Raw genomic sequence first — 144,179 nt, forward strand, 5'->3', positions numbered from 1 at the left:
TTAATTTCTAATTATTTTTGGTTGGAGGCAAAATATAGAAATGTATTTAGAGAAAGAGTTTTAAATAAGTTGGTGGTCCAGCACCTAAAAACAGGTGGACTCCCTTTCCTTTGGATCTTAATTGGACCCATGCTCAGCTGCTTGTGGTCACTAAAAAAAGAGATATTAATAAACACTTTGTACAGATGAAAAAGAATGGGCATTGGTTAAATTTGTTGCACATAAGTGGAATTTAATAATTAAATAAGTTTTTGGAATATTGTAAAAAAAAAAAAAAATTTGTTATTTATTTATTAAAAGGATCGCTCTCTACAATAGAAAAACAAGTGAAAACATATTTTCCTTATTTTCAGATTTGAACCTATTTCATAGGCAAATATGATATTATGCAAAATATTACAAATGTTAGCCAACATGTTTTTGTCATTTATTTATGTTTTTAACTATTTCGCCAACAAAAAAACGTTATCAAACATGTCCTAAACGAAAAATGCTGTCCATTTCTCTTCCACATCGTTACTCTTTTAAAAGCGGGCTTTTCAACAATGACTCAAATTAAATAAAATTTTGATTTACTGATATTCTTACACTATAAAATTAAATAAAAAAATTATGAATTATAACAATATTTATTATGAAGATAAAAGGATATATATATATATATATATATATATATATATAAAACAAATTTATTAGTATGAGCTTACTGGAAAGGATGGGCCTAGCTTCAAGTCCAATAGTTCCGACAATAATTGGTAATTTGGTGATTACTAATCCACTAGACAGGATGGGCTGACCCAAGCGTATTGAATACAAATTGTCAATATGCGGAGTGATTCTTCTGGATCGAGGGTAGGCCCATTGGGCTTATAATATACTTCAGTTAGTCCTGCACTCGAAATTTGCTGTTTATCACTTATACATTTCCAAATAAACCATTGTGCGTGTGTTGCAGTGTTGGTATACTTTCTTCTCCTTTACATTAAAATAAAACAATATTAAGTTTATTATTTCTTCTATTTTCTGTCTTTTGTTTTCTTTTAACAAAAAATAAAATAAGTAATAATAATAATTTTTTTCCCCTTCTATTTCCAATTTTTTTTCCCATTTTCCTACTAAATAAAAGTTCTATATTATTTTTCCCTCCTCTGAAGAGTGAAACTTTAATCTCTAATAATACAAGGCCAATGTGCCTTTCTTTATATAAACCACAAACACAGTAAAAACGAAAATTGAAAACATTTTTTTTTCTCAAATTTGAACATATTTTTGAAACAGATATGATAACCAACATGTTTTTATCATTTATTTATGTTTTTAACTAAGTCACATAAAACAAAAGCATGTGCGGAACGTGAGAGCATGAAAACATATATATATATATATATACATATTTTTCAAATTTGAACATATATTTTAATCAGATATCATATTATGTTAACCTATATATTTTTATCATTTATTTATATTTTTAACTAAGTCACATAAAACGGGAGCGTGTGCAAAATATGAGAATAGGAGTACATTCGTAGTGTGAGAAAAACATCTATTAAAATTTTTTTTATGTAACTTAGAATTCTAACAGTTACCAAATATGCCCCAAACGGAAAATATTATCCATTTCTCTTTTAAAATTGAGTTATGGAACAGTGGTGATTTTAGTCGCCAAATAATTGTATAATTATTCTAATAATAATAATAATAATAAATAAATAAACAAACCCATGACCTATGAAGCACGGACACTCCTCCCAGAGGTCCCGTATCAATGTCGGACACTTTTCGGACACCGACACCCGTGTTCGAGGCTTGGACACGTGTCCGACACTTCTGTGAAGTGTCCAAATATTATTTTTTATTGGACACGTGTGTCCGAGCTCGGACACGCGATCCGACACTTCTGTGAGACAAAATTTATTTTCTCTCATTCCTCTCTCAGTCTCTTATCTTCTTCAATTATCTCTCTACATGAACAAGATATATATATATATATATATATATAAGTTACATGAATAAGATTTTGTGAAAGACTGAAAGTATATATGTTTATTCATATACATATTTAGTTCATTATAACTATGTCTCTTCTGCACATCTTCGTTTGGAATTTGGATCAACTTTATTTTTCATTTATTTTCTGTTTTGTCTTGTTTATATTTTTCTTATAATAGAAATGAAATTATTGAAATTGATTCTGTTCTTTGTTGTTATTTTATTTATCTGTACAAGATTCTATTAATTATATTTTGAATATATAATTATATATATATATATATATAATTTTATAGGCGTATTCCCGCCGTGTCTGTGTCCTATTTTTTTGATGAAATTTATCGTGTCATCGTATCCGTATCGTGTTGTCATACCCGTATTTTATATTCGTGTCCGTGCTTCGTAGCCCATGACTGAGCATTTAAATTTTAAATTTATTTTTATTTTTACCGGATGAACACACAATTCAAAAAGTCAAAAAGTCACCAAAAGATTCAAACCAGAAATTGCATATGCAATTGTCTGACAATTCTTCACCCACCAAGCCAAAGTCAATACCTTACTGTTCCTTCACAGTCAATCTGAACCATATCTGTCATATACACACAATCTGACTTCATACATCTTCGAATTTACAATCCCTAAACCCTAACAAAGCAAGCCAAACCAAACCAATCTAACCATTCTATTCAACAACAATCTCATGAATTGTTTCAGACAATACAGCTTTCTTCTACTAACATTCATTGCATTTCTCTGTGTTGTCTTTGTTTCGATCGCCGAAGACGATGTGAAGTGCTTGCAAGGTGTGAAGAGCTCGCTCACTGACCCTCAAGGTAAGCTCGCCTCATGGACTTTCTCCAACACTTCAATCGCCTCTCTCTGCCATTTGGCCCATTACGTCGGAGTATCATGTTGGAACGATTTTGAAAACCGTCTCTTCGGCCTCGAGCTTCGTGATATGAAGCTCGCCGGCGAAATTCCGGAGTCTCTACACTACTGTCATACCTTGCAAACTCTCGATCTCTCCGGTAACGATCTCACCGGTTCAATTCCTGCACAAATCTGTTCTTGGTTGCCTTATTTAGTAACCCTAGATTTGTCTAATAATCATTTTACTGGTTCAATTCCGGTTGATCTTGTTAATTGTTCGTTTTTGAATAATCTTATATTGTCAAACAATAAACTATCTGGTACTATACCTTACCAATTATCGAATTTGGGCCGACTTAAGAAGTTTTCTGTGGCAAACAATGATCTTTCCGGCACAATTCCAATGAATTTTGATGATTTTGATTCGGCGGATTTTGCTGGGAATAATGGACTTTGTGGGAGGCCGCTTGGTAAGTGTGGTGGCTTGAGCAATAAGAAACTTGCAATTATAATTGCAGCAGGTGTTGTTGGTGCCGCGATGTGGATGTTGTTTGGGTTTGGGCTGTGGCGGTGGTACTTTAAGAAGTTGGATCGGAGGAGCAAGAGTGGTTACTGGATTGAAAGAGGGGATGAAGATAGTTGGATTGAGAAATTGAGGGCGCACAGAATTGTTCAGGTTTCGTTGTTCCAGAAACCACTTGTGAAGCTTAAGCTGGCAGATTTAATGGCTGGCACGAAAAATTTCAGTGCAAAAAATTTTATAGGTTCGACTAGGACGGGGACTACTTATAAGGCTGTTCTTAAAGATGGGTCTGAGCTGGCAATCAAGCGGCTTAATGCTTGCAAATTAAGTGAAAAGCAGTTTAGGTCAGAGATGGATAGATTAGGACAGCTTAGGCACCCGAATTTGGCTCCGGTTTTGGGGTTCTGCATGGTGGAAGAGGAAAAGTTGTTGGTTTACAAGCACATGTCAAATGGAACTTTGTATTCAGTATTGAATGGGAATGAGATTGTATTGGATTGGGCAGATAGATTTAGGATTGGTTTAGGTGCTGCCAGAGGGCTTGCTTGGCTTCACCATGGCTGTCAACCTCCAATCTTGCACCAGTATATTAGCTCTAGTGTGATTCTCCTCGATGAGGACTTTGATGCGAGGATAATGGATTTTGGCCTAGCAAGGCTTAGGACTTCTTCCGACTCAAATGGGAGTAGTTTTGTCAATGGGGATTTTGGTGAATATGGTTATGTAGCTCCAGAGTATTCAAGCACGGCGGTTGCTTCATTAAAAGGGGATGTTTATGGTTTCGGTGTAGTGCTTCTGGAGTTGGCAACGGGTCAGAAACCTCACAAAGTTGGCGATACCGAGGAAGGGTTTTATGGCAATTTGGTGGACTGGGTAAATCAGCTCTCAAGTTCTGGTCAAATTAAGTATGTCATTGATAAAGATCTCTGTGGAAGGGGTCATGATGAAGAAATTGTGCAGTTCCTGAGAATTGCATGTAATTGTGTAGTTTCTCGACCCAATGACAGATGGCCTATGTACCAGGTTTATGAATCATTACAGAGCATGGCTGAGGAACAAGGTTTCTCAGAACAATATGACGAATTTCCACTATTTTTTGGCAGGGAAGACGCTGATAGTCCGGTTCATTTTTAGAGCAAAAAGATGGGAGAATGTTTCGGCATCTCATTGTATGTTCTCTGATGCTCTAAATGTAAATGCCATATTATTCATTTTAGCTAGCTTTTCCTGATACATTACCATATGATTGGATGTAGCTGTATGATGCAATGAGCTTCTTAAACTGTAGCCACCTGTTTATAGAAAATCTGTGTTTGCCTTCTGTTGAAGGAAAAGCATCTCTGAGATCTTCTTGTTTGTAAAATACTTCCCTGTATGTAGGTGAAAATACATTGAAGATGATAGAAAGAACTTTGAATATCATTGTAATATAGAATTGGAAAAATCACTTAGCTGATTTGGTTTTGTGAAATTTTTGCCTTGGGTTAATAGAGGAATCTCTCCTTAATACTCAATTAGATATCATATGCTACACTTAGCCGAGAGTGTATTTTCTATCTTTATTGTATATCATTTCTTTCTTTTTTCTATTTGTTTTTTGGTAATAAAATTTCCACTAGTAGTACTTGTAATTGCGGCATAATTTTACTTAGTTCCTTGACTTTTTTGGTTTGAATGATTGATGGATAGTAGTTGTTTCATTTCAGGAACGTAATTCCTATGTTTTTGCTGCATAAGCATGTCATAGCATCATGCCACTTTAAAGAAGGCTGGTTTATGTTCAACTCAATAAGATAAATTAGGACAATTTTAAGCCTAATTTGATACGCGATTCCAACCATTTCTTTTTTTGGTATGACATTTAAAGTGAGAGCAACCATTTCCTTGTAATGAAAATTCATTATGAGGAATGAAAATCCATTCTACATCTAAACCGATGGAATGAAAATTCATTTCAAGGAATGAAATCCTTGGCCACCACTACCACCTTCCACCATTACCGCCGCCGCCTCCACCGCCACCACCACCACCACTTCCACCACCACCACTTAGAATAGTGATTATCATTTCGTTCATCCATCATTTCATATATGCAACCAAACAATAAAATGAGATTGACCATATCATTCCCATTCCATTTCACTTCCGAGTACCAACTAACTTAGTTCTCAATGGAATGTTAACAATTAGGTATGGTACTGCATGCTTGTAAAGGATATTTAGTAAGTCTTATTTTTCTAAATAACAATCAGACCTGTCAAATTATTGGAGGAGCCAATGGTCAAAAGATTCAATTACATTCAACAAATACATGTATTCAACAATCATATATATATATATATATATATATTGGTATTTGACAAAGCCCACATCCTAAGTCAAGCATCAATACACACAAAAAAATCATGTGAAGACTTGGGCCAAAGAGAGAGGAGAACCTTGGAACTAAGAATAAATGCTCTCATGATTTGTTTAAGAGTTCCATTTAGTCATCTTCTTTTAACTGTGATTGTATTCTCCTGCATTGTTTCCATTGCCATTGGTGAGGATGAGTTGAAATGCTTGCAAGGTGTGAAGAACTCACTCAGTGATCCTCAAGGTAAACTCCGCTCATGGTCTTTCACCAACACCTCGGCCGGCTCTCTCTGCAGTTACACCGGTGTATCATGTTGGAATGAGAACCGTTTGATTAGTCTCGAGCTTCGCGACATGAAGCTCGCCGGCGACATTCCAGAGGCTCTGCAATACTGTCATAATTTGCAATCTCTGGATCTCTCAGGTAACCAACTCACTAGTTCTATCCCTGCACATATCTGTACTTGGTGGCCTTATCTAGTAACTATTGATTTGTCTGATAACCAACTCACTGGTTCGATTTCGGCTGATCTTGTTAATTGTTCATATTTGAACAATCTTATTTTGTCAAACAACAAATTATCTGGTACTATACCTTATCAATTTTCTGGAATGCAACGATTTAAAGAAGTTTACCGCATGATACCGTCATTCCTTTATTCTTTTAATTCAACGAATTTTGTTGGGAATGATGGACTTTGTGGCTGGCCGCTTGGGATTTGTGGTGGTGGTGGTTTTAGCAAAAAAGATCTTGCAAGTATAATCGCTGCCGGTGTTTCTGGTGTAGTGGCGTCCATGTTGTTAGTGTGGTTTTGTTGTTTAAGAAAACTCTCTTGTAACAATTTTCATTTGTTAACTGTTTGTGTTTTGAGTTGTTGTTTATACACAATTGTGCTCTGATTTACTGCAAAATAGAACGTGTTTGGTGATTCAAAAGTTTGTTTGTTTGATTGTTTTATTGAAATTGTTTTTTCACAGTTTCAAGTCCAAATATTTTAATTTGAACTAGGATTGGGGAATGCTCATAAGACTAGGGAAGCTTAGGTATCCAAATATTGTCTCCCTTTTTGGGGACCCGGGGTTGTGTATGGTATGTTTTAATCTTTTCTTCACTGTTAAAAGAAGGGACAATTACGTTTGCCTCCCTTGTTGATTGTCTAAATAATAGAAACATCCTCTATGGATTCAAATATAACATTCACTTCCCTTATTAATGTAAAATATATGTTCGTTTATAAACAAGAGTTTTACCATTAATTTTGTGACAGGAGAGGTAGACCGACACTGTAGCATTATTTTGGACCGCAACATGTTTGTTAAATAGTGATTTGTTTTATACTTTACCCAAATGTGCGTCTTGAATAGTTGCTCAAACTTGAAACACCAAATCAAATGTGATTTTTTAAACTCTAAAATGATTTTTTAAACCAGCCATTATATTTTTCAAATCAAATATGTTTTCATATTTTTACTTCATTATGTTATATTATTCATTTAGCTAGCTTTTCTGATACTAAGGGTGCACACGGTCCGGTTTGGACCGGATTGGGAACATTTTGGGACCAAATCATATATAACGGTTCCACTATTTTTGAAATTAGACTGAACCATAATATCCATGGAATCAAACCAAACTGTTAAAAATCGGTTTGATTCGGTTCGATTTGTCGGTTCTAGTTGAATTCTTTTTTATTTTATTTTAATTTAGAGGGGCAAAGTTAAAAAAAAAAAAAAAAAAAAGAAAAAGAAAAAACCTAACATGCCCTTATGTGTTAGCGAATTAGGTGATATGTAGAAGTGAAATAATGTTTGTTGTGTTTGTTTAAAACCGTTGATCCGTATGCTGTGGTTCGGATGCAAGGTCATGAAGTGTGCTATCTATTGTATGCTGTAATTCTCCTTGAAAATGAAGGCTTTTAGCTATTACCTTCTCTACACTATATGTCCGTGATAGCTTTTTATTGGATGGACCTGTATCAAGTTATTACAAGTAGATAGTCAGAAATGTTCTAAGTTGGAACAAAAGTCCAGTTACAATTCTCGAATGATGGGTTGTGCAACCAGCCCAGATTGTTAAAATCAGGCCATCCTCATTATTGTTGGGCCTTTGTTGACCCAGCCTCTGAGAGCCCAAAGTTGACCGACAGTCTAAAATTAACCTGGATTCAGTAAAACTTCACTGTGGGCTTTGCCCTGTCATGACCCATGAGTCACTTTCACCCAGTTTTGAGCCCAAGCCCAGAGGATAGGACCAGCTTACCAGGCTGGGAGGCTGATACGTTACCATATGATTCGATGTAGCTGTATGATTCAATGAGCGTTTTCTGTTTTTTTTCTTTTCTTTTGGTAATAAAGTTTTCATTCATAGTACTTTTAATTGCAGCATAATTTTACTTACTAGTCTAAATAACAATTAGACCTGTCAAATTATTAGAGCCAATGGTCAAAATATCCAATTAGATTCAACAAAGATATATATATATATATATATAGGTATTGACAAAGTCCACTTCCTAAGTCAAGCGTCAACTACACTCTAAAACAATCATATGAAGACTTGGGCCAAAGAGAGGGAGTACCTTGGAACAAAGAATAAACGATCTCATGGTTTGTTTGAGAGTTCCGTTTACTTCTTTATTTACTGTGATTTTATTCCCGTTCATTGTTTCCATTGCCACTGGTGAGGATGACTTGAAGTGCTTGCAAGGTGTGAACAACTCGCTCGGCGATCCTCTAGGTAAGCTCAGCTCTTGGACTTTCACCAACACCTTGGTTGGCGTGCTCTGTAATTACACTGGTAAGATATGGTATTGTCCAGAATATAACAAATGTTAACCAACATGTTTTTGTCATTTATTTATGTTTTCAACTGATTCGACAACAAAAACCATTATCAAACATGCCCCAAACAAGAAATATTGTCCATCTATCTTCACATTGTTACTCTTCTAAAATTGGATTTTTCAACAAAAAGTCAAATAGTTCTTTAGAACAAGAAATTCATTATTTGCAACCCTTAACTATACATCCACTCAAATAGGTACATGTAGCGTGTCACCGACTATACTGATATTCTCACACTATAAAATTAAATAAAATTTTAGCGAATATATAACATATTTATTATGAATATTAAAAATATATGTATTATAGAAAACAAATTTATTAGTATGAACATGTCCTGGATCAAGGCTAGGCCCAATGGGCTTGAAATATTCCACACTTTGCCAGTATTTTTCTGATGAGTTGAAATGCGAAAAAAAAAAACCACAGTAAAACTCGATTTTAAAGTAGTCATGGAACACTAGTGATTGAAGTGGCAAAATAATTGTATAATTATTCTACTAATAATAATAAATAAATAAATAAACCCATGACCCCATGGGCATTTAAAATTAAAATTTATTTTTATTTTTACGCGGATGAGCACACAATTAAAAAGTCAAAAAGTCACCAAATTCAAACCAGAAATTGCATATGCAATTGTCCGGCAATTTCTTCACGACCAAGCCAAAGTCAATCCCTTACTATTCCTTCACAGTCAATCAGAACCATATCTTGCATAGATTCCCAATATGACTTCATACATCTTGAATTTACAAACGCTAAACCCTAACAAAACAAACCAATCTCACCATTCTATTCAACAACAGTCTCATGAATTGTTTCAGATTATTCAGCTTTCTTCTATTAACAATCATTGCATTTCTCTGTGTTGTCTTTGTTTCGATCGCCGACGACGATGTGAAGTGCTTGCAAGGTGTGAAGAGCTCGCTCACTGACCCTCAAGGTAAGCTCGATTATTGGACTTTCTCCAACAATTCAGTCGCCTTTCTCTGCAAATACGTCGGCGTTGCATGCTGGAACGATCGCGAAAACCGTCTCTTCGGCCTAGAGCTTCGCGATATGAACCTCGGCGGCGAAATTCCGGAGTCTCTGCACTACTGTCATAGCTTGCAAGTTCTCGATCTCTCCAGTAACGATCTCACCGGTTCAATTCCTGCACAAATCTGTACTTGGTTGCCTTATTTAGTAACCCTAGATTTGTCTAATAATAATCTTACTGGTTCAATTCCGGTTGATCTTGGTAATTGTTCGTATATGAATAATCTTATATTGTCAAACAATAAGCTCTCTGGTACTATACCTTATCAATTATCGAGTTTGGGTCGACTTAAGAAGTTTTCTGTGGCAAAAAATGATCTCTCCGGCACAATTCCAATGAATTTTGATGATTTTGATTCGGCGGATTTTGCTGGGAATAATGGACTTTGTGGGAGGCCGCTTGGGGGTTGTGGTGCTGGTTTGAGCAATAAGAATCTTGCAATTATAATTGCAGCAGGTGGTGTTGGTGCCGCGGTGTGGATGTTTTTAGGGTTTGGGTTGTGGCGGTGGTACTTTAAGAAGTTGGATTGGAGAAGCAAGAGTGGTTACTGGATTGATGATATGGATTGGAGGAGCAATAGTGATTACGGGATTGAAAGCGATGATGATGATTGGATTCAGAAATTGAGGGCGCACAAGCTTGTTCAGGTTTCGTTGTTCCAGAAACCGCTTGTGAAGCTTAAGCTGGGGCATTTAATGGCTGCCACCAACAATTTCAGTGCAAAATATTTTATAGGTTCCACTAAGACGGGGACTACTTATAAGGCTGTTCTTAAAGATGGGTCTGAGCTTGCAATCAAGCGGCTTAATGCTTGCAAATTAAGTGAAAAGAAATTTAGGTCAGAGATGAATAGATTAGGGCAGCTTAGGCACCCGAATTTGGCTCCGGTTTTGGGGTTCTGCGTGGTGGAAGAGGAAAAGTTGTTGGTTTACAAGCACATGTCAAATGGAACTTTGTATTCAGTATTGAATGGGAATGAGATTGTATTGGATTGGGCAGATAGATTTAGGATTGGTTTAGGTGCTGCCAGAGGGCTTGCTTGGCTTCACCATGGCTGTCAACCTCCAATCTTGCACCAGTATATTAGCTCTAGTGTGATTCTCCTCGATGAGGACTTTGATGCGAGGATAGTCGATTTTGGGCTAGCGAGGCTTAGGTCTTCTTCTGATTCAAATGGGAGTAGCTTTGTCAATGGGGATTTCGGTGAATATGGTTATGTAGCTCCAGAGTATTCAAGCACGGGGGTTGCTTCATTAAAAGGGGATGTTTATGGTTTCGGTGTAGTGCTTTTGGAGTTGGCAACGGGTCAGAAACCTCACAAAGTTTGCGATACCAAGGAAGAGTTTTATGGCAATTTGGTGGACTGGGTAAATCAGCTCTCAAGTTCTGGTCAAATTAAGGATGTCATTGATAAAGATCTCTGTGGAAGGGGTCATGATGAAGAAATTGTGCGGTTCCTGAGAATTGCATGTAATTGTGTAGTTTCTCGACCTAAGGAGAGATGGCCTATGTACCAGGTTTATGAATCATTACAGAGCATGGCTGAGGAACAAGGTTTCTCAGAACAATATGATGAATTTCCACTATTTTTTGGCCGGGAAGACGCTGATAATCCGGTTCATCTTTAGAAGAAAAAGATGGGAGAAGCACGACAAAGTAGTTCCACACCTTGTCGTGTGAAAATTTCGGCGTCTCATTGTACGTTCTCTGATGCTCTAAATGTAAATGTCATATTATTCATTTTAGCTAGCTTTTCCTGATACATTACCATATGATTGGATGTAGCTATATGATACAATGAGCTGCTTAAACTGTAGCCACCCATTTATAGAAAATCTGTGTTTGCCTTCTGTTGAAGGAAAAGCATCTCTGAGCTCTTTGTTGTTTGTAACAAACTTCCCTGCATGTAGGTGAAAATACATAGAAGATGATAGACGGAACTTTGTAATATTGTAATATAGAATTGGAAAAATCAGTTATCTGATTTGGTTTAGTGAAATCTTTGCCATGGGTTAATAGATGAATCTTTCCTTGCTACTCAATTACATATCATGTGCTACAATTAGCAGGTAGTGTTTTTTCTATCTTTATTGCATATCCTTTTTTCTGGTTTTTTTTCTTTTGGTAATAATATTGGAGCCAATGGTCGAAATATCCAATTAGATTCAATGGTCAAAATATCCAGTTAGATTCAACAAAGATATATATATATATATATATATATATATATATATATATATATATATAGAGAGAGAGAGAGAGAGAGAGAGAGAGAGAGAGAGAGAGAGAGAGAGAGGTATTGACAAAGTCCACTTACTAAGTCAAGCGTCAATTACACTCTAAAAAAATCATATGAAGACTTGGGCCAAAGAGAGGAGTACCTTGGAACTAAGAATAAACGATCTAATGGTTTGTTTCAGAGTTCCATTTACTTCTTTATTAACTGTGATTGTATTCTCGTTCACTGTTTCCATTGCCACTGGTGACGATGACTTGAAGTGCTTGCAAGGTGTGAAGAAGTCGCCCAGAGATCCTCTAGGTAAGCTCAGCTCATGGACTTTCACGAACACCTCGGCTGGCGCGCTCTGCAATTACACTGGTGTATCATGTTGGAATGATCGTGATAACCGTTTGTTTGGTCTTGAGATTCGTGACATGAAGCTGGTCGGCGACATCCCAGAGCCTCTGCATTTCTGTCATAGCTTGCAATCTCTTGATCTATCAGGTAACCAACTCACTGGTTCTATCCCTGCACAAATCTGTACTTGGTGTCCTTTTCTCGTAACCCTTAATTTGTCTGATAACCAACTCACTGGTCCGATTTCGGCTGAGCTTGCTAATTGTTCGTATTTGAACACTTTAATTTTGTCAGACAATAAATTATCTGGTACCATTCCTACCCAATTTTCTAGTTTGCTACGGCTTAAGAAGTTTTCTGTTGCAAATAATGATCTGTCGGGCACAATTCCGTCGTTTTTTTGGTAGTTATAATTCGACAGATTTTGTTGGGAATAATGGACTTCGCGGCCGGCCGCTTGAGAAAGATGGTGGTTTAAAGAGGAAAGATGTTGCAATTATAATTGCTGCGGGTGTTTCGGGTGCAGTGGCGTCCATGTTGTTGTCCATGTTGTTAGTGTGGTTCTGTTGTTTCACAAAACGCTCTAAAGGTTAAGATGTAACAATTTTCTGCTATGGTGGATCATTTAGGGTCCATTCCGCAAGTGCTTGTGTTTGCATTTTAGATTTCATAAGAAGTAATGTTTTTGTTTGGCTCTGTTTATTCCCAAATAAAAATGTCTCAAAACTTCTTGGGTAATGTTTCAAAAAATATAAAATATAAAAAGTTTGGATGGTCTTAAAAAAAAACATTGTAGTATATACGCTATATTGACTTCTTTTTAAAATAAGCACTTTACATTTGTTCAGCTACATTAGTGAAAACATCATGTATTTATTTATTTTAGATTCGGGCTTTTTTTGAAGATGTGCAAAAACATAACAAATGTTGCTAAACACCATTTTGCCATTTGTTTCTTTTCTTTTTTATTATTATTTTTAATGAATTGAGCAACAAAAACATGAAACAAAAATGGTTGTTAAAGAGGACTTTAGTAAATAAGATAAATAATAATATAATTAGATAAGTCATTTTGCTGATTGTTTTTCACAGTTTCATGTGAAAGTATTGTAATTTTCATATTTGAACATTTTTTCGACAGAACAAATGTTACCAAGCATGTCTGTCATTTGTTTATGTTTTTAATTGATTTGGCAACAAAAACCATTTTCAAACGTATACATCATCCTAGAGGCTGGAATCAAAGTCATCAGCCCATGAGAATCACATTAGGGGTTATGTTCTTGGTGCAAGAACTTGGGTTGGTTGCCAAGAGAGCCCATTAAAAAATATAATTTGTTTTCACTCAATGTAAAGAAAATCTTTTAAAAGAAGTCAAGATATATGGATACAATTTTTTTTTTTTTTTAACGACATGATTCTGTTTTGAAATAAATTAGAGCACAACAAAAATATTACTTTTACTTCGTATGAAATAAAAAATGCAAAACACAAGCAAACACTTACGCAATGAACCTGAGCCTGTTCACGTTTTCACTTTTTTATTTTTACTTTTTCCAAAAATAAAATCATAATTATCACATCTTAATATTTAGAGCGTTTTATGAAACAATAAAATCACACTAACAACATGGACGCCACCGCACCAGAAACACCGGCTGCAATTATAATTCTCATATCTTTCCTGCTAAAACCACCGCCACATTTCCCAAGCGGCCAGCCGCAAAGCCCATTATTCCCAACAAAATCGGTGGAATTAATAGAATCAAAGGACGATGGAACCGTGCCAGACAGATCATTATTTGCAACAGCAAACTTCTTAAGTCGTTGCATTGCAGAAAATTGATAAGGTATATTACCAGATAATTTGTTGTCTGACAAAATAAGATTGTTCATATACGAACAATTAACAAGATCAGCCGAAATCGGACCAGTGAGTTGGTTATCAGACAAATCAATGGTTACGAGATAAGGACACCAACTACAGATTTGTGCAGGGATAGAACCAGTGAGTTGGTTACCAGCAAGATCCACAGATTGCAAACTATGACAGAATTGCAGAGCCTCTGGAATGTGGCCGACGAGCTTCATGTCGCGAAACTCAAGACCAGACAGACGGTTCTCACGATCATTCCAACATGATACACCAGTGTAATTGCAGAGCGCGCCAGCCGAGGTGTTGGTGAAAGTCCATGAGCTGAGCTTACCTAGAGGATCGCTGAGCGAGTTCTTCATACTCGCAAGCACTTCAAGTCATCCTCACCAGTGGTAATGGAAACAATGAATGAGAATACAATCACAGCTAATAGAAGATAACTAAACGGAGCTCTATAATAAATCATGAGAGTGTTTATTCTTAGTTCCAAGGTACTCCACTCTCCTTCGCCCAAATCTTCACATGAATTTTTAGAGTGTATATTGACACTTGATTCCGGATGTGGACACTGTCAATAATACCAAAATATACATCTTTGTTGAGTTTTCAGTACTGTCTGTGAAACGATGTTATCCTTAACATTCCATTCGTACTGTTTGTGCAACTAAGTCGTCCTCAACATTCCTCTTATCTTTAGGGTTACTACATGAAAAATAAACGTGTTTGTTGAGTCTAATTGGATCTTTTGACCATTGGCTCAGTGTCACAAACTTTGTGAGGTTTCTGACCTGTTGCCAACTTCAAAAGCACTCCACCGAAACCATAAACATCCCGTTTTAATGAAGCAACCACCGTGCTTGAATACTCCAGAGCCACATAACCGAAATCACCAAAATCATCTTTGACAAAACTACTCCCATTCGACTCGGAAGAAATCATAAGCCTCACTAGTCCAAAATCTATTATCCTCCCATCAAAGTCCTCATCAAGGAGAATCACACTAGAGCTAATATTCTGGTGCAAGATTGGAGGTTGGCAGCCATGGTGAAGCCAAGCAAGCCCTCTCGCAGCACCTAAAGCAATCCTAAATCTATCTGCCCAATCCAATACAATCTCATTCCCATACAATAATGAGTACAAAGTTCCATTTGACATCTGCTTGTAAACCAAGAACTTCTCCTCTTCCACCACACACAACCCCAAAGCCGGAGCCAAATTGGGGTGCCTAATGTCACAGCTTAGAGTTTCAACACCACTCTAACTACTCCTGAGTGGCACCAAGACGTTGTTTCTATTCACACAAGTACTTGGTCAGCCTAACTCATGTGCCCAACTTAGCCAACGCACTCCTCTTGTGCACTTACTAGTGTTGTAGTGGCCATCACCCTCTCCTCACTTGGCTTTTACACTCACACACACTAATGCACTTCAGTTGGCAATGAAATAACACTTTTATTACTTTAAAAAATGTATTGTATAAGGCTAGCTATCAAACTCTCTACAAGGCTCTCAAGACTCACTCTATGACTTGATGGATACAAAATGAAATCCTACTCCTATATATATAGCCATCCCTGTCCCTAATGGACGGCTAAGATGCATTCTAATTGACGGTGGAGATTAATTCTTTAAAATCTTCTCCCACCTTCTTTACACTTCCATACATATCTTCAAGTATTTATAACATTTTAGAACTCTCCATACTACTCCACACAACTCTGGAGAACTCTAGAACCTTCCACACACTTCTACAATATTCTACACATATCTAGAATCTTCCACACAACTCCAAACTATTCTAGAAGACTCTAGAAACTCTACTCGCCATGCAACGTCCAACTCAACGCTTGCGTGGCGTAACCTCCACAGGCGGGGCATGACACTAAGCTGCCCTAACCTATTCATCTCTGACCTAAATTGCTTTTCATTTAATTTGCAAGCATTAAGCCGCTTGATTGCAAGCTCAGACCCATCAGAAAGAACAGCTTTATAAGTAATCCCAGTCCTAGTCGAACCTACAAAACTTTTTGCTCTGAAATTGTTGGTGGAAGCCATTAAATCCGCCAGCTTAAGTTTCACAAGTGGTTCCTGGAACAACGAAACCTGAACAAGCTTGTCCGCCCTCAATTTCTCAATCCAAGTATCATCATCCCCTCTTTCAATCCCGTAGTAACCACTTTTGCTCCTCCAATTCAACTTCTTAAAAATTCAACACGTATGAATTCAGATTGTGCGTGTATGAATGAAATGGCTTGGATTGACTGTGAAGGAAACTTTTTATTCTTGGCATGGTTGTGAATGTTGACGATGCTTTTTTTTTTTTTTTTGAATTATATGTGTGTGGAAAATGATCACTTGCTAACCTGTAAATAAGAAATTCATTCATATTTTAGTGTGTTTGATATGATTGTTACAGAGTGTAAAATATATTGTATTGAATCACTTACAATGAATGAACAAGAGATATACATAGGCAAAACCTAATGGGTTAGGTGAAGTTGGGCAAGGTGTGAACACAAGCTTGGTGTACTTTTTATTTTTCAACATATAGTATATTTTTTTATTTTTTACTTTTATTTTTTTTTACATTCAACAATCACGCTTGTATGAATTTTCAAACTTGGGGGTGTGCAACGAGATTATTACCGTATATAAAGATTGGGTTCTGTCTCTCGTGCAACGATAAAAGGCCTCTCAATTTGAATGTCGATGAGCTTTAGACCAAGTCTTCGATTCTTGAAACAATCAAAAACCAAAAAGAAGCAAAGAAAGAGAGAGTGAGAAAAAAGAAGCAGCAATGGACAGAGACTTTGCTTCACTTTGGAAATATCATCATAAACACCAAGTATAATGTGTGTGTTTTTTAATAACTGATTAATATAAAATATTCAGCGAACGATTACGCGAATCCTCTTGAGTAACGATTTCTCGTTATTTTGTGCTGTTAGTGAATTTCGCTTCTATAATGATAAAATTTTGTTAGTATGAAAATATAATACTTGTTGACTCAACCAACTGAATCACCCAAATAATATGAGTTCAAATTCTTGATCTAATAACATGAAATTGTCACAGTACTATTGAATCACAAATAAAGGAAAAAACATTTTTGGAAAAGAGAGAAGCTTTAATTGATAAGTGGAATAGCTTTATACAAGGAACACAAGATAAAGGTATTGTATTGCTTCAGAAAACCAAAAGCAATTGTCCATTAGGTTTATCTTCCATGTCTCCAGAAGATGTCTGGAGACTAACACATTTCTTGGATTGTGCAACAACTTTTATCATTGTATCTACCTCTTCTCTTCTTCCTTTTCCATGCAAACTAAAATCCCATTCCATGAATCTCTGTCTCTCTTGATATCCAATAGCACGGGACCACATCCAACGGCACACCACACACACATGCGCGATGTGTATGTGTGATGAGCCGTCTGATGTGATACATCCATGTTGTACTGTAGAGCATCCGGACTCATAGAAAAGAAACTTCTGAGCATACACAAATTCTTTAACATGAAGTCACCAATCACACACTGCCAATACTCAAACTCAGTAACAAGGAGGCGCAATAACAACTTGGTTGAAAAATAAAATAAAAAAGAGAGGGAGAGAGAAGCACAATAGGAACTTAATTAGTAACTTGGCTATATCAATTACAAGAGTAAATAACTTGGCTATATTGATTCTTTTCTCTGCTAAACACATGACAACAAATCCCAAAGTGAAGAAGCATGGTTCACTGCAACAAGTGCAAGAAAACATGACCTACAAGCTTAAACATTTTTTTCTCCTTCGCCATGCAAATGCCTTCCACTTAAGCTCGACCAGGTGGTAGTTTAAATTTACCTGCTTTCCTGAAGAAAATATTACAAGATAACCATAAGAGCATGAATATTCACACACACACACACAGATAACTATATAATATTAAAACAAAATTTGGTTTTGTGTGAAGCAGTTTAACATAGGTTATAAAAATTGGCAAAAAAGTTTATGACTCTCAAGTGGACATCAAAAACATATCTGAATCAAAATTTGGTAGGTGTAATGTGCATATTCTTAACAATAAATAGATTATGGCCATGATAAAGAAATTCGAATAGAGAATTAAGAAGAGAATTTAAAAAAAATGAGCATCGTGTTCATCATTATCATTTTTGTCTTAATCTCATATGAATAGAGTTGGCCACGTAAAAAGGCTAGCCCATGAGGCTCCCCGTTTATACATATTACGTTTGTGTGTATGTGTATGTGTGCATGTAGAGGAACTGGATGTGTGTACCTGTTATGAATCGGATCAGCTCCATTAGGTACTCTCCTTTTGCTTACATAATTCAGATCCAAATCCCAGTGAACATCATGTCTCTCTGTTCCAATCAAATTCAAGAATCTAGAATTCGCTGACGACGAAATCATTACAGTAATGGTTGTGGCTTCGTAGTTGGTTTCAATACCAATTAATAAAAACAAGATAAACCCCATGAACAGAACAACTCCTAACAAAGCCCTCAAAACCCTACCCCTGCCACCCATATTAAATTCTCTCCCCTTTTCTTCTAAATATCCTCCCCAACACATAATAACTGCCCTTTCTGAGATAGAAATGAAAATGAGGTTGAAACAATCATGATGTGTGTGTGTGTGTGTGTGTGTGAGAGAGAGAGAGAGAGAGAGAGCAGGGTTAGGCAAATATTGTAGTTTTCAACTTGGCGGGTAAGGACTGATTCGTTTTCTTTATAGATCGAGCGAAGACTGGAAGTATTTCTTTTTGCATTTATATATATAGAGAGAGAGAGAGAGAGAGAGAGTGAGAGTCAGATCAGTATTTTGCAAAAAAGAAAAAAAAGTAATTGGTACCAGTGTTGCTTTAAAATGATTGGGTCCACAGAAAAAATTCTTCCTTCGCTTTGGTTTGCATCTTCATGTAGACCAAAGGGGACCTCACTATCTCCTAGTCCTTGGGTACACTAAGTTTAAAAAAAGACATATATATATATATATATATATATATATATAGGGTCTTGTCCTCCATTTGAGAAAATATAAAAATGTGTTCTGTGGAGCTCATATTGGGGATTTGGATGGGAAACAATATTCATACACAAAATTAAATGGCATCTTTGTCTCAGTGAGATGTCTCAAGTCTAAACTGAATTATTTCATTAGATGTACTTCTAAATTTTGGACTGTATGTTGCAGAAAATGAAATATTTTTGGTTAATTAGATCTCTCTCTCTCACACACACACAAACACAGAGACAGAGGACAACGTGGAGGTCCACTTGAGCAATTTCCTAAAAGGTAAAATGGACATGCAACTTTGAGTTTTTTATAATTGCTCTATCTTATTGTACATTTTGTAAATTTCACATACAATATTCCATAAAAAAAACAATTAAAGAAAGGAAGTGTGAGCTCCTATAGTAGAGAATGCCGTCCCAATATAAAGGTGCATTATAGATTAGGGGGTAGGAGTTGGGATCCCCTGCAGGTTGGACAGATCTCAACACTTGCACATGCGAGCGTTTACACGTGTGTGTGATCAATAGGGATCCATTCGACGTGGAGCCGCAGAGGATTCCAACTCGATAGGGCATATGTAGGTGCCTATATGTGTTTGAGTTGAGATCATGATGTGGAAGATCCCAACTCGGTATTTAATATCCATCTCTTTATTAAGGGAAAATAATAAAAGGAGGTAGACATATGAGATTCGAATGCATCCTGACCTTACCTTTAACCTAAATTTGATTCCAACTCATCATATCCAACAATGGCCTTCACGCTTTCTGGTTAAGCTCATTCTATATGCTACTTCTTCCGGGAAAAAGGAGGGAGAGAGTGGAAAAAAGGAAGGGGAGAGATGCTTCCTCCTTTTAAACTCAAAGTATCAACAGGAATGGTCCACCAATCCTCTGTTCAAAAAAAAAAAATTCTCCTCCTTTTATGAACTCTAGCTACCTCTGTACATGGGACCTTCAAATTGAACTTAATATCTGTTAAAGTTGTGAGCAAGACATGTTAGCTGGATATATATATATAGTCTTCTGAATGCCCCAGTATTGATTCTCTATAAGAGAAACCAACAGAATTGTAGGTGCAAAAAACATAGGCTTTTGTGTAGGGCGGGAGATTCTCAAAATTTTGAGAGATTAAATTGCGAGCCCTTTAGACATATGCTTTCGTAGCAATAATTTGTTTTTATATGAATGTGAAATTTTCATTAAAATTAGACGATAAACAAATAAAATATAATAAGTTTGAAAACACACAAAGCAAAGTAGGTCTTCGTGATTTATAAAAGAGTACAATCCAATTCACATTAAAAAATTTAAAAATATTCAAAATAACTTAGTCACAAAAATCAAAATTCAACTTCATATCAAAGTAAATGTAACCCTCTTACATTTTGAGATGCAAAATTATAAATAAAGTATTCCAATCGCTATCATAATTTTGTTATTTGAACTGAGCTGAGTTAAAATTTTGACAGTTGATTGCATCTATGAATTAAAAATTTAGTTGTTTGAATTGGGCTTAATTATCATGCATGCACGTGAGCCCAAAACTAATATAATAATAAAATATAAAAAAAATCCTTTTTTCTTTTGAAAGAATGGAATAGAAACAAATTATTTTTCCATACAAATTATTATATTACATATATAAATTGATATTATAAGTATATGTTTATTGTCATAATTTTTTTTTTTTTTTTTTGAAAGTTACTTATTACCATAAATTTACATGATATATGATTGTGTATTGTATTTTAATTAGGGCGAATTGCAAAAAATTCCCCTCGACTATCACTCACTTACAAAAAACACCCCTTATGAATATTTTTAGAAAGAAACTCCCCTCAACTTTACTGAAGGGAGTATTTTAACTTAACACCGTGTAATAATTTTTTGAGATAATTTTTTGAACCAAATTACCCCTCAACATTTTGGATTGAATCATTGTTCAGTACTTCATTAAAACCGGTGAATACCAAATTCAGTCAAACCCAAATTTTTAGACGATTTTCATCAACCCAATTTCCTCTCAACCAATAGCCTAAATGAGCTACCATTAAATACATTCAAAGGAAACCCAATTGGAAACATAACAAAAGCTAAACCATCACCATTTTTTGGCGAAATCAAAAACGAGAAATAACTCGAAAAAAAACACCATTCTCTTTGGTTCCTTCCGCCAACTTGATGGGTTTCTTGTAAATGAGTTGCCCAGCACTTGAACTCGACGACCCAGTGAGTTGTACGGACGAACAACCATTATCGATCTTAGCATCACCATATAGAGTGTGTTGGGACTTAAAGCTCGAATCTTTTATCGAAATTCTTGAAAGAAAATGACAAATTTGGGTATACAGATAGGGTTTTAAAGTAGAGAAAGAGTAAAGAAAGGGCTGTGAAGTACCTGGAAGGGGAAAAAGCCACCATAGTCGATCTGGGTTTGAGCTGAGATTCTGGGACTGTGCTTTGTGTATTGTTACTTTCTCTCTCTAGGGTTTGTTGGATGAACCCAATTACTCCACTTGGGTATTTGTGTTTTATATTTCTAGGGTTTGAGAACAGAACCAATGAAGTGAAATGGGTGGTGGTCAGTCAGCTTGGAGGTTGTGAAAATTAAATACCTTTTACTCTCTTCTGCAACACATAAATTCACTTTCTCTGAATATTTGTTGACGGGACCGGAGCAGCGAGGTGCCATGTCGATGGGACCGGGTTTGGAAGATTGAACAATGTGCAAAAGTTGTGTTGTCAACTTGTTGACATCAAAGACGAACTCGGTCAGCTTCTATGCGAAGCCCTTGATGGCAATCTGAATACATGTTTCTTCATTTGTATGTTACAATAGTTTAAAAATGAAGAATCACAAAATTTTAGTATTATTTGGGTAGATGAAAATAGTCAGAAAATTTGGGTTTGACCGAATTTGGCGTTCCACTGAATTTGGTGTTCACAGAATTTAATGGAGGACTGAACAATGATCCAATCTACAATGTTGAGGGGTGTTGCTCAAGTATAGACTCTAGAGGGGGGGTGAATAGAGTCTTTGGCAAACAATGACCAATTTTCGGATTTGTAAATTTTACTAAACCCTTCTAACAATTATGTTATAAAGAAGATATAAATATAAGCAATTAATAGCATAAATATAAAGGAGATAAGGGAAGAGAGATTGCAAACATTCACACGGCGATTTTAGCGAGGTTCGGAAACTCCTACTTCTCGGCTCAAGACCCCTCTTGAGACTTCCCAATCCACTAGTGCACCTCCTTACTGGTGAAGAGCAAATCTTTACATGAAGCAACTCCTTACTTTACTTTGCTAAAAGACAACCTCTCTTAGTCTTCCTTTAGGTCACACCAACCCTTACAAATTGAAGCTAGCTTGCTTCTTCTTCCTTGGGCCACACCAGCCCTTACAAATTGAAGATCAGATTTGTTGCATACAAATATATCTCTCAAAGATTGATATGCAAATATTAGCTCACAACTTTCAGTTCACTCTAGAGTATATATATAAATAAATTGAAGCTCAATACTCTATGAATGATATGGGATGAGAGAGTATAATATGAATACAAGAACAAAAACTCTTTGGATGCTATATGATATTTTTCTATGGTAGCAACACTTAATCCCGAAGTCCCCATCTCTATTTATAGAGTTTTGATGAGTTAATTCAAAAATATAGCTGTTGTGCACAGGGTTCAAGGCAAAATAGCCATTCAAGTTTGAATCTACGCAAGTTCGATCGACCGAAATAGAACACCTATGTGTTTCGGTCGTCCGAAATGGTTCAAGATTGGCTTTCATCTTTGTTTCGGTAGACCAAAGAAAACTTTCACAAGTTTCGGTCGATCGAAAGTCCTTCTTCCTTTGTTTTAAAGCATTCTGTGAGAATCGGTCGTCCGATTCATTTGGCTCCTTAGTTTCGGTCATCTGAAACTCTTAGAGCAACATTTCATTTCCTTGGTTCAGTAGACCGAACTCAGTTGGTCTTATATTTCGGTAGACCAAAATAGAACTGATGCTTCAGAAATTGCTCTAAGTTAACAGATGAAACAGTCTATGCACAGAGTACCTTATTTTCATTGAAAACATTTAAGGAAATGTCTTTACTTTAATTTATATGTCCATTTACTTTAAGTTTACAATGTAAATAAGGAAGTACCCCCCACTTGGATTCAATAAAAAATACTAGAAAATTGAAATCTAACTAAATCAAAATGTAGAAATTCAGTTTTAGTACAAATTTGGATTTCCAACAGTTTTGGTAAAAATGAATCTGTATGTAGACCAATGTAGACTTGGTCAAAAATTCTAATAAAATCAGTTTAGGCTAGTTTAAGTATAAAGAGTTATTACCGGAAAAAATTATTTTGAAATAATCATTATTTCAAAAATTCATTTTTCATACTTAGCCAAAAACACAGTTTTTTATGACGCGCATTCTGGGGTCCTAATGTCCGTTACCAACTCATGGTAATGAAGGCTTCGCATGCCTTAATTATTGACCAATATGAATTATATGATTGATGTGCATGGTCTTAGTATTTCTAGCACAAATGATGAGTTCTTTCAAAGCTTATGCAAGCTTGAACTAACTCACTCTTTAGCAATGACTTCATGTGTAATCGTATATGAATGAAGTGCATAGTCTATTGCTAATGGATATAGGAGCATATGAATGATGATATGATGTGCATGGTCCTATAGAGATGAGTTTCAAATGGATTCATAAATACTGTGACATTGAATCCTAAACACTCACCATCCTATCTACCCATTTTTTTTCACGCTTTGTCCATGATCGTGTAGGCTTTTAGGTAAACTTGTTTTATTCCTTTCTTTGAGTTGCTTTCTTGCTCATTGTAGTCCAAGCTACCTTTGGATGGACTTTGCATTTGGTTCCTTGCAACTTCATGTTCCTTTTGTCTCATTTGTTTTCCATAGATGTGACCTTGAGTAATGGAATATATAGAATGATCTTTCATGCTTCATTGAGGTCATCCTTTGAATGTGAATAATCTATAACACTCAATGTAAACATTAATCCTTAAACACCATTAATAGTTTGTTATCATCAAAACCTATAGATTGTCCTTGAATGGAGTCCTTAAGGTCAACAAGGGGTAATTTGGTCCAAAAAATTATCTTAAAAAATTATTACACGATGTTAAGTTAAAATACCCCTTTCAGTATAATTAAGGGGGATTTCTTGCTAAAAATATTCATAAAGAAAGTTTTTTGCAAGTGAGTAATAATCGAGGAGAATTTTTTTAAATTCACCTTTTTAAATATGGATATCATAGCTTGAAATGAAATGAATGTCTTTTAATTAATTAAAAGGTTATTTATATTCAATTACGGGAAGAAGTGATATTTGAGATATATACTACTATATTAAATTATGGTACTAAATTTGAGACTTTTCGAAATTGAAAGCCCGAGACGACCGCCTTGGTCTTTACCCAATGGCCGACCTGCTTTTATGCTTCATCCTCACTACACCTTGTCATTGAAATATCCTTACCCAATAAAAATTTAACAAATCAGTTTGTGAATCCGGTTTAGAGCAAATTTTTTAAGTAGTGGGACCAACTTCTTTTATCAATGACATGGCATGCATCTTCTTGGTATAAACACCAAACTTCATTGAGGTTTTAAAAAGCTATCCAACTTTTATGTCATTAATTTTTTAATAATAATACCCCCAGTCCCAGTGTCTCATATTTAAAAAAATCTCAAATTTTTTTAAATTCACCTTTTTAATTATGGATATCATAGCTTGAAATGAAATGACTGTCTTTTAATTAATTAAAAGGTTATTTATATTCAATTAGGGGAAGAAGTGATATTTGAGATATATACTACTATATTAAATTATGGTACTAAATTTGAGACCTTTCGAAATTGAAAGCCCGAGACGATCGCCCTGGTCTTTACCCAATGGCCGACCTGCTTTTATGCTTCATCCTCACTACACCTTGTCATTGAAATATCCTTACCCAATAAAAATTTAACAAATCAGTTTGTGAATCCGGTTTAGAGCAAATTTTTTAAGTAGTGGGACCAACTTCTTTTATCAATGACATGGCATGCATCTTCTTGGTATAAACACCAAACTTCATTGAGGTTTTAAAAAGCTATCCAACTTTTATGTCATTAATTTTTTAATAATAATACCCCCAGTCCCAGTGTCTCATATTAAAAATTTATTTCGAAAATTGTGAATTTCCCCCCTCTAATAAAAATTTCTGAAATTTTGACTGTTTTATATTCTCCAATATTTAACTCAACAAATACTCTGATCAAATCAAACTCTATTTCCCAAAAAAAATCAGAAAGGTTACTCCTATTATTATTATTATTTTGATAATTACTATTCCAACCTTTATGAGTCCAATAAAAATTTACAAACTAATCACAGAGGAAAAAAGATGGAGCCAAGTGGGCCAGATTTCCCGCTCTAGGTCTGAGACAGACTTCGAAGAGGCCCATTTTCTGAGGAGATGGGCTGGCTTACTATTTAAGGATGTACGGAGCCCAAACCACTTTGAAATTGGGATGGGCCCTTAAAATATGATTGACGTGTCTACCCAGACGTAAAAAATCAAATATTGATTAGGAAACAAAGACGTGAACATTCGTGCAATAGGTAGCAGTCACACGTGCACTTCACGAAAAATATGTCCACTGGTAATTTTCTAAACGCGTAACATGACGCTCTCTCGTACTGACTCAAAACCTCGTGATGACAACAACTCCACGCATTACGCACACGGTTTTTTTAACCACAAAGTCCTATTACTTTATCCACGCGCCTTCACCACGTTAGCAAACACCTGTGCCCTAATTGTGTGGGCCATTCCAATGTTGTAAATTAATGTAGTAGTACTACTTTTCACCCTTTCAAATAAGAAGCATTTTCAGTGCTCTTGTACCTACCAAGTGTACTTCTGCCGTAGGGACGCCGGGTATGGACCGGAAAATAGTCTTTATTTTTATTCCCCGTTTAACATACTTATTTTTATTTAAAATTATTTATTAAACGAGGCGGAACAAGAATGGGATAAGACGAGACCGGAAGGAATTTTATAGGTTATTTTTGTAAGTGTTTGTTTTTATTTCCGTAACTATTTTTAATTTTATTTAAAATTATTTATTAAACATGACGGGACGAAGATGGGGTGAGTCAAGGGTTGGAATGAATTTTATAGAATACTTTCATAATTGTTATTACGAATCTAACGAGAGTAAATAATAAAAAAAATCAAGTATTATAATAATACTTTTGTTTAATGCAAATAAAAATAAAAATTCAACCTCTTAATTGAAACTTAAGACTTAAAAATATAAAAATAATACATAAAAATTCACAAATAAAAATAATACGAAAAAATATTTAGTGATTGAAATATAATAGCTTAGGGTTTAATTAATATATATCTAATATTATTGTATATAAAATAAAGTATAGGAATAATATTATAATTTATTATTATAAACGGATAGGTGACCTTTCCCCTTTCTCGCCCATAACCATGTGCATTTTCAATCCTAACTCTCATCTTCAACCTAAAACCATTTAACTACCTCCACAATCGTCCTAAACCAGGGTTGGGGGTACCCGATTAGACAGAATAATTTGTCATACTTCTCACTAATAAAAACTCCTCATTTCTCTTAATTACTCACTATAAACCCCAATTATAAACCCCAATAATAGCAAGTCTTTTTCCTATTTATTTAAGAGTCGGTTATATGTATCCTATACTTTCAATCTACCTATGAGTAAATTATATATAAAAATATATATACCTTCTTTAAATTCGGAGATGCTGAAATAGGATAATGTGAGTTAGGGACTTTACTACACCCTACATCATGGTGATATTTTGATGGATTAAAATTCTCTCTTATAAAACAATGTTCTATCCTATCCGGTACCTTACACAAATATCTTGATGGACGGACAATGTTTCACGAGTAGGATTTTGATCCCATCTTGTAGTATTCCTTCCATTCGGATCACCATAAAGTCTAAACTATATGCTATCAAACAATACACCTATTGACCCAATTTTGCATTATTGGTACCACTTTTTTCAAACAGTAACACACTTTTGCAGCTTTGGAGCGTGAAGAAGCGCGTGGAATAACCATGACATTGCCCCAGTCTCATTAATAAGGCCACCTGGCTATCAATTAACAACAGTAATGTGGGCCCTTCGAGGAAAGATGCCGTACGCTAACTACTGCTGCTATGAGTCAGTGGCGATTTTATTGACCATAACTTTTCTATACACGATACCCCTCCTCTCTCTAATATAATCTCTCTCGCTATATTTTACCCTAAAACAAAAACTTCTATATATTTTTTTATATAATTACATCTGTATAAATCTCTCTCCTACCAATTGTATCTGTTTATATATATTTTGTAAGGGGAAGTGAACCACTGAAGATGGAGAACTGAGACTCGCTTCTATTTCTAAGAGTGAGACTTGATTTGGGTGAAATTTTATTCTGATCTGAAATCATCCAGTTTTAGAGAGAGAAAGTTTTAGAGGGAGAGAGAGAGAGAGAGAAAGAGAAACAATGGGAGTATCTGGGTCGAAACCCAAATACTTTCCGGGAGGTCGATCGTGCTTTAGAAAGAAGCACCATCGCAAGCAAAGAAAAGTGATCAAAACCCAATCTTTATCTCGTAAGCTCAACAAGGTCGATTCATCAGCTCAAATCGATCCTTCTTTTTCCAATCCCACTTTTCAAGGTTCCGATCTCTTACCCTTTTCGTTTCTTTGCTTAATTTTTGGTTTCTGAGTCTATTTTTTGATTTTTTTTAGCGTTTAGTTTACGACATTTTACTTAAAACTTCATTAATTAGGACTGATTAATGAAGGTATATTATTATTATTATTTTTTGGGTTGTATTTTTAGATCAACAAATAATTTATTAAGGCTGTATACTCAACTTAATTCAAACCAATGAATTTTTTTTTTTTTTTTTTTTTTTTGAGGATCCTTAGATTAAACAAAATTAATGATAATGTATAGTTTCGACAAAAGATTTAGGCTGAGTCTCAGCTGTCAAGCTACCTAACGCAATTATTCCCTTTTTTCGAGTTTGGCACCGACAGTATGAATGTAGATGGCAAGTTAGTCTTATTTCATAAATAATGGTATGTGACTTCAAGCTTGTAAAAAAAATGATTTTTCTAGTTAACTATGTGCTTGTGACAATGATCTTTTACTTTGACTGTTTGAATTTTATGTTTCTATGTTGAATTTTTGGTTTCTGAGATTTTATGTATGTTTTTGCGTTAGGAGAATTTAGAGTTTTGCTTTTAGTTTACTCCATTTTACTTAATACTTGATTAATTAGGAGTGATTAAAGAAGGTATCACATTACATTTTGTTTTGGGTATATATTTTTGGATTGACAAGTAATTGATTAATTCAAATCAGTAAAGTATTTTCTTAACTATTTGGGGTCGGCTATTTAGATTAATAAAATTAATGATGATATAATCTTGACAAAAGATGTAGTCTGAGTTGCAACTGTCAAGCTACCTAACGCAATCAATTATCCCCTTTTTCTTGTTTGGTAGCGAAGGTGTGGAAGTAGATTGGTTATGTGGGAAGTTAGTCTGATTTCATAAATAATGGAATGTGACTTCACGCTTGTAAAAAAATGATTTTCTTTTGATTCTTCTTGTTACTTCAAGCTTGGAAAAAAATTGGTTTTTCTTTTGATTCTTCTAGTTAACTATCTTGAAGTTTGGTGGCAAGGTAACTATATCTTTGTGACAGTGGTCTCTGATTTTCACTGTTTGGATTTTTTATTTTTATGTTGAACTGATTTTTTTTACTAAATTTGATTTCATGAACAGTTGGCTCAGATTCATGGTTTGATACTACGACTGTAATTGACTCTGACGGTGATGATGATTTTTACAGCATTCAAGATGGTATGTGGCTTTGACTGTGAGCAACTGATTAAAGATTATGCTTTAATTTAATTTTGTGAGGTAGTTGAGTTATGGGAGTTGCTGATTGTATCATAAATGATATTTGTGTATGCAGATGTTGTATCTCAAAATGGCTTGGAAATCCGGCCAAAACATGCTGATGCTGATCAAATAAAATTAGATGACTCGCAGAGTGAGATGAAAACCCCTGTTTTCTTGGATGAAATTTCCACTCGTTCTATGGATGAAAGTTCTGGAGGGGGCGAGACGGTTGGAATGCATAATCGTGGACTTCTTTCAAATGCCTGTTTACCTTGTCTGGCTTCTACTGATCCCTCAGATGAGAAGAGAAAATCGTTTAGCAATAGCTCTACAAGTTTTAAAAAAAAGGCATCCTTGAAACTCTCATTCAAATGGAGGGAAGGACAAGTTAATTCTTTTACAAGTATGCACCATTGTCTCTTTCTTTATGTAGATTCATTAGAATTTCTCTTGGTTGCTGGGTTCTCTCCTGTTTTCCGACTTTACAAGAAGTGAACATGAGTCCTTACTAATATCCGCACTCAACATTCTTAATATTGGGATATTGTTATTAATTCTTAACATTTTATCTGCAACTAATTGTTGAACTATAAGATCTACTGAACGTAGTTCAGATGCATAAAACCATTTCAGTATAAATATATGATTGTTGCTCCTATACCAAGAAAGGCCACTAGTTGCTTAGGTCATCCTTGGTATGAATTTTTTATGTCCATGCTATTGTAATGCTGCTATAGGTTGTTCTTCAAATCTCTTCTTAAATAGTTCCTATTTACATGAATTCCATATCAAACAAGTTTGGAATTCAAATGATCGTTATACAATATCAGATGCTCAACAGTTGCTGGTTTTTTAATGATTACGTAAACTAACTGTAATGTAATTCATGAAGTTTAAACTTAGGTCTAAGGGCTTGCATATCATTTTTCCGGTACAATGTTATATTAACTCCTATATTGTCCAGAAAACAAGTCATTATTCCATGATTATAAGATTTGCAGCAAATGTGCGCGAGATACAAAGTCGCATATCTTGCAAGATGATGATACCTGTCATAATGCAATTTCCCTCTTTATTTTGCTATTTGTAGTTTGTAAACTATTTGCAACAGAACGAACAGCTTATATATGCATTTGCTTTCTTTCTCAGAGTCACCAAAGGAACTTCTGCAAAGACCAATAGCAGGTTCCCAAGTTCCATTTTGTCCAATGGGGAAGAAAATGTCTGATTGTTGGTCACCACTTGAGCCAAATACTTTCAAAGTCCGGGGACCAAACTATCTTAGGTAGGAGCCAAGTTCAGTTTTTTTTTTTTTTTGCCCTCTTTCCTTTGATACCATGCAAATATTTGGTAGACGATTTCACTATTTTCTCTTCTTTGGCTGGAAACTCAATTTATTTATTTATTTATTTATTTTTTCTTTATTTCTACCTACCTGAATTGGATGTTGCATCTGCTCTTATTTGTTTGACAGGGATAAAAAGAAAGAATTTGCTCCAAACTACACTGCATTTTCTCCTTTTGGTGTTGATGTATTCTTATCTCCACGGAAAATTGATCATATTGCTCGTTTTGTGGAACTTCCTGCTGTTAATTCATCTGGAGAAGTCCCTCAAATTCTTGTTGTAAATCTCCAGGTATATACATTCCATTGTCGCTGTAATTTAGTCCTTAAATTTATTTCATGTTATTTTGGTCGAATTTTTTATATAAACAATTTGTGTTGCTTGGCGTTTATTAAACTATTTGTCCAAGGTGCATCATATAGATATTTATATCACTATATATTCTCAAGTTTTGGGGCCCAACAAAGTCTCTAAAATTATCTTACGCTCCAACAACCGTTGGTCAATTAAGAAAGGGAAAGCATTCCTTCAATGTTAAATTGACAAGTTGAAGTTATGAAGTTGCTTTAAGATAATTTACTTGGAAATAGGATATTTTTTTGGAAACTCCTTCAATAATGACATGCCCCCTTTTGTCTTCTTTTTCTCAGATACCGCTGTATCCTGCTACAATATTTCAAAATGAATATGATGGAGATGGAATGAGTTTCGTGTTGTACTTCAATCTGTCTGAGAGCTATTCAAAAGAAATTCCAACTCATCTTCAAGAAAGCATCAGAGTAAGATACTTGTATAACTTTCTGCTTCTAATCTTTGCATTTTGTTCCAAGAGGCGAGTTTTAAAATAATGGAAATATATTTTAGAAGTAATATTTTTTAATTTGGGGAGTGGTTTTTTTTTTTTTTTTTTGGGAAGTTAATGGACGCATCTATATGATGTGTATTTACTGTTACACTCCATTCTAACTAGTTTGAGTTCATGCTTCTTCTTGGACAGAAATTAATTGATGATGAAGTAGAGAGGGTTAGAGGTTTTCCAGTAGATACAATTGCACCCTTCAGGGAAAGATTGAAGATCTTGGGCCGATTGACAAATATCGAGGATCTTCATTTGAGTTCAACTGAGAGAAAGCTCATCAATGCTTATAATGAAAAGCCTGTTCTCTCACGTCCTCAACATGAATTTTACTTGGTAAGCTTTCCTTAAAAATTTCAAATTTCTTTAACATGGTTGGATTTTATTCTTTTCTAATATTTCCATTTCACTGGTTCGAATATTTAGTAGATTAATTTTTTATAGTTATTGTCTTTCCATACATGAAGCCCACATAACTTTTTTGTACTTTTTCCTAAATAGAAATAAGATTTGCCACTGCGCAGGTTACGAAAAGTGACCGTCCACATTGAGGGTAATACTAGGGAAAGAGGAAGACCAAAGTAAATATGGGTAGAGTTAGTAAAGAAATAATAGTATGTGGATTAACTGGGGCTATGGCCTTAAATGGAGCGGAATAGAAACATAGGATTCATGTAGCCGACCCTAAGTAACTGGGAAAAAACAGATTTGCCACCTTAGGGAACGATGGGGTTGTGGATGTTGGCTAATGCCTCCTGTAATTTCAAGAAGCAACTTTTTTTATTGAACTTTTCTATTTGCTAATATAGAATGATGTGGTAATTCCATCAGACTGAAATATTTACTGAAAATATTCATTATATTCTCAATAATATATCCACTGTGAAATTTTTTACAGGGAGAGAACTACTTTGAGATTGATTTGGATATGCACAGATTCAGTTACATCTCTAGGAGAGGATTCGAAGCAATTCGAGATAGGTTGAAGCACTGTATCTTGGATTTCGGCCTGACAATTCAGGTAACCATCTTTAAAATGAAAAGTTCCTCTTTTATTTTAAAATCTACTATTAGGCATACACCTGACATGACCTTTTAAATTTATATCAGGGAAACAAGGCAGAAGACTTGCCAGAGCATGTGCTATGTTGTTTACAGTTGAAGGAAATCGACTTTAATAACTACAGGCAACTCGGTTTTTAAGTTCATCGTGAATGGGATCGGCCACAATCTTGGATTTTAAGTTAGGAACCTCAACCAGAATGTCCTAAAATACATTGAAGGTACTTGGCAATTGAGAACTGATAAAGAGCCATGTTACTTTCTATTGTTAGCCTTCATTTCTTCTTTTTGTAGTTTTATTTAATATCTTCATGAGTGTACAGTCCTGACCTACAATAAACTTCAATGAAATAATGAGATTATTCTTTGATTAATTCTTTCTTTTTAACTTGCAATGATGGTTGTGGTATTATTTATAGTTTCCAACTTTCCATTGTATGTACAATTTACAGTGATTGAAATTTATGTGAGTGAGAGACTAGGTTATCACATGTAACGACGTCATTACGACTTCATCCATCGCTCACACAAAATATAAAAAAAGTGGATTGTGTCCGACTTTCAGGCTATTTATCATTTGAAAATGAATGGTTGCAGAAAATAAAAAGGCAGGTCATTTAATTCTTAAAAATGGGGCAGTGAGATATATATTGCTTTTAAAGAACCGAAAAAGAAGATGAACAAATGTTTATGTAGGTAAACTGGGCCCTGATCACACCCTCTAGCTTATTGTCACTTATTGTCACGGGCTTAAAGTTTCAGCCCCACTTTAGCTGCTCCTGTGCGACATCAAGACGTTGCTTCCACTCTCGCAAGTACTTGGTCAGCCTACACACCTTAGCCAACACACTCCCCTCGTGCGCTTACTAGTGTTGTAATTGCCCTCACCATCTTCTCACTTGGCTTGCACACTCACACACACTAAGACACTTAAATTGGCAAGGAAAGAACACTTCTATTACTTCAAAAAATGCTTTGTACAAGACTAGCACTGAAGCTCTCTACAAGGCTCTCAAGACTCACTCTAGGACTTGTTGACAACAAAATGAAGTCATACTCCTATTTATAGGCATCCCCATCCCTAAGTATCTAATCGATTCTCTAGAATCTTTTCCCACCTTCTTCACACTTCCATACTTATCCACAAGTCTCTACAATATTCTAGAACTCTCTATATTACTCCACACAATTCTGGAGAACTCTAGAATATATTACACATATCTCAAATCTTCCACACAACTCTAGACAACTCCGGAAGGACTCTAGAAACTCCACTCGCCATACAGCGTCCTCCTCAACGTCTGCGTATCACCTGCGTGGCACAGCCTCCATAGGCGGGGCGTGACATTATGCTCTCAAGGCATGTCCATATTCTTCTCCATCTCCAATATTTTTTATATTTTTTATCATATGCCATTTCGCCTACTGTATTAAATGTTTATAAATAATTTTTAATGCCATTTTGCCTATTGTATTAAATGTTTATAAATCATTTTTAATAATTTCATCACATATTATTTTCATCGTACTCTATTGATTGGGGGTGTGTCTACGTCTCTGTCTCCAATGCAAGTGTCCAAACCTGTCTACTTTCTTTAGTTTTACAGTTCTCACATTGAAATTGAGAAAGCAACAACGATTTATTGAGTAGCAAAATATCATAATCCACTGGCAACCCAATCACTTTAATTTATCAGCTTGACAAATGATTTATTAGTAGCCCATGACATGATTCATTTGAGAATAAGCAATGCTTCAAGACATGACAGCCAAACTGTGCAAAAAAAATTAGTAAACTACAAAAGTTGAATTTGGATGACTGCCTCAAACTCCAGATACAACATAAACTCTACTTTCCATTTTCTCATTTTTTGGTTCAATTATAGGACATTTGCATGTCATTATATACAAATATAGAGGACAACTTTTCACCTCAGGAAACAATATGAACATGCAAATGCCGGGAAAAAAAACCGATTACTTTGATGAGCACACCTTGCAGCTCTTCCTACAAAATCCAGCAGCATCTTCAGTGCCTACCATATAGATAGGATTCCCTTCACACTCACCAGCAGCAGCCCACTGAGGGCAGTTCACATTCCGATCGACGCAGTCACCGTTTTCCGGATTCTCCTCTTTTTCCTCAAATGACCTCACATGAATCCACTTGGTTGCAGACCACTTCTCCCCCTCAATGACGGGGCAGCTCCCGTGCAAGCTCAATGGGTCGGGGGTTGCATTAGTATGAAGACTAAAGAACAGCAAAGCATCGCCCTCATTGGGTTTCACTGCAATTACAAAATTACACATTGGATGAAATATGCAGTGAATTCTGACCTGCATATTGCTTGGATTATACTACAACAAAACCAATCACTTTGCTGCCATTTCCGACATTTTTCCTGATTTGCCCCACTCCATTTACTATCATAAATGACAAAAGGGACATTTCACACCAATCACTCTACGCTTGTTATATGCCATTATTCTAGTGACAATAATGGTGAGCAACAAAGATGACAGCTAATATGCATTATATAAGCACACGAAATAATTTCCAAAAAGGGTCAACAAAAGTGATCTTTTGATTCATCTAGAACCTATTCCCATGCCACCAACTTTTATGATTTTTTTAGAGAAATGCAGCAATGATCAAAATTCCGTTGTAAAGGAGAATTACAATAATTTTAAACCGTTAACATATCATGTATCTTCTTCATATTGCTAAGTCATTCTCTAGTTGAAAGCATAATCAACATAAATCACTAGAAAAAAGACACGAACCCTCCACACTTTTATCGTGTCTTTTAGTTTTTGTTTACTATAATCCCACTCCTAACACCTTTTAATGATTCAACACTTTAGAGAAGCTACCGAAAAAGTTCTAGCAATCCTTCACATAATTAATATTCCAGATAATCAATTAATAAATAAAAACAATTATACCTGCATAGCCCATTTTAGCACAATCAGACCAGTTGTCATCCTTTGGTTGAGACTCTTTCGCCTGCTAATAACGAAAATTACGTAATTAGGTCCTAGGGAGAAGTAAAACCCATGGTAGAACCATTGCATAACAAAATTATCATATACCTCTGAATCGGGAAACACTGTTTCTCCACCCCTTTTAACATCAGACAAATACATAAGTACGGTGGCAATCCTGTGACCACCCAGTTCTAGATTGACCTTGTCATGAAAATAATCAAAATGTGGCTCGTACTTTTGACCAAGCTCATACCGCAGTACCTGCATGGCCTCCCCGTTTTCTGCTTACAACATCAGATTAAGGTAATGAATGGAAAATATTTTTGTGCCCACTGATATATCAAACCAAGAATCAGCACACCAATTTACCTACGGGAAGGAAAGTCCAAGCAGCAATCCTGGCCTCAATGCCAGCAACTATATCATCCTTCAAAGATGAAACAAAGGACATCAAGCAAGTTGTCAAATTTAGATAATTTATAGCTCAGTTATAAACGAAAGTTCTCAAAATTGTTTCAAAACGAAGGTGATCCTTTTGAAATGAAAATGTCACTACATGCAATAAAAGAGCTACAGATTGGTTATGTTTCAATTAATTGCCCTTTTGGAAAGGTAAAGAGAAATAAGAAACCAATCAAAAATAATTTATATTATTTTCATACCAGAACATAAAACAAACTAATTAAAACAATGAATCCTTATATAAAGATCTATCAATGGGGCTATGTTCCAATTAGTATTTTGCACAATTACCGCTTCGAAATGAAATTACATCCTAATTTTTCAAGAAACAATGGAACATTTCATTTGGCCAATTTCTCATTACATTCTTTTTTTGAGAAAGATTGGAACATTTCATTTAGCTAAATTCTCCATTCATTGACTTTGAATCTGCATTTAGAATCTACACAATTCTATGCACTACAATTAGAAAGATTCAATTGCAAATATGTAACAATCGGCATAACCGATAATTTCATATATTACCCTTACGAGACTACTACATTATGATAAAGGTTGTGCAATCAAAATTTAAAAAATCCTGATTTGATTATAATAACATCCTCCTAAATCAATAATAATTCAAGATAGATAGGAAGTTTCATTAACCTGAGCCTTGCTGAGAAACATGCCCGTGCTTGTCCGAACCTCACTCATTACGCTCTTGCCTGATTCATTGTCAGCCACCATTGACAGCTCTAGCTTATCCTTGGCCTATTCATTCAAATTCAATCAAGCCAAAAGAACAGAAACATTATAGCGACAAGAAATCAGCTACAGTGGTCTAATGACCTTCTGTTTGGCAGATGAGAAAACAGAAAGGAAATGGGATACAATCTTGAGGTTCACAATTTTATGACACTTGGTACAGCTAGTTGTACTGTTGTTACTTAGCACAATTAAATAGAATCATTTGCTTTCTCGGGTTCAGAATTTCAGATAATGCAAAAAACTAACATCAAATCATTAGTTTATTATCTTTCCCTACATTTTCTCGGCAACCAAACAAGCTCTGTTAAATCCATAAAGAGGAATTTCCCCCCAAAAAAAAAAAATTCTAACCACATTAATGAGATGATCACACTCCTCAACAACAGTTGTCTAATGACCTGTTTGGCGGCTGAGAAAACAGAGAAAAGGAAACCCAAAACAATCTTGAGGTTCACAATTTTATGATACTTAGTGCGTTGTACTGTTATAGCCACAATTAAATAAGAATCATTTGCTTTCTCTGGTTCAGATAATGCAAAAATAACTAATACCAAAATCATTACTTTATTCTCTTTCCCTACATTTTCTCAGCAAGCAAACAGAGCATTGCTCTATTAAATCCATAAATAGGAATTTAAAAAAAAAAAAAAAAAAAAAAATACTAACCAGATTAATGAGATGATCACACTCCTCATGTGTTAAAAATCCTCTATAGATGAAAGCCCTGTATAATTTCAAACACAACAAAACAAAATACGATCAACATTAAAAAAAAAAAATCCAACAAAGATTACAGAATATTCCAGTGTATATGTGCTGTTTGTGTAAGTCTAGAGAGAGAAGAAGAAGAAGTCTAGAGAGAGAATAGGACCTGGGATGCCAAGATATCTGGGTGACCCGAGTAGGATCAAACGGGGCAGACGAAGCACCAGTAGTCAATCTAAGCACCGAACTTTGCCTGAGAAAAAAACAACAAAACCAACAATGATTTGTGTTCTTAAATGGGTATTTTATAAAATTTCATAGAGAGAGAAAGAGATACGTTTCAGTAGCAGAATGAGAGAAATTTGGGAACAAGGAGAGGAAACAGAGAGAAAGTGGGAGAAAAACTCTGCAATCCATGAGGAAAAAAAAAAATGGTGGGTTTTTCAGCAAATTGAGGATTTTGCCGAGTATGATGGTGCAACAAAAAGGTTGGATTTTATTTGTTTGTTTGGCGAGCGAGAAAATTCAAAGCAAATGGCGTGGTCTTTTGGATTCTTCTTTGGGTCTTCTCTTCAACTTTCTTCATTTTCTCATTCAAAGCTTTTATTTTTGCTCATTAAAGGGGCGCCCACTGTAATTTGGTTTGTAGTTGGCATCTTCAGATGTCAAACTTTACTTTCTGAGAGATCACACGTTTGCCAAATGTCAAGGCCATTGGTTTTGTGGAAAACGACTCAGTTGAGTCAAGTCGGTGCAGTTTTTTTAATTTTAATTTTTATAATATTATTATAAGAGTTTTTAAACTAGTGTGTGAATGTGGTTTATGAACAATTAAACTTAATTTTCAATGACAAAAAACTATTAAATTGAATTACCATGGAATTTCCAATTTTTCCTTTTTGTATATAACACTTAACTCTTTTCACAAAATAAATAATGTATTTATATGATATGTTACATAAAGAATTGATTTTGACAATATGTTTAAAATGAAATTCCGTTTGACAGTATCGAATCTAATTTTGAAATCACATAAAAAAAAATCACATAAAATTTAATTTAAAATTAAAATGGTTACTTATATATATATATATATATATCTGGAAAGCAATGGCAATAGGCAGGTGACTCTTATTTAGTGTTGATTTTTAAGAGGATAAGGATGTAATTAATAAGAGAGATAACGAATTACACTTGAAATGGAACAACCATGCATGTTCGTTCAATTAATATGATACAAAGAATAAATAAGCAACATTTGTAGTAAAGTTTGAACTTTGTAAGAAATAATAAATAACTTACCAAACTGGTATGGAATTAATAAAGGCAATCCTCGATTCAAATTAACTTTTTAATTAAAAAACCATATTAAATGTGCAAAAGGAAACAAATAATAATAATAAGAGATAAACATTATGCTATTTAAATTGTAAATGAGGTAATTCAGGTTCAAAGAATGAGAATGATTAGTGTTTTTCCCTGTTAATCTTTTACCTAATTGCCTTTTCTTCACAGAGGATTTGTGTTTAATAGAAATATGTTAGTTATTGATTTTTTCTTTTATTTCAAAATTCTTAAAATTTGATTTTAAAGATCTAAACAAACAAACTAGACCTTTTATTTATTTATTTTGCATATATACACACACTAAAAAAAAAAAAAAAAGAAAGAAAGAAAAGAAAGAGGAACATTGTGATTTCTTTTTGTCCTTAGCGTTGGAACGAAACTTCACTATTCACAAAATATTTTAATAATATACAAAATAAAATATTATTTACCAAAAATGCTTCTATAAGACCCACAACAAAAATACAGTAACAAAAAGGCCAGCCAAACAGTCCCTTATTTTGTGTCGTTATTTATTTTGTTTCTGATTTTGGAGAGATCTTAAAATGGGAGTGGGACGTTGATAGATGAAGTGAGGCCCACCACTTCTATTTATCTCGTGATCCAAATTTGATGTACAATATTTTGGGCCCTTCGAACACGTTATGAATATTTTGGGCTGTGAGTCTCTATAAGTACGCTATAAAATAAGGCCTAGTTTAGGTTGGGTCCCACCCAAGCCTTCTGGACAGTAGATGTCCAGTCTGTTCAGGTGGTGGTGTTGTGTTGTCCTAAACTCACAGTTCCTCCTTCACCCAAATCTCATCTTCACATAAAGTTGAAACGTTTCATTTTCCAAAAAAACAATGATTCTATTGGTTATTTGGATATTTTAAAAATGGTCCACAGTGCTGAGTTTTTTTTTTTTTCGTTTTTCTTTTTGCAAAGTGCTGAGAAAATTCCAAAAAAGAAAGGCCTGCTTGGATTGTATTTTTAAAAACAGTTCTTGAAACAATTTTCACGTATAAAATACTTTCTATACTATGTATAAGACTTAGAAGAGTTTATAATTCACATAAGAAAAATAAAGAGAGGGCATCTAGAATTATCTAGACAAATTAATTTAATTCAAACCCCATTACAATTATTGGTAAGAATGTCAAGGAAAAAAAAAAATGCTACAATTATTTATGCCAAGAATATTAAAAAAAGGCAACTGTACTTGTTCGGCTCGCGAAAAAGCACTGGATCCGCTTTTCGGAATATGTGGAATGTGGATAGGATAGAATAGTGTGGGTGTGCGGGCGTGCCAGGAATTGCAGTAGTTCCAAAGTAGAAATCTGAACAGTAATCCAGTTGAAAATTTGTAAGGATCAGACGATTGTACGAAAGTTTGGAATGACCACATTCGAATGGTCTTTTTTGGCTTTGAACAAGGACTTTAAACTATTCTATAGCTAATGGAAAAGAAGACGATATTGAAGGTGCAAGGCTGAAAATTGAAGTGCAGGACTGGAAATTTAGAGACGTGGAAATGCAATGCTCAGCTAGAAGAAACGGAAAGAGTGCTAGATTTAACTCAAGCGTTATGAGAATTCATCGCATGGAATGAATGTTATATAAGATGGCAAAGTGCTGGACTCAACTTAAAATGATGTGTACTAGCAAAGTGCTAGGTTTAGACATAGTGCAAACTCATTGTTGAAATGAGATATACATGAAAACAAAGATGCTTGTGTTAATATGTTGATAAAGCAAGGCTTTGAGTAGAATTGAATAGGATTTGCAAACTAGCCTTACGTGCTCTATTTATAGAACACTTATATGTATGCAACCATTCGGCATGGCACATATCCACATGGCTTGGCTTGAAGCTGCCAAGTGCCCCATGCTCTCGGCAATTCCTTTTATTTCTACCATCATCTTCTTCTTCCTTTCTCTTATCGATTTATTTTGATGCTTAACTTGAACCATGTCTTTTTAGTCTTCCATGAACTTGTATCGTTGGTAGTTTTAAAGTGAATTTTCCATTTGTCTCTTTATCAGTTAACAGGTGTCCCACGTCTTCATGTTCTTCTTCTTTCGCCATAGATTTCTTTCTTTTTCAGATACGATTTTATTAGCCCTGTTAACCACATTCTTCGACAACTACTTTAGTTAGTGGTAGTAGTTGCATGAGGTACCACCACTTACAACTGATCTATTTGAACCCAGTATCCCACGATCCTTGTAATCTTTTCTTTCCTTGATTTTCATAACCTCATTTTGTTGGACTTTCCAATTTAATCTTGGCTTTCATGGCATCGTGGCCCCAGGACTTTAGTAATTTTCCCATCGTGGGGTTGCATCTGACACAATATATATATAAATATATTTGTATCCATAAATTACCCACGTTCCTTCTCTTTTCTGTAACCACGTTCCCTTGATTTCCGACAACTTCCCTTTTTCCAGCTTTCCTTATGAGTTTGGAGTTCATGGCGCCATGGACACCCTAATTTCATTGGTTTCTTCATCGTTGATATAATCTGGCGCATATATATATATATAAACAAACTAGCCTCCACGTCTTGCTTAATTTTAGCAACCGAATTTGACTTAGCTTGGACAATTTACCAAAGTCTCCTAAAAAGAATGAGAGAATCCAGTCCCCACGTCTGGTTTAGTCAACTTCTGACTTGGTAATTAAATGAAAAATATCCATTTAATTGGTATCCTCTAAAAATAGGATTTGTCATGAATCTTCAATATAATAAACTCTTAAAAGAATTGATCTACCATAGCAAGTTCAGTAGAACTCGTCATGTGTTAAGAAACCATTGGTTGGATGGCCTTGAATTGAATATTTATATGAGGTTGAATTCATGGTAGTGACTCTATGCCACCTTTCTACCCTTTTAGGACATTGTATTTAAAGTTGGTAAGTCCTAACATGACTCACCACTTTCTTTTAATTAACAATTCCACGTGGTGGAATTTATCTTGATCAATCATTCTTTGCTTCTAATGAAAGGAAATTCTATCAGAGTTGCGATCCGGCGTGACAAGTTCCATTGGAACTCGCCACGTACCTCTTCTCTTTTGGTAGATCATATCAATAATTTCATGTTACACCTTCCTCTTTTTGATAATTAGAATACTAATCCAATGTGGCAAGCTTGTTAAAACTCACCACTTGTCGTCTTTTCATTGGGCAAAAAATAATGGAGTAAACAGTACTCAATGGTAGCATCGATCTGATTTTTAGTTTTATTTTCATTTTTCAAATCAAATATTTTTTATCTTAAATAATTTTAAGGAGCAGAAAAACATGTACTTCAATGGATTCCATAAAAAATGATGCTAAAGGTTTAGAAATGAAAATAGAAAAATCGACAAACCAAACAATTTGCCCAAAACCAAAAACAACCAAATACTCATACCCGTCAATCTTAACTACCAGTTCATCAATTTAATGCCTTCGATGCTTTTAGGATTTTAAACATTTCTTGTGCAAGGCTTGTTAACCAAATTAGAAATTTTAAGAAAATTCCTAGATTTCAATCTGGTGTCAACTAGATTAACCATGGGGAGATGAAAAGATTTGATCCAATTGCGTACCTCCCTCGTAAAAGCAAAATAAATAAATTGGGGGTTTGAAAGAAAACCCAAATCAGCCCATTAAATCCACTTTTCCACAACCAAATCTAGTCAACGAAAGCAAATCAATCAAGCCTCAACCCAAATAAGAAGTATTAGACAAATAAATCCACTCCCAAATCCAACCAACCAACCAAATCCACCATAAATTTCACAAATCGAATCCATCCAACCAAGAAAACCCACATAATGTTAGAGAGAGATCGATGGATTACTTGAAAGAGTGTCTTTAAACCAATCGATCATGAGCCTTTTTTCGGTCGATCGCTAGCCCAACACCAGTGAGAAATCCAGAGAAGATGAGATCTAATCGACAAAGAAATCTGGAGAGAAAGCTGAGTTATGTTTTGTTAGAAAGAGTGTGAGGAATGACCGGGAGAAGCTTCTTGATGAGGTTGGATTACTTCGATGATCCAAATAGAGAGCACTTCTGCGCATAGAAAAAGAAGATAAAGAAGGAGAAGTGTACGACTTAGATGGAAAAATCAATAAGGTTAGGACGATGTTTTAAACGATGCCCCTCAACGTGATTTTTTTAAGTATGAGTTGTTCTCCGTGATTCCTAAAAAGTGAGAATCGCAACTCAAGAATTGTGAGAACACATTTTTATTGTTCTCTAAAATTTGTAACTATCAGTTTTTAGTTTTGGCCAGTTTCTCAATTGTAATACAGTTTTCTGTTTTTTGTCAACAGAAAACTGTTTTCTTAGATCCAACCTAAGCAGGGCCAAAATCTCTTACTCGGCTGTTCCATTAACATTGGATTGAGACAGTAAAAATTAGTATTATGTTCTAAAATAGATATTCATCTTGAATATTATGATTCAAATTTGTTATTTATGAGTCATAGTTTTCAAGATAAATATTTATTTTGAGAATGGTTAAAATTGTACATTGTTCAGCACATTTAAAAGTGTTTCTTCCTTTGTTTTATATTTCCATGCAATTTTAACACATAAAATAAATGTGTTGAATACCTGTTGGCCTAGTTAGTGAAGCGTTTAATTGGTGTTCCTTCCTCCTTTTTTGCCTGGATAAAGAAAAAAAAAATCATATTACTTCACATTTACTTTGATTGGGATTGGATTTAGGATATAAGATGTAACGAGTGGGCGCTTATATATTTACTTAAAATTTTAAATTATTGGATAGTGCTGCATATTCATTCATTTATACCCAAAGACTTTACCAGATGCTGTTACAGAAGACATCCTCGTCTTCCTTCGTTTTATAACTGTGGGTCCAATACTTCATATCTCCATGCAAAAAGTGTGTTTCGAGTATTATTTGACTGTGCCAATCCTCAAACATTAATATCCATTGAAATGAATATTACACCACTAATGTTTCGTATCGGGCCTTGGCCAAACTTGTTCTCACTAACTGGGCTCTATCACTTTCATATCCTTATTTTCTGGTGACCGGCCCAATACTTACATGTTAATATTGGCCCAATGTATTGCCTACCTACTAATATACCTATATTGGCCCATTATTGTAATTTCCTACAAATTTCAATTAATACAACTTTGTTTGATCTTCCGGAGAAAAAAGAAAAAGAAAAAAGGATCACTCAGTAAATCTTTGCGGTGATATAAAATGTTTTTGAATATGAACCAAAATCTTTTTAGATTTTATTTATTTGTTTATTTTTTAAAATTTCTCTCGGTGATTTTGTACTTGTGCAATGGTGAATATTTCTTGATCGAACTCCATGACAATCGAATTTACCCACTAGTTACAATTGAGAAACTGGCCAAAATTTAGTAGTATCATCGTATGTAACTTGGATACATTTATAAGAGCTGTAATCTACTTTATGCAAATACTATATCATGGGCTAAGGCCACATATCTTTACATAACTATATGTATATATAGAAGCGAAACAGTGCATAATCGAAGAGAAAGCTGAAACAAAAGGCCGGTCACAATATTTAGCCAATACCAATTCTTGCCTGTTTGTCAGATTTTATTTGTACTTCAATCCTTTGAACAAGGTTCGATATTTGGTACAGCAAACAAAAAGTCTAGCAACCCATGACTTTGTTGGCTTCAAGTCTAGGCTTTTCCTCCACCAGACGCGAAAAGCAGACCTTGGTCACTGACATGGACGGAACCTTGCTCCGAGGAAGAAGCTCCTTTCCTTACTTTGCACTTGTTGCTTTCGAGGTTGGTGGTGTTCTAAGGCTTCTCTTCTTGCTCTTGGCCTCTCCACTAGCTGGACTTCTCTACTACTTCATTTTGGAGTCTGCAGGGATTCGAGTTCTCATCTTTGCAACGTTTGCCGGCATGAAGGTGGCAGATATCGAGTCAGTGGCGCGTGCAGTGCCGCCTAAGTTCTACTCCAGTGACTTGCATCCCGAGGCGTGGCGTGTGTTCTCTTCGTGTGGGAGGAGGTGTGTGCTCACCGCGAATCCGAGGGTTATGGCGGAGGCATTCTTGAAGGACTATTTAGGTGCAGACATGGTTTTAGGTACTGAGATTGGTGTGTATAAAGGTAGCGCTACTGGTCTGGTGTGCGCTCCTGGAATAGTTGTTGGGAAGAACAAGGCTATGGCTCTCAATAAGGCTTTTAGTGATACATGTATGCCAGAGATTGGACTTGGTGATAGGAAAACTGATGCCCCCTTCATGAAACTATGCAAGGTTTGTTACAAAAAAAACACTTTTCAAAACTGTTTTTATATAACCATAGATAGTATTTGGAAATGAGTTTTTGAAAACATCAATCAAATTAGGGTATGTGTGGTTTAGTTGTGTAAGAACTAAGAAAAATCTCAAAATTGTATAAAAGCCCTATACAAAATTGTCAATCCAATAAGGATCTGTTTGAATTGATTCATTTCTCTAGAACTAAAAATTATATAAAAACTTATTTAGTTGATAATTTTTGAAAATTATTTTCTTGTTTCAAAGAATTGTTTCAAGACTCTCCATCTGCGATCAGTTACTGGTCTTGCTGAGGATATAGTTCCTGCTTTGTTCTCGGATTTCAAGTTTCTTGAATGCTTGAAGCTTGAGAAATGCATTGGGTTGCGATGTCTAGAGATAAACGCGGGTGGTTCTCTCAAAAGCTTGACAGTGGTGGACTGTCCTGACTTGGCTGAGATTACTCTTTCTGCTTCTAATCTCAAATCCTTCTCGTATCAAGGAGTTCTTCCTCGGATTCAGCTGAAGAATGGCGTGAACCTTGTTGATGTCATGCTCGATATGAGAGCCGTTATAGGCCACAATGAGTTCGATTGTGAGGAGCTTTTATCATTACTAGCAGCTTTAAAGGATGTTCAGATTCTCACTCTCAGTGGTTGGCTTCTTGAGGTATTATTTTCTTTTCTTCGCTTCTTGAGAACTAAACCAGTATCCAAATTTCTTGATTTTTTTTTTTTGTCTTTTCTTCGCTTCGACCTGATAAGACAATTCTTTGAAACAAGAAAATAATTTTCAAAAATTATCAACTAAATAAGTTTTTATATAATTTTTAGTTCTAGAGAAATGAATCAATTCAAACAGATCCTTATTGGATTGACAATTTTGTATAGGGCTTTTATACAATTTTGAGATTTTTAGTTCTTAGTTCTTACACAACTAAACCACACATACCCTAATTTGATTGATGTTTTCAAAAACTCATTTCCAAATACTATCTATGGTTATATAAAAACAGTTTTGAAAAGTGTTTTTTGTAACAAACCTTGCATAGTTTCATGAAGGGGGCATCAGTTTTCCTATCACCAAGTCCAATCTCTGGCATACATGTATCACTAAAAGCCTTATTGAGAGCCATAGCCTTGTTCTTCCCAACAACTATTCCAGGAGCGCACACCAGACCAGTAGCTCTACCTTTATACACACCAATCTCAGTACCTAAAACCATGTCTGCACCTAAATAGTCCTTCAAGAATGCCTCCACCATAACCCTCGGATTCGCGATGAGCACACAACTCCTCCCACACGACGAGAACACGCACCACGCCTCGGGATGCAAGTCACTGGAGTAGAACTTAGGCAGCACAGCACGCGCCACTGACTCGATATCTGCCACCTTCATGCCGGCAAACGTTGCAAAGATGAGAACTCGAATCCCTGCAGACTCCGAAATGAAGTAGTAGAGAAGTCCAGCTAGTGGAGAGGCCAAGAGCAAGAAGAGAAGCCTTAGAACACCACCAACCTCGAAAGCAACAAGTGCAAAGTAATGAAAGGAGCTTCTTCCTCGGAGCAAGGTTCCGTCCATGTCAGTGACCAAGGTCTGCTTTTCGCGTCTGGTGGAGGAACATTGATTCATTGTTGGGAAATTATAGAGAGAATGTTCATGAAAATCTTTGTCTAGCAGAATGTTGTTGGTTTTGACATCACGATGTATAATATCTGATGCATGGAGGTAAGCCAGCGCTTCTGCTGTCTCTACGGCAATCCTCAACCGAACAGGCCAGGAAAGCAAACTGGAATTTGATTGTTTTCCATGAAGATGATCAGCCACTGTTCCATTAGATATATATTCATAAACAATGAGGAGTTCTTGGCTTCGTTTCGACGTGCATCCATGCAGCTTCACGAGATTGTGGTGCCTTAAAACAAGTCAGGATCTCAACTTCATTCATAAACTGCTCCACACACTTCAAATTGTTCTCGAATATGTGCTTCACTGCAACTTCACGGCCATCATGGAGCTTGCCTGATTTCAGAGTTCATACAAACAGTTCAGAAAAGAGACAATTATCAAATGCCTAGTTACATAGCAAACTAACAAAGATATACAAAGGTTTATCATCGTACCATAGTAAACAGTGCCGAAGCCACCTTCTCCAAGTTCTCTTGAGTGGTCAAAATTGTCTGTAGCTTCTTCGGGTTCAGCAAAGCTGAAGACATGAGCTCCAAAGTAGGTGCTCCCCTTTTCAAGGTCAGACGACTTCAAGGACAGGGAGGGATAAGATGGAATGCTTTGAGAAAAATTGGTTGAAGGAACAGTAGTAGGGGCTTTGCTTGAAGAAGGAATCAAAGAGTCTTTGCTTTTAGTTTGGTCAGATTGGGCAGCTAGTCTTCTTTTCTTTCGTTATCTCCAAGAGAAGATACACCATCCTACGCCAATACCAAAAATGGCAGCACCTGCTAGGGCAAAACCCGAAAGTGAAAGAAAAGAGTAAAATTCTTCTTTTCTGAGACACTAACAATGTTGGAAATAGAAACTGTTTCTAACAGAATGACAAAATACCTATTGTACATTGGCACATTTGTCGAAGTACCAGAACCCCCTGCAAGAACCATGTGATGCAGAAACTTTAGTTGAAACATTTATGACTGAATCAAAATATAGAACAGGGTGATACACAGGTAAATGACATTCTGCTTATCACAATATGTGGGACACCGTTTCATATTGCATTGCCCAAATTGGTTCATATTCAACAACTCCACATTTTGTCATCTATTAGTCAGTGTCCAAACTGCCTGTCACTAAAAGGGGAGTAAGTGACAATATCTCAAAAGCAATTGGAGAAGAAAACTTTAACCTAAATTACTAGTTGTAGAATAACAACTTAAGATTGCTTCTTAATCTAATTAGGTATGCCGGAGAGGTCATTATTGAACTTATTGTATGACTATTGCAGTTAACTCCAACAAGGTAAAGGAGTAACCATGGTAAGTTCAAAGTTGTTTCATATCGCCAAAATGAGATATAAAAAAAATGTAAAAATTTTGTCATTTAACAATAGATTCCTGTCTTCCTTTACAATCATCACCATTGTTCATTGTTGTGCACAATGTTTGATTATTACCCCATCTTGGAGCTGAAGGCAAAATGAAGCTGGTGATGTCTTCCCAAGATGGAAAGAGAGTACTTTATGAGATCAAGAAAACAAAGAGAAGAGCGATGGACCATAAAACCAGATTAGAACTGATATACACTGTAAGCAAATTGGGGACCACCCATCTCATACAGACACGGAAAATTAATCGCTAGAAATTCATTGACCAAAACCCGTAACAACCCATCTCATACACACAAGAAAAAGAAATCACTAGAACTTCATTGACCAAAACCCCTCTTTTTCATTTTAATTTTGTTTACATCTTTTTCTTATTTTATTTACTACATATACCAGATGAAATGCTTTGGAATCAAACAGTATAATGACTACCAAGGACCAGTGGGAAGACAGGATGTCACATTTAACTAGCAGTTAGTCATGGGGTAAAACTCCTTTTAAAGTCCTATGCTCCACAGAGAGGATCAACAACAGAAGAAATTGACAAGGATTAGGAAATAACTAGGATTTCATGCTTCTATACTGAGTACAGTCAAGACTGAAAGAAAGAACAATCATTCAGCAAGCCCTCTGGCCTCCCAAAAAAAAGGTGCTTGATACATCAAATAATTATAAAATCAGAAGTTTCAACATGTGCTCTAATTGCTATACAATGAAGCCAACATTGATGAAGGTAGTTAGGTACAATCAAAGTCTTGTACCACATCTACAACTCCCTTAATCCCATTTTCGTTCTCCCTTTTGGGATTCTAGTAACTTCTTAAGAGGACATACTGACATGCATTTACTAATGCATTGTCCATTTTGAAATTCCAAAACTAACCGTTATAGTTTAAAATTTCATACTATCATCAATTCAATAAATCTTTCAAAACTTGAAATTTTTTTGGAAAATATGCAAACTTTTTTTTTTGACTTTTCAAACATGAATTTTGGGATGGTTAAAAATGAAAAAACAAAAAAAAAAAACAAGTATTTCGCGATGGGGGCTGGATAAGTTCTGTCCTAGTTGCATTGTAAAACACCATACAACATGAAGATAGATCTATGTAAGGAACAAACACAATAAATTAATAAGAACCTCTTTGTCCAATAAATTGAAAATGAAAAAACAGAATAGTAGTATCCTATTGTTCAATAATATGCTCTCTAAGTGCATAACCCTAGCCAATTCCGATTTTGGGTGGAACAGATCCACTAATTCTTTGATTCCAGTTGGTAACACGGATCTTGAACTAAGATATAGGCCCTAGAAGCTACAAAAGGGTATCCTAAGCATTTGCAATAACTGGGTTCATTGAGATTCCTGATATAGTAGATGCTATCAAACATACAATCATACACAATTCGATGATGGAATTGCTTGATCGATCTTAAAGAAGATCTTGTATAATTTTGCACGTGAGCCCAGTCATTAACAACTTGATTGTTTTTTTCTACTCTAATGACAATGAATCATCACAAAAGCCTAACTAAGAACTATATATATTTGCAGTTTCGCCAAAGGAAGAAAAAAAAAAAAAAAGTTGAAGTACCTGTTGCAGGACTTGGTACGGAACAAACTCTATCGCCGCCGCAAATACAAACAGGTTCGCCCAAATTCGAACTAAATCCACATTGCCCACCAAACCCAATACATTCCAAACACTGTTTATCATAGGGATCGTTATAATTGACATTAAAACCCTCCATCAAAGCCTCCCCAAGTGTCGTCCGGTTGCCGGCGAGCCTCTTGCTGGCGTCTCCGACCACCGGAACCGTGACACTAACATTGCACGCAAAAAATTTCAGTACGGGATCATTCGGAACCGGTCCATTCAAGTAAAACGCATCACTACCATTGACACCACTCACATTGCAGCTAAAAAGATTGAGAGGCCTAACGATCAGAATCGAAGAACAGCCGTAGATCAAAGTGAGATCCACATTCCCCGCAGTCGTATCGAAAACCGAAGAATTGAGAGTGGAATTGATGAATTTCTGGGGACAAAGTGTTGTTCCATAGATCCGACCTGGCTAGGGTTAGGGCTTTCTCACTCTGGTTGATTTGGAGAACACGATAGGTCACCGAATTGGTGGTGAACTCGGTGGTACTGTCGCGGCAGCTGAGGTGGAAATCCGGTGGCCCACAGTGGACCTGGCGGTCGCCGCCGGTGAAGGGGTAGGTGATGTTTTGGAGGGAACCGCAAGTGAAGGTGTTGGTGCAATTTGGGTAAGTGACATCGTCGGCGGCGGAGGAGGTGGTGAGGTGGGCGGAGAAGAGGAGGGGGACGGCGGTGACAAATGAAGTGGAGAGAGAGAGTGTTGAGGAGAGAGTAGTGGACGGTGGAGAGTCATGGAGAGGTGGATTATTTACTACCAAATGAAGTGGTTGGTATTCTAAAAGTTGAATACTAATAATTTGGAGGGTGGCTTTAGTGACATATGCCATTTTAAACATATTTTAACTTTTATACAATTGTTTGAATTTTCTAGGAAAAAAAATGTTAGTAATTATCTTTCAACGAAATCAATAGATAAATCATGTTCTGAATTAGAAATTAAGAATTTTTAGTCGAAAACGTTGTCGTCTTGATGAGTGAGTCATTTGCACAAACCCACACTTTTTGAATTTTGTTTGCACGAATTTGAAGTTAAAATAACAAATTCATATGATTTCAAAGAAAACCTATTTTCATGCCTATAGCTATATACAATGCATAAAAAAATTATTTTACATTGAAAAAATAATAATATGTACTATGATTAAAAAAAACAATATGTATATAGATGAGCTATCATTTCAAATATTATAATTTGGAGCTGCCATTCTTGACATCTTATTTGGAACTCAAAAGTTGGACACATTCAATTTTTTGTTCCTTTGACTCATTTAAAATGCTATTTAGACATGGCATATAATTTTTGTTCTCTTTCTCTCTCTGCTAAATCAACAGTTGAGAACTTGAGATAGTTTATGGTATGATTATAAAAAGTACGTAATACATATGGTACATAGCTCCTAGGTTAGCTGTCATTAGAAATAATACTATAATTTGGAGCTGTTTTTTTGACACCATTACTAGAATCTCAAAAGTTTGACACTTTCTATGTGCCCAAAGTTTTTTCTCTAATTATTAGATAATTGCTTATGTATAATACTATGAGGATGATGATGATTATTATTCTTCTTCTTCTTATTTATTTATTTATATCATATTGGAGAAAACCTTGAAATCTTCTTTATAAAAACTACAAAAATAAAAATTTAAAAACCTAAATAAATTTAGGACTTATGTTTATTAACTAAATGTCACCCTATCTCCTAAAATTAATTGGTGTTAGAAAGGGTTTCAATCTTGTACTTAAACCTTATGTTTGTGACGGTCAACTACGTTAGCCGCATAACTTATTAAGAGTAAACCTTGACTGCATTGCCAATACTATTATGAACTTATGCAATATAATTTTATAACTAGTTTAAACCATGGTTCGTCGTATTGATCGATACACGATCGTTTTTCAAGGGTCTCATATCGGCTGATTCGGTCAATTTACACTGATTTTGCATTAGAGATGGTTTGACCGTTTACAATGGATATTCAATCTCTACGAGGAGCAGGTATTTGGTGCACTCAGTGTACTGTATATCGGACACATCGTATATATTTTCTTTCACGAGCTTATAATGATGGGAGTGCATTCTCGAGACACATCCGAATCAACCTCGTGCTTAGTTTTCCATACATATTTTAAGGTGGCTTAAAATTTTTGGTATTTTTTCTTTATGGCATTGAGTTTTTATTTTTATTTTTTATTAAGTTAGATACGTGTACACATCCATGATGATACTTTGAAGGAAGAGAAATACCAGTATGGATTGATCATGATAATTCTCATAAGTTATTAATCGGAAAAAATTACTAAAATCTCCTAAACCCTAATTAGTTGAATCCTGAATGAGTTAGCCAACTAATTTAAAGAGTTCCAAGACATTTAAAATGTAAAGTAAACGCTAGTTGTGATATCACTTTATTAATAAATCACATAGTTATTTTATTTTATTTTATTTTTTTTTGGGTTTAATAAAATAACATACTTTACTATGTAGCATTAACTATAATTATTAAATAAATATCAAATGCATAAACAGAACCCCAAACGTTCAAAAACAGAGCCAGCTGTAAGATCCAGAATTTAATTAATTGAAAATAAATAAAAAAAGATGGTGAGATGTCATGTATCCAGCAACCTTTGAAGGGGCTGTTGGGCATTGACTAAAGAAATATACCAGATAATTTTTTCAGTAATTGCAAAACAGGACGGCATGTAATTGGTATTAGATTAGTGGATACTCTAAGAATTTCGACAGAATTGCACTTCGAGTTTGTGTTTAATAGAAATATGTTTAGTTATTGGTTTTTTCTTTTATTTCAAAATCCTTAAAATTTGATTTTAAAGATCTAAACAAACCACCTTTTATTTATTTATTTTGCCACACACACTTAAAAAAAGAAAAGAAAAAAAAAAGGAACATTGTGGTTTATTTTTGTCCTTAGAGCTGGAACGAAACTTTTTGCATCTTTATTTTAATTCGAAATAAAAACAATATTTTTGTTGTAAAATGTTTTAAATAATAGTAACCAAGTTGTAAGATTTTTAAAATATGAAAATAGTTTAGTTTGAAAAAATAATGACTAGTTTAAAAAGGTTATTTAAAAAATTTTAATTTTATTTATTTTAAATATAGTCAAAAGTGTGAAAGCACGTAAAAATGCTAGATGATTTGACTTTGAATCACTATTTACAAAGTATTTTAGTAATATACACAATAAAACATTATTTACCAAAAATGCTTCTATGATAAGTTAATAAATGCTACTTTAAAAAGGTTATTTAAAAAATTTTAATTTTTTTTATTTTAAATATAGTCAAAAGTGTGAAAACACGTAAAAATGCTAGATGATTTGACTTTGAATCACTATTTACAAAGTATTTTAGTAATATACACAATAAAACATTATTTACCAAAAATGCTTCTATGATAAGTTAATAACTGACCCACAACAAAAATACATAAACAAAAAGCCAACCAAACAGTCCCTTCTTTTGTATCCTTATTTATTTTGTTTCTGATTTTGGAGAGATCTTAAAATGGGAGTGGATTGCGTACCGGGATGGGGACGTTGATAGATGAAGTGAGGCCCCACCTCTTCTATATGTCTCGTGATCCAGTAAGATCCAAAATTTATGTACAAAATTTTGGGTCCTTCGAACATGTTATGAATATTTGGGCTGTGAGTCTCTATAAGTACGCTATAAAATAAGGCCTAGTTTAGGTTGGGTCCCGCCCAAGCCTTCTGGACAGTAGATTTCCGGTCTGTTCAGGTGATGGTGTTGTGTTGTCCTAAACTCAGAGGTCCATTCAAAATGTTAAAAACACGGGCCGAATGAACAAGGCTTATTTATAGCCTTACAATAGTATAAATAAGCCTCAACAAAAAGTGTGTTTCCATGCAAAAAATGTGTGTCTAGTATAATTTGACTGGGCCAATCCTCAACATCCATTGAAATGAAAATTACACCATTAAAGTTGCCTATCGGGCCTTGGCCAAACTTGTTCTCACTAACTGGGCTCAATCATTTCTATCTTCTTATTTTCTGGTTACCGGCCTAATTCTTACATGGTAATATTGGCCCAATGTATTTCCTTCCTACTAATAAACCTATATTGGCCCATTATTGTAATTACATACAAATTTCAATTAATACAACTTTGTTTGATCTTCCAGAGAAAAAAGAAGAAAAAAGGATCACTTGGTAAATGTTTGCAGAGATATAAATTGTTTTTGAATATGAACCAAATATTTTTTTAGAATAATGAGGCTATTATTTATTTTTAATAAAAAAAAATTCTCTCTGTGATTTTGTACTAGTGCAATGGTGAATATTTCTTGATCGAACTCCTTATTTTTGTCACCTTTACACTAATAGGCACGCATGACAATCGAATTTACCCACTAATTACAATTGATAAACTGGCCAAAATTTAGTAGTATCATTGTATGTAACTTCGATACATTTATTAAAGCTGTAATCTACATTTTTGCAAAATATTATATCATGGTCTCCACATATCTTCACATAACTATATATATAGAAGCGAAACAGTGCATAATCTAAGAGAAAGCTGAAACAAAAGGTCACAATATTTAGCCAATACCAATTCTTGCCGGTCTGATTGAGTCAGAGTCTATTTGTACTTTAATCCTTTGAACAGGGTTCTTTGATCTGGTACAACGAACAAAAAGTCTAGCAGCCCATGACTTTGTTGGCTTCAAGTCTAGGCTTTTCCGTCACTGTACCATCATTTCCGGCCAATGCCCGGTACTTATCCTTCCTAGTGAAGCCGGTGCACTCGTAGGACAATGTCGCGGCGATCATCCTCTGTATGTAATTTGCAACATCATGGCTTGATTTTCCTCCACTACATGTCAACTCGTTTGGCAATTTATTCAAGAATGTGACTTCATATGCAGGACTAGGGTTCATGAAGAAGTAAAATGGATCCATCCCTTTCCATCCCCTAGCTGTTGTCCCATGAAACATGCTCATCTTATTGATCATAGCCACTGGCACTAGTTGATCAGTTAGCTCGGCAAACAAGGCCGAAAATCGAAGCAAAAATGGTTCTCTGCATGTTGTCCCTTCAGGGCATATGACTAGGTCGCCTTCTTCTAAGAGCTTCTTGATCATGTTTGCGTCCCTGATGCGGTCGCGACTGAGCCGCACTGTTTTGATTGGTGATATGATCTCTGAGAGTCTTGAAAGGGAGTATGTGACGGCGGGGATTGGCCGGCCAAGGGCGGTGGAGAGGAAGATGGGGTCGAGGAGGGTCCGGTGAGAGCAAACGAATAGGTTTCCGGTTTGGCCGGTGGATTTCTTTGCCGGGGGAGGTGGGGTGCCTTTGATGGTGACTCGGACTCCGAGTGCCAAGAAGGCGTAGTAGACGAGTGGCATTGGGAGGAGTGCACCGGCGGCTATGCGCAGGCAGGCTAAGAGGAAGCCTACTGGGATCCAGAGGATGGTGAGAAGGGCCATGAGAGGACTTGGTTTCGCCACAAGCCGGCCGTCATGGAAGACTATGGGCTTTGGCAACCTGTCTTGGCTCACTGTCTCCACTTCTGGCTTGGCTGGAACCATGTAACCCTCCTGTGTCACAAAACATTGAATCTCGTTTAGAATATCAATTGTCAAGGCTATATATATATATATACATATATACATATATATATTATGGTTCGTAATCGCGGTATCGGTTACAGTAACGAGGGCGGTGTAATGGATTCGGGCGAACATTGAAGTAAATAGGTCGAATCGACGGATTCATAAGAGTGTTTAACGGTATCGATCACTTGAAAAAGGATTACAAACCGAGACGAATCATAATATATATATACTTGCAAGAAACTCACATATTTGAACTCATACCACTAAGCTATAACTTTGGTTAACTATGAATGCTTGAATGCTCATCTTTTTGGTAAGGAAAATGATTTTGAAAGTGAATAGGCTAGCGTTATAGTCGGACTAAAGTGAAAAGTCTAACATTATAATCTGATCACACCAAACCATTTCAGATGCATTACAGTGGCCCTTGATGGTATTAGATAATTCGGTCAAGGAATTGGGCATACCTATTTGGTTAGAATAGTATTGCCCTCCTGTTAATAATTTCGATTATTAAATAGTAAAATTCATAATAAAGCCCGCTTGGTTAGGTTTTTTAAAAATGATTATCAAAATCTCAGAAATCATAAATATATTTTTAGATAACAAGACAATTCTTTGAAACAAGAAAATAATTTTAAAAAATTATCAACTAAACAAGTTTTTATATAATTTTTAGTTCTAGAGAAATGAATCAATTCAAACACATCCTTATTGGATTGACAATTTTGTATAGGGTTTTTATACAATTTGAGATTTTTAGTTCTTAGTTCTTACACAACTAAACCACATATACCCTAATTTGATTGATGTTTTCAAAATTCATTTCCAAATACTATCTATGGTTATATAAAAACAGTTTTGAAAAGTGTTTTTGGTTACAAACCTTGCATAGTTTCATGAAGGGGGCATCAGTTTTCCTATCACCAAGTCCAATCTCTGGCATACATGCATCACTAAAAGCCTTATTGAGAGCCTGAGCCTTGTTCTTCCCAACAACTATTCCAGGAGCGCACACCAGACCAGTAGCTCTACCTTTATACACCCCAATCTCAGTACCTAAAACCATGTCTGCACCTAAATAGTCCTTCAAGAACGCCTCCACCATAACCCTCGGATTCGCGGTGAGCACACACCTCCTCCCACACGACGAGAACACGCGCCACGCCTCGGGATGCAAGTCACTGGAGTAGAACTTAGGCAGCACAGCACGCGCCACTGACTCGATATCTGCCACCGTCATGCCGGCAAACGTTGCAAAGATGAGAACTCGAATCCCTGCAGACTCCGAAATGAAGTAGTAGAGAAGTCCAGCTAGTGGAGAGGCCAAGAGCAAGAAGAGAAGCCTTAACACACCACCAACTTCGAAAGCAACAAGTGCAAAGTAAGGAAATGAGCTTCTTCCTCGGAGCAAGGTTCCGTCCATGTCAGTGACCACGGTCTGCTTTTCGCGTCCGGTGGAGGAACATTGATCGATTGTTGGGAAATTATAGAGAGAATGTTCATGAGGTTTGGCCATTGCTATAGAGAGAAATGGTTATAGGGAGAGGGTCGTAGTGTTAATTAACACTAATGGTTATAATTTAATTGGAAATTGTTGTAAGGTTGTTTCTTATATATATATAGAAATAGGTCATTGTTAATGTGAAAATGGGGACAAATGTTTTGGTTTAGTTTATGATATCAAGGGATGCGCCGAGATTTCCAAAATTGTGGTGGGGAATATCTTCCTTTGGAATCACCGAGGAGGTTAGTGTGTTGTTTTATTTCATGAGCTCAAATAATTAAAGCTTAAACAAGCATGTTAATTATAATCTCTTGCAGTGACGGATCAGAGAATTTTATGAGGGGGTAATTTTTAATAACAATAATGTATGGTAAACTATTATTAGAAATTGAGTGGGGCATATTTAAAATTTTCACCAAAAAATGCAGATATTTTTAAGATTTTCACAAAATCTATAAGTAATTTTAGAAAAAAAAAAAATTCAGTAGGGGCAGCCCCTTCATGGCTGAATCCATGTCTGATCTCTTACATTACATTTGATAGATTTAAAAGTGTTTGAAAAATGATTGAGAGTCGGATAGTCTGGATTAGTTCATCCAAATTATTAATATAAGTGAGAATAATATCATCTTACGCGTAATTCACATAAATGCAGTCATAGACGTCTGACCTTCACTAAAAACTATTGCACCATTTGGGATTTGATTAATGGACTATATAGTTTCTTTAGCAATTAAGTACTCCATTACTGATTACATGTATATAGACAGGGAGGTGATAAATGCACTACTTTTGCATAAATGCACTCCAATTTTAACGCATAATGATATTATTGATCACGAGTCAAATTATAAGAATCAAGTATAAAGAGCATTCATATCATTTAATTCAAGAGCATTATTGGTCTTTGCCCAACATACTCCATTACTTATGATCCATTAGGCTAGTTATTTTTTCTTAAAAATGAAAAAAAGAAAAGAAAAAGAATATTAAAATTACTTGAGGTCTAAGAATGGGATTGTGGGATTCACAGCCCGTTGTGAGAATGCGAACAGTCTGATTGAAGATGTCTATAATCTCTATCTTTATTTTCCTTACCCTAATTTTGTCTAAACCTTATTTTGGAGTTATTTGATTCAACTTGAGAATCACATGCACAGTCTGATTGTCTAATGTGGTAGGAGACATATTTTTGCAATATATGAATACAAAATGAAATGTACTTTGTGTAACTCGCCGAAGTAGAACTTTTTTCCCAACTTTATTTGAACAATGCTCAATCATGCCCCATTTATTTTTTCATACTTTTGCAATCTCTCTTTCCTTTGATAGGGGAGATTGATAGTTACTAGTGTTGATAAATCCAATGGAAGAATGATGGAACAGGTACACACGGCGCCAAAAACAAGTGAAGGAACACACTAATAGAAATTAATTTGGAAGGGTCCTATTTTGGGCGATATATACAATGATATGCCTAGGAATCAGATTCTTTTAATGATCCAAATAAACCCTTCCAAGACAATGGTTTATAAAGTTTGCGTGTTAGCCACTTGAACGAGTTTTACATCGATTGATGAAGAAGGAAATTTAAAATTTATATAAGATAAGGATCACTTAATCCAACCCAATAACTGATATCAGAATTATGTCGACTTTTGATATTCAAGCGGTGTATGGTACTCAAAGCTTCTTCTGAATGAGTTTCACATCGATTGGTGAAGAAGACGACTACTTCACCTAATGAGTTAGATCAACTTATATAGACTCTAGATCTCTTAACTGATCGACTTTCGATGACTATAGGGCAGAGTTACAAGAACTTTAAACCATGTGTTATGACAAACGCAACGAACCCTAGTTGAATTAAGAATCATGACAGAAAAGTAAACACGCCACACAAAAAACACAAAATTTATACGTGGTTCGGTAACAGTCTAAGTCCACGATTGGGATTCGACGGAAGTTTTTTCTATGTGTAAAATCAGATATTATAAGTTTTCAGCCTCTCACTCTATTTCTATACGAATTTCAGAGTCTCTCTCTTCCTCCACTCCAAACTCTAAGCACCCTTATATATCGGGTTACAAGAGAATAATTAGGATCCACAACCCATGAGCAAAAAACGAATCAAAATTTTTCCAACGTAACCGGATACCAAATTCAGACCACAATATCACACCACGTATGAAATTCCAAGATTCTTCTGAGTTGTGATTGTTCCTAAGATGAGTTTCAATCATTTTATAATTGGGTAATTACTTATGAATGTTACAAATCAACAACCAACGCAATAAGCATGCAATTTACATGGCTTCTCATGAAACAATACCATTTCTTAAAGTGACTGCCAATTCTGAATTAATAGTTATATATATAATTTCTTCAAGTAAATACCTAACTATATAGACATTCAATTGTGATGAGTTTCAAGCACATCAGCTACAGATGAGCAATAATTATCAGTGGTCTAATATTTGATCAAATCATGCACACACACAGTTATACAATTGGCTTTTTATTGGTGAAATTCCTCATGTAAAGCAATTAAACATCATGTTATGCTAACAACAGTCAAATTTCACAAGTGCCCACCTAACATAATATATTGGTTTTCTTTCAAGAGTGGACAATGATAATTAGGAAGCCCCAAAGACTGCCAATCTCACAACTTGAAGTACAATCAAAGAAGATGACCATATTTTCTACCATAAATACATTTTCTTGACCTACCTTACACCAAATTGCAACAAGAGAATGAAGTTACCTAGGCCATATACTGTCTTTTCTCTCTTCCTTATATGGCATTTTACATCATCCGGTAACTCTTTAAACCTGGTCTTCATTCTCTCTTTTTTAACTCATGCAACTTCATGAATACGAGTCCATTTCGTTTTGGATAATGAATCTTAGATTTAATAATCTGATTAAAGAATCTAGCCGAGAGTTTCTTAATTATTCACTAGATGCGTTGAATAAGGTCAAAACTTTGATCTTATTTAAGAAACTCTCAGTTAGACTCCTCGGTTAAACTATTAGGTCAATACAACATTGTCTGATGATACAAATTTTATCATCACATGTCCATTTACTATGATTTTAGTCTGATTGAAATTGCTCTGTTGGTAATGCAGTACTAGCACAAGCATGCACATTTTATGTGAGCAACAAATGCCCCTTTCCAATATGGCCTGCAACTGCCCCGTGCAAAGGCCATCCTGTGATTGCCAATGGCGGCTTCTACCTTCCCTGCAGCCAAATCCGAAAAATCCAAGTTCCAGCCGACTGGAATGGTAGGATTTGGGCTAGAACAGGCTGCAACTTCGCGTCGAATTGGAAGCCGGCCTGTGAAACAGGCGATTGTAATGGAAAACTCGAGTGTAATGGCACCATAGGCCTCCCTCCAGCCACACTAGTGCAAATCTCACTGCAGCCAGACAAGAGCAAGCCGAATTGCTACGACGTAAGCTTGGTTGATGGCTACAATCTGCCTGTTTCCGTCTCGACAAAGCCTGTGGCATCAAAATGTCACATTGGAGGGTGTACTAAGGACTTGAAGAGCATGTGCCCACAAGAGCTTCAGGTCTTGAATGACAAAGGGGACGTCGTGGCGTGCAAAAGCGCTTGCTTGGCTTTCAATCTCGACACATTCTGCTGCAGGAATGAATATGGGAGTCCAGACAAGTGCAAGCCGAGCATCTACTCGAAGTTGTTCAAGAATGCTTGTCCCTCTTATTATAGTTATGCCTTCGACACACCACCACCATTGGTGAACTGTGCATCAGATGAATATGTGATCACTTTCTGTCCCTCAAAATGGGGCAATACTGCATATACATCTATATAGAGTTGAAGCAAAATGATAATCATCATGCCTCTCCTCTGGTTATCTATTTTGGGCATCAATGAGAATTATGTACCATCTTTTCCTCAATAATAAAATCATATGGTTCTTGAAATTGATTCTTTCAAAGCTTGCCGCTTTATATATATATATATATATACTATACTATACTTCGGTTAGGTTAATGAGAATTCAAATCTACTGAGTCACTCATGTTATAATCTTGTACATGGTGCGCAACTTGCATTAATACTTTCATATAGTCTAAATTTTTTTTTTTTTTTTTTTAAATTACTAATGCTTAACTTTCAATTTGTCATTGAACATCAAATGAAATGTGAATAGCCTGTACTCCGCTCTATCAAACTGAGTAAGAGCATAGTGTGAGGTTAACAATATTACATTAATACCAAGTATCCAGCTTATTTTCCATGTTGTAACATCTGAATAATTATTCTGAGAATCAGAGTTGTGCTTGCATCCAAAATAAGACAGCAATTACAAAAGTGGTATTGGATTTTATAACTAGCATCATCTAAAGCAGGCTGCAGTGGATCATCAATTGGGTTAGTAGGCTACTTAACTGTCTGGTTGACCCAAAATGTTGGGTCTTTCTATTTTTCAGGCCCAAATAATTGTTGGGTCTGAGCTCAAGATATGTGATCAGTGGATCATCAATTGGGTTAGTAGGCTACTTAACTTTCTGGTTGCCCCAAGTAGAGTTGGGTCTGAGCTTATGATATGTGGACCATGTGGTTAGGTAGTAGTAAGTGTAAGATCACGCATCTAAGACCAAAACGAATGTTCCTTGGTACTACAACAATTAAAGATGTTGAAAAATCAATCCTGGTTGGCGGAACATATATACACACTCGCGTAAAAAAAAAAAAAAAAAAAAAAAAAAAAAAAAAATGTTTCTCCAAATTACGTAATACAACTCTTTTAAAAATATAATAAAAACTCTTTATAAAAACAAATAATAAAAACTCTTTAAAAAATAAATACATAAATATGTAATAGAGTTTTATAAGAACTCTCTTCTAAAAATCCTTTTTTTAAATAAATATGTAAATATGGTGATAGAGTTTTATAGAAACTGAAATAAATAAAAATTCTTTTAAAAAATTAAGTATGTAAATATGTGATAGAGTTTTATAGAAACTTTCTTCTAAAAACTCTTTTTTAAAAAAACAAAAAATAAAAATTTGATAAAAATTTAAAATTATATAGAAACTCTTTGTATTTTAATAATAGTATAGATATAAATATATTTTGGGTGTGGACACTTTTGTCTTTTCTTGTGTATCTTAATTTGATTGGGAATTGGAAAGCTGAAATCGACTTCAAGGAGAAAGTAGATTTTTTTATTTTATTTATTTTATTATTTTATTATGTTGAGACCTCTCATCCGTCACTAAATACGTGTAATTTTTTCATTTTATGAATATCAGATAATATTAAAAAAAATGCATAAATTATTTTTAAAAATTTAAATTATGATCTTCAAAATGTGAGACGAGTGTTTTTATTATTAAGTTGTTCCTTTGAAGTCAAGTAAAGTAAACATATTTGCTAAAACAAGAATTGATAATATTTTATTTTTGGAGTAGGTATTCTCATAGGTGGTCCTGTGATTTCGTTCATATTTTATTTACCATTGCAACTTTTTTTTTTAATTAAATTCATTTATTTCTTTAATATTGTTATATAGGATACTTAATATATATACCGAGAAATATATATACTAATAAAATAAGAGTATTAAGTAATATCTTCGACATGCACATATTAGAATAACAATATTTTACTTCTTGTTGCCATTACAGGCCATTGCTGTTTACTGGTCAAATAGAACTGATCCAAATTGTTGTCATAGGTTCAGTTTAGACAGTTAAATCAATTCGATTCAATTCTAATATATATATATATATATATATATATATATATATATATATATATTGTTTTAAAAAAAATTGTTCTGGTTTGCATTTATCGTATAAATCGAATCAAACCAAGTCATGTATACCATTACAAACAATATCTAATATTTCGAGGTACTGATGATGTATCTTGCTGCATTTTGTGAGAATAGTAAAAGCTCAGTTTCATACATTCTCATATTCCGATGACACACTTTACAGCATGGGGAGAAAAAAGTTACAAATGCAGAATTTCTTTAATTTTTTTGATATATTTTTGCACAAATAGATTGACGATAATTGCTATAAAGAATCACACACAAATGAGGTAGGAATTTATGGTTAGTGTTCATGAGTCATTTAAAAAAAAAGTAATTAAATATTAAATTCCTTTGGACGAGAGCTAGTGTAATTTTAAGAATGAATGTTTGCACTGTTACAAATTTATATGTAGTTGGAAAAAAAAAAAAAATCATGCATGCGCAAAACGTCTTTCTTTTTCTCCGTGAGAAAAGAAGGCAGAATAGATAATACCGTTTATCTCAGAGAGTTTTAAGCTGTTAGGTGAAGTTAATATCTAATCCATATATACTCATGTCATTTTTTATTCGGATTCGATGTGGGACAGGGCCTTCTTGTAATATTCTCTTCTAACCGAACTCACAATGCCCTCGTTGCAGTCGGCCACCTTGCCTACCCAAAGTGACTCACCTAAAAATCTCTGAACCGAATACTTAGCGTGACATCAGATCAAAAACTGAACCCACAACTATAATATTGAATTTTTGTGATATATGTTGTTCAGTTTCGTAAAGGGCAAATGATGGGGGAATGTCTGATCTCAGTTTTTTTTTTTGCACATGTCAGATCTCAATTGCACATGTCAGGTTTTAGGAATGCTCTTGGACAAGACAACATTGGTTTAGATTATTGGGAAAACTACTATACCATGTGTGACAAGTATGGTACAAGTATACTGGGCTTGTCAAATGGGGCCTTTGAACAGGGTGACCCAGTCAAAAGCCCAAATTCAGCCTATCTTCATCCTGGATTCCTTAGATCAATTATTTGTGTGCCTCTGTTTTTATACCATGCATTTGGCACAAATCAAAAACCTCTTGGACTTGACCCATTTAGGTGAAGCCAACTTGGACAGTCATCTATCTGAGCCTACACGGCAAGCCATTCACTTACCTTCTCGACTTTTTAGGCCAATATTTAACGCGTCTAACAAATTTATTTATTTATTTATAATTTATTTTTATTTTTTTTCTGGGAAGAAAAAAGCGTCTAACGTATGCTTGGCAAGACAAATTAAATGTATGGGACCTGTTTTATGTAAGGTCTTGACCCTAGAAGTGAACACAACTTGGTCAATGCCTAATGTGGTCCAAACTTAATCACAGGGCCTCAGGTTGGGACATGAAAGTATATAAGAGTACCCAAAGTGCTCGTATTTGTTCGAGGGACTCTCGACCATGAGTGAGCTGGATAACTCAGTTAGTAGAGACGTTTTCTTGAGTTGTATGAGAGTGGGAGTTCAGGTTCGACTCATCTCATCCTCCCTCCCCTTCCTTGTCAAGGTAAAAAAAAAAAAGAAAAAAAAAAGGCAATCATTTACATGATATGTGACAAGGATAAAAATAATAGGCAGTTTGAATGTGAATAATGAACAATTCAAATGAGAAATGAGATAAGGGTAAGGATAAATCCCCAAAATCTCTAAATCATAAAAAATCTCTCTAACGGTTACCATATGTAACGATAGTTACCATCTCCTATAAGAAGGTAAATAATCGACTTGAAAGGTATGAGATAATTGATATATGAAATCTTGCTATTATTTTAGAGCTCCGTTAACTAACTTAAACGTCGGAGAGCTCTTGGCAAATACCACACCGGTGTTGTCGTCGGAGAGCTCTTGGCAAATACCACACCGGTGTTGTCGAGGTTCATGACTTCTCTTTACAGGAAACGATGTCATTCTGGATCGTGCAGAATTTCACTTCGACAATATGCATATGTGTACTTGTTTATAAGTTTTTGGATGTCAAATTTAATAGTTCATGGCCTAATGAAATTACAATTGCATTGAATATCAAATCTCACTGTCAACTGTTTGAGCTCGAACTTGAGCCGAGTCCAACGTGGGCACAAACATGGAGTAACTAATGTCCAACTGTTTGAGCCGAGTCCAACTTGGGCACAAACATGGAGTAACAGGAGGTTGAGTAGACGTGGGTGTGCATTTTAATGGACGAGGAGATGGAGTTTGGAGACTAATGACCATCCAATGAATTGATATAGAATAAAAATCTACGTCAATTCATTCGTCAACTTAAAAGACTCCATGGGTGTAAAGACAACGAACCCATTGTTACGTTTCCACATTGAAGACTAATGACCATCCTTTGTGTGGTGAACCACACATGATTGTGATAGTTCATATATGTGAATTTTCTACACGAGGATGATTATAGTCGTCCCATGTAATATATATAACATCATGTGGTACATCGGCAGATGATTGTGATCGCCAACATACGTGAATTCTCTACACGCGTGAATGATTATAGTCGTCCGATAGAGTACCGGATATTGGCATTGAAAGTTGAAACCAAGCCCATGAAAGCATTCCCACTGCACCACACAATTTTCTCAAAGGTATGGTTCCCATCCATTTCCTTTGCAGAAAAAATTAGCTTGCGAGTTGTACAACATTAGAATTAATGCCACTGGAAACTCGGTAGAAACAGAGTCCACATTTGGATGACAACACTTTTGGAGCTGATAGGCAGTGTGTGCGCGCGAATTTACTAACTAGGATGGCCTACGCTATCATGGTTAGCAAGAAAAAGAACAAAAACAAACAACACTTAACCTTTAAAAAAAAAAAACGAACAAAAATATCATTCCTTTAATTTTCTTCTCTATATAAGTAGCATTACTCTGCAACACAATTCCACACCAAAACACACCCAACAAATTAGTTGTTCAGGTTTGTGAAAGAAGAGAGAAATGATGATGAATGGAGAGATGTGGACTCAACTAGGGTCCATGGTAGCTGGGGTAATGTTCATTTGGGCTATGTTTCAGCAATACGTCCCACGTGAATTCCGATCCTATTTCCAAAAATACACCCAAAAACTGGTCACTTTTTTGTACCCTTATATCCAAATCACTTTCCATGAGTATTCCGGTGATGGCTTTCGGCGTAGCAAAGTCTACACTTCCATTCAAACTTATCTAAGCGCAACTTCCTCTTCTGGTGCCAAAAGACTCAAAGCAGATGTCATGAAAGATAGTGAATCTCTAGTTCTCAGTATGGATGACAATGAAGAAGTCACTGATGAATTCAAAGGCATCAAACTCTGGTGGAGATCGAACAAAATCAGGCCATCAACACAATCAATCTCCTTTTATCCTCGCGAGGATGAAAAGAGGTATTACAAGCTCACCTTCCACAAGAGGTATCGCGATACCATCACCGACACTTACTTGACTCATGTCATGGCTAAGGGGAAGGCAATTGCAGTGCAGAAGCGACAACGCAAGCTCTACACCAACAACAAGAGTGAGAGGTGGGGTGGATACAACAGGACTACGTGGACTCATGTCCATTTCGAGCACCCTGCAACATTTGACACACTAGCACTTGAGCCCAACAAGAAGAAACAGATCATGAATGATCTCATTACATTTACTAAGGCAAAAGACTACTACAAGAAAATTGGGAAGGCATGGAAAAGAGGGTATCTTTTGTATGGTCCTCCTGGAACAGGTAAATCGACTATGATTGCAGCCATGGCTAACCTTTTGGAGTATGATATTTACGATCTTGAGTTGACCTCGGTGAAGGACAACACGGAGCTGAGAAAGCTATTGATCAATACAACGGGGAAGTCAATCATAGTGATTGAGGACATTGATTGTTCACTTGATCTTACCGGCCAAAGGAAGAAGAAGGAGAAAGAGGATGACGAGGACAAAGAAAAAGATCCAATAAAGGAAAAGGCGAAAGGTGTTGAAGATGAGAAGCAGAAGGATAGCAAAGTAACTTTGTCTGGGCTATTGAATTTCATTGATGGGCTTTGGTCAGCTTGTGGTGGTGAGAGAATCATTGTATTTACTACTAATTTCGTCGAAAAACTTGATCCCGCTCTCATTAGGAGAGGACGCGTGGACATGCACATTGAATTGTCCTATTGTTGCTTTGAAGCATTCAAACTGCTTGCAAAGAACTACTTGGATCTCGAATCACACCATTTGTTTGCAACTATTGGAAATTTGTTGGAGGAGAACAATATTACTCCGGCTGACATTGCTGAGAATTTGATGCCCAAGTCTTCTGAGGATGATGCTGAAACTTGCCTGAAGAATTTGATTGAGGCTTTGGAGAAGGCGAAGGAGGAAGCAAGGTTGAAAGCTGAGGAAGAAGAGAGACTAAAGGATGAGAAGGAACAGAAAGAGAAAGAAGAGAAAGAGAAAGAGAAAGAGTCTACTGAAGAAGTGAAAGAGAAGAAAGCTTCAGTTGAAGAAGTGAAAGAAAATGGGGTGAAGACTACTTGAGCCAATTTGGATTAGGAATTATTGATTTCAGTGAGGATTGAACAACTTGATTATTGGGACCCCATTGATGTTAATTAGTCTATGTTATGTTGTTAATGTCTAAATTGTCCTGGTAATTATGTTTTATGGCTTTAGGGTAATTATGTTATGTTGTTAATGTCTAAATTGTCCTGGTAATAAGAACTCTAGTGTGACGACGATTAAGAAAGAGAGCTTGAGCTTGACAACTTGGATAGGTCGTTGTATTCAATTCTCAAATGACGAAATGTGTGATCCTATTATATTTTACCTTATGTCGCAAAAATCAATAACAGCTTGTTGGAGTGATTAAGAATGTTTCCAAAGACGATATCTATAAAATGTTTGTGCGACTCTAACGGGTAGTGTCCAACAAAGACTGCGCGTTAGTAATAAATAAGATAAACTCTCTCTGCTCTTAAAGTCTCTATCAAATTGATGTCATATCAATCGGTTTTTGTTATTTCTGTCTCACATGTTTGTTCTTCAGGGGCCCTAATGCGTACTATGGTGTATTGTGAAATGTACGTATGAAATGGTGAAGGATCGAAGGATCATGGCTAGGAATCAATGCGACTTTCTTATTAATTTCACAATCACTCAAAATTACGTTTTGCTAGCTTTTGACTGCTCAAAAGCAAGTATATTTTGCTGCTTGCACCTAATCAGATAGCCAAGAAAACAACTGAATCATCAAAGTAGAGAATTAAGCCGAAATTAAGGACTTTGATGTCAAGTTCTTAACACTATGTTTATATCTTTATTGGCAATTATGTATATTCAATAATCTACTCTTGATAGGAAACTAATGACTCGTAGAAGATCACCTAACCTGTGTAAACCCTGCTCTGATATGCCGGAACCACACGACCATCTTTTCTTCCAGTATTCCTTCGTTCGTCTCATTTGGTCATTTATTCAAACACGTTGTGGGTTCTATATATTGCCTTCATCATGGTCTGAAATGGCATCGATTCATTGGTGTGCCAAATCAACCGATCACAGATTCTGTCATCAGACCGCCTCCGAGACCTCTGGACTGAACTTGGTGCAGCCTCCGAGAACTCCGGGCCGAATATGGTGCCAGGAACTTCCCTGTTCGTCTTTTGTGGCATCTGCCGAATGTCCCTGAATTGTACAATTTTGTTGCTGACTGAAGTTCGTGAATTTGAAGGGTCATGTTGTTATCTCTCTCTCTCTCTCTATCAAATTGAGTAAGAGAATAGTGTGAGGTGAACAATATTACATTAACACCAAGCATCCAGCTTATTTTAAATTTTGTGCCATCTAAATAATTATACTGGAGATCAGAGTTGTGCTTGCATCCAAAATAAGACAGCACTTACAAAAGTGGTATTGGATTTTATAAGCATTGGATCATCAATTGGGTTAGTAGGCTACTTAACTGTCTGGTTGACCCACAATGTTGGGCCTCTCTACTTTTCAGGCCCAGATAATAGTTGGGTCTGAACTGAAGATGTGTGATCAGTGGACCATCAATTGGTTTGTTAGGCTACTTAAAATTGGGTGTCTTAGTTGGGCCTTTCTAGTTTCAGGCCTTTCTAGTACGCATCTAAGACCAACAAAAGTTCCTTGGTACCACCAACTATTAAACATGTTGAAAAATCAATCATGGTTGGCGGAACTTACACATAAAAGAATCTTCTCTATAAGTCACACAATCACACAATTTTTTTTAACAGGTGTCGCTCTCACGTTCTGAGCACATTCTGACTCAAATTTTCACTATTTATGACTTAATTATGCCACTCTCACGCTCATGCTCCCGCTCTCAAATTCGCTCTCACTCTTGCTCTCACTTTATGTAACTTAGTCTTTTCCTTTTGATATCGGTCTTGAAGAAAAAAAAAAAAAAAATCCTCCAAATTACATAATACAACTCTTTTAAAAATATAATAAAAACTCTTTATAAAAACAAATAATAAAAACTTCTTTACAATGTATTTTAATTATTTACTCTTTTTGTTTTCTCCCAATAAATAACTTCAAATTACATGAGGCAACTCTTTTATAAAAATAATAATAAATTTTTATTTAAAAAAAGTAAAAATCTAAATAAAAAAATTCATTTTAAAGAATAAATATGTAAATATGTAATAGACTTTTATAAGAACTCTCTTCTAAAAATTCTTTTTAAAAAAATAAATATGTAAATATGGTGAGAGTTTTATAGAAGCTCATAGAAATAAAAATTATTTTTAAAAAATACATATGTAAATATGGTAATAGAGTTTTATAGAAACTCATAGCAGTACTAGACTCCAACTTCTTAAAAGGAGGTCAAAAATTTGAATCTCAGTAGAGACATGCGTGTGTGAATAACTAAGAAATTTTTTTTTTATATAAAAACTCTTTTTAAAAATAAATAAATATATGATAGAAATTTAAAATTTAAAATTAAATAAAATCTCTTTGTATTTTAATAATAATATAGATATAAATATATTTTGGATCGATAATGGTGATAGCCACCCTTTTAGAACACTCCATAATTTACTGAACCGATACAATTCCCTACTTCACATTCATGGGCAATTAATGATGAAGTCATGACCCCAAGCTGAACATAATAATGCAACTTGTGTTCTCTAACCATAATAGCATCTGGCATTGGTTTGAGTTGTCAATGTCAGCTTAAGCTATTGTAAAATATTGAGATAAGCATGAGCTTAATCTGAACCCAACTCAACCATGTTCTCTAACCTTAGAGTTAGGCTCAGCTATGGTGAGAGTTTTGGGCCCCCAATGTGATACCCCCTGATTTCGGAACACGGGTTGATCAAGTCCGCGCACAAAATCAAGGGATATCAAAACAATTTAAGTATTTAACAAGCACAGAATACAAAGATGAATAATAAAGAATAAATAAACCGCTGAAGAAAACTAATAAATAAATATTACTTAATGATTCTCCAACAATTACAATTCGGAAATCCCATAACTCAAGGACCCCTTAAAACATTATCCAATAATCCAATACTATTTAAAAGTACACAAGATGAATAGACGAATGACAGTCTCCCAGCTGCGGATCCTCAACCTCGAGACTGGAACCTCTAATAACCTGAAAAATAAATCGTGGGTTAAACCCTACGAGCAAGTTCACTCCACCAGGCCTCTGAAAACCAATAAGCAGATCATCTCTGATCAAAACCAAACCTAATAAAGTTTTAACTTTAATAAAGCACGATATACATGTCTATATATAATTATATATACTATACTAATCACATCCATTAATAGGTTTATTAAATTTCCATACCTATTAAATAATTATTAAAATAATATTCATACCTAGACCAATCTACCATTTCATTTTATAAAAACTCCTTTGACCTTAATCCCATCCTAGTCAGTTGTCTAATCATTTAAACAACAAATTATAATAAAAGAAATACTCTATTTAATCCCAACCCGATAATGATTTTAATTGTTTAAATCACATATCCAAAATCCAAGTTTTGACAAATCATCCACGTCTTCCCCAATATTATTTTATTAATGTAAAATAATACACTAACCAGTAAGTACTAAACTATTCTCATTTAAGAATATCTAACCCTAATCCAATCCATACATACAACAACCATAGATGATATTTTAATCATCTAACACATAACAACGTAATTATGCTTTGGCAAATCAACCATGCCTCCATAAGTATATTTATTTATACATTGGCAATTCAACCATGCCTCCGTGTATGTATATTTATACATTGGCAATTCAACCATGCCTCCACAGGTATATTTATTCATATATTTAATTAGCAATTCATCCATGCTTTCCATATATGTATTCTATTCATACAAATATTTAGGTAATATATTTAATCATTTGACAATTCATCCATGCCCACACTTTAACCATGAATTAACTTTAAAATTAACAATACGCTAAATCATACATAGCCATCACATGCATATTATACGCATATCATTAATTTAACAACCAGCCTATTAAGATATGCCAAATAAGAATGATAATATTAATCATCTTAAATGATTTATATATATATATACCTACACATATGTTATTTAATGTATATATGTGTTTAACACCTTCTTTAATAATCCTTGATTATTTAAAATCAATATACATACATACATACATATATATATATATATTCATCCTTCCATACAACTCATAGACAAATTATATATACCCATATATAAATAATTATATATATATATATATATATATACACTTCCTTCCATAACAAATTATTAATTTATTATATTTACACAAATTAGTACAACTAAATATGTCAGAAATAGTTTCCTTTAAATACTCCATACCGGTTTAAATAGTTTTCCGACACCGTCTCACTAAAACGTAAATATCTCTTATTAGGATAAGAATCTGATAATGAAATTGGTACCATTGGAAAGAGGACGAAAAATCCTTGAATTTGAGCTCAAGAATGACCCAGTTTCGATTTAAAATGACTAAGTTATGACCGTTTTAATTTCTAGTGTCGAATTAGGCCAACATAGTTTCCCACGCGCGCCCACGTGCTTACTATGCACTTGCACGCGCTGGATTCAAGCCTCCTTGTGTGCTGGTATTGGCTAAGCTCTTTCAGCTACCGTGAGCTCACCACACTGAATCCATCACTTCCTTTATGCCGCATCCAATGGTCACAAATGAGTGCGCAAATGAACACGCTCACACTAGATTATTTTCTATTAACTATAATAGATCTAAGGTCCAGATCAGCGAGTGCACCATCTTCTCATGGTCTGCAATACACCAAATATCCCATAGTTGACCAGACCACTTCTATGGTCCAGATACACATGCGCACCAAAGTTTTATGCGCCGCGATGCACCATATCAATTCACATAAGTTTAATTAATCTAATGGCCCTAATTGGCGTATACACCCTATTATCCTACACCGCGCCGCACTGGATCAATTCTTTATTGTGCCGCCGCTCCACATGCGCCAGTTACCTAGTATATATATATATATATATATATATATATATATATATATATAATTATTTTCCTAACAAATAATAGGAAAATAAATCCTAATAAATTCCTAAAAATATCAGAAAAATTCTAGAAAATTACAGAACAATTCTAGAAAATAAAGAAACCATAATTAACTCTCTTGGGTCACAAATCCACCTATAGATTGATTTTAAAATATACATAACACCTATATATATCAATTAAAATCCAATAATCTAAAAATCAAATATAATAGTTTATATTTTTTAATTATTCCGATCTAACCATAATTTTTAAACAAATAAATTTAATTAAAGCCTTGATACTCAAGGTGAAATCCTTATGAGTTCTAAGAGGAAAGTTAGAGAAAACTCGCCTGAAGGTTTCGAAACGAAACCGACGCTTTAAGCTTTAATTATCTCTTCCAATTTCGACGTCCTCCTTTTCAGATTCGACCTCCTCCTTGTCAGCCCTTCTTCTTCCTCTCTCTCTGTCTGTTTTATTTTTCTAACGTGTAAAACCTTTAACCCTAAAGCCTTATGTGTATTTTTATACACCTTAAATTCCAAATCCTATTCCAACTAGTATTATGAATTAAAATAATAATCTTTAAATAATTTATATCTATAAACATATATATATATATATATATAAATATATATTCCTTCCATAATTAACTCATTAGTTAATTAAATCATATATACTTATAAATATCAATAAATATATATCTATATATATATCTTTCCATAACAATTATTAATGAATTATATTTATATATAATTATATATATATATAAATATAATTGATACAAAAGTGATCATTTAAATAATTAAATAACCACGGACCTTCATTAATTAACCCAATAAGGTTTCATACAAGCCCAAGACCACATCTTTTGGTCCAACTTTCCTTAAGCCCAATCCAATTAATTTAAATAAATAAGATAATTAATTAAATACAGAAATTAAAATAACTAATTACATGAAGCACATAAACAAACAAGAATTTACAACTAAGTCATATAATACCAATAAAATCAACACACCAATAATTCAATCAATAATCAACCACACAAACAATCAATCATCATACATAATCATGAAATATAACTTAATTAAAATAAGATAATTAATCTAGCACTCAATAAAATAAAATAAATCATTGAAAAATAAAATAAAATAATTAATCCTAATTAATAAATCTTTTAAAATTATCGGGGTATTACACCCAACAACAATATAAAAGTTTAATTCCTAACTAATGGAAATTAATAAATATTATTTTCATGAGAATGAGACCCACCGTCCAAGGACCGGTTCAAGCCTTAGGCGACTTAAGCAATCGCCTAAGGCCCTAACCAATAAAAAAGTCCCAAAATTTTCTTATATTAAGTTATACTATAATTATTTTCTAATATTGTTATATTCCAATAAATATAAAATTTTTATATTAGACCTCAAAAATTTATATCCTAAATATATATATATATATATATATTTTTTTTTTTTCTTTCCACTCGCGTCGATTTTATATTAGGCTTCAAATATTGATATCCTGAAATAATTTCTTTTTTCTCTTTTCTCTCTCTCCTTGTTCATTCCAATTTTATATTATGCCTAAAATATTTATATCCTAAAATAAATTTTTATTTTTCTCTCTTTTCTCTCTCCTTCCTCTTTCGTTGAACTCCCATTGATACAAAAATTTAATATTAACCCTCAAAAATTTACATCCTTATATGACTTTTTTTTCCCTTTCTTTTTCTACTCTCATTCACGTTTTACAATGTTTTACAATAAATCCTAACTAATATAAAAATTTAATATTAGGTCCAAAAATTTTATGAGTAAATATTTTTTTCCCTTCTTTCTTTCACTCTTGTTCACGTTTTTTACGCCAGCATTAAGAAAATTTTTACGTAAATTATACCAACATTAAAATATTAAATATCTATTAAGGTTGATGTTGTCCTTTTCACTTTTGTCTTTTTTTGTGATGTGTATTGTTGTTGTCAAAATTCAATGCTGATCACGTACCCAATTTCTTTAGGAACTAGAGTCAAGGCGAAAATAGATTTTTTTTTTAAATTTTTTTTAATGCTCAGGCATGTCCTTAAATACGATCCATCACCGATTACATATAATTTTTTTCATTTTATGTATACCGAATAAATACTATAAAAAAAAAAAAAAAAAAAAAAAAAAAAATTCCTATGGATTATTTTAAAAAATTCAAATTATTGATCGAACTCCAAAATATGAGAGACGAGCGTTCTATTAAGTTCTTCCTTTGAAGTAAACTCTAAGTAAACGGTACTCGCAAAAACAAGAGTTGATAATAGATGGTCACTGTGATTTCGTTGGCAACGGGACGACATGAGTACGTAGCAATAGTCAAGGTCAAAATTAATCCACCCGCCAATTAATTCCTCCAGGTTAATGCTGCCACATCTATTTTGTGGAGGAGAAAAATCTGAAGTTAACTAAGATCGGCATTGAACCAAGCCCATGAAAGCATTCCCACTGCACCACAGACTTTTCTCAGAGGCATGGTTCCCATCCATTTCCTTCACAGAAAAAATTAGCATGTGCTTCAACTTAATGCAACTGGAAACGCGGTAGAAATTGAGTCCACGTTTGCCGATAGCAACACTTTTGGAACTGATAGGGCAAGAGCACTACGGTTTACGCGTGTACGATGACATAACACAATCTAGGTTAGCAAGAAAAACAAGCTCATTCCTTTAATTTTCTTGTCTATATAAGTGGCTTTACTCTGCAACACAATTCTACACCAAAACACACCCAACAAATCAGTAGTTGAGCTTTGTGAAAGACGAGAGAAATGATGATGAATGGAGAGATGTGGACTCAACTAGGGTCCATGGTAGCTGGGGCAATGTTCATTTGGGCTATGTTTCCCCAATACGTCCCCCATGAATTCCGATCCTATTTCCAAAACTACACCCAAAAACTGGTCACTTTTGTGTACCCTTATATCCATATCACTTTCCATGAGTATTCCGGTGATGGCTTTCAGCGTAGCAAAGTCTACACTTCCATTCAAACCTATCTAAGCGCAAATTCCTCTTCTAGCGCCAAAAGACTCAAAGCAGATGCCATGAAAGATAGTGAATCTCTAGTTCTCAGTATGGATGACAATGAAGAGGTCACTGATGAATTCAAAGGCATCAAACTCTGGTGGAGATCGAACAAAATCAGCCCATTAACACAACCAATCTCCTTTTATCCTCGCGAGGATGAAAAGAGGTATTACAAGCTCACCTTCCACAAGAGGTATCGCGAAATCATCACTGACACTTACTTGAGTCATGTTTTGGCTAAGGGGAAGGCTATTGCAGTGGAGAAGCGACAACGCAAGCTCTACACCAACAACAAGACTGAGAGTTGGGTCGGGTACAGGAGGACTATGTGGACTCATGTCAATTTCGAGCACCCTGCAACGTTTGACACACTAGCACTCGAGCCCAACAAGAAGAAACAAATCATGAATGATCTCATTACATTTACCAAGGCCAAAGACTACTACAAGAAAATTGGGAAGGCATGGAAAAGAGGGTATCTTTTGTATGGTCCTCCCGGGACAGGTAAATCGACTATGATTGCAGCCATGTGTCACGCCCCGCCTATGGAGGTTGTGCCACGCAGGCGACACGCAGACGCTGAGGAGGACGCTGCATGGCAACTGCATGGCAAGTGGAGTTTCTAGAGTCTTCCGGAGTAGTCTAGAGTTGTGTGGAAGATTCTAGATATGTGTAGAAATATGTAGAAGTGTGTGGAAGGTTCTAGAGTTCTTCAGAGTTGTGTGGAGTAGTATGGAGAGTTCTAGAATGTTGTAGATATTTATGAATAAGTATGGAAGTGTGAAGAAGGTGGGAGAAGATTCTAGAGAATCGATCTCCACCATCGGTTAAAATGTATCCTAGCCGTCCATTGGGGATGGGGATGCCTATAAATAGAGGTAGGACTTTAATTTGTGGACAACAAGTCCTAGAGTGAGTCTTGAGAGCCTTGTAGAGAGCTTGAGTGCTAGCCTTGTACAAAGCATTCTTTGAAGTAATAGAAGTGTTCTTTCCTTGCCAACTTAAGTGCCTTAGTGTGTGTGAGTGTGCAAGCCAGGTGAGGAGAGGGCGAGGGCAACTACAACACTAGTAAGCGCACGAGGGGAGTGTGTTGGCTAAGGTGTGCACGGGAGTTAGGCTGACCAAGTACTTGCGAGAGTGAAAGCAACGTCTTGGTGCCGCACGGGAGCAGCTAGAGTGGTACTGAAACTCTAAGCCCGTGACAGTTGGTATCAGAGCAGGTTCGTCAAGGGAGCTTTGTTGGAGTAGACATGGCTAGCGGAGGAGACCACCAAGTCCACATCTTAGAGCAGAGCTTGGAGGAGAAGCTTGCCACACATTTGGTCTACACGGAGACCAAGTTTAATAGGCTCGAGAGAAGGATGGCGGAGCTCTACGAGCTGATTGATGGCATCGCCAACAAGGCGCAAGAGAAAGAAAGGGACTTGCATGATTTGGTAGACGACTTGCGCGTGGAGATTGCCGAGTGCAAGAAGGAGTTCTCCCAGGCGCGCGAGGTCGTGGTGAAGCCAAGGAAGAAGAAGGCGCCGGAGCCCAAGGAGTACGATGGGGCAAGGAATGCGCGCCAGATTGACAACTTCTTTTGGCACATGGAGCGGTACTTCGAGTGCATGGAGATCGAGGATGATGAGGAGAAGGTGCAGACAGGCACTATGTACCTCACAGACACCGCCGCTCTATGGTGGAGGCAGCGCTTCACTGGTAGAGGCGCAAGAGCAGTTGACACATGGGAGGAGTTCAAGAGGCAGCTCAAGAGGCAGTTCTACCCTGAGTGCGTTGAGGACCTGGCCATGATCAACCTAAGGCGCTTGAAGCAGAAGGGCAGCATAAGGGAGTATGTGAAGGAGTACTCCAATTTGATGCTGGAGATCCCAGAGATGCCGGAGCGGCAACGTGTGTGCTTGTTCATTGATTGGCTGCAGTCTTGGGTGGCCACGGAGCTAAGGAGGAGGGAGCCTAGAGACTTGGCATCCGCAATGGCTATAGCGGAGCGCCTCGAAGACTTTAGGCGCGATGACAAGAGGGCCACGTCTCCCAAGAGGGACCACGGCAAAGGTGGGGAAGACCGGCGCTTCAAGAAACGGGGCTCGCCCAAGTCTAGCGATGATGAGCACAGCGATGAGGAGAGACGCCCACGCCATGATAAAGGTAAGGACCATGGAGAGAGGTCTAAGGCTAGTGGCAAAGGGGAGCGCCGCGATAAGGGCAAGTGGGAGCCGAAGTGCTACTTGTGCGAAGGGCCGCACATATTGCGACACTGCCCCAACAAGAAGACCATGAGCGCACTTGTGAAGGATAAGGGCAAGGGCAGGGTGGACGATGCGGGCAGCGATGAAGATAGGTGCATGGGGGCTATGCAGATGCTGAGTAGCATGGCGCATGACACCAAGAAGAAGGGCAAGGCAAAGAAGGTAGCTGGGGTGCGCTACGTGGATGCGCAGGTTGGTGGCAAAGCCGTGCAAGCGTTGGTAGACACGGGTGCTACACACAACTTCATTACCCCGGAGGAGGCGCAACGACTTGGCTTGGAGATGCGCAAGACGGAGGGCTGGATCAAGGCCGTCAACTCCGAGGAGGCACGCGTGAGTAGAGTGTGCAAGGAGGTGGAACTATGCATGCAAGGATGGAAGGGCAAGGCTGACTTCCAAGTTGCGGAGATGGACGACCACGACATGGTGCTGGGGCTGCAGTTCATGGACAGGAACAACGCCGCGCCACTACCATGCCTTGGTGCGTTGATGATACTTGGAGGCGAGGAAGGTAAGGCCGCATGCATGGTGCCGCTCGTGGGCAGGAAGGAGAGTCCAGAGGTGGCAGTCAACACGATGGAGCTCGTGAGGACTTCACATCTCCCGAAGGGCGCTCGTACGTTTGGGCCAAGGACATATGCGCAAGTGCTGATGACCTGCGAGAGGCTGGGTCAGCTGAAGAAACCGTGACGAGGGCGTCACGGAAATGGGTGGAGGAGAATGTCACGCCCCGCCTATGGAGGTTGTGCCACGCAGGCGACACGCAGACGCTGAGGAGGACGCTGCATGGCAACTGCATGGCAAGTGGAGTTTCTAGAGTCTTCCGGAGTAGTCTAGAGTTGTGTGGAAGATTCTAGATATGTGTAGAAATATGTAGAAGTGTGTGGAAGGTTCTAGAGTTCTTCAGAGTTGTGTGGAGTAGTATGGAGAGTTCTAGAATGTTGTAGATATTTATGAATAAGTATGGAAGTGTGAAGAAGGTGGGAGAAGATTCTAGAGAATCGATCTCCACCATCGGTTAAAATGTATCCTAGCCGTCCATTGGGGATGGGGATGCCTATAAATAGAGGTAGGACTTTAATTTGTGGACAACAAGTCCTAGAGTGAGTCTTGAGAGCCTTGTAGAGAGCTTGTGTAATACCCCGTAATTTTAAAGAATGTATTTAAATTAATTTTGTGTTAGGTTAATTAATTTTATTTATTTGTGCATACTACATTATTATATTATGTTCATTTAATTGTGCATGTAAAGTGATTGTGTATGTTAAAATAGTAAATTTATTCATTTAATTATGCATGTATTATTAATAATAATTTTATTTGTTGGTTATGCTTATATTAATCATTATTAGTTAATTAAAGTATTATATTTGTGTTATATAGTATTATGATGATATAATGTATTATTTTGTAATAATAATAATTATATTAGTTTAATAATAATAATAATAATAATAATATAATAATAATAATAATTATTATAAAAGTTTATTAATAATAATATTAGTAATAATAATAATAATATTTATAATAATAATAATAGTATTAAACCAAAGTCATGATGAAATTAGAGATTAGGATAGGATTGCATCAATGGTTATGGTTGGAATTAAAGCCATATAGGTAGGAATATGAGAAATGGGTGAGAAGTTATTATAAATTAGATATTTGTAATATTTATATTATATATTTTGTGTATAAATTAACTAGCTTGCCTTAGAAAAAAATAAAGGGAGTTAGAAGCAAAGTATAAATTCTAGAGAGCTATTTTATAAGAGTGAAAGGAAAAGAGAAAGAGAAAGAAGCTTGGACCGGTGTAGGCAATTTTACCCGACTACGCGCAGACCGGCGGATTTATTTTAAATCCAAAAAGGCAAGTTATTATCTACTTTTCCCCTTTGAATTAATAAATTAATTGTTTAGCCTATTTTTATGCATAGAGCCAAGGTTAGGAGGTTAATAAATTATTAATTTTATTTTATTAAATTAATGGAATTTTAATTATATAGGATGGTATATATTTATTTAATGTCCTATGAAATTAATAATGGCTAAAAATAATTAAATAAGACTTTAGGGATTTTTCTAGAATTTTCTAGATTTTTCCGGGCATTTTCTGCAATTTCCGGCGACCTTCCGGCGAGTTTTCCGGTCGCCGGCAGTGGGGGAGACGACCGGAGTGATCCGGTGCAACGCGGCGCACCATAGGAGGGTGTACGCGCGCATCCTGGCCATTAGTGGAGTCTGATTGATCCGGTGCATCGCGGTCCATGATACCGCGGTACACCCGGATCTGTGGGCGTTGGATGGAGGGAAGATAGGGTGAGATGATCCGGTGTGACGCGAGTACGGAATCCGGATGCAGCCAACCAACCAGGAAGTGACACGTCAGCAAGGCACCCTTAGTGCGCGCGTGGCAGCGCGTGCGCGCGCGTGGGAGCGCGTGGCTGATGCCAGACGCGCGTGGAGGCGCGTGGGAGAGTGGGGAAGGTTGGGCTGCGCGTGGGGAGGCTCTGGGAGGCGCGTGAGGGCGCGTGTGGGGTCCCTACAGCTGCTGGAAATTACCAGAATACCCCTAGGGCCTGTTTTGTAAATTCCAGAACCTTAAACTTGGATTTTTAGGTACTGTGTTGGTAATTACGGGTTTAACGGGCCACGAAATTATTATTTTAATACCCGTTACTTATTCTTATGGCCGATTAATCTTTTCTAAGCATTTATTGGCTCGTTCACAGTACAGATACTAATGTGATTTATTTAACGACATTGTTAAATATAAATAGTGTTATTATCGTATTTAATGGTATCAAACATTACTGTTAAATGAAATAAGGCCATGGTTTTAGTCAGATAAATTATCCATGATATCTTATAGGATGTTTATACTGTTAATTGATATATAAACCATGATTATTATGCTGTGTGCATTTCAGGGAATAAATGGACTGTTTATTATGTCGCATTTATATTATATGGATGTGTTGCCATATAGAACCATGTGAGCTGACTAATAAGTTTAGACTCATTTATACCTTATGCATTCGTTGCGATAGACAGATGTGTGGCTGTCGGGGTATGTGGTTTAATATTATTGGCATGTGTTGCCTAAATGACATACTCGGTATATTTATTAATATTGTTGGCATGTGTTGCCTAATTTATATGCTCAGTATATTCATCAGTACTTTGCGAGGTGTTATCACTGTGTAGTTCGTTATAGTCTGTGTTGTCAGTACCGTGCACCATGTATAATAGCTGATTTCCCGGGTAGGGAAAGGCGACACTTAACCACCTAGTGTGAGTCTAAGTGATCACCGTCTATTCTGGTTGAGGTCATGTTATACATCGGATAGTTCCCGTAGGATGTATACAGATATAGTACTCATCCGATTCATAATGATTAATTTATTTGATTCTCTGATTTGGGTCATAGTAGAGAGGACTTGCTCGTGGGGTTGACCCACCATTGTTGTTATTTCAGGATACGGTCAGTATCCGTTTCAAGGCTGAGGTTAGCAGTGTGGGACCATCATCCGAACTCATCTACTCCTACGATCCAGTGCAGGGTAGAAGTTTTATGTAGTATTTCAGTTTCAGTTTTTATTTACTTTTGACGTTGAACTCTCAGGGTTATATTTAAGGATCCCTGACGTAGAATTTCCAAGTTGTAATGAAGTACTGTATTAAATAAAGGATGGATGGATGTTGTATTATTTAGTGTTCCTTTCCGGTCTAAATTCTTTTATTATCATCATTTTGTATTCCATGCTTGTATATTGCCAATTGTTTTTGATATCCCTCGTTTTTCGTGTATAAGCCTGATCAACTTATGCGTGGAAAATGTGGGGGTGTTACAGTTGGTATCAGAGCATTCCAGGTTCGAGTGTCTTAGGGATCTGTGATTACTATACTTCCGCGTTGTGTATTCTGATAATTAGAGCCTAAGTATTAGGGTTCTTTGTATTCTTTTAGTCGGTCCATTATAATGTACTGACGTTAGATTTTTCTGAATTTAAAAGAAGGATGTCTCGGCGTGGGACAAGGAATGCGAACCGTCATCGCAGTATTTCCCCAACTCAAAATGAGAATCAGGAATTTTCTCCTCAAGTTGCTGATATCATTGCACGAGCTGTAGCAGCAGGAGTAGCATCTGCTCTACGAAACCAGCAACCTCCTCCGATAGTACCTGTTCCTGAACCAGTGGCACAGCCAATGTCATGGGACAAAGTTCGTCACTCGTTCATCCGGGGAAATCCACCGACATTTGCGGGGTCCACAGATGTCCTGTTAGCATATCAGTGGAAACAGGAGAGCGAGCGTCATCTTCGGATGGTAATCTGTACCGAAGTGCAGAAACAGATGCTGGCTACGTTTATGCTGATAGGCAATGCATTGCAGTGGTGGGAGTCTATTACTACTGTCGATGAGAGGACCAGATTGACGTATGCTGAATTTCAGACTCGCTTTGACGACAAGTATTTTCCTATGTCAGTAAGATCAGCGATGAAGACCGAATTTCTGGATCTGCAACAGGAAGAGATGACTGTGGCTGAGTATGAACAGAAGTTCATAAATTTGTCATTATTTGCACCAGAGGAGGTCAATACGGAAGAAAAGAAGAGAGACCGCTTTGTGAAGGGGTTAATATGGCCGATTAAAGTGGTGATCTTAGGTAGTCCGGCATATACTACTTATATCCAGGTGGTTAATGCCGCCTTACAGCACTGCCAGATGAGGAGTGATTACCGGAAGTCCAAGGGAGATAAGCGGACTAACCGAGACTACCAGACAGTGGAGAAAGGAAGCAGCAGTGGTGCCAAGTCCAATGATCGGGGCAGATTTCAAGGACATCCACCTTGGAAGAAAAACAAAGGAAACCTAGATGTGCAGAGGGATGGAGTCCCTAATCAGGGTAGACAAGGTGGGATACCTCAGACCGGACAGGAACAGTGGTCGGGAAGTCAACAGAGGAGGCAGGCAGGTCCTTTTACGGGACGTTGTTATCACTGTAGAGAGATTGGGCATCCGGCCAAGATGTGTCCCAAAGCTAAGCAGGGACAGTATGGGCAGCCGAGACCTAATCAGCCATTACCTCTACCGGCCCCACCGATGCCACGTGGGCAAGTTCAGAATTTTCCGGCACTTCCAGCACCACCATTTCCTCCGGGACAACCTCCACAGCAGTTGCATAATGGCAGAGTTTATAACTTCATGTCACATAATGCGCAGGCTCCTCAGGCTATTGAGGGTATGTTTTCTATACATGGTAGAACTGCTCGTATACTGTTTGACACTGGTGCATCACATTCTTTTGTGTCTAGATCTTTTGTTATCTTATCTGGTATGACGACTCAGTTATGTGACCAACCTCTTAATATTTATACACCATTGGGAGTTGGCGCAATTTTACGAGAGTATAGCGGTGATATCCTTATAGATATGGGCCGACTTCGATTTCTTGCAAATTTGTTAGTGTTAGATATGCATTCGTATGATGTTATACTTGGGATGGACTGGTTATCTCAGTACCATGCTCAGGTTAACTGTTACGAAAAGTCTATTGGATTTTCTATACCAGGACAGGAGATGTATCTTCTTGTTGTACCACAACCTGATAGAGGGCCTAGCACTTATTTATTCGTTCTTGAGGAGGACTCACAGGAAGCGACTGCGGTATCTCTTGACAGCATCCCGGTAGTACAGGAATTCCAGGATGTATTCCAGGAAATTCCAGGCTTGCCACCGAGTCGAGAGATAGATTTCGTTATTGATTTAGCTCCAGGCACTACGCCTATTGCTAAGGCGCCGTACCGAATGGCACCAGTGGAGATGCGAGAGTTGAAAGATCAAATTCAACAGTTGCTCAGCCAGGGATTTATTCGCAGGAGTACTTCACCATGGGGAGCACCAGTACTGTTTGTAAAGAAGAAGGATGGATCTCTTCGTCTTTGTATTGATTACAGAGAACTGAACAAGGTCACTATTCGCAACAAGTACCCGTTGCCCAGAATTGATGACCTGTTTGATCAGTTGAAGGGAGCTACTTACTTCTCAAAGATCGATTTGAGGTCTGGTTATCATCAGCTACGAGTCAGAGAACAAGATGTTCCAAAGACAGCATTTCTCACGAGGTACGGATCTTATGAGTTTCGTGTTATGCCTTTCGGTTTAACGAACGCTCCAGCTGTCTTTATGGACTTGATGAATAGAGTATTCAGAGAATACTTAGATCAGTTTGTCATTGTTTTCATTGATGATATTCTGGTTTACTCCAAGTCGGAGAAGGACCATGCCAGACATTTACGCACAGTATTGCAGACACTTCGAGAACATCAGTTGTTTGCGAAGTTTGAGAAGTGTGAATTTTGGCAGAAAGAGGTCAAATTTCTGGGACATGTAGTGTCAGAAGAAGGGTTAGCAGTAGATCCAGCCAAGGTTGCGGCCGTTATGGAGTGGGGACAGCCTACCTCACCGACAGAGATTCGCAGTTTTCTGGGATTAGCGGGGTATTATCGCCGGTTCATCCAGGGATTTTCCAAAATTGCGGGTCCACTTACTCATCTGACTAAGAAGAATGTACCATTTGTATGGGATGATTCTTGTCAGACTGCTTTTGCTGAATTGAAGAGCAAGTTAACTTCTGCACCTGTCTTAGCCACACCTCAGAGTGGAATTGAGTATTTAGTATTTACCGACGCTTCTCTGAAGGGTTTGGGTTATGTGTTGATGCAAGAAGAGCGACCAGTTTCTTATGGGTCTAGGAAGCTTAAGCCTCATGAGCTTAATTACCCGACTCACGATCTAGAACTCGCAGCAGTGGTTTTTGCCTTGCGTATTTGGAGACATTATCTTTTGGGGGAGACTTTTCGATTGTTTAGCGATCATAAGAGTCTACAGTATTTATTCACACAGAGGGAACTGAATATGAGACAGCGCAGATGGTTGGAGTTCGTGAAAGACTATCATTTCTCTATTCAGTATCATCCAGGGAAGGCGAATGTTGTAGCAGACGCACTCAGCCGCCGACCCTATGTCAGCCTTTCAGCTTTGTTTACAACAGAGTGGGATGCTTTGAAGACTGTTGATGAGTTAGCAGACGCTTTTATGGCATGTGTGGTAGTAACTCCTTCTATCATTCATCAGGTCATTCAAGCGCAACTCTCAGATCAACAGTGTATTGATCGGGTTTCGGAGTTAGCCTCCGGAGATGTTCCTTTTTATTCTATAGGGACTGATGGAGGATTGAGGTACAAGGGACGTTTAATTGTGCCTTCAGCTGATAATTTGAGAAATGTTGTGATGAGAGAGACACACACTTCTCAGTTCTCTGTACATCCAGGGGGAGACAAGATGTATCAGGACATGAAACGCCAGTTTTGGTGGGCTGGCATGAAAAGAGATATAGCTATCTTTGTCTCTAAATGTAGCACCTGTCAGATGATTAAGATTGATCATCAGAGACCGCCAGGATCGTTACAGCCACTTCCCATACCAGAGTGGAAATGGGAAAGTATTTCTATGGACTTTATAGAGGGATTACCTACTTCACAGCATAATCACAACTCTATTTGGGTCATTGTTGATAGATTGACCAAGTCCGCTCACTTTCTGCCTGTTCATTCAAACTTTACGTCAGAACAGTATGCTAAGCTGTATATTGCAGAAATGGTGAAACTTCATGGTGTACCATTGTCCATCGTATCAGATAGAGATCCGAAGTTTGTATCAGGATTTTGGAGGAGCTTTCAGCAGGCTTTGGGTACAGAACTATATCTTAGCACTGCTTATCATCCTCAAACAGATGGACAGACTGAGCGAGTTAATCAGATTTTAGAAGACATGTTGCGGGCATGTGTTCTTGATTTTAAGGGCAATTGGGAGGAATATTTGCCACTTTCAGAGTTTGCTTATAACAATAGTTATCAGAAAACTATTGGTATGGCACCATTTGAGGCTTTGTACGGCAGACCGTGTAGGTCTCCTGTCTGTTGGCTTGGAGTTGGTGAGAACAGCTTTTTGGGTCCTGAATTTATTAAGGACACGTCAGAAAAGATCGTTATTATTAGGGATCGGATGCTTACAGCTCAAAGCAGACAGAAAAGTTATGCTGACCGTCGAACTCGTGCTTTGGAGTTTAAGGTTGGTGATCAGGTTTTGCTTAAGGTTTCTCCTATGAAGGGAGTAATGCGGTTTGGGTCAAAGGGTAAGTTATCGCCTCGTTTTGTGGGTCCTTTTATGATTACTGATCGGATTGGGGCAGTAGCTTATCGTCTGGCTCTACCAGATAATCTTCATAGGGTACATAATGTTTTTCATGTATCTATGCTGCGAAAATTTCTACGGGATGAAGATCGATACCAACACATTGATGTGGGTGAGATTGAGTTGCAACCCGATGCAACCTATTTGGAACAACCTTACTGTATTCTCGATCGTAGGAATCAGATACTGCGCACGAAGACTATTCCATTAGTACGTGTACAGTGGAGTCATCATAATGCTACAGAGTCTACTTGGGAACGGGAAGATATTATCCGTGCCAAGTATCCAGGACTTTTTAATACAGGTATGTAGTGAATTTCGGGGACGAAATTCCTTTATTAGGGGGGGAGAATGTAATACCCCGTAATTTTAAAGAATGTATTTAAATTAATTTTGTGTTAGGTTAATTAATTTTATTTATTTGTGCATACTACATTATTATATTATGTTCATTTAATTGTGCATGTAAAGTGATTGTGTATGTTAAAATAGTAAATTTATTCATTTAATTATGCATGTATTATTAATAATAATTTTATTTGTTGGTTATGCTTATATTAATCATTATTAGTTAATTAAAGTATTATATTTGTGTTATATAGTATTATGATGATATAATGTATTATTTTGTAATAATAATAATTATATTAGTTTAATAATAATAATAATAATAATAATATAATAATAATAATAATTATTATAAAAGTTTATTAATAATAATATTAGTAATAATAATAATAATATTTATAATAATAATAATAGTATTAAACCAAAGTCATGATGAAATTAGAGATTAGGATAGGATTGCATCAATGGTTATGGTTGGAATTAAAGCCATATAGGTAGGAATATGAGAAATGGGTGAGAAGTTATTATAAATTAGATATTTGTAATATTTATATTATATATTTTGTGTATAAATTAACTAGCTTGCCTTAGAAAAAAATAAAGGGAGTTAGAAGCAAAGTATAAATTCTAGAGAGCTATTTTATAAGAGTGAAAGGAAAAGAGAAAGAGAAAGAAGCTTGGACCGGTGTAGGCAATTTTACCCGACTACGCGCAGACCGGCGGATTTATTTTAAATCCAAAAAGGCAAGTTATTATCTACTTTTCCCCTTTGAATTAATAAATTAATTGTTTAGCCTATTTTTATGCATAGAGCCAAGGTTAGGAGGTTAATAAATTATTAATTTTATTTTATTAAATTAATGGAATTTTAATTATATAGGATGGTATATATTTATTTAATGTCCTATGAAATTAATAATGGCTAAAAATAATTAAATAAGACTTTAGGGATTTTTCTAGAATTTTCTAGATTTTTCCGGGCATTTTCTGCAATTTCCGGCGACCTTCCGGCGAGTTTTCCGGTCGCCGGCAGTGGGGGAGACGACCGGAGTGATCCGGTGCAACGCGGCGCACCATAGGAGGGTGTACGCGCGCATCCTGGCCATTAGTGGAGTCTGATTGATCCGGTGCATCGCGGTCCATGATACCGCGGTACACCCGGATCTGTGGGCGTTGGATGGAGGGAAGATAGGGTGAGATGATCCGGTGTGACGCGAGTACGGAATCCGGATGCAGCCAACCAACCAGGAAGTGACACGTCAGCAAGGCACCCTTAGTGCGCGCGTGGCAGCGCGTGCGCGCGCGTGGGAGCGCGTGGCTGATGCCAGACGCGCGTGGAGGCGCGTGGGAGAGTGGGGAAGGTTGGGCTGCGCGTGGGGAGGCTCTGGGAGGCGCGTGAGGGCGCGTGTGGGGTCCCTACAGCTGCTGGAAATTACCAGAATACCCCTAGGGCCTGTTTTGTAAATTCCAGAACCTTAAACTTGGATTTTTAGGTACTGTGTTGGTAATTACGGGTTTAACGGGCCACGAAATTATTATTTTAATACCCGTTACTTATTCTTATGGCCGATTAATCTTTTCTAAGCATTTATTGGCTCGTTCACAGTACAGATACTAATGTGATTTATTTAACGACATTGTTAAATATAAATAGTGTTATTATCGTATTTAATGGTATCAAACATTACTGTTAAATGAAATAAGGCCATGGTTTTAGTCAGATAAATTATCCATGATATCTTATAGGATGTTTATACTGTTAATTGATATATAAACCATGATTATTATGCTGTGTGCATTTCAGGGAATAAATGGACTGTTTATTATGTCGCATTTATATTATATGGATGTGTTGCCATATAGAACCATGTGAGCTGACTAATAAGTTTAGACTCATTTATACCTTATGCATTCGTTGCGATAGACAGATGTGTGGCTGTCGGGGTATGTGGTTTAATATTATTGGCATGTGTTGCCTAAATGACATACTCGGTATATTTATTAATATTGTTGGCATGTGTTGCCTAATTTATATGCTCAGTATATTCATCAGTACTTTGCGAGGTGTTATCACTGTGTAGTTCGTTATAGTCTGTGTTGTCAGTACCGTGCACCATGTATAATAGCTGATTTCCCGGGTAGGGAAAGGCGACACTTAACCACCTAGTGTGAGTCTAAGTGATCACCGTCTATTCTGGTTGAGGTCATGTTATACATCGGATAGTTCCCGTAGGATGTATACAGATATAGTACTCATCCGATTCATAATGATTAATTTATTTGATTCTCTGATTTGGGTCATAGTAGAGAGGACTTGCTCGTGGGGTTGACCCACCATTGTTGTTATTTCAGGATACGGTCAGTATCCGTTTCAAGGCTGAGGTTAGCAGTGTGGGACCATCATCCGAACTCATCTACTCCTACGATCCAGTGCAGGGTAGAAGTTTTATGTAGTATTTCAGTTTCAGTTTTTATTTACTTTTGACGTTGAACTCTCAGGGTTATATTTAAGGATCCCTGACGTAGAATTTCCAAGTTGTAATGAAGTACTGTATTAAATAAAGGATGGATGGATGTTGTATTATTTAGTGTTCCTTTCCGGTCTAAATTCTTTTATTATCATCATTTTGTATTCCATGCTTGTATATTGCCAATTGTTTTTGATATCCCTCGTTTTTCGTGTATAAGCCTGATCAACTTATGCGTGGAAAATGTGGGGGTGTTACAGCTTGAGTGCTAGCCTTGTACAAAGCATTCTTTGAAGTAATAGAAGTGTTCTTTCCTTGCCAACTTAAGTGCCTTAGTGTGTGTGAGTGTGCAAGCCAGGTGAGGAGAGGGCGAGGGCAACTACAACACTAGTAAGCGCACGAGGGGAGTGTGTTGGCTAAGGTGTGCACGGGAGTTAGGCTGACCAAGTACTTGCGAGAGTGAAAGCAACGTCTTGGTGCCGCACGGGAGCAGCTAGAGTGGTACTGAAACTCTAAGCCCGTGACACATGGCTAACCTTTTGGAGTATGATATTTACGATCTTGAGTTGACCTCGGTGAAGGACAACACGGAGCTGAGAAAGCTACTGATCGATACAACGGGGAAGTCAATCATAGTGATTGAGGACATTGATTGTTCACTTGATCTAACCGGCCAGAGGAAGAAGAAGAAGGAGAAAGAGGATGATGAGGACAAAGAAAAAGATCCAATTAAGGAAAAGGCGAAAGGTGTTGAAGATGAGAAGCTGAAGGATAGTAAAGTGACTTTGTCTGGGCTATTGAATTTCATTGATGGGCTTTGGTCAGCTTGTGGTAGTGAGAGAATCATTGTGTTTACTACTAATTTCATCGAAAAACTTGATCCTGCTCTCATTAGGAGAGGACGCATGGACAAGCACATTGAATTGTCCTATTGTTGCTTTGAAGCATTCAAACTGCTTGCAAAGAACTACTTGGATCTCGAATCACACCATTTGTTTGCAACTATTGGAAATTTGTTGGAGGAGACCAATATTACTCCGGCTGACGTTGCTGAGAATTTGATGCCCAAGTCTTCTGAGGATGATGCTGAAACTTGCCTGAAGAATTTGATTGAGGCTTTGGAGAAGGCAAAGGAGGAAGCAAGGTTGAAAGCTGAGGAAGAAGAGAGACTAAAGGTTGAGAAGGAACAGAAAGAGAGAGAAGAGAAAGAGAAAGAGTCTACTGAAGAAGTGAAAGAGAAGAAAGCTTCAGTCCAAGAAGTGAAAGAAAATGAGGTGATGACTACTTGAGCCAATTTGGATTAGGAATTATAGATTTCAGTGACGATTGAACAACAACTTGATTATTGGGATCCCATTGATTTTAATTAGTCTATGTTATGTTGTTAATGTCTAAATTGTAGTGGTAATTATGTTTTATGGCTTCAGGGTTTTATTTTATCTTTTTAATAAGAACTCTTGTGTGATGATTAAGAAAGAAAGCTTGAGCTTGACTACCTTGGATTTGTCCTTGTATTCAATTCTAAAATGAGGAAATGTTTGATCCTTGTATATTTTAGCTTATGTCGCAAAATTTAATAACAGCTTGTTGGAGTGATTAAGAATGTTTCCAAAGACAATATCTATAAAATGTTTGTGCAACTCTTAACGGGTAGTGTCCAACAAAGACTACGCCTATAAGATAAACTCTCTCCGCTCTTAAAGTCTTTGTCAAATTTATTGTCATATCAATAGGTTTTTTGTTATTTCTGTCTCATATGTTTGTCCTTCAGAGGCCCTAATGCGTACTATGGTGTACTGTACCATTAACTACCAATGTTAAATGCACTTGTGAAATGGTGAAGGATCAGCCATGGCTATGAATCAATGTCACTTTCTTATTAATTTCAGAATCACACAAAATTAAGTTTTGCTAGCATTTGATTGTTCAAAAGCAAGTTTATTTAGCTGCTTGCACCTAATCAGATAGCCCCAAGAAAACAAGTGAGTCATCAAAGTAGAGAATTAAGCCGAAATTAAGGACTTTGATGTCAAGTTCTTAACACTATGTTTATATCTTTATAGGCAATTATGTATATTCAATTATCCACTCTTGATAGGAAACCAATGAACTCATAGAAGATCACCTAACCTGTGTTAACCCTGCTCTGATATGCCGGAACCACACGACCATCTTTTCTTCCAGTACTCCTTCGTTCGTCTCGTTTGGTCATTTATTCAAACACATTGTGGATTCTATATATTGCCCTCATCATGGTCTGAAATGGCATCGATTCATTTGTGTGCCAAATCAACCAATCACAGATTCTGTCATCAGACCGCCTCTGAGACCTCTCTGGACTGAACTTGGTGCAGCCTCCGAGACCTCCGGGCCGAACATGGTGCCAGGAACTTCCCTGTTCGTCTTTTGTGGCATCTGCTGAATGTCCCTGAATTGTACAGTTTTGTTACTGACTATAGTTCATGTAATTGAAGTCACCTTATAGGTTTCTTGCTTGGGTTGGGCTGAACATTGGGTCATGTTGTTATCTATATATATATATATATATATATCTCGTAGAAGTATCACACGGGTGGATATATAAGAATCCAAATCTACCAAATCACTCATGTTATGATCTTTCACATTTTAGGTCTTTCCGTTCGTCATCTGACTTATGTTCTTCACATAGCATTCAGACTCAATGACTATGAAATTAAGTTCAATACTTCCACATATTATGAATATGTAGGAGACATTTTTATTTTTCCTCCGAAAAATCTTTAGAATTACCACTATTGGATACTTTCACATATTATGGATAACGTAGGAGACATTCTTATTTTTCCTCCTAAAAATCTTTAGAATTACCACAGTTTAGCTTTCAATTCGTCTCTAACCATCAAATAAAATGTGAGTAACCCGTCCTCTCTTTAAAACAAGGGGGGCGCTTCCGATTCTATCAGTGATTGAAATAATTGTCTTCTCCATACTACTATATCTTTGTCTTTGAGCCATTTCCCATTTTATAGGCTTGTATATCTTACTTTTATATATATATATATATATATATATATATATATTACACATTTGAAATTGACCTTTCCAAAATAAATAAATAAATGCACGTTAAAGCAATAATATACATGGCATGTTACATATATATGTTAGAAGTTAAAAATGTAAACACTTTGGGGAAAAGTTGGCATTGCGGACAAGTCTTAGAGCCTCTTAGGTAGGATTTAGGAAGTCAGATGCTTCAACTTTTATCAATTTTCATATATTTATGATGTTTATGTGCCATTTAACTTCTGATAATTTTTTTTTTCTTCCTAAACTCAAGATTCTTATTTTTCATTTCAATTGGTTAAAGTGGTTTTCTACATCTGTCAATTACTTGTAATTTGATGCAACATTTTACATTGGATCAGTCACATAAATTTATGTGCTACCCAGCAAATGATCAACGTACAGGCACCATGTGATTAATAATCGGACTTGTCACAAGGCGCAATAAATATGCTTTCCCTCAAATAATCACCTATTTATAGCCTTTAGTTTTAGTTGGGCCTTTCTAGTTTCGGGCCTTTCTAGTAGTAAGATGACGCAACTATGACCAACCAAAGTACCTTGGTAATACAACAATTAAACATGTTGAAAAATCAATACTGGTTGGCGGAACATATATACACGTAAAAGAATCTTCTCCTTTTGATGTCGGTCTTGAAAAAAAAAAAAAAAACAAAGAAGAATCTCCAAATTGCATAATACAACTCTTTTAAAAAAATAATAAAAAACTCTTTATAAAAACAAATAATAAAAACTTCTTTACAATGTATTTTAATTATTTACTCTTTTTGTTTTCTCCCAATAAAAAAACTTCAAATTACATGAGACTCTTTTATAAAAATAATAATATTTTTTTATCTTAAAAAAGTAAAAATCTAAATAAAAACTTGTTTTGAAGAATAAATACGTAATAGAGTTTCATAAGAAGTCTCTTCTAAAAATTCATTTTTAAAAATAATTATGTAAATATGGTGATTGAGTTTTGTAGAAACTCATATAAATAAAAATTATTTTTAAAAAAATAAATATATAAATATGTGATAGGGTTTTATTGAAATTCCCTTCTAAAAAATTCTTTTTACAAAATAAATAAATAAATGATAGAAATTCAAAATTGAATAAAAACTTTTTTTTTTTTTTTTCCTAAATGAAGAAAAATTTATAGATAAAAACAAAAAAATACAAGCAAGAAGTGAACACTGCACAATAAATCCCTTTACAAGATTAAAAAAGAAGGATAGAGAGACCCCTATCCAACCAAGCAAAACAAATTTAGGAAAAGACATCTTGGAGAGAATAATAATATATATATATATTTTAAGAAGACTGACATGTGAAATAGGACAGTTGTATGTACTCATAAGTAAATTATGGTGTATTTTAAGAAGGCTGACACCATCTAAACAGACAATTATTGAAGGTGCGACTCCAAGCTGAATATATAAAATAAACTACTTGTCACTGTACATAATACTGCAACTTGTGTTCTCTAACCTAAAACTGAACATGGTTTGAGATGTCAATGTCAGTGGAGCTTAACCTAAACCCAACTCAACCATGTTCTCTAACCCTAGAGTTAGGGTCAGCTATAATGAGACTCTTGGGTCCCCAATTACAATATAAATTTTTAATTCCTCTCTCATAAAAAATTAAGGAATATTATCTTGATGACTCCACCGTCCAAGTGGTGACCTTTTCACTTTTGTCATTTATTGTGTATCTTAATTTAATTGGGAGTTGGAACGCTGAAATCGACTTTTGTGTAAAAACAAGAGTTGATAATATTTTATTTTTGGACTAGGTACTCAGATTCTCATAGGTGGTCGCTGTGATTTCGTTCACAATGGGACCACATGCGTACGTAGCAATAGTCAAGGTCAAAATTAAACCACCCGCCAGTTAATTCCAGGTTATTGCTAACCACCTTCCTTTGGTCACCTGGTCTCACCAGACCTGTTTTGTGGAGGAGAAAAATCTAATGTTTCCCAAACGTGGTCCTGTTCAGAGGATATTATATACATGTGTGTGTGTGTGTGTGTGTGGAGGCTTGGAGCATACACTTCATTTGATTTTTTAAATTTATAAATGACACAACTGTCTTTTTCAAAATTTAAAAAATTATTGTTAATTTTTTTACTATGATGCACGCATTTGACTTCTTAATCACTTACTTTCAAAAACAAAAACCTAATATGTAATTAATTGAGAGTCGTGATCCTTTGTAGTTGTACTGCACAACAGCTGATGATTGTGATCGCTTATATATGTGAGTTTTATACAAACAAAAATGATTTTAGCAATTAAATAATCGTTTATATATGTAAATATATATTCTACACGTGTGAATGATTATAATTGTCCGATATAATAAAACACTATGTCTGTGCTATTACCCCACCAGATCTTGGCATTGAACCAAGCCCATGAAAGCATTCCCACTGCAGCAGAGACTTTTCTCAAAGGGATGGTTCCCATCCATTTCCTTTACAGAAAAAATAGCATGTGCTTGAACTTAATGCAACAGGAAACTCGGTAGAAATTGAGCCCACACTTGGATGACAACACTTTTGGAGCTGATAAGGGCAGAGCAGTACTTTTTACGCGTGTAGGATGACATAACACAACCTTGGTTAGCAAGAAAAAGAAACTCATTCTTTTAAATTTCTTGTCTATATAAGTGGCATTACTCTGCAGCACAATTCTACACCAAAACAAATTGTTGAGCTTTGTGAAAGCAGAGAGAATGATGATGAATGGAGAGATGTGGACTCAACTAGGGTCCATGGTAGCTGGGGCAATGTTCATTTGGGCTATGTTTCAGCAATACGTCCCCCATGAGTTCCGATCCTATTTCCAAAAATATAGCCAAAAACTGGTCACTTTTGTGTACCCTTATATCCAAATCACTTTCCATGAGTATTCCGGTGATGGCTTTCGGCGTAGCAAAGTCTACACTTCCATTCAAAGCTATCTAAGCGCAAATTCCTCATCTGGTGCCAAAAGACTCAAAGCAGATGTCATGAAAGATAGTGAATCTCTAGTTCTCAGTATGGATGACAATGAAGAAGTCACTGATGAATTCAAAGGCATCAAACTCTGGTGGAGATCGAACAAAATCAGGCCATCAACACAATCAATCTCCTTTTATCCTCGCGAGGATGAAAAGAGGTATTACAAGCTCACCTTCCACAAGAGGTATCGCGATATCATCACCGACACTTACTTGAGTCATGTTTGGGCTAAGGGGAAGGCTATTGAAGTGGCGAAGCGACAACGCAAGCTCTACACCAACAACAAGAGTGAGTACGGGAGGACTAAGTGGACCCATGTCCATTTTGAGCACCCTGCAACGTTTGACACACTAGCACTCGAACCCAACAAGAAGAAACAGATCATGAATGATCTCATTACATTTACTAAGGCAAAAGACTACTACAAGAAAATTGGGAAGGCATGGAAAAGAGGGTATCTTTTGTATGGTCCTCCCGGGACAGGTAAATCGACTATGATTGCAGCCATGGCTAACCTTTTGGAGTATGATATTTACGATCTTGAGTTGACCTCGGTGAAGGACAACACGGAGCTGAGAAAGCTACTGATCGATACAACGGGGAAGTCAATCATAGTGATTGAGGACATTGATTGTTCACTTGATCTTACCGGCCAAAGGAAGAAGAAGAAGGAGAAGGAGGATGATGAGGACAAAGAAAAAGATCCAATTAAGGAAAAGGCGATAGGTGTTGAAGATGAGAAGCTGAAGGATAGCAAAGTGACTTTGTCTGGGCTATTGAATTTCATTGATGGGCTTTGGTCAGCTTGTGGTGGTGAGAAAATCATTGTGTTTACTACTAATTTCGTCGAAAAACTTGATCCTGCTCTCATTAGGAGAGGACGCATGGACAAGCACATTGAATTGTCCTATTGTTGCTTTGAAGCATTCAAACTGCTTGCAAAGAACTACTTGGATCTCGAATCACACCATTTGTTTGCAACTATTGGAAATTTGTTGGAGGAGACCAATATTACTCCGGCTGACGTTGCTGAGAATTTGATGCCCAAGTCTTCTGAGGATGATGCTGAAACTTGCCTGAAGAATTTGATTGAGGCTTTGGAGAAGTCAAAGGAGGAAGCAAGGTTGAAAGCTGAGGAAGAAGAGAGACTAAAGGTTGAGAAGGAACAGAAAGAGAGAGAAGAGAAAGAGTCTACTGAAGAAGTCAAAGAGAAGAAAGCTTCAGTTGAAGAAGTGAAAGAGAAGAAAGCTTCAGTTGAAGAAGTGAAAGAAAATGGGGTGACGAATACTTGAGCCAATTTGGATTAGGAATTATAGATTTCAGTGAAGATTGACCAACTTGATTATTGGGACCCCATGGATGTTAATTAGACTATGTTATGTTGTCAATGTCTCAATTGTAGTGGTACTTATGTTTTATGGCTCCAGGGTTTTATTTTGTCTTTTTAATAAGAACTTAGTGTGATGATTAAGAAAGATAGCTTGAGCTTGACTACCTTGGATTTGTCCTTGTATTCAATTCTCAAACGAGGAAATGTTTGATCCTAAAAATTAATAACAGCTTGTTGAAGTGATTAAGAATGTTTCCAAAGACAATATCTATAAAATGTTTGTGCAACTCTTAACAGGTAGTGTCCAACAAAGACTGCACGTCATTAATAAATAAGATAAACTCTCTCTGCTCTCAAAGTATTTGTCAAATTTATTGTCATATCAATAGGTAGGTTTTTTGTTATTTCTGTCTCACATGTTTGTTCTTCAGAGGCCCTAATGCGTACTATGGTGTATTGTGTGAAATGGTGAAGGATCAGCCATGGCTATGAATCAATGTCCCTTTCTTATTAATTTCAGAATCACTCAAAATTAAGTTTTGCTAGCTTTTGACTGTTCAAAAGCAAGTTTATTTAGCTGCTTGCACCTAATCAGATAGCCCCAAGAAAACAAGTGAATCATCAAAGTGGAGAATTAAGCCGAAATTAAGGACTTTGATGTCAAGTTCTTAACACTAAGTTTATATCTTAATAGGCAATTACGTATATTCAATTATCCACTCTTGATAGGAAACCAATGAACTCATAGAAGATCACCTAACCAGTGTAAACCCTGCTCTGATATGCCGGAACCACACGACCATCTTTTCTTCCAGTACTCCTTCGTTCGTCTCGTTTGGTCATTTATTCAAACACATTGTGGGTTCTATATATTGCCATCATCATGGTCTTAAATTGCATCGATTCATTGGTGTGCCAAATCAACCAATCACAGATTCTGTCATCAGACCGCCTCTGAGACCTCTGGACTGAACTTGGTGCAGCCTCCGAGACCTCCGGGCCGAACATGGTGCCAGGAACTTCACTGTTCGTCTTTTGTGGCATCTGCTGAATGTCCCTGAATTGTACAATTTTGTTACTGACTAAAGTTCATGTAATTGAAGTCACTTCATAAGTTTCTTACTTGGGTTGGGCTGAACTCTGGGTCAAGTTGTTATCTATACAGATGGATTCTTTTATATATATATATATATATACATATATCTCGTATAATGAAGTATCACAGGAGTGTATATATAAGAATCCAAATCTACCAAATTACTCGTGTTGCGATCTTCTACATTCTAGATCTTCCGTTCTGTCATCTGACTTATATTTTTCATGTAGCATTTAGACCGAATGAGACTATGAAATTAAATTCGATACTTTCACATATTATGGGTAACTCAGGAGACATTCATATTTTTTTCCCGAAATTTTTTTAGAATTATCACTGTTCGATACTTATACATATTATGGGTAATATAGGAGACATTTTTATTTTTCCTCCAAAAATTTTTTAAAATTACCACTGTTTAGCTTTCAATTCGCCTCTAACCATCAAATAAAATGTGAGTAACCCGTCCTCCTCTCTTTGAAACAAGGGGCGCTTCCGGTTCTATTAGTGCTTGAAATAATTGTCTTCTCCATACTACTATATCTTCGTCTTTGGGCCGTTTCCTATTTTATAGGCTAGTATATCTTACTGATATATATATATATATATTACACATTTAAAATTAACCTTTCAAAAAAAAAAAAAAAAATGCACGTTAAAGGAATAATATACGTGGCATGTTACATATATATTTTAGATGTTAAAAATGTAAACACTTTTGGGAAAAGTTGGCATTGCGGACAAGTCTTAGAGCATCTCTTAGGTAGGATTTAGGAAGTCAGATGCTTCAACTTTTATCAATTTCCATATATTTATGATGTATATGTGCCATTTAACTTTTGATAATTTTTTTTCCTTCCTAAACTTAATTGTAATATGTATGATTCTTTTATATATATATATATATATATATATATAGATATTATGGCGGAAAAAAAAAAATTAAAAAGTTTAGATATTTCTTTAGTGGTGGGACCCACCATTTCAACCTTTAATGGTCAAGAGGCCATTTCTTGGCCTCATTTTCTTCTCACTCCCGACAGCTTCTCTCTCTCTTTCTCTTCTTCCATTTTTCTTTTTCTTTTTACACTAATTCAAGGCTTGACTAAGCCTAATTCTTTGGGAATTTGATAGTACTTCCTTAGACAATGTTGGAGAGCTCGTCGAGACCGTCATTTTGATGGAAGCAAATCCTTGTTTGGCTAACCCTTGAAATTTCGAAAATTAGGCATAAATTGGGAGGTTTTTTGCATTCTTTGAGGTAGGAGTATTCTAATTTCCAATCTCTTAAATTTTTTGTGAATTAATTCCCTATAATTGAAGTATAGCATGTTAGATTGTAAATTTTTCTTGAGAAATTGTCATGATGCTAGATATATGATGTGTATCTCTATGTGTGTTATGTGTAAATAATATAGGTGTGTATGATTTGTTGATTGGATATGGAAAACATGCTTTTATGATTATGTCCTTGTTTAATATGTGTAATTGTCGAAATTTTGTTGACTTAAAGCATATTATAAATTCATGAGAAAATTTTTCTTTAGTATAAAATGTTGTTACGGTTTGATGACATGAAAATTATGGTAAATTGTGAAGTATAAAACATTATGTATCCATTGGGAAAGAAAAAGGGGAAAAATATTTATTTTAAAACCAATGAAATTATTTTGGGGAAGCGTTTTCGAAAGTGTTTGTGAAAAATCGGACGTCTAGGAGGCTCCTAGTGGTCCATAGTGTTAGTGTGATCTAGAGGGGAGCTAGAGAGAGACTCTAGTGTGGTTGAGTTACTTAAGCCCAGACGACGCCATGGAGGTGCCATGTGGTCGGGGAAAGCTAGCCAACCTTCCCTTCGTGATGCCTTCGTGATGCCTTGGAGGTGCTTTGGGTCGGATTATACTAACGATTTGGAAGTTGAAATGGTATTGTTTCGGAAATGGGGAGCGACATTACATGGCATGGCATTGCATTGGCATACATTGTATATTTGGTGGTTATACAACTTGCGTATGTATTTGTTGATTATTATCGTTACTTTACTTGTTTTCCCCGAGGCATGATCTCATTTACTTCTACTCTATTCTTATGTGGATTCACGGGGTCATAAGAGGTGCATCATAGACACTTCCTACTGAGTTTTATGCTCACCCCATTATTTTAACATTTTTCAGGTCACGAGAAGAAAGTGGTGGACGACGTTCCTCCATAGGTTTTGATGGGTTAGTGGACTGTTTGACATATTTTGTAGCTATGATCTCATTTTATTATTATTATTATTATTATTATTATTATTATTATTTATAAACCCTGGGATGACACTTATATTATGTATTGACATAAGAAAGGACAGTAACATCTTTAGTTGACCTCGGGTTCGGGTAGGGACCCGATTAGAGATTCGGACCCTCGGGTTCGAGTCGTTACAAAGTTGGTATCAGAGCTTTAGGTTCGAAAACCTAAGGATGACGGGTAGTGGCTTGCCTAGAGGGGGAGAAAGTTGACATGCGTTGATTACATGTTGGTGTTTATGTACTTGCTGTTTTATGAAGCATGCTTACTTGCTACTTGTTTATATGTTTACAGTTTTGAAGGCATGCCTATTTGCTAAGTGCTTACGTGTTTAAATTGCCGTTATATGTAAATGAAATGTGAAAGTATTTGAAAGCATGTTATACATGATAAGGTGGAAAGTATGTGATACATGACGGTGACAAACAGTAGGTACGGTTGGTGCAATTTTCTTTTATGCTAATGTGACAAGTAATGAGCTTGATATATACAAGCATGTTTCGTATAATATTGTGGGTTTAATTCATTTTGTATACGTATATATCTATATTCCTATATGTTTATGTGGTTGAGTATGGGATGGTTGCTAGTACGGTAGAGTACTTGTTACGACATGGATGGTTGTGTGAGTTTTGACTTGAGTGGGCGAAGAGCTCAGTTACTCCAGGGTTGTTTGGGTGCCGGTTCTTATCGAACGAATGGCGTGGACTTCTAGCTTGTGGATTGAGTTATTGGGAATGTAGTCATTTTGATCTTCTTGTTACATTTTGTACGGTGCTTAGAGCACGACTTTAGAATGGGCTCGCATTTTATAGCACGGTGTCTATGTTGTGTGTGAGTTTTATGCATCGGTGTGTGGGTTCTTGAGATCGTAGAGGTTAGGTGTACGAGTGAGGGTTTCGTAGGAGAAAGGTATGACCTTAGGGGTTTAGTGTTTGTGACTTAGATCACGATTTAGTATTGAGGTTCTCTTCGAACCGGTTTGTGGTGGGTGTGATAGAGGTTGCTTGAGACACGAGTGTAGTCTATGGGTTGTAGACGTGTATTTCGGGTATTTTGGTACGGTCTAAAGAAATATGTTGGTTTTGATTGTAAAGGGAACTTGTTGGACTCTGTAGGTCTAGGATGACATAGGACAGGTTACGGGATGTGGATCATTTCGTGGTCATGTAAGAGTATGTCTAAGAGACTTGTTAGTCGAGGATGATTCCCATTCCGGGAAGCTACAGGAGCGTGTTGCGGGTAATTAACTCTCGGTGAGTTGATTGCATGGCTTGGTGGATGAGCGGGATTATAGGTTGTCACAGTTGTCAAGAGAGTCTCGAGGTGGTGTACAGTGGACAATTTTAGCTATGTAGTGTAGGATTTGACGATAAGGCAAGTATTATGTAGTCATCGGTATGTTTGGTGGTTGCGGATGAAATGATAGATGGTAGGTACTGTGCTACTAAATGGATTGTGTTTTGAAATTGAAAACTGTGGACTAGAGTTGAATTTTATGTTGCATATGGGGTATGAGGAGGTAGTGCTTACTGTTTAAGGATTTAAAGAGATGGAATGTTGATTGGAATGATTGGGATGAGGGTGATCTCGTAGGTCTAGTTGGTAGCCCCATTTGACTTTTGTCGGAGCCAAGAGTGTTTTGAGGAACGGTGAAGAGGGGGAGGTAGTAACGTTGAACCTGGGGTATGCAGTTTTATTATTTAGGCATGTAGATTGTTTTAGGAGAAGTGGTTTAAGTGGCCGGTTAAGCTTTGGTGATTGATTGCATTGTAGATGGTTTTGAGGAGATAGTTGGGTGTTAAACATTTGGGTTTTATGCTCATTTTTGTTTTGAGGATTTGTCGGCATAGCATTGCCATATGGAGGTTCTTTTCTAGTGGTAAATAGTGGCCGTTGTGGGGGAGTATCGAAAGTGATGCTTATTCTTTTGTTATGATGGTGTCATAGGAGGAATTGCTTGGTAGTGACTTGGTGATCTGGTGAAATGAGAGGTTTGAGTTGTCATTCGAGGATGATGGCAGTAGAGGCGTTATGGCGTGATGTTTAGTATTGATAAGTAGAATGGTTTGGGGTATGATCAGAGGGTGGATTGGAAAGTATGAATTGTTATTGTATGTTGTCGAGTAGGTGATGGGATTGTGCGCCAGTTGAGGCGATTGTGGTCGGCTTAGTTTTTAGAGTCAGAGAAGACGATGTTGACAGATAAACACCTTTTTCTTTAAACGAGTCAGTGGGTTGTTGTGACTGAGGTCACGAGTCGGGTGTGCACGGTGATCGAGGCAGTATCGTTTGGGAAGGTATTGATGGAACGGGTGGTAAAATGTCATTTTATGGCATAGGGGTTGTCATTTGGGAGTGATGGGATGCGGTGTCCAATGGGTTATGATCGTTTCTAGTGTTGGTATGTTGTGAGCATTGATGCTTTTGTCTGATGGTTGTGTTATGAGTTGTATCTTAGTGCTCGACGAATGGGTGGAGGGATTTGATTGGTTTTGGTTAGCATGGGCGTTGCGAGGTATCGTATGCGAAGTTTCTGTGTTGATAGTATATGACGGTCCGTCAATGGCAAGGTCCCCTAGAATTGAGTTTGTAGTTCCGTACGGGTATCCATTTGGTTATTCTTTTTATGTGTAAGGAGTTTACTTCATCTCAGGTGAGATTGGGTATCCATGGTTGGATAATTGGTGTGTAGCATGTGATAAGGTGTCGGCTGTATTCAGGTGCGAGTTGTCAGTCTCTTGTGAGAACGGGGTTTGTTACCCTTTCCATTTGTTCTAGTCTTGGCAAGGACGTCGTTTGTCGTGAGTCTTGTTTTCCATTTAGGAGTTGTGTACGTTCGTGGGTGGACGGACTTGTGTGTGATTTGTTATGTTGTTAAGTTCATCGGTAAATGTTTGGTTGATTTGGTCGACTCACTCCCACGGAGAGAGATAAAGTCATCGGTTTTTAGTATTGCTTATTTTGATGGTGGTTTTGACAGCATGAGTTGCCGAATAGGGATTATGTTTCCAGTATCTAATACTTTTGGTGATGGCTAGGGGTGTGTCGTGAATTGTAAGCTTGAGGATGGTTTGGTAATGTGATGTGAGTCATGTACTCGGACGTTTTTATAGGCGTTTGATTCGAACAGTGTCTTGAGGATAAGTGTTGGTATTGTTTGAGTGTTAAGCAGCTAGAAAGTGAATGTGGGATTCCGTTGAGGAATAATGGGAATGATCGATTTTGATTTTGAGGTTTTAGGTATAAAACGGTCGTATTGTATGTTTTGAAGAAGTAAGAATTGAACCGAATGATGTTATGGAGTCGTCTACTTGGTATGGGTGCTATGAGATCATTAGAGAGTTTTTACGCTAGTCGATAATTGTGACGTTTGGTGCTGTGTTATTACTAGCTTGTTAAGGTTGTATGAATAAAGCATGATTAGGATTTTTAGAGTAAGTATGTGACTGTTTAGCCGTTGTGGTTATGTAGAACGATGGATTGATAGCGAGTGAATCTCATGGTTGTCTTGTGGATTGTATGAGAGTGTGTTTGAGGTTTAGACCTGAGGACATGAACGACATCTGTGTTGAGACCGGATCGATGATGAGAATGGCCTAGCCAACCATTTTTCCTGAATCAGTCCTTTTCGGGTCAAAGGTCAATGATTGTTTCAATTTTGTCAGGGATAGTGAGAGCACGGTACAGCGCGTTGTGTCGGTGTGACAGTATGGAATCGGATGATTTGTTTTGGATGACAAAGCATGTTAGGTAGTACCAAGTGTCTAGTATAAGGTTTGCAGTTCGATCATTAATTATTAAAGATTTTGGTTTGAGGATTTGTGACTGGGTACAGGATAATTTGTTTTATTGTTCTGGTAATTCATGATTATGTAATTGTTGGGAGATTCATTATTTAGTCATCTTGAGGATGATAAGTTTAGTGATTGCCACTTGATGTGGTTGGTAGTCGTTGTACGGGTATGTAATGGTGTAGTTAAGTGTTAGGTAGTGAGTGTTCGGTCTGACAGAGATGTGTAAATTAGAGTTGAGCTTGATTGTGAGATGGACGGGGTTCTTTGTCTGGAGTTTTGTGTGTATTTTTAGGGAGGAGTTGAGATTGGATATTGTTATGTTCGGTGGTCTAGAGACCGTTCTTCTTTTGGGCTTCGGAGTCTTGCGTAGCAGTGTAGAGTGGATTGATGTCCGTTGAGAGTCGGATGTAGGGCCTAGTTGGTCTCGTGAGTAATGAGTACCCTAATAGGGTGGTGAACATTGTGTTTTTGGGGCAGTGGTGTGTGATTGTCTGGTGACGTCCGGTGTTAAAGGTAATAATGTTAGTGAGTTCATGGTTTTGGGATTTTGTGAGGTGTTCTCGGGAAAGTGTGTGGTTGTGGGCCTTATTCTTTAAGGAGGGTAGATTTCGAGGATGAAATCTTTTAAAGAGTGTAGATTATAATATGTATGATTCATTTATACATATAGATATTGTGGTGGAAAAAAAAATTTAAAAAGGTTAGATATTTCTTTAGTGGTGGGACCCACCACTTCAACCTTTAATGGTCAAGAGGCCATTTCTTTGCCTCATTTTCTTCTCACTCCTGGCAGTTTCTCTTTCTCTTTCTCTTCTTCCATTTTCCTTTTTCTTTTTACACTAATTCAAGGCTTGATTAAGCCTAACTCTTTGGGAATTTGATAGTGCTTCCTTAGGCAATGTTGGAGAGCTCGTCGAGGCCGTCATTTTGATGGAAACAAATCCTTGTTTGGCCAACCCTTGGAATTTCGAAAATTAGGCATACATTGGGGGTTTTTGCATTATTTGAGGTAGGGGTATTCTAATTTGCAATATCTTAGATTTTTTGTAAATTAATTCCCTATAATTGAAGTATAGCATGCTAGATTGTAAATTTTTCTTGAGAAATTGTCATGATGCTAGATATATGATGTGTATCTCTACGTGTGTTATGTGTAAATAATATAGGTGTGTATGATTTGTTGATTGGATATGGAAAACATGCTTTTATGATTATGTCCTTGTTTAATATGTGTAATTGTCAAAATTTTGTTAACTTAAAGTATGTTATAAATTCATGAGAAAATTCTTCTTTAGTATAAAATGTTGTTACGGTTTGATGACGTGAAAATTATGGTAAATTGTGAAGTATGAAACATTCATGCATCTATTAGGAAAGAAAAAGGGGAAAAATATTTATTTTAAAACCAATGAAATTATTTTGGGAAAGCGTTTTCGAAAGTGCTTGTGAAAAACCGAACGCCTAGGAGGCGCCTAGTGGTCCGTGGTGTTAGTTTGGTCTAGAGGGGAGCTAGAGAGAGACTCTAGTGTGGTTGAGTTACTTAGGCCCAGATGACACCATGGAGGTGCCATGTGGTCGAAGAAAGCTAGCCAACCCTCCCTTCTTGACGCCTTGGAGGTGCCTTGGGTCAAATCACACTAACGGTTTGGAAGTTAAAACGGTATTGTTTCGGAAATGGGGAGTGATATTATATAGCATGGCATTGCATTGGCATACATTGTATAGTTGGTGGTTATACGACTTGCGTATGTATTTGTTGATTATTATCGTTATTTTACTTGTTTTCCCCGATGCATGATCTCATTTACTTCTACTCTATTCCTTATATGAATTCACGGGGTCATAAGAAGTGCGTCTTAGACACTTCCTACTGAGCTTTATGCTCACTCTATCATTTTAACATTTTTCAGGTCACGAGAAAGAAGTGGTGGACGACATTCCTCCACAGGTTTTGATGGGTTAGTGGACTATTTGCATATTTTGTAACTGTGATATCATTTTTTTATTATTATTATTATTATTATTATTTTATAAATCCTGTGATGACACGTATATTATGTATTGACATAAGAAAGGACGGTAATATTTTTATTATTATTATTATTATTATTATAAATGAAACAATTGTCTTTTTCAAATTTTAAAAAATTATTATTAATTTTTTTAACTAAGATGCACGCATTTGACTTCTCAACAACTCACTCTCAAAAACAAAAAATCTAATACATAATTATTTGAGAGCCAGCATCCTTTGCAGTACAACAGCAAATGATTGTGATCGCTCATATATGAGTATTTCATAAGCATAAATGATTTTAGTGGTTCGATGATCGCTCATATATGTAAATATATATTCTACAAGGATGATTATAATCGTCCGATATAATACAACACTGTGTCTGTGCTATTACTGCACCAGATCTTGGCAATGAACCAAGCCCATGAAAGCATTCCCACTGCACCTGAGACTTTTCTCAAAGGTATGGTTCCCATCCATTTCCTTTACAGAAAAGATTAGCATGTGCTTCAACTTAATGCAACTGGAAACTTGGTAGAAATTGAGTCCACGTTTGGATGACAACACTTTTGGAGCTGATAAGGGCAGAGCAGTACTGTTTACGCGTGTAGGATGACATAACACAACCTTGGTTAGCAAGAAAAAGAAACTCATTCTTTTAAATTTATTGTCTACATAAGTGGCATTACTCTGCAACACAATTCCACACCAAAACAAATTGTTGAGATTTGTGAAAGCAGAGAGAATGATGATGAATGGAGAGATGTGGACTCAACTAGGGTCCATGGTAGCTGGGGCAATGTTCATTTGGGCTATGTTTTCAGCAATACGTCCCCCATGAATTCCGATCCTATTTCCAAAAATACACCCAAAAACTTGTCACTTTTGTGTACCCTTATATCCAAATCACTTTCCATGAGTATTCCGGTGATGGCTTTCGGTGTAGCAAAGTCTACACTTCCATTCAAACCTATCTAAGCGCAAATTCCTCTTCTGGTGCCAAAAGACTCAAAGCAGATGTCATGAAAGATAGTGAATCTCTAGTTCTCAGTATGGATGACAATGAAGAAGTCACTGATGAATTCAAAGGCATCAAACTCCGGTGGAGATCGAACAAAATCAGGCCATCAACACAATCAATCTCCCTTTAAGCTCACCTTCCACAAGAGGTATCGCGATATCATCACCGACACTTACTTGAGTCATGTTTTGGCTAAGGGGAAGGCTATTGAAGTGGAGAAGCGACAACGCAAGCTCTACACCAACAACAAGAGTGAGTACAGGAGGAATATGTGGACTCATGTCCATTTTGAGCACCCTGCAACGTTTGACACACAAGCACTCGAGCCCAACAAGAAGAAACAGATCATGAATGATCTCATTACATTTACTAAGGCAAAAGACTACTACAAGAAAATTGGGAAGGCATGGAAAAGAGGGTATCTTTTGTATGGTCCTCCTGGGACGGGTAAATCGACTATGATTGCAGCCATGGCTAACTTTTTGGAGTATGATATTCATGATCTTGAGTTGACCTCGGTGAAGGACAACACGGAGCTGAGAAAGCTATTGATCGATACAACGGGGAAGTCAATCATAGTGATTGCGGACATTGATTGTTCACTTGATCTTACCGGCCAAAGGAAGAAGAAGGAGAAAGAGGATGATGAGGACAAAGAAAAAGATCCAATTAAGGAAAAGGCGAAAGGTGTTGAAGATGAGAAGGATAGCAAAGTGACTTTGTCTGGGCTATTGAATTTCATTGATGGGCTTTGGTCAGTTTGTGGTGGTGAGAGAATCATTGTGTTTACTACTAATTTCATCGAAAAACTTGATCCTGCTCTCATTAGGAGAGGACGCATGGACAAGCACATTGAATTGTCCTATTGTTGCTTTGAAGCATTCAAACTGCTTGCAAAGAACTACTTGGATCTCGAATCACACCATTTGTTTGCAACTATTAGAAATTTGTTGGAGGAGAACAATATTACTCCGGCTGACGTTGCTGAGATTTTGATGCCCAAGTCTTCTGAGGATGATGCTGAAACTTGCCTGAAGAATTTGATTGAGGCTTGGGAGAAGGCAAAGGAGGAAGCAAGGTTGAAAGCTGAGGAAGAAGAGAGACTAAAGGTTGAGAAGGAACAGAAAGAGAGAGAAGAGAAAGAGAAAGAGAAAGAGTCTACTGAAGAAGTGAAAGAAAATGGGGTGATGACTACTTGAGCCAATTTGGATTAGGAATTATATATTTCAGTGAGGATTGAACAACTTGATTACTGGGAACCCATTGATGTTAATTAGTCTATATTATTCTGTTAGTGTCTTACTTGTACTGGTAAATTATGTTTTATGGCTTTAGGGTTTTATTCTGTCTTTCTAACAAGAACTCTAGTGTGATGATTAAGAAAGAAAGCTTGAGATTGACAACTTGTATTTGTCGTTCTATTCAATTCTCAAATGACGAAATGTTTGATCCTAGTATATTTTACCTTATGTCGCAAAAATTAATAACAGCTTGTTGGAGTAATTAAGAATGTTTCCAAAGACAATATCTATAACATGTTTGTGCAACTCTAACTGCTAGTGTCCAACAAAGACGACACCTCAATAATAAACAAGATAAACTCTCTCTATATTCTTAAAGTCTCTATCAAATTGATTGTCATAACAATAGGTTTTTGTTATTTCTGTCTCACATGTTTGTTCTTCAGGGGGCCTTAATGCGGACTATGGTGTATTGTACCATTAAGTCATTAACTACCAATGTGAAATGCACTTGTGAAATGGTGAAGGATCCAAGGATCATGGCTATGAATTAATGTCATTTTCTTATTAATTTCACAATCACTCAAAATTACGTTCGGCTAGCTTTTGACTGCTCAAAAGCAAGTTTATTTGGCTGCTTGCACCTAATCAGATAGCCCCAAGAAAACAACTGAATCATCAAAGTAGAGAATTACGCCGAAATTAAGGACTTTGATGTCAAGTTCTTAACACTATGTTTATATCTTTATTGGCAATTATGTATATTCTACTATCCACCTAACCTGTGTGCTCTGATATGCCGGAACCACACGACCGTCTTTTCTTCCAGTACTCCGTTCGTCTCATTTGGTCATTTATTCAAACACGTTGTGGGTTATACACATTGCCTTCATCATGGTCTGAAAATTCATTGGTGTGCCAAATCAACCAATCACAGATTCTGTCATCAGACCGCCTCTGTACTGAACTTGGTGCAGACTCCGAGACCTCCGGACCGAACATGGTGCCAGGAACTTCCCTGTTCGTCTTTTGTGGCATTGCTTTTTCTCCTTTATATCATTCTCTCCTTTCCCCCTTTTTCCCTCTGCTGAACTCTTCCTCTTCACCACACCTCTCTCTCTCTTGAACGTGGATCTATGTTGTTTTGCAGATCAATCTTAAAAAACTTCTTCAGTTGCAGCAAATCTACGTCTTTGACGATCCTTGTTTCTCTAAGATTCGCTTTCCCCAAATACATATAAACTTATTTCCCCAATAAAATTTTCCAGAAGGTTAATAAAAAAATTTGTAGTTACTAAAATATTTATAATATTTTACTAATGCCAATCCTCTTGCTAATAATGATCTTTTGGAAACTAATAATGGTTCGCTTGTACAACTCTTTTTTATTTTTATTTGACCCGGCAATATTTATTATTTTTGATAAGTAAATAATTTGGCAAAAGAAACAAAGAAAAGAATGTCAATAAAAATTTATTATTTTATTGAGTCTATGTGACTATTTATGTATCAAATATAATGTAATTGACTATTTAAAAAGTTGTAATATTTTCTCTAGATTCATCTTAATCTAGTATATTTATTGGTGATTAAAGTTTCAACCATATATATGTATATTTGTTTTATATTTCAAATTTTATCCATCTAAGGACCATTGAAATACTTCATATTATATTTTTTTTATCATTAATATCTATTTATTACTTTGATAGACATTTGTTAATTGTTATAATGATCCAATCTAATAATCTATCTAACTCCTAAGAACAAAGACAAGAAGAGAAATTTTTAAAAAAAATTACAAGAGCAATGGAAAACTTGCTGTGAAAAAGAAAAAGAAGATGATATGGCTATGAAAAATTAAAAAGATAAGGAAAGGGGTTATAGAAAACTAAAAAGATAAGAAAAGGGAAAGGGAGTATTTTATGAAAACAAACAAAAATAATAATTATGCCTATTTAAGTTAAAATTTTTATATCTGTTGGTTTTAAATCGAGGTATTAAAGTCGTGAATAATATCATTTTCCTTTTTTTACTAGTGCAATCCAATTTTTATTTATCTTTATTTGACATGTGTAAGAACTTTAATAAAATTCTTTTCCTTCCTTTTTTTTAAAAAAAATAAAAATAATTTTTTTTCCTAAATAAAATAAAATAAAATAAAAAGAATTTCAATATGGTATTTGTGCAATTGTCGTTAAGTATAATGCACATCTAATACTTATAATAAATTTTAAAAATAAATAAAAGAGTATATGCAATACTCTTTAATTTTCATGAAACTATTTTCAGTATAGATTTATGAATTTTTATTTTCTGAAAATTATTTTTGTAATTTTTCTAACCAAAAAGATTTTTAAACTGAAAAAACTAAAAACTAATCTTTGTTTTGATTCTTTAAAAATTGTTCTTGAAAACGATTTTGCAAATCGTATCATTTTTTTAAAAGGACAAAAATGACACAAAACTAAGTCCTAATTAATCTGTCATCTGTCCTCTTGCCACCAGCATCAACGATGCCGCAACCCCTCCTCACCACCACTGCTGCACCATCACCCTGTCGCCCACTGCACCCTCCAAAATTTTTGGCTAGCTAAATTGGGTGTCTCAGTTGGGCCTTTAAAGTTTTCAGGCCCAAATAGGAGTTGGGTCTGAGCTCATGGTATGTGATCAGTGGATAGTCAATTGGGTTAGTAGGCTAATTAACTGTCTGGTTGCCACAAAATTTTTAGCTCCCTAAATTTGTGTCTTAAGACTCTTTGCTGGGCCTGACTACAACAATTGCCTAAATTAGAGTTGGGTCAGAGGTTAGATCACAATCTAAGGCCGAACAAATGTTCCTTGGTACTGCAACAATTAAACATCATGAAAAATCAATCCTGCTTGGTGGGACAAATATATATATATATATATATATATATATATAATATGATGGTGGTGAGATCTCTTAAAGCATCTCATAATTCATTAATTAATACATTTAGTCGCACATTCCACGTGAGCTACGAAGTACGGACACCCCTCCTAGGTGTCCCGTACCAGTGTCGGACACGTGTCCGACACTTCTGTGAAGTGTCCAGAAATTATTTTTTATTGGACACGGGGTAGACACGGCTGAGACACAGGTGAGACACGCGGAGGACACGTACTGGACACGGCTGAGTATATTTTGTAATTTTTTTAAAGAAAAATAGAGTACCTAATGTAATTTTAGAAGTTTAACTCTTTTGACTCTTTTGTCTGAGATTCCGAACTTCTATTTTTATTAAAATTTATGATTCCATTATATTTATTTTTTTATTTGATTCATTGGTATTGGAATTAAATAAACTTTTAGGCCGTAGTAAGAAAAACAAAGAGAAATCAGAATAATTATATTTGTGAATGTATGTAAAAGGTAAACTGTAAAGTTGTTGATAACTTTATTTTGTTCTTAATTAATTGAAATATTTCTTTTATTGCATTATTTTTTTGGGAAATGTTAGATTTATGGTATTGTGGATTTTGAATATATATATATATATATATATATATATATATATATAATTTTATAAGTGTATTCCCGCCGTATTCGTGTCCTACTTTATTAAAATTTGCTGTGTCGCCGTATCCGTGTCGTATCATACTCGGGTCCTTTGTTCGTACTTCATAGCACATGAGTGACACTAAGTGGAACATAGAATGTAACTTGTGTTCTCTAACCTAATACCTGAATATGGTTTGAGACTTTGAGTTGTCAATGTTAGTCGAGTTTAATGTCATGCCCCGCCTATGGAGGTTATGGCACGCAAGCGACACGCAGGTGTCGAGTATGACGCTGCATGGATACTGCATGACATAAGAGTTTCTTGAGTCTTCCGGAGTGGTCTAGAGTTGTGTGGAAGATTCTAGATACGTGAAGAAATGTGTAGTATATTCTAGATTTCTCCAGAATTGGGTGAAATAGTAGGGAGAGTTCTAGAATATTGTAAATACTTGTAGATATGTATGGAAGTGTGAAGAAGGTGGGAGAAGATTCTAGAGAATCAATCTCCACCATTGGTTAGAATGCATCTTAGCCGTTCATTAGGGATGGGGATGCTTATAAATATGAGTAGGATTTCATTTTATAGCCAACAAGTCCTAAAGTGAGTCTTGAGAGCCTTGTAGAGAGTTTGAGAGCTAGCCTTGTACAAAACATTCTTTGAAGTAATAGAAGTGTTATTTCCTTGTCAACTTAAATGCCTTAGTGTGTGTGTGTGTGAGTGTGTAAGTCAAGTGAGGAGAGGGTGAGGGCCACTACAACACTAGTAAGCGCACGAGGGGAGTACGTTGGCTAAAGTGGGCACGCGAGTTAGGTTGACCAAGTACTTGCGAGAGTAGAAACAACGTTTTGGTGCCGCACGGGAGTATCTAGAGTGGTGCTGAAACTCTAAGCCCGTGATAGTTTGTGATACCCCTCTGATCCGAGATACGGGTTGATCAGGCCCATGCCCAAACCCAAGGGAATATCAAACAATTAAAGTATTTTAAAACGAACACAGATGACAAAAAAGAACAATAAAGATAGAATAAAACTGAAAGAAATAATAATAATAAAATCCTCCATGTGTAACTGAAAATTGAAACTCCAATCCTCCAAAACTTCAAAGTTACAACTTGGGATGGACCCCTGACTAAAAATTCAACTGAGACTGAAACTGAAAATAGATAATACTAGAAACATCGGGGGAAGTCCTACGTAATCCGATGAAAGTGAGACTGTCCTCGACAAGCACGATTAAGCTCTGAGGCTGGAACCGTCCTGTACCTGAAAAGTATAATAAAGGAGTGGGTCAGACCCACGAGCAAGTTCTAATCTAACTGCAATCCATACAGTGACCCGATACGCAGATACACCGTAGACACCTCACAATATCTATCTAGTCCATACGTATAAATATATCCACACTAAAGGACATTCACTAGTCTATAATAGGGGTCTCAACCTGAATAGAAGGCAACATGCGAAAACGCACCCAAAGGTGGGCATGAGTACCTAGACCTAACAGGGTACACCTCAACCTATTATAACCAGTTACGCATCCACCGCATATACGAACCCTAACCAACGAGTCTGAGACTCAAGCTCAACTCGTGGTACCATAAACATATATATAAAGTCAGTCCAAATCCAGGGTATGCAGTTCAACTATTTATTAAACTGACATACAATAAACCAACTAGTTAGTCACTTAACTTATTCAGTTGATATGACTTAACTACCATCCGTTAATCCAGGAAGTCATCCAACTTGGTTATAGCTGATCTGACTTAGTCACAATTAGGATTCGATATCTTCCAATCCATTCCATTAATCCATTAGGTTAGGTTTATGCGTTTTGAGCTAAACCGTCCCTAGTATGTCACCGTCCCATACCGGTACATACAATCCTCCATATCCCTGTAAATTACAACATATATAACAGTTCAATAATTTACAGACCCAAAAACCACCATCGAAATAATTGCAGAAAAATATTTAAAGCTTCAGCAATTTAAATCCAAGCATTTAACCGTATAGTTGCAGGAGACGATTTAACAAATCAACAACTAACATCCAGAGCATGTATAAACCAAATTTAATATGTCAGGGACTCCATCATGCATGTGAATAGGTTAAATAATTCTATTATTATCCAATAAATTGCTAAAACAATTTCAGAAGATTGTTTAATATTTCGGCAATTTAAATCCAAGCATTAATCATATAGTTGCAGGAAACAATTTAATAATTCAGCAACTAGCCTCCTAAACATGCATAGATCAAAATTTATAATTAAATGACCTTATCATGCACTTGAATGCATTCTAAAACAAGTTTTATAAACACATTATATTCCATCAAATTGCTGAAATTTAATTCAACAATTAATTCAACTTCCATTTGTTAACAACATAGGAAGTGTCTTAATTTTTACACTGTTTGTCCCGACAATTTAGAATTAAACTTTAATCAATTTAGGGTCTTAATAACACTCAAAATTCATTCCTTAATCCCTCTGTAAAGTTCCAAATTCACTCAAATAGTCTCCATGCTCCAACAGTGAACACAGTACGTAGAAAATAAAAAAAAAAACTTAAAATAAATCAGAAAATAAAAAGGGAGCCTGCTCTAAAATTTGGAGCAGGCTCTTTTTCCAGCCTAGAGCCGGCTCTAGGACTCCCTAGAGCCGGCTCTACTTGTTGTGGGAGCCGGCTCCCACATCCATGGAGCCGGCTCTCACCTCCTTTGAGAGCCTCTGTCTCCGTTGCTTCGTTTCAGTCCGTCCGCTCCTTCTCTGATCAATTCCTGCCACTCTGTTGGTTTCTAAAAACTAATCTTAGGAACCTTAATTTAGTCTAGAAGCATTCCCCAAGATTGTTTACAATAATTTTGAAAACAATTAAAGAGTTTAATCAAGCCATTTAAACTAGCATTGTTGAAGAACAACACTGAAACTAAATTGTAACATCAGTTTTATCCCAACCCCTCTGTTCTTCCTCCAATTTAAATTTGAAGTCTTAAATTACATCTAGTATCCAATCAAACCTTGGTTGATTTCAGTAAGATTCCAAATAAAAATTAGAACAGTGGGACGTTATGCCAAAACAGAGTCAAGAAAAACATACGTGCTATAATTGTTTTGTAAATAAATTTTTCACAGATAAAATGATCAATTAAAACATATATAAAACATGCATGGTTCAGTTTAAGGCCAATTAATCTCCTAGAGACTGTCTAGGTGCACAGAACACAAGCCAAAGAAAAGGAGGAAGATAAGAACTTGCCTGTACAGTTTTATAACCAAAACCTTGTCGCCGTTGTTCTAAACTTTCTAGCCTCCTCTGGTTCTGATCTAATCCACCAAAATCCTCCCTTGGTCCTCTCTCAAAGCCTCACTGTGTAACTTTCTGCTCTCTCAAAGCCCCACTGTGTAACTCTCTGTATCTATGTTACGTGAGTAGGGTTTTTTTTCCAACCCTTAATACAGATTACAACTATGTATATATAGGCGTAAAAACCTAAACCCTAATCCTTGTTTAATTAAAGCCAGAGCCCTAATGTAAAACTCTAGTCAATCGGCCCATATAGCAATCTAGGTTATTATAGTGCGGCTTACCTATACGTGATTTGCAACCCAAAGCTAACTGTAACTTAAACCATAATTAAATTAAAAATCCAATTAAATAATAAAATACACTTAACTAATTAATTCCAATTAAATAACCCAATTAAATAATTAAAAGATAACTTAATTCAATTTAAAACACATGACACATAGGAAAATAATTAAATCAAATCAATAAATAAAAATAATTAAACCAAATAATCACGAAAAATACAATAAAAATAATAAACAAATGCCGAGACTATCCTTTTAAAATTAGGGGTATTACATTCTTCCCCCCTAACAAAAGGAATTCCGTCCTTGGAATTCGCCCTGACCTTCTTCCAATATTTCAGGAAACTGCGAGCGAATGACATCCTCCTGTTTCTAAGTGGACTCGGCCTCATTATGATGACTCCACTGCACACGAACCAAAGGGATAACCTTATTGCGAAGGATTTGATCCTGACGGTCAATAATACGACATGGTGGCTCCAAATAAGTTGCATCCGGCTGCAACTCAATCTCCCCCACATCGATATGCTGATACCGATCCTCATCTCACAGAAATTTCCGCAACATGGACACATGGAATACGTTGTGTACGCGGTCCAAATTATCCGGCATTGCCAACTGATAAGCAATAGCTCCAACGCGATCGGTAATCATGAATGGACCGACAAACCACGGAGACAACTTCCCTTTCTTCCCAAAGCGCATAACACCCTTCATAGGAGACACTTTGAGTAGAACCTGATCCCCAACCTGAAACTCCAAAGCACGAGTGCGACGATCAGCATAGCTCTTCTGCCTACTTTGGGCAGTACGCATGCGATCTCGAATAAGAGCAATCTTTTCAGAGGTATCCTTGATGAACTCAGGACCTAAGAATCGATTCTCTCCAACCTCCATCCAACAAACAGGTGATCGACACGGTCGACCGTATAACGCCTCAAAAGGTGCCATCCCAATAGTCTTCTGAAAACTATTGTTATAAGCAAACTCCACAAGTGGCAAATATTCCTCCCAGTGGCCCTTGAAATCCAGGACACACGACCGAAGCATATCTTCCATAATCTGATTCACCCTCTCAGTCTGTCCGTCAGTCTGAGGATGATAAGCAGTACTAAGGTGTAACTCCGTACCTAAAGCCTGCTGAAAACTCTTCCAAAATCCAGATACAAAGCTCGAATCCCTGTCCGATATAATAGACAATGGAATGCCATGTAACTTCAAAATCTCTGAAATGTAAAGCCTCGCCAACTGCTCCGAAGTGTAGTCAGTGCAAATAGGCAAGAAATGAGCTGACTTGGTCAACCTATCCACAATAACTCATATGGAATTATGCCCCTTAAAAGAATTTGGCAACCCTTCCACAAAATCCATAGATATGCTCTCCCATTTCCACTCCGGAATTGGTAGTGGCTGTAGAGCTCCTAGCGGCCTCTGATGATCAATCTTAACCATCTGACAAGTACCACACTGAGAAACAAAAAGAGCAATGTCCCTCTTCATACCTGCCCACCAAAACTGCCGCTTCATATCTTGATACATCTTATCGCCTCCTGGATGAACAGAGAACTCAAAATGGTGAGTCTCAGTCATCACATCCTTCCTCAAATTATCAGCAGAAGATACCACTAACCGTCCCTTGTACCTTAAACCTCTATCAGCCCCAACATAGTAGAATGGAACCTCTCCGGAAGCTATTTCTGCGACCTTGTCAATGCACTGCTGATCCATGAGTTGTGCTTGTAAAACCTTGCAAATGATGGAAGGTGTAACCACCATGCAAGCCATAAAAATATCCGATAACTCATCCACACTCTTCAAAGCATTCCACTCAGTAGTGAATAGAGCAGAAAGACTACCAACAGGTCGGCAACTGAATGCATCCGCCACCACATTCGCTTTCCCTGGATGGTACTGTATAGAAAAATGATAGTCTTTTACAAACTCCAACCATCTGCGCTGTCTCATATTCAGCTCCCGCTGAGTGAACAAGTACTGCAGACTCTTGTGATCACTGAATAATCTGAAGGACTCACCCAACAGATAATGCCTCCAACTACGCAAGGTAAAGACCACTACTGCCAACTCCAAATCATGTGTTGGATAATTAAGCTCATGAGGCTTAAGTTTCCGAGATCCATAAGAAATCGGTCGCTCCTCCTGCATCAATACACATCCAAGACCCTGCAACGAAGCATCCGTGTAAACAAGATACTCTATCCCGCTCTGCGGAGTAGCCAGAACCGGTGCAGAAGTCAGCTTCCTTTTCAACTCATCAAAAGCTTACTGACAGTGTTCATCCCACACGAACTGTACACCCTTCTTGGTCAGACGAGTGAGTGGTCCTGCTATCTTGGAGAACCCCTGGATGAATCTCCTGTAATATCCTGCCAGACCGAGAAAACTCCGAATCTCAGTAGGTGATGTAGGCTGTCCCCACTCAACCATCGCTGAAACCTTGGCCGGATCCACCGCTATCCCCTTTTCTGACACCACGTGACCCAGAAATTTCACCTCCCGTTGCCAAAATTCACACTTCTCGAACTTGGCATATAACTGATGCTCACGAAGCGTCTGCAAGACTATGCGAAGATGTCTAGCATGATCGTCCTCCGACTGAGAATAGATCAAGATGTCATCAATAAAGACAATAACAAACTGATCCAAATAAGCCCGGAAGACTCTATTCATTAAGTCTATGAATACTGCAGGTGCATTAGTCGTCCCAAACGGCATAACCCGAAACTCGTAAGAACCATATCTCGTGAGAAATGCTGTCTTAGGAACATCCTACTCCCTAACCCTCAGCTGATGATACCCAAAACGCAGATCAATCTTGGAGAAGTATGTGGCTCCCCTTAAGTGATCAAACAAGTCATCAATCCTGGGCAAATGATACTTGTTGCGAATTATAACCTTGTTCAACTCCCTGTAATCTATACACGGACGAAGCGAACCATCTTTCTTCTTCACAAACAGAACCGGTGTTCTCCAAGGTGATGTACTCCTACGAATAAAACCCTGGCTGAGTAACTGCTGAATCTGATCCCTTAGTTCTCTCATCTCCACCGGTGCCATCCTATAGGGTGCCCTAGCAATAGGCGCAGTGCCTGGAGCTAAGTCTATCACAAAATCGATCTCACGACTAGGTGGCAACCCTGGAATCTCCTGAAATACATCCAGAAAATCCTGTACAATCGGTATGTTATCTAATGACACAGTAATCCCCTCCTTATTTTCCTCCTCCACATGGAACAAATAGGTGCTACCGCCCCCTTTAGAACGTGGCATAGCTACTACATACATATCCTGACCAGGTATGGTAAAAATAATAGATCTATCAAAACAATCAACTTGGGCATGGTAGTGAGACAACCAATCCATCCCAAGTATCACATCATAAGTGTGTATGTCCAGGACCAGTAGATTGGCTAGAAATCTGAGTCTGCCAATATCTAATGTCACAGGCCCATCACTCTCATGTATAATAGTTGTATCACCCAATGGTGTAGAAATACCCTGAGGTCTAGTGCATACCCTCGTCCTCATCCCAGATAAAACAACAAAAGTCCTAGCTACAAATGAGTGTTTAGCACCTGTATCAAATAAAACATATCCATGCAAACCATGAATAGGAAACTTACCCTCAATAGTCTGAGGTGCCTGAATATCCTGTGGTATGGGGTTATACACCCTACCATAGTGCAACTGCTGTGGTGCCTGTCCCTGAGTTTGCGGCGGTGCTGGTAAAGCCAGACATGTCTGTCCCTGAATCCGTGGAACCTGTGGAGCTGGTAGAGGCACTGGCGCCCTCTGTCCCTGCTGCACATACTATCCCTGTCCCTGTCCTGCTTTAGGACACTGCCTAGTGGTATGACCATACTCTCCACAAGTGTAACAACTACCCTGGAAAGTACCAAATGGCCTCCTCTGTCGGTTAGCTTGTGGCTAACCCTGTCCTGCCTGTGGTCCCCCATTCTATTGCCTCTGAATAGGTGCCCCATTCCGGTGAGTATCTGAACCACCCTTGTGCTTCTTCCAAGGCTGTTGTCCCTAGAACTTGCCTTTGTCATTCTGCCGGTGACCATTGCCATTCCCCTTTTCAGCTGACTGGTTAGTAGAGTCTTTATCACCCCGCTTCTCACCACGAGCCTGTCTGATGTCCACAGTCAACTGATACTGTTGTAGAGCGGCGTCTACCACCTGAGCATAGGTAGTATTGGCTGGACTACCTGTAATAGCTCTCTTGATAGACCACATCAGTCCCTTGACGAAATTGTTACGCTTCTTCTCTTCTGTATCTACCTCCTCCGGTGCAAAGAGAGACAAGCGTGTGAACTGCTGCTCATACTCCGCCACTATCATGTTTCCCTGCTGCAGATTTAGAAACTCGGTCTTCATAGCTGCCCTGACTGCATAGGAAAAATATTTCTCGTCAAAGCGAGCACTGAACTCATCATAAGACAATGTCATCCTCTCCTTTGGGGTGGTAACTGACTCCCACCACTGTAGTGCATCCCCAACTAACTTGAAAGTAGTAAGCATCTGCTTCTGAACCTCCGTGCACTGAACCAAACGAAGATGACGCTCAATGTCCTGTTTACACTGGTGAGCTACTCTCGCATCAGTTGAGCCTGAGAACACAGGTGGACTTCCCTTTGTGAAAGAGCTCCTAGCCTTTCCCCAAGAATCCGTCTAAACCACTGGTACTGATACAGGTGCCTGCTGAACCAGTGGTTGGTTCCGGAGTGCAGCTGTTACCCCAGCCTCTATAGCCCGAGCAACAAGGTCATTGAGGTGTGGAGGAATCTCTGGATCTCTGACCCGACCCTGAGCTTGTTGAACTTCCTCTTGCTCCTCCTGAAACCCTGACATTTGCTGCTTTTCTTCCATTTGCCGACGTTGTAGACGTTCCTGCTGTCTACGAGCCGCTCTCATCTGTCGACTGTTCATGTTCTGTCCTCTTCCAGTGTTAACCATGCTGTTAACAAAGAAAGACAGACATCAGTACGAGTTTAAACGAACCGTAAAAGAATTCAACGAATTCTAAACATGAGCTCTATAAAAAAAAACGCTACGCGGAAGTCTTAATACGAAACGTCCTAAAGACACTTGAACCTGGAGTGCTCTGATACCAACTGTGATACCCCTCGGATCCGAGACACGGGTTGATCAGGCCCAGGCCCAAACCCGAGGGAATATCAAACAATTAAAGTATTTTAAAACGAACACAGATGACAAAAAGAACAATAAAGATAGAATAAAACTGAAAGAAATAATAATAATAAAATCCTCCATGTGTAACTAAAAATTGAAACTCCAATCCTCCAAAACTTCAAAGTTACAACTTGGGGTGGACCCGTGACTAAAAATTCAACTGAGACTGAAACTGAAAATAGATAATACTAGAAACATCGAGGGAAGTCCTACGTAATCCGATGAAAGTGAGACTGTCCTCGACAAGCACGATCAAGCTCTAAGGCTGGAACCGTCCTGTATCTGAAAAGTATAATAAAGGAGTGGGTCAGACCCACGAGCAAGTTCTAATCTAACTGCAATCCATACAGTGACCCGATAGGCAGATACACCGTAGACACCTCACAATATCTATTTAGTCCATACATATAAATATATCCACACTAAGGGACATTCACTAGTCTATAATAGGGGTCTCAACCTGAATAGAAGGAAACATGCGAAAACGCACCCAAAGGTGGGCATGAGTACCTAGACCTAACAGGGTACACCTCAACCTATTATAACCAGCTACGCATCCACCGCATATACGCACCCTAACCAACGAGTCTGAGACTCAAGCTCAACTCGTGGTACCATAAACATATATATAAAGTCAGTCCAAATCCAGGGTATGCAGTTCAACTATTTATTAAACTGACATACAATAAACCAACTAGTTAGTCACTTAACTTATTCAGTTGATATGACTTAACTACCATCCGTTAATCCAGGAAGTCATCCAACTTGGTTACAGCTGATCTGACTTAGTCACAATTAGGATTCGATATCTTCCAATCCATTCCATTAATTCATTAGGTTAGGTTTATGCGTTTTGAGCTAAACTGTCCCTAGTATGTCACCGTCCCATACCGGTACATACAATCCTCCATATCCATGTAAATTACAACATATATAACAGTTCAATAATTTACAGACCCAAAAACCACCATCCAAATAATTGCAAAAAAATATTTAAAGCTTCAGCAATTTAAATCCAAGCATTTAACCATATAGTTGCAGGAGACGATTTAACAAATCAACAACTAACATCCAGAGCATGTATAAACTAAATTTAATATGTCAGGGACTCCATCATGCATGTGAATAGGTTAAATAATCCTATTATTATCCAATAAATTGCTAAAACAATTTCAGAAGATTGTTTAATATTTCGGCAATTTAAATCCAAGCATTAACCATATAGTTGCAGGAAACGATTTAATAATTCAGCAACTAGCCTCCTAAGCATGCATAGATCAAAATTTATAATTAAATGACCTTATCATGCACTTGAATGCATTCTAAAACAAGTTTTATAAACACATTATATTCCATCAAATTGCTGAAATTTAATTCAACAATTAATTCAACTTCCATTTGTTAACAACATAAGAAGTGCCTTAATTTTTACACTGTTTGTCCTGACAATTTAGAATTAAACTTTAATCAATTTAGGGTCTTAATAACACTCAAAATTCATTCCTTAATCCCTCTGTAAAGTTCCAAATTCACTCAAATAGTCTCCATGCTCCAACAGTGAACACAGTACGTAGAAAATAAAAAAAAAACTTAAAATAAATCAGAAAATAAAAAGGGAGCCTGCTCCAAAATTTGGAGCAGGCTCTTTTTCCAGCCTAGAGCCGGCTCTAGGACTCCTTAGAGCCGGCTCTACTTGTTGTGGGAGTCGGCTCCCATATCCATAGAGCCGGCTCTCACCTCCTTTGAGAGCCTCTGTCCCCGTTGCTTCGTTTCAGTCCGTCCGCCCCTTCTCTGATCAATTCCTGCCACTCTGTTGGTTTCTAAAAACTAATCTTAGGAACCTTAATTTAGTCTAGAAGCATTCCCCAAGATTGTTTACAATAATTTTGAAAACAATTAAAGAGTTTAATCAAGCCATTTAAACTAGTATTGTTGAAGAACAACACTGAAACTAAATTGCAACATCAGTTTTATCCCAACCCCTCTGTTCTTCCTCCAATTTAAATTTGAAGTCTTAAATTACATCTAGTATCCAATCAAACCTTGGTTGATTTCAGTAAGATTCAAAATAAAAATTAGAACAGTGGGACGTTATGCCAAAACAGAGTCAAGAAAAACATACGTGCTATAATTGTTTTGTAAATAAATTTTTCACAGATAAAACGATCAAGTAAAACATATATAAAATATGCATGGTTCAGTTTAAGGCCAATTAATCTCCTAGAGACTGTCTAGGTGCACAGAACACAAGCCAAAGGGAAGGAGGAAGATAAGAACTTGCCTGTACAGTTTTATAACCAAAACCTTGTCGCCGTTGTTCTAAACTTTCTAGCCTCCTCTGGTTCTGATCTAATCCACCAAAATCCTCCCTTGGTCCTCTCTCAAAGCCTCACTGTGTAACTTTCTGCTCTCTCAAAGCCCCACTGTGTAACTCTCTGTATCTATGTTACGTGAGTAGGGTTTTTTTTCCAACCCTTAATACAGATTACAACTATGTATATATAGGCGTAAAAACCTAAACCCTAATCCTTGTTTAATTAAAGCCAGAGCCCTAATGTAAAACTTTAGTCAATCGGCCCATATAGCAATCTAGGTTATCATAGTGCGGCTTACCTATACGTGATTTGCAACCCAAAGCTAACTGTAACTTAAACCATAATTAAATTAAAAATTCAATTAAATAATAAAATACACTTAACTAATTAATTCCAATTAAATAACCCAATTAAATAATTAAAAGATAACTTAATTCAATTTAAAACACATGACACATAGGAAAATAATTAAATCAAATCAATAAATAAAAATATTTAAACCAAATAATCACGAAAAATACAATAAAAATAATAAACAAATGCCGAGACTATCCTTTTAAAATTAGGGGTATTACATAGTTGGTATCAGAGCAGGTTCGTCAAGGAGCTTTGTTGGAGTAGACATGGCTAGCGAAGGAGACCACTATGTCCATGTCTTGGAGCAGAGCTTGGAGGAGATGCTCGCCACACACTTGGTTTACACGGAGACCAAGTTCAACAAGCTCGAGAGAAAGATGGCAGAGCTCTACGGGCTGATTGACGGCATCGCCATTAAGGCACGAGAGAAGGAAATGGACTTGCATGATCGGGTAGACGACTTGCGGTTGGAGATTACCGAGTGCAAGAAGGAGTTCTCCCAAGCATGCGAGGTCGTGGTGAAGCCAAGGAAGAAGAAGGCACCGGAGCCTAAGGAGTACGATGGGGCAAGGAATGCGCTCCAGATTGAAAACTTCTTTTGGCACATGGAGCGGTACTTCGTGTGTATGGAGATCGAGGATGATGAGGAGAAGGTGCAGACAGGTACTATGTAGCTCACAGACACTGCCGCTCTATGGTGGAGACAGCGCTTCATCGGTGGGGGCGCAAGAGCGGTTGACACATGGGAGGAGTTCAAGAAGCAGCTCAAGAGGCAGTTTTACCCCGAGTGCGTCGAGGACCTCACCATGATCAACCTAAGGCGTTTGAAGCAGAAGGACAGCATAAGGGAGTATGTAAAGGAGTACTCCAACTTGATGCTAGAGATCCCAGATATGCCGGAACGGCAACGCGTGTGCTTGTTCATAGATGGGCTGTAGTTTTGGGCCACGAAACTAAGGAGAAGGGAGCCTAAAGACTTGGCATCCGTAATGGCTATAACAGAGCGCCTTGAAGACTTTAGGCACAATGACAAGAGGGTAACGTCTCATAAGAGAGACCACGGCAAAGATGGGGGAGACCGGCGCTTCAAGAAATGGGGCTCGCCCCAGTCCAGTGATAATGAGCACAGCGATGAGAGGAAACGCCCATGCCATGATAAGGGTAAGGACCATGGAGAGAGTTCAAAGGCTAGTGGCAAAGGGGAGCGCCGCGACAAGGGTAAGTAGGAGCCGAAGTGCTACTTGTGCGATGGGCTGCACATATTGCGATACTGTCCCAACAAGAAGAATATGAGCGCCCTTGTGAAGGATAAGGGTAAGGGCAAGATGGACGATGTGAGCAGCAATGAAGACAAGTGCATGGAGGCTATGCAGATGCTGAGTAGCATGGCGCATGACACCAAGAAGAAGGGCAAGATGAAGAAGGTTGTTGGGGTGTGTTATGTGGATCCACAGGTTGGTGGCAAAACCGTGCAAACGTTGGTGGACATGGGCGCCACACACAACTTCATTACCCCGAAGGAGGCGCAGCGAATTGGCTTGGAGATACGCAAGACGGAAGGTTGGATCAAGGCCGTCAACTCCGAGGAGGCACGCGTAAGCAGAGTGTGCAAGGAAGTAGAGCCATGCATGCAAGGGTGGAAGAGCAAGGCCGACTTCCAGGTTGCGGAAATGGATGACCACGACATGGTGTTGGGGCTGGAATTCATGGACAGGAATAATGTCGTGCCACTACCATGCCTTGGTGCGTTGATGATACTTGGAGGCGAGGAAGGCAAAGCCGTATGCATGGTGCCCCTCGTAAGCAGGAAGGAAAGTCCAAAGGTGGTAGTCAACATGATGGAGCTCGTGAGGACCTCACATATCCCAAAGGGCGCGCGTACGTTTAGGCCAAGGACATATGCGCAAGTGCTGATGACATGCGAGAGGCTGGGTCAGCTGAAGAAACCGTAACGAGGGCTTCACTGAAATGGGTGAGGGATAATGTCACGCCCTGCTTATGGAAGTTACGCCACGCAGGCGTCGAGTAGGACGCTGCATAACGACTGCATGTCATGAGAATTTCTAGAGTCTTTCGAAGTAGTCTAGAGTTGTGTGGAAGATTCTAGATTTGTGCAGAAATGTGTAGTATATTCTAGAGTTCTCCAGAATTGTGTGGAGAAGTAGGGAGAGTTCTACAATATTGTAAATACTTGTAGATATGTATGAAAGTGTGAAGAAGGTGGGAGAAGATTCTAGAGAATCAATCTCCACCGTTAATTAGAATGCATCTTAGCCGTCCATTAGGGATGGGGATGCCTATAAATAGGAGTAGAACTTCATTTTGTAGCCAACAAGTCCTAGAGTGAGTCTTGAGAACTTTGTAGAGAGTTTAAGAGTTAGCCTTGTACAAAGCATTCTTTGAAGTAATAGAAGTGTTTTTTCCTTACCATCTTAAGTGCCTTAGTGTGTGTGTATGGGTGTGCAAGCCAAGTGAGGAGAGGGCGAGGGCCACTACAACACTAGTAAGTGCACGAGGGGAGTGCGTTGGCTAAGGTGGGCACGGGAGTTAGGCTGACCAAGTACTTGCGAGAGTAGAAGCAACGTCTTGGTGCCGCACGGGAGTAGCTAGAGTGGTGCTGAAACTCTAAGCCCGTGACATTAAGCTATAGTAAAATTTTGAGATAAGCATGCGCTTAACCTGAATCCAACTCAACTATGATCTCTAACCCTAACTTTGATATAATTTAAGAAACTCTCGGTTAAACTATTAGGTCTGTGTGATAATACAAGTTATGTCATCACTTGTCCATTTACTATGATTTTAGTCTGATTGAAATTGTTTTGTTGGTAATGCAGTACTATCACAAACATGCATATTTTATGTGAGCAACAAATGCCCCTTTCCAATATGGCCTGCAACTGCCCCGAACAAAGGCCATCCTGTGATTTACAATGGCGACTTCTACCTTCCCTGCAGCCAAATCCGAAAAATCCAAGCTTCAGCCGACTAGAATAGTCGGATTTGGGCTAGAATAGGCTGCAACTTAGCGTCCATTGGAAGTCGGCCTGTGAAACAGGCGATTGTAATGGAAAACTCGAGTGTAATGGCACCATAGGCCTCCCTCCAGCCACACTGGTGCAAATCTCACTGCAGCCAGACAAGAGCAAGCCGAATTTTTACAACGTAAGCTTGGTTGATGGCTACAATTTGCCTGTTGCCGTCTCGACGAAGCCCGGGGCATCAAAATGTCACATTGGAAGGTGTATGAAGGACTTGAAGAGCATGTGCCCATAAGAGCTTCAGGTCTTGAATGACAAAGGGGATGTCGTGGCGTGCAAAAGCGCTTGCTTGGCTTTCAATCTTGACACATTCTGCAGGAATGAATATGGAAGTCTAGACAAGTGCAAGCCAAGCATGTACTCGAAAATGTTCAAGAATGCTTGTCACTCTTATTATAGTTATGCCTTCGACACGCCACCACCATTGGTGGACTGTGCATCAGATGATTATGCGATCACTTTCTGTCCCTCAAAATGGGGCAATACTGCATATACATCTATATAGAGTTGAAGCAAAATGATAATCATCATGCCTCTCCTCCGGTTATCTATTTTGGGCGTCAATGAGAATTATGTACCATCTTTATCTCAATGATAAAAATATAAAATATATATATAATATACTATACTTCGGTTAGATTTATGAGAATTCAAATCTGCTTAATCACTCATGTTATGATATTGTACATGGGTAACTTGCGTTAATATTTTCACATTTTATGGGTCTAATTTTTTTTTTTCTTTTTTTAAAAAATTCATAAAATTACTACTGCTTAGCTTTCAATTTATCATCCACCATCAAATGAAATGTGAATAACCCGTACTCTGCTCTATCAAATTGAGTAAGAGCATAGTGTGAGGTTAACAATATTACATTAATACCAAGTATCCAGCTTATTTTCAATGTTGTAACATCTGAATAATTATTCCGAGAATCAGAGTTGTGCTTGCATCCAAAATAAGACAGCAATTACAACAATGGTATTGGATTTTATAACTAGCATCATCTAAAGTAGGTTGCAGTGGATCATCAATTGGGTTAGTAGGCTACTTAACTGGCTGGTTGACCCAAAATTTTGGGCTGCCTAGAATTGGGTGTCTTGGTCTAGTTTTCAGGCCCAAATTATAGTTGGGTCTGAGCTCAAGATATGTGATCAGTGGAACATCAATTGGGTTAGTAGGCTACTTAACTATCTGGTTGCCCCAAAATTTTGGGCTGCCAAATGTTGAGTGTCTTAGTTGGACCTTTCTAGTTTTCAGGCCCAAATTAGAGTTGGGTCAATGCTCATGATATGTGGTTAGGTAAAAGTAAGATCACGCATCTAAGACCAAACAAAAGTTCCTTGGTACTACAACAACTAAAAATGTTGAAAAATCAATCCTGGTTGGCGGAAAATATACATATATACACACGTAAAAGAATCTTCTCCATTTGACGTCCGACTTGAAAAAAATAAAAAATAAAAATCTCCAAATTACATAATACAAATCTTTTAAAATATAATAAAAACTTCTTTACAATGTATTTTAATTATTTACTCTTTTTGTTTTCTCCCAATAAAAACTTCAAATTACATGAGGCAACTCTTTTATAAAATTAATAATATATATTTTTTAAAAAAGTAAGTATCTAATAAAAACTCGTTTTAAAGAATAAATATGTAATAGAGTTTTATAAGAACTCCCTTCTAAAAATTCTTTTTTTAAAATAAATATGTAAATATTGTGATAGAGTTTATAGAGACTAAAATAAATAAAAATTCTTTTAAAAAAATAAATATGTAAATATGTGATAGAGTTTTATAGAAACTTTCTTCTAAAAACTCTTTTTAAAAAATAAATAAATAAAAATATGATAAAAATTTAAAAGTGGATAAATTTTTAATAAATAATGATATAAATATAAATATATTTTGGGTCCATAGTGTCGACACTTTTGTCTTTTCTTGTGTACCTTAATTTGATTGGGAATTGGAAAGCTGAAATCGACTTTTGTGGAAAAGGCATTGTAATGTCTAAATTCAATGTTGACCACGAAACTAGAGTCAAGGCGAAAGTAGTTTTTTATTTTATATTTTTATTTTTATTTTTTATGTTCAGACTTCTCATCCAATAGTGTAATTTTTTCATTTTATGTATATCAAATAATTATTATAAAAAATGTATAAATTATTTTAAAAAATTTAAATTATGACTTTCATAATGTGAGAGGAGCATTTTTACTATTAAGTTCCTCCTTTGAAGTCAAGTAAAGTAAACATATTTGCTAAAATTAAACGACCGGCCAATTAATTCCAGGTTATTGCTAACCACCATCCTTTGGTCACCTGGCCTCACCACATCTGTTCTGTGGAGGAGAAAAATCAAATGTTTTAAAAACAAAAAACTTAGTAGGTAATCAATCAAGTGTCAGGATCCTTTGTGTTGTGAACCACACATGATTGTGATCGTACATAATGTGTGAATTTTCTACACAAGAGGATGATTATAGTCATCCCATGTAATATAACATCGTGTGGCACACCAGCGGATGATTGTGATCGCCCACATACATAAATTCTCTACACGCATGAATGATTATAGTTGTCCAGTACATTACCGGATATTGGCATTGAAACAAAGCCTATGAAAGCATTCCCACTACACCACACAATTTTCTCAAGGGTATGGCTTTGTTTTTTGGAATTTTCTCAAGGGTATGGTTCCCACCCATTTCCTTTGTAGAAAAAATTAGCACGTGCCTGTACAACATTAGAATTAATGCCACTGGAAATTTGGTAGAAACAGAGTCCACATTTGGATGACAACATTTTTGGAGCTGATAGATATAGGAGTACTGTGTAGTGTCTACGCGCGAATTTACTAACTAGGATGACCTACACTATCTTGGTTAGCAAGAAAAAGAACAATAACAAACAACAATCAACCTTCCAAAAAAATAAATAAATAAATAAAAGAACAAAAATATCATTCCTTTAATTTTCTTGTCTATATAAGTGGCATTACTCTGCAACACAAATTCCACACCAAAACACACCCAACAAATTAGTTGTGGAGCTTTGTGAGAGAAGAGAGAAATGATGATGAATGGAGAGATGTGGACTCAACTAGGGTCCATGGTAGCTGGGGTAATGTTCATTTGGGCTATGTTTCAGCAATACGTCCCCCATGAATTCCGATCCTATTTCCAAATATACAGCCAAAAACTGGTCACTTTTGTGTACCCTTATATCCAAATCATTTTCCATGAGTATTCCGGTGATGGCTTTCAGCGTAGCAAAGTCTACACTGACATTCAAACCTATCTAAGCGCAAATTCCTCTTCTGCTTCTGGTGCCAAAAGACTCAAAGCAGATGTCATGAAAGATAGTGAATCTCTAGTTCTCAGTATGGACGACAATGAAGAGGTCCTTGATGAATACAAAGGCATCAAACTCTGGTGGACATCGAACAAAATCAGCCCATCAACACAATCAATCTCCATCTATCCTCGCCAGGATGAAAAGAGGTATTATAAGCTCACCTTCCACAAGAGGTATCGCGATATCATCACCGACACTTACTTGAGTCATGTTTTGGCTAAGGGGAAGGCTATTGCAGTGGAGAAGCGACAACGCAAGCTCTACACCAACAACAAGAGTGAGAGTTGGGTCTGGTACAGGAGGACTATGTGGACTCATGTCCATTTCGAGCACCCTGCAACGTTTGACACACTAGCACTCGAGCCCAACAAGAAGAAACAGATCATGAATGATCTCATTACATTTAGTAAGGCGAAGGACTACTATAAGAAAATTGGGAAGGCATGGAAAAGAGGGTATCTTTTGTATGGTCCTCCCGGGACAGGTAAGTCGTCTATGATTGCTGCCATGGCTAACCTTTTGGAGTATGATATTTACGATCTTGAGTTGACCTTCTTGAGTTGACCTCGGTGAAGGACAACACGGAGCTGAGAAAGCTATTGATCGATACAACGGGGAAGTCAATCATAGTGATTGAGGACATTGATTGTTCACTTGATCTTACCGGCCAAAGGAAGAAGAAGGAGAAAGAGGATGACGAGGACAAAGAAAAAGATCCAATTAAGGAAAAGGCGAAAGGTGTTGAAGATGAGAAGCAGAAGGATAGCAAAGTGACTTTGTCTGGGCTATTAAATTTCATTGATGGGCTTTGGTCAGCTTGTGGTGGTGAGAGAATCATTGTATTTACTACTAATTTCGTCGAAAAACTTGATCCTGCTCTCATTAGGAGAGGACGCATGGACAAGCACATTGAATTGTCCTATTGTTGCTTTGAAGCATTCAAACTGCTTGCAAAGAACTACTTGGATCTCGAATCACACCATTTGTTTGCAACTATTGGAAATTTATTGGAGGAGAACAATATTACTCCGGCTGACGTTGCTGAGAATTTGATGCCCAAGTCTTCTGAGGATGATGCTGAAACTTGCCTGAAGAATTTGATTGCGGCTTTGGAGAAGGCAAAGGAGGAAGCAAGGTTGAAAGCTGAGGAAGAAGAGAGACTAAAGGTTGAGAAGGAACAGAAAGAGAGAGAAGAGAAAGATAAAGAGAAAGGGTCTACTGAAGAAGTGAAAGAGAAGAAAGCTTCAGTTGAAGAAGTGAAAGAGAAAGCTTCAGTTGATGAAGTGAAAGAAAATGGGGTGACGACTACTTGAGCCAATTTGGATTAGGAATTATAGATTTCAGTGAAGACTGACCAACTTGATTATTGGGACCCCATGGATGTTAATTAGACTATGTTATGTTGTCAATGTCTAAATTGTAGTGGTAATTATGTTTTATGGCTCCAGGGTTTTATTTTGTCTTTTAATTAGAACTTAGTGTGATGATTAAGAAAGAAAGCTTGAGCTTGACTACCTTGGATTTGTCCTTGTATTCAATTCTCAAACGAGGAAATGTTGGATCCTAAAAATCAATAACAGCTTGTTGGAGTGATTAAGAATGTTTCCAAAGACAATATCTATAAAATGTTTGTGCAACTCTAACAGGTAGTGTCCAACAAAGACCGCACATCATTAATAAATAAGATAAACTCTCTCTACTCTTAAAGTATTTGTCAAATTTATAGTCAAATCAATAGGTAGGTTTTTTTGTTATTTCTGTCTCACAAGTTTGTTCTTCAGAGGCCCTAATGCGTACTATGGTGTATTGTGTGAAATGGTTAAGGATCAGCCATGGCCATGAATGAATGTCACTTTCTTATTAATTTCACAATCACTCAAAATTAAGTTTTGCTAGCTTTTGACTGCTCAAAAGCAAGTTTATTTAGCTGTTTGAACCACACGACCATCTTTTCTTCCAGTACTCCTTCCTTCGTCTCATTTGGTCATTTATTCAAACACGTTGTGGGTTCTACACATTGCCTTCATCATGGTCTGAAACGGCATCGATCCATTGGTGTGTCTGAAGAAACATAGAAATTTCCCCAATCTAGAAAGAGAAATGGTGCGCTTCAAACAATTTTTTCCAACCCCTTTTCTCTCTCATTTCCGTTTATTTATAGACGGTTACAATCACTCCTGAGCTGGACCTATCCTCTTTCCTTTTGCTTGGGCCCAACTCCTTTCATCACAATGTGGGCTTCCTTACTGACTTCCTGGACCTGGGCCCATTCAGCGAGGACTTGCTCCATCTTGGTTGCCCCCACCCGACCCGTTCTTAGCAATATGAATCATACCAAGCCCGGGTCACTTTTGGTGTCTTCATCTGCCCCCATAATCTCTCCCTTAATTAATTAGGGTGAGATTATTGAAAAGACACAATCTTGGTCTGACGGCTCGGAGTGATGACATAGGGAATCGAACGGCTGGCACGAAGACCCAGACTCAGAGATCTGTTGCGCCACTTTTACCTTAACCTTTCGAATTTTGTGTCGCCTCCATTTCTTCTCTTTAAAAACCCTAATCCTCTCAATCCTTGTCTTCCTTTGACATATTCTACTTTTATCCTCTGTTGTTGTCTTCTTGGGTCTCTTCTGTCATCTTCCTGCATTTTCCGGCGAGCTTTCTTTAGTTTCTCCGGCGAGTTTTTCCTTCGTGATTTGGCTCTTGTGCTATTGTAGAGTACTTCACAAACTCCTTCCTCAAGGTCAGTTTTTTTTTTTTTTTTTTTTTTTTTTTTTGAAAGACAAACCTTCATTATCAGAAATTCCCCCCTTTCTCCATGGCTCCCCCTAATTTGAATGCCATTCGTTCCAAAAATAGCATTCCCAATGACATTTCTCTCAGGATCTACCCTACAAACCTGGATGGGAGCTCTGGTGAGGGTCTCTTTCCTGGGGAGATTTTATTTTCTGCCGTCCATTTAAACGTAATTAGGTTCCCCTTACATCCATTTTTCTGTTATATCTTCAGCAAATTGGGGCTTTGCCCTCTACAAGTTAACCCTAACTTCGTTAGGGTAATTTCAGTCCTTCTGCTCTTGAACCATGACAGGGGTCTCAATCTTGACGTCATTGACCTCTTCCTCTGTTACCGAATTAACACAATCAAGCATAGTGAGAAGTACTATCATTTCTATCCTATTGAAAAACGATCGATCTGTACGGACAAGAACTCCTTTGAAAAAGGTTAGAGACAAAACTTGATTGGTGTAACACCCTTAGTTTTAAAAGGGTTATAATTGGAATTTTAATATTTATTTTATTATTTTTCATTATTTATCTTATTTGTTTTTGGTATTTACGTGGTTAGGTGTTTTTGTGCATTAAATTAAGTGTCTCCAACCTTAAATGATTTATGTGATTTATGTGTTTATTTATTTTTCTGTAATTGAATTAAATACATTTGTAATTTTTTAAATGTTTTGTGAGTTTAGTTAAATAAGTTAGTTAGGTTTAAATTATTAGTGCATTTAAATTGTAATGTTATTTAGGGTTTAGTCTTTTACTACCTCACGCCGACTAAACTGGGCCTCAATTAGGTTTTTCATGGTGGATTAGGGTTTTGATTAGTGCCTATATATATACTGTAGTATGTCTTCAAAAAGGGTTGAGAACCTATACACGTACAAAGAGAATAACAGAGAGTTATCGGGAGAATTACAGAGAGAAATAAAGGGAGGAAGTCTAGGATTTTGCCTTAGGCTAGGGTTGAACCGAGGAGGAGGAGGAGCAGTGGTTGGCTAGTGGATAAAACCAAGAGCAACAGAGGTGGAACAGTCGTCGGATAGTTCATCGAAAAATTCAGAGACGGTTAAGGCAAGTTCTATTCTCTCTATCTCCCTTTGGCCTGTGTTCTGTGCATTCGTAGATGTTCTCTAGGATTTTAGACGGCTATTAAATAGATCATGCATGCTTAGTATAGGTTAAATTGAGTATCTATGTGTGTTGAAATTTAAACTGAAATTGTTCTTGCACGTTTGGTTTCACTTTTAACTCTGTGAGCATGTTGATACGGTAATGGTTTTGATGGTTCTGTAATGCAAATTGTGGTAAACAAAGGACTGGATTATTATCTAGATGTAAGTTAAGACTCTTAGGATCAATTTTAATTAAGAACAGAGGAGGTATAAGCGGCCGGAGACGAAGCAGAAGCCGTGGGAATTGCAAAAGGTTCAGAGGCTCTCAAAGGGGAGAGAGCCGTCTCCCCCTTATGGGAGAGCTGGCTCTAGGCTGATTGGAGCCTGCTCCAGGATTTTAGAGCAGACTCTGTGTTTTGAGTGTTACAGCGTGTGTTACAGAAGCTTAAAAAACTTAGAGAAGGCTTTTGAAAACTTAGAGAAGGCTCAATTCACTTAGAGAAGGCTCTTGAAAACTTAAAGAAGGCTCTCCCTTAGTTGGAGACGTCTCTAGGTAGCTTAGAGCCTTCTCCAGTTTTTTTTTAGGGAAGGCTCTGTGGTTTTGTGCATTACAGAAGTTTAATTACGCACTGTTGGTTCAAACTGGGTTGTTTTCAGCTGTGTTTGGGTTACTGTGATGGTTTTAAACCTTAAGTCATGGAGTATTAAGGGCCTAGGATGCATTAATCTATCTATATACTAATCTTGTAAACCATAGGAAAATCTAAAGCAAGCCGGAGGCAGGTTACGAACTTAACGGGCTAGAAGGATGTAATTGTGCAAACTGTGTCTAACAACCAAGAAGGGTTGGAACATAGATTCCAAACATTATATCATGATGTATTAGAGCCACTTTTAATAAATTAAGGTCTTAGTACTCATGGATTTAATCGTAGGAAAGTGAACCACGGTATAGGTGCTTAACGAATGGAATGAGTTCAATTGCCTAATTTAATTTTAGCAATTTAATGGAATATGTTTATATTTTTAAATCTTGTTTTGGTTGCACATTAGGATTATTTATTTAATAAGTTTGGTCTGTGCATAATTGGATATTAATGATTGAAATGCTAAATTCCTTTCTGCAATGCATGGATTTAAGCTTGAAATTTTAATTGTTGTAATATTAAGCATTACATTGCAATTAGTTGGATTAGGGTTTGGCATTAGATTGACAGAACCTAGTTATCAGTCAAATTGGATGTTGGCTTGGAATTAATTGAAGAATTAAATATATATTTTCTGTCAATTACCCGGATGGATGCTGGAATTTAACTTGACGAATTAGTAAACTTTGTCTCGTTTAATTATATGGATGGATTCTGGATTTTTAGTTGATGACTTGTTTCAAATGCTGTGTTTATCAACTATATGGATAATGTGGACTTTATTTGGTGTACAGTATAAAATGTTGCATCATTTACGGATCATTTACATGTATGCACCGGTATGGGATGGTGTCATACGGAGGGACGGATTAGGTCACAACGCTAATTCCTACCCATTCATACATATGGAATAGATTAACCAAAACAGTTAAATCCTACATGATTTTATGTCCTATCAACTAAAACAGTTGAACGACATACTGGATGGTTGTTTATATTTCTGTATTAGGAAGGATAGGGATTTAATTAAAACATTTAAATCCTGATTAAATGTTGTGTCTCGAGCGACGAACAGTTGATCGGCACTACATTGGTTTGGATGGGAATTTATATATATAAATCATGGTACCGCGATCTGAGCTTGAGTCTTATAGTCGACGGTTAGGGTGCGTATATGCAGTAGGATGCGTAGCTAGCTACGTTGGTTGAGGTATACCCTGTCAGGCTTAGGTAGTCATGCCCACTCAGGTGCGTATTGCATGTTGCCTTTTATTCAGGTTGAGACCCTCAGCATAGTTTAGTGAGAGTCCTATAATGTGGATATATATTTATCTATTACGGACTATATAGATATGGTTGAGACATTTAGGATGTATTTGCGTATCGGGTCTCAGTTTAGATTGTAATTAGGATAGAACTTGTTCATGGGCCTGACCCACTATTATTTTTCAGGTAACGGACAATTCTAGGTCTTAGAGCTAGTTCGTGCTGGGTAGAGACGACTACTCATTCTACCGACGACGTATGAGGTTTCTTCATGGTTTAGCAGTGGACTTCTTTTCAGTTATTCGCTTTCCAGTATTTGTTTTGATTAGGGGTCCACCAAATGGATTCCCGAGTTGTATTAGAATTGAAAAAGTTGGATGTATCAGATTAATATTTTATTTATAAAATTTTATTCTGAGGTTTTCAGTTTTGGATTATTATTCTAGTTTCTTTTCAGCAGTTTTATTTATTCCTGTTTCCTTAATTGTATTCTGTGTTCGTTTCTTGCTAATTGGTTTGATATCCTCTAGTAATCGGGCGTGGGCCTAGCCAACCCGCATCCGAAAATTCGGGAGTATTACAATTGGGGTCAGTGGGAATTGGCGGACTCCGTTCAGCCAATCTTTCTTTATCCCCTCCACTTTTGGAGTATGCTCTGTCTCTGGTTGTAAAAAACTGAAAACACATCCCATTGAATGCCACTGTGAAAGTTGCCTTCCCCGTTTTTGTACTTTTCTTTGTAGATGCCTTCAAATACCTCATGACGAACTGGTTTATAACGTTTGCAGGGCCAGGCTAGACATCTTACAAGAGAGTGTGCTAAACAACATCCCTTCAGTTACAGACTTGCTCACTCCTGGCAACCTCTCTGACATCTCTCTCATAGGATCTACAATGGAGAGCATTCAGATTCCATCTTTCAGCAGGATGAGCCATTCTGCTCCCATCCTTCTGCTGCACCTGTTACCATATCTTCCTCTACACCTGCTACCATATCATCCACCTCAGCTGTCTCAGCTCCGGAGCAGGTTATGACTGTTCCAGTTGTAACTCAAGTCGCAGATCATTCTATTGACGAGCCTTCTGCATCCATCCCTGCCGAGACCCATGTTGTGGATCATTCTGCTGAGGCCCTTCCTGCTGCTCCCACTAATGTGCCTTCAAACATTCTGTCTAACACTTCTTCAGAGAGCACTCAGGATACTGGGGAATCTCAGAACAATAGAGGGTTTCCTCCAGTTAGAGCTGGTATGTCAGAGAAATGTCTAGGAAAAGGGCCAATGCCTGATGGCGGTCATGATCAGAGCGAAGTCCCACCAGCTCGGAGGACAAGGACGGCTTCTTTTAATATCACTGATCCCATGCCTCCACCTCAGCTTTTCGTTCCAGAGGGTGAATCTGCCAAAACCTCTGGTCCAGCACCATCCGTTCTTCCATGGCACCCTCTGCTCAGCCGTGAAGATGGCTCGACCATTAGCCCTACAGATTCTTTATTCCAGGACCCCCTCACTTCCTTTTCTTTCTACAAGGGTCTCTGGACTCCCAAGGATCTTGAAATCCAGAACAAGATGACCTTTGGTGAGATGTACCGGCGGTTCCTAGCAGCTGCCGTTGAGGTAACTTTTCTTCTTATTGAGATAAGTCTCTTTTCTGTTTTAACTATTTAGTGGCTGAACTAACCAGAACCTCCCTTCCTCTGTGCAGACTCTATTTGGAATTATGACGGCCCAAATTTTTTAACCCGGTGCGTCAGTGATGAACCGAAAGTTAACCCGGTAACAGGCCCGAAATGCAGAAGCAAAATGTGAACCAAGGTTTCTAGGGATAGGAGTCACCGATAAGACACCAATGTGACCTTCCATGAGGTCACAGAACTTAAAGAGAGTAAAAGCGGTAACAAAGGTCAAAAAGGGCAAAATTCGTTAACCAAGGGGCAAAACGGTCAATTCATAATTAAAGAAAGAAACTTGACTCTAAACAAGTCAAATAAGGTGAATACAACCTAATCTAATCATTTCACAACATTCCAAGAGGTTCTAAGAATATTGGCCAAGAATCCCACAAAATGCCCTTTCCCGGTTTAAGTGAAAACTGACCTTATCTCACTAAAACATGAATATCTCTCACTGTATTTTGAATCTGAGGATAGGATTGGTACCATTGGAAATATGACTCAAAATTCTTGAGTTTAGGCTCAAGAATCACCCCATTTGGATTAGAAACGAAGAAGTTATGGCCTTTTGAAGTTGGACTATCAGTGTTGAAACCTAACTGGAAGCTGTGTACGAGTTAAAGCTATTTCGGTCGACCGAAATAGAGTTTCAGTCAACCAAACTGGATAGAATGTTTTCTGAAACATGTTTTTAAGTGTTGGTTGGTTCGGTAGATTGAATTGAAGCATTGGTTGATCGAAATAGGCCATCGGTCGACCGAAATAGGCTCAAACAGTGAAAATGGCTATTGGAAATGGGTTTTTACAGTGCAATGAAGTTTCCAATTGCCATCGGTCGACCAAAATAGAGTTTTGGTCGACTGAAACACCTCGAAATGCTGCTGTAAGGCCTGCTATATGCCTAAGGTGTTAAGGTTTAACCCATACTTTGAATCCCCTCATGAATTGGTTCAAAATGAAAGTTTAAATGTGATTTTCAATGAGATTTGAGTATGTGAACAAGTCAACAAGCTTCATATGCATATTTGAATGTAAAACAATGGCTCCTAGCCTCATACATATTCATTACAAGATTTTCATACACCAAACCTCCAAAATTGGTAAAAGTACATTTTTATAGCAAAAGTTGGTACCAAATAGATACAAGTACTAATATAAACATGCTTGGCCCTTGGCCTTCATACATACATGCTTCTAATATCAAGAGTAAGTACTTGGGTATCATTACACATCAAGGTAGCTACATTAGCCTAAAAAAAATACCATACATCCATAGTATGCAAAAATATAACTTCAAAAGTAAAACATGCTAAACACTTGCATGTCAATATACAAAAATGTTCCAAATTGCTCATAAGCCTCTAAGGATAATGAACATCCAAGAACAAAGTCTCTTTACATGAAAAACAACCCAAACTACTAGAGTGAGTAATCAAGTTACTCGTAGGAAAAAGCATATGCGTATACCCTAAAGTTTCAATATCATTACAAGATCAATATAGACAAATACAAAGGAGCATTCCACTTAACGTCTATGTTCAAGGTGTTCTAAGGGATCATCTTAAGCTAACTTAAATATTCCTTAGCAACACATATCAATATCAATGTACTTAACAACATCAATTCGCCAATAACAAAAATCACAAGTTACAATTAAACATTGGTTGTCAACTTGGAATTTAATGCGAAATCATTAGTGGAATACTTAGACATCACATCTCGAACTAAACCAAGATCAAAATGGTTATTCCGGGCATTAATTCACTGGGAAGACCACCCTAGTGCGCACTATCTCAATTTGGGAGAACTCATACCTCCCGCACTAGAGCCAAACTCTAGCCATATCACTTGTAACAATATCCCAAGATAATCCAAAATCACAATCAAGTTCAAAACTCAAACACTATAATTAAGGCATATAAACCACCTTCCATGCACAAGTATTTTAAACCCACACAAACCATGTCTTAGGGTTCCAAGTCTAAAATGGGATACCAAATGACAAGTCCTCATCATGATATTTTGTATAATATAATACCACCAACCTATCAATTTAAAGCATGCCTCAACAATAAGATATATATACTAGATTTCAACATTATAGTATTAAGCTTCTAAAATAATCACAATTGTCATCAACAAGATCATAGAATTATCACCACCATAAATATAGAAATTCAAGTCAATAGGAATTGTATATAACATTAATAATTTTACTAGAGTTCTATATCACTACACATGTGAAAATACTAAAATTTAGCATACTACTAAATTATATAATCCTCCTACACATGGTTTATACATATCATACATGGTTAAATTAATAAACCTTAAGTCAAGAAGTGAGGGTTTTCTATAATATGCATAACTATCATATTAAAAGCATGTATACAATATATATTAAACCCCAAGGATTATAAAACACTTAAAATATAAACATACTACCACCCTTATAAGAATTGAATCTCTATAATCCAAGCAACTAAGCTCAAATTGGAAAACAAGTTTAGGGTTAATGAAGAGGAGAGTGAGGGGAAACTTTTGTGTTCCAAGGTTTTAAGTTTAAGGTGAATGGAAGGAGGCTAAAAATGAAGTCAAAGTTATTAACCAAGCTTTTCTTCAATGGTGGCTAAGTTAGGGTTCTTAGAAAATATGTGAAAATGAAAAAGATAAAGTGAAAATGGTGAGTGAAGGATCTAGTATTCCTCCACTCACTATGTGTTCTTACACCACTTCTCACACACACACAATGCAAGACTTAATTGTGATCCTACACTTGTCACAAATCCAAGGCTCCTCCCTAGGCTTAATCCTAAGCCTATACTTGTCAACCATCTAAGCCAACAAATGCTCCAATCCTAGGCCAACAAGTGGGTGAATCTCCACCCTCCAAATGTCAAGAGATTATACATCCAAGTCACTCCACCCCATTACCAACAAGTGGCACCATGAGAATGTGACACTTGTTACATTTTTCAAAAATTGCAAAAAGGTCCTTTTTGAAAATATCTTCCAAAATAATTTGTAAAATGGTCCATAAGTCAAAAAATAATTACTTTATGTAATTACACAAAACCCTAAAAAAAAGAATAATTACAATAAAGTATGCATCCATACCCTTTATGAAAAAGTAAGCAATTAGAATGTATTTTCTATAAAAGTAAAAATACAAATGTTGTGGAAATCAAATATCATGAATGCATGCAAAACCGGAATCAAATCCGAGCACAAAAAATGAGGTTATGCAAGGAAAAATGATAAACGGGAAAAAGACGAAAAAAGAAAATCGCCGAAAAAATGAAAAAGAGGAAAAAGACCGGGCATTACAACCTACCCTCCTTAAAAAGATTCCGTCCCTGATATCAAGTCGTACCTAAAAGAGAGAACAAATGGGGATACCGAGAGCGAACCTCTTGTTCAAGCTCCCAGGTAGCCTCCTCAACGCCGTGATGTCTCCACAAGACCTTAACCAACAGAATGGTCTTGGTCCACAAGACCTGCTCTCGTGAATCCTCGTAGGTCACATCCTCATCAACAATAACATCTGTCCACCGTAAGACATGCGATGGATCCGGCTCGTACTTCTTCAACATAGATACGTGAAAGACGTCATGAACCCTATTTAGGTCTGGTGGTAATGCCAGACGATAAGCAATTTCACCGACGCGCTCCAAAATCTGAAATGGTCCAATGAACCTAGGAAACAACTTGCCCGTCAACTGAAATCTCAGAAGTCCCTTCCATGGAGAAATCTTGAGAAAGACGTGGTCCCCTACCTCAAAAGACAAGTATCTCCTCCTCCTGTCAGCATAACTCTTCTGCCTGCTCTAAGCTGTAGCCAACCGCTGCCAAATCAACTTAATTTTCTCTGTAGTCTCAAAGACAATATCGGGACCCAAGGCGACTGTATCACCTACCTCGGTCCAACAAACTGGAGATCTGTAAGGTCTGCCGTACAATGCCTTAAAAGGTGCCATGCCAATACTGGTCTAGTAACTGTTGTTATAGGCAAACTCCACCAAAGGTAAGTAGTCTTCCCAACTACCCCCAAAATCCAAAATGCAAGCCCATAGCATATCCTCCAATATCTGAATGGTACGCTCCGACTGACCATCGGTCTGAGGATGGAATGCCGTGCTGAAATGAAGCCCCGTGTCAAGAGCCTCCTGAAAACTCTGCCAAAAGTGATACGTGAACTTGGGATCCCTATCTAAAACAATGGATACCGGAACCCCGTGAAGCCTGACAATCTACCTCACGTACAGTCCACTAAGTTTCTCTGCGTCATCTGTCACTGCCATAGGTAAAAAGTGAGCCGTCTTAGTCAGTCTATCAACAATGACCCAAACGGCATCATTCCTTGCCTTAGATCTCGGAAGTCCGGTCACGAAATCTATAGTGATGTGCTCCCACTTCCACTCTGCCACTGGTAGTGGTTGCAACAACCCTGCCGGTCTCTGATACTCTGCCTTCACTTATTGACAAGTAAGGCATTTAGCCACGAACTGAGAAACATCCCGTTTTATGCCTTTCCACCAAAACTGTCACCGCAAATTGTGATACATCTTTGTACCACCAGGATGAACTGCGAGTCGAGAATGGTGAAAATCCCGAAGAACAACGTCACGATAAGACAGAGGAACAACCATCTTCCCTCTGTTCCTGAGACTACCGTCTGAATACAAGGTCTAACCCTCTACATTTTCGCCACTTGAAATTCGATTTTGGATGGACTTCATCTCCCCATCCTCCTACTATGCCTCAATAACTTTGCTAACAAGAGCCGGTTGAGCCACAAGGCTAAACAAAATAGCCGGTAAAATATCCTCATACAATTGCAAACTAAGATCTGCAAGCTCTTCTAGCATCTTCCATCTGTGAATGGAAATGCTAGCAAGAGTACCTCATGACTTCCTACTCAAAGCATCGGCCACCACATTGGCCTTTCTTGGATGATACTGTAACTCAAAGTCGTAGTCCTCCATAAACTCAACCCATCTACACTGTCTCAAGTTCAAATCCTTCTGAGAGAAGAGATGCTTGAGACTCTTATGATAGGAGAAAACCTCGAACTTCTCCTCGTACAAATAATGTCTCCACCCGTTCAGGGCAAAGATAACCGCTGCCAACTCCAAATCATGTGTTGGATAGTTTAACTTATGAGTCTTCAACTGTCGAGACCCATAATCAACTTCCCGTTCTGTCTGCATCAAGACACAACCCAATCCTTCCCGCAAAGCATCACAATAGATCACATAACCCAAACCTCGTTCAGGTATGATCAAAACTGGAGTCGATGTCAATCTGACCTTCAACTTCTGAAAAGCAAAACACAAGCCTCATTCCATATGAACTTGACTCCCTTGTGAGTAAGTCGAGTCATAGGTGCTGCTAGACGAGAGAAATTCCGAACAAATCTCTTGTAATAGCCGGCTAGGCCAAGAAAACTCCAAACTCCAAACACTATCTTCAGATGCTCCCAATCCATAACAGACTCAATCTTCGACGGATCCAATGCAACACCACTCCTTGACACGACGTGTCCAAGGAACTTCACTTCTGGTAGCCAAAATTTGCATTTCTCAAACTTGGCATACAACTAATTATCCCTAAGGATTTGCAACACTGTCCTCAAATGATACTCATGCTCCTCTATCGAAGCCGAGTATACCAGGATGTCATCAACAAACACCACCACATATCTGTCAAGATAGTTACTAAATACACGATTCATCAAATCCATAAAAGCTGCTGGAGTATTGGTCAAACCAAATGGCATCACCAGAAACTCATAATGGCCATATCGTGTGCGAAAAGCAATCTTAGATATATGCTCATCCTTAACCCTTAACTGATAGTAACCTGATCTCAAATCAATCTTCGAAAAGTATGTCGCTCCTTTCAACTGATCAAACAAGTCATCAATCCTTGGTAAATGATACATGTTCTTGATCGTAACATGATTCAACTTGCGATAATCGATGCAAAGTCTCAAAGACCTATCATTCTTCTTCGCAAAAAGAACCGGTACTCCCCATGGTGAAGCACTAAGACGAATAAAGCCCTTAGCTTTCAAATCATCCAACTGACTTTTCAGCTCATTAAGCTCTGCCGGTGCTATACGGGCCGGTGCCATAGAGATGTGCTCTGTACCGGGAATGACATCAATGGCAAAAATAACTTCCCTTAAAGGAGGTAACCCTGTCAGTTCCTCTGGAAAGACATCAACAAAATCCTCAACAACTACCGGAAGGACACGGCCCAAACTGCTATCCTCGTCAACTAGCAAACTTGCCAAGTAGGATCTGTGGTGACTCCAGTCACCAATACTGAAAACCATCGCTGGGTGGGAATCACTCCGATCTCCCACAAAATGGAAACAATCTCCCTTGGGGGTGCAAACGGACACCCTCTTGCAGAAGCAATCAATCGTAGCCCGAAAGAATGACAACAAATTCATCCCGAGAATGACGTCAAAGCCCGTTATGTCGAGAACAACGAAATTGAACTCTAAGGTCCGCCCAGCTATTTCAATAGCACAACCCTGACAAACACGATCCAAAGACACTGGACCCCTAACTGGTGTGTCAACACAGAGAAGACTATCCCGAAGTGTGACCTCCAGACCCAATGAATGTGTAAATGATGCAGAAATGAAAGAATGTGTAAATGATGCAGAAATGAAAGAATGTGTAAATGATGCAGAAATGAAAGAATGTGATGCACCTGTTCAACAAGAACTCGTGCCCAAGAACTGAAAACTGGAAAGATACCTCGACCTGAAGAGGTGCCTGCGGAAGCATCCGCCTGTGGAAAAGCGTAGGCTCGTCCCTGAGCCCTACTGTGAACTGCCCTGATAGCCTGACTGATGTGTAGAAGCAGTAAGTGTAGAACCCCTGGCTGGATAAGTGTCAATTGGTGCCACTAGCTGTGGTACCTGAGGAACTTTGAAACTAGACTGAACCACTGCAGCTGTGCTGGTACCATCTGTGAATCTGTACCACTACGTGACTTATTCAACAACCTTGGACAATCCTTCTTGAGATGACCTGGTCACTTGCAATAGAAGCAAGCTCCCTGCTTGTTTTTGTAGAAACTGAAGTCTGACTGGCCTGTGCCCGAAGCTGTGGGCAGCTAGGCTTGATGTGCCCCATGTGATACCCCCAGATTTCTGGATGCTGGTTAGCTAGGCCTATACCCGATTACGTGAGGATATCAAACCAATTAGCAATAAATGAACACAGAATACATTTAAAATAAACAGGAATAAATAAAACTGCTGAAAAGAAACTAAGAAGATAATTCAAAACTGAAACCTCAGAATAAATTTTACAAATAAGAACCATTCTGGTACATCCAAACTTCCAATACAAATACAACTCGGGAATCCATCCTGTGGACCCCTAATAATATTCCAAACTGAAACTGAAACAAAATCTCAAGCTAAACATAGAAAATAGTCCTACGTAGTCAGAGGAATGAGTGTCTTTATCTGTTCTGCACGACCAAGCTCTAACCCTGGAACTGAGGAGCACCTGAAAAATAAGAGAGTGGGTCAGGCCCACATGCAAGTCCTATTCTACTACGATCCATACAGAAATCTGATACGCAGATACATCCAAGATAGCTCAACAATATCTAGAGTAGTCCATATATGTATAAGTACACACTATAGGATGTTCACTAGTCCAATAAGTTTGTCTCAGCCTGAGTAGAGATACCATGTAAATTGCACATAATGTGGTCATGTGTACCTAGACCTACCAGGGAACAACACCTATGTCCAGTTATCCATCCTAGGGGATATACGCACCCTAACCATGGTCTTGAGACTCAAGCTCATACCATGGCACCATAACATAAATATATAAAGTCCGTATACTCCTAATATAAATATCATCCATCTGGTATAGTGGCTTGAAATATGTATAACAATCCATCC

The 144,179-nt window shown here is 37.1% G+C and overlaps 14 protein-coding genes, 1 long non-coding RNA gene and 3 pseudogenes across 16 annotated transcripts; 11 read left to right on the forward strand and 7 right to left on the reverse strand.

Annotated features, from left to right (window-relative positions):
* Positions 1–2,486: 2,486 nt before the first annotated feature.
* LOC132315845 (probable inactive receptor kinase At1g27190) lies at positions 2,487–8,020 on the forward strand. Its single transcript, XM_059814263.1, has 2 exons — positions 2,487–4,557; positions 5,958–8,020. Exon 1 carries the CDS (start codon positions 2,696–2,698, stop codon positions 4,520–4,522), a length of 1,827 nt encoding a protein of 608 aa, XP_059670246.1. The 5' UTR covers positions 2,487–2,695; the 3' UTR covers positions 4,523–4,557; positions 5,958–8,020.
* Positions 5,852–7,737, forward strand: LOC132316116 (probable inactive receptor kinase At1g27190). Its single transcript, XM_059814625.1, has 2 exons — positions 5,852–6,543; positions 7,656–7,737. The coding sequence occupies exons 1-2, from the start codon at positions 5,852–5,854 to the stop codon at positions 7,735–7,737; spliced, it is 774 nt and encodes a 257-aa protein (XP_059670608.1).
* Positions 8,021–8,326: 306 nt separating the features above from the next.
* Positions 8,327–12,903, forward strand: LOC132315847 (probable inactive receptor kinase At1g27190). The gene is made up of 2 exons (XM_059814264.1): positions 8,327–12,354; positions 12,615–12,903. Exon 1 carries the CDS (start codon positions 9,401–9,403, stop codon positions 11,255–11,257), a length of 1,857 nt encoding a protein of 618 aa, XP_059670247.1. The 5' UTR covers positions 8,327–9,400; the 3' UTR covers positions 11,258–12,354; positions 12,615–12,903.
* Positions 12,904–13,824: 921 nt separating this feature from the next.
* LOC132316117 (inactive LRR receptor-like serine/threonine-protein kinase BIR2) lies at positions 13,825–14,442 on the reverse strand. The gene has a single exon (XM_059814626.1). It carries the CDS (start codon positions 14,440–14,442, stop codon positions 13,825–13,827), a length of 618 nt encoding a protein of 205 aa, XP_059670609.1.
* Positions 14,443–14,815: 373 nt separating this feature from the next.
* On the reverse strand, positions 14,816–16,138 carry LOC132316118 (inactive LRR receptor-like serine/threonine-protein kinase BIR2). The gene is made up of 2 exons (XM_059814627.1): positions 15,945–16,138; positions 14,816–15,308 (listed from the first exon to the last, which is right to left on the reverse strand). Exons 1-2 carry the CDS (start codon positions 16,136–16,138, stop codon positions 14,816–14,818), a joined length of 687 nt encoding a protein of 228 aa, XP_059670610.1.
* Positions 16,139–17,139: 1,001 nt separating this feature from the next.
* Positions 17,140–19,690, reverse strand: LOC132315848 (uncharacterized). The gene is made up of 2 exons (XR_009483861.1): positions 18,369–19,690; positions 17,140–17,940 (listed from the first exon to the last, which is right to left on the reverse strand). It is a non-coding gene; the product is annotated as an uncharacterized LOC132315848 (long non-coding RNA).
* Positions 19,691–27,391: 7,701 nt separating this feature from the next.
* On the forward strand, positions 27,392–32,754 carry LOC132315849 (uncharacterized). The gene is made up of 9 exons (XM_059814265.1): positions 27,392–27,876; positions 28,997–29,074; positions 29,190–29,519; positions 30,266–30,401; positions 30,591–30,753; positions 31,113–31,241; positions 31,460–31,654; positions 32,217–32,339; positions 32,429–32,754. Exons 1-9 carry the CDS (start codon positions 27,702–27,704, stop codon positions 32,519–32,521), a joined length of 1,422 nt encoding a protein of 473 aa, XP_059670248.1. The 5' UTR covers positions 27,392–27,701; the 3' UTR covers positions 32,522–32,754.
* A 1,401-nt stretch (positions 32,755–34,155) lies between these two features.
* On the reverse strand, positions 34,156–37,919 carry LOC132315850 (probable prolyl 4-hydroxylase 7). 2 transcript variants are annotated; one of them, XM_059814267.1, is made up of 8 exons: positions 37,623–37,919; positions 37,452–37,538; positions 37,247–37,304; positions 36,479–36,583; positions 35,738–35,795; positions 35,474–35,649; positions 35,327–35,390; positions 34,156–34,668 (listed from the first exon to the last, which is right to left on the reverse strand). In XM_059814267.1, exons 1-8 carry the CDS (start codon positions 37,700–37,702, stop codon positions 34,358–34,360), a joined length of 939 nt encoding a protein of 312 aa, XP_059670250.1. In that variant the 5' UTR covers positions 37,703–37,919; the 3' UTR covers positions 34,156–34,357. The 2 variants fall into 2 exon arrangements, with proteins under 2 accessions (XP_059670250.1, XP_059670251.1); XM_059814268.1 differs by having other exon boundaries at positions 35,327–35,387; positions 37,623–37,917.
* Positions 37,920–44,288: 6,369 nt separating this feature from the next.
* Positions 44,289–45,739, forward strand: LOC132316119 (glycerol-3-phosphate acyltransferase RAM2-like). Its single transcript, XM_059814628.1, has 3 exons — positions 44,289–44,897; positions 45,168–45,569; positions 45,734–45,739. The coding sequence occupies exons 1-3, from the start codon at positions 44,289–44,291 to the stop codon at positions 45,737–45,739; spliced, it is 1,017 nt and encodes a 338-aa protein (XP_059670611.1).
* Positions 44,477–49,708, reverse strand: LOC132316121 (LEAF RUST 10 DISEASE-RESISTANCE LOCUS RECEPTOR-LIKE PROTEIN KINASE-like 1.2; annotated as a pseudogene).
* Positions 49,709–49,871: 163 nt separating this feature from the next.
* On the reverse strand, positions 49,872–50,447 carry LOC132316122 (LEAF RUST 10 DISEASE-RESISTANCE LOCUS RECEPTOR-LIKE PROTEIN KINASE-like 2.5). Its single transcript, XM_059814629.1, has one exon. The coding sequence runs from the start codon at positions 50,445–50,447 to the stop codon at positions 49,896–49,898; it is 552 nt and encodes a 183-aa protein (XP_059670612.1). The 3' UTR covers positions 49,872–49,895.
* Positions 50,448–54,307: 3,860 nt separating this feature from the next.
* Positions 54,308–56,666, reverse strand: LOC132267421 (glycerol-3-phosphate acyltransferase RAM2). The gene is made up of 2 exons (XM_059768583.1): positions 56,112–56,666; positions 54,308–55,207 (listed from the first exon to the last, which is right to left on the reverse strand). Exons 1-2 carry the CDS (start codon positions 56,649–56,651, stop codon positions 54,308–54,310), a joined length of 1,440 nt encoding a protein of 479 aa, XP_059624566.1. The 5' UTR covers positions 56,652–56,666.
* A 2,823-nt stretch (positions 56,667–59,489) lies between these two features.
* On the forward strand, positions 59,490–60,707 carry LOC132267423 (thaumatin-like protein). Its single transcript, XM_059768584.1, has 2 exons — positions 59,490–59,553; positions 59,867–60,707. Exons 1-2 carry the CDS (start codon positions 59,490–59,492, stop codon positions 60,577–60,579), a joined length of 777 nt encoding a protein of 258 aa, XP_059624567.1. The 3' UTR covers positions 60,580–60,707.
* Positions 60,708–65,139: 4,432 nt separating this feature from the next.
* On the forward strand, positions 65,140–67,398 carry LOC132315851 (AAA-ATPase ASD, mitochondrial-like). Its single transcript, XM_059814269.1, has one exon. The coding sequence runs from the start codon at positions 65,514–65,516 to the stop codon at positions 67,062–67,064; it is 1,551 nt and encodes a 516-aa protein (XP_059670252.1). The 5' UTR covers positions 65,140–65,513; the 3' UTR covers positions 67,065–67,398.
* Positions 67,399–74,749: 7,351 nt separating this feature from the next.
* LOC132315852 (AAA-ATPase ASD, mitochondrial-like) lies at positions 74,750–90,117 on the forward strand. Its single transcript, XM_059814270.1, has 2 exons — positions 74,750–75,692; positions 89,020–90,117. The coding sequence occupies exons 1-2, from the start codon at positions 74,907–74,909 to the stop codon at positions 89,779–89,781; spliced, it is 1,548 nt and encodes a 515-aa protein (XP_059670253.1). The 5' UTR covers positions 74,750–74,906; the 3' UTR covers positions 89,782–90,117.
* Positions 90,118–94,185: 4,068 nt separating this feature from the next.
* Positions 94,186–96,131, forward strand: LOC132315854 (AAA-ATPase At3g28580-like). Its single transcript, XM_059814271.1, has one exon. The coding sequence runs from the start codon at positions 94,284–94,286 to the stop codon at positions 95,841–95,843; it is 1,560 nt and encodes a 519-aa protein (XP_059670254.1). The 5' UTR covers positions 94,186–94,283; the 3' UTR covers positions 95,844–96,131.
* A 1,885-nt stretch (positions 96,132–98,016) lies between these two features.
* Positions 98,017–107,611, forward strand: LOC132315856 (AAA-ATPase ASD, mitochondrial-like; annotated as a pseudogene).
* Positions 107,612–128,401: 20,790 nt separating this feature from the next.
* Positions 128,402–130,267, forward strand: LOC132315855 (AAA-ATPase ASD, mitochondrial-like; annotated as a pseudogene).
* The last annotated feature ends 13,912 nt before the right edge of the window (positions 130,268–144,179 follow it).

This window comes from Cornus florida, unplaced genomic scaffold (assembly GCF_030987335.1).
Source record: "Cornus florida cultivar Cherokee Brave unplaced genomic scaffold, ASM3098733v1 CherokeeBrave_3.0.0_Hap2_Chr07, whole genome shotgun sequence".
NCBI classification, from domain to species: Eukaryota; Viridiplantae; Streptophyta; class Magnoliopsida; order Cornales; family Cornaceae; genus Cornus; species Cornus florida.

Excerpts from the sequence above, each read along its gene's own strand:
- LOC132315845 (XM_059814263.1), top strand. The coding sequence starts at position 2,696 with ATGAATTGTTTCAGACAATACAGCTTTCTTCTACTAACATTCATTGCA.
- LOC132316116 (XM_059814625.1), top strand. The coding sequence starts at position 5,852 with ATGATTTGTTTAAGAGTTCCATTTAGTCATCTTCTTTTAACTGTGATT. Across the intron at positions 6,544-7,655 it reads GGTGTAGTGGCGTCCATGTT|GCTTTTAGCTATTACCTTCT; the intron begins GTTAGTGTGGTT and ends TTGAAAATGAAG.
- LOC132315847 (XM_059814264.1), top strand. The coding sequence starts at position 9,401 with ATGAATTGTTTCAGATTATTCAGCTTTCTTCTATTAACAATCATTGCA.
- LOC132316117 (XM_059814626.1), bottom strand. The coding sequence starts at position 14,442 with ATGAAGAACTCGCTCAGCGATCCTCTAGGTAAGCTCAGCTCATGGACT.
- LOC132316118 (XM_059814627.1), bottom strand. The coding sequence starts at position 16,138 with ATGGCTTCCACCAACAATTTCAGAGCAAAAAGTTTTGTAGGTTCGACT. Across the intron at positions 15,309-15,944 it reads GTCATGCCCCGCCTGTGGAG|GCACCCCAATTTGGCTCCGG; the intron begins GTTACGCCACGC and ends CTGTGACATTAG.
- LOC132315849 (XM_059814265.1), top strand. The coding sequence starts at position 27,702 with ATGGGAGTATCTGGGTCGAAACCCAAATACTTTCCGGGAGGTCGATCG. Across the intron at positions 29,075-29,189 it reads TTTTTACAGCATTCAAGATG|ATGTTGTATCTCAAAATGGC; the intron begins GTATGTGGCTTT and ends TTGTGTATGCAG. Across the intron at positions 29,520-30,265 it reads ACAAGTTAATTCTTTTACAA|AGTCACCAAAGGAACTTCTG; the intron begins GTATGCACCATT and ends TTTCTTTCTCAG.
- LOC132315850 (XM_059814267.1), bottom strand. The coding sequence starts at position 37,702 with ATGGATTGCAGAGTTTTTCTCCCACTTTCTCTCTGTTTCCTCTCCTTG. Across the intron at positions 36,584-37,246 it reads GTGATCATCTCATTAATCTG|GCCAAGGATAAGCTAGAGCT; the intron begins GTTAGTATTTTT and ends TTGAATGAATAG. Across the intron at positions 35,391-35,473 it reads CAGTGTTTCCCGATTCAGAG|CAGGCGAAAGAGTCTCAACC; the intron begins GTATATGATAAT and ends TTTCGTTATTAG.
- LOC132316119 (XM_059814628.1), top strand. The coding sequence starts at position 44,289 with ATGACTTTGTTGGCTTCAAGTCTAGGCTTTTCCTCCACCAGACGCGAA. Across the intron at positions 44,898-45,167 it reads CCTTCATGAAACTATGCAAG|AATTGTTTCAAGACTCTCCA; the intron begins GTTTGTTACAAA and ends CTTGTTTCAAAG.
- LOC132316122 (XM_059814629.1), bottom strand. The coding sequence starts at position 50,447 with ATGGCATATGTCACTAAAGCCACCCTCCAAATTATTAGTATTCAACTT.
- LOC132267421 (XM_059768583.1), bottom strand. The coding sequence starts at position 56,651 with ATGGACGGAACCTTGCTCCGAGGAAGAAGCTCATTTCCTTACTTTGCA. Across the intron at positions 55,208-56,111 it reads CCTTCATGAAACTATGCAAG|GAGGGTTACATGGTTCCAGC; the intron begins GTTTGTAACCAA and ends TTTGTGACACAG.
- LOC132267423 (XM_059768584.1), top strand. The coding sequence starts at position 59,490 with ATGAAGTTACCTAGGCCATATACTGTCTTTTCTCTCTTCCTTATATGG. Across the intron at positions 59,554-59,866 it reads ATGGCATTTTACATCATCCG|TACTAGCACAAGCATGCACA; the intron begins GTAACTCTTTAA and ends TTGGTAATGCAG.
- LOC132315851 (XM_059814269.1), top strand. The coding sequence starts at position 65,514 with ATGATGATGAATGGAGAGATGTGGACTCAACTAGGGTCCATGGTAGCT.
- LOC132315852 (XM_059814270.1), top strand. The coding sequence starts at position 74,907 with ATGATGATGAATGGAGAGATGTGGACTCAACTAGGGTCCATGGTAGCT. Across the intron at positions 75,693-89,019 it reads AATCGACTATGATTGCAGCC|ATGGCTAACCTTTTGGAGTA; the intron begins ATGTGTCACGCC and ends AGCCCGTGACAC.
- LOC132315854 (XM_059814271.1), top strand. The coding sequence starts at position 94,284 with ATGATGATGAATGGAGAGATGTGGACTCAACTAGGGTCCATGGTAGCT.